This window comes from Thalassophryne amazonica, chromosome 1, assembly GCF_902500255.1.
Source record: "Thalassophryne amazonica chromosome 1, fThaAma1.1, whole genome shotgun sequence".
In the NCBI taxonomy this organism is placed as follows: Eukaryota; Metazoa; Chordata; class Actinopteri; order Batrachoidiformes; family Batrachoididae; genus Thalassophryne; species Thalassophryne amazonica.
This window is the reverse complement of record NC_047103.1, coordinates 160,997,958-161,114,300: the sequence shown is the minus strand read 5'-3', so window position 1 is coordinate 161,114,300 and position 116,343 is coordinate 160,997,958. Positions and strand designations below refer to the sequence as shown.

At 41.3% G+C, this 116,343-nt stretch overlaps 5 protein-coding genes and 1 long non-coding RNA gene across 22 annotated transcripts in view; 5 read left to right on the top strand and 1 right to left on the bottom strand.

The window, feature by feature from the left end:
* The first annotated feature begins 1,212 nt into the window (after positions 1–1,212).
* On the top strand, positions 1,213–26,994 carry zc3h13 (zinc finger CCCH-type containing 13). Of its 5 annotated transcripts, none has more exons than XM_034177923.1 (21): positions 1,213–1,362; positions 4,700–4,867; positions 5,586–5,689; positions 5,849–5,963; positions 6,138–6,249; positions 6,880–7,028; positions 7,623–7,762; positions 8,832–9,032; positions 9,203–9,370; positions 12,453–12,796; positions 12,909–13,379; positions 14,320–14,573; positions 14,631–14,637; positions 14,727–15,231; positions 15,356–15,468; positions 16,177–17,415; positions 17,576–18,238; positions 18,417–18,560; positions 21,782–21,982; positions 26,270–26,433; positions 26,536–26,994. In XM_034177923.1, exons 2-21 carry the CDS (start codon positions 4,709–4,711, stop codon positions 26,740–26,742), a joined length of 5,460 nt encoding a protein of 1,819 aa, XP_034033814.1. In that variant the 5' UTR covers positions 1,213–1,362; positions 4,700–4,708; the 3' UTR covers positions 26,743–26,994. The 5 variants fall into 5 exon arrangements, with proteins under 5 accessions (XP_034033814.1, XP_034033800.1, XP_034033822.1 ...); XM_034177909.1 differs by having other exon boundaries at positions 15,356–15,540; XM_034177931.1 differs by lacking the exon at positions 14,631–14,637 and having other exon boundaries at positions 14,320–14,568.
* Positions 26,995–27,018: 24 nt separating this feature from the next.
* Positions 27,019–35,747, bottom strand: LOC117517041. The gene is made up of 3 exons (XR_004562628.1): positions 35,737–35,747; positions 33,593–33,597; positions 27,019–27,215 (listed from the first exon to the last, which is right to left on the bottom strand). It is a non-coding gene; the product is annotated as an uncharacterized LOC117517041 (long non-coding RNA).
* Positions 33,853–49,555, top strand: rpl31 (ribosomal protein L31). The gene is made up of 5 exons (XM_034177945.1): positions 33,853–33,967; positions 37,303–37,406; positions 41,876–42,001; positions 48,795–48,907; positions 49,485–49,555. The coding sequence occupies exons 2-5, from the start codon at positions 37,303–37,305 to the stop codon at positions 49,514–49,516; spliced, it is 375 nt and encodes a 124-aa protein (XP_034033836.1). The 5' UTR covers positions 33,853–33,967; the 3' UTR covers positions 49,517–49,555.
* Positions 49,556–50,206: 651 nt separating this feature from the next.
* Positions 50,207–63,656, top strand: LOC117516996 (carbohydrate sulfotransferase 10-like). Its single transcript, XM_034177895.1, has 6 exons — positions 50,207–50,306; positions 58,336–58,490; positions 58,570–58,670; positions 58,999–59,224; positions 59,375–59,480; positions 63,089–63,656. The coding sequence occupies exons 2-6, from the start codon at positions 58,385–58,387 to the stop codon at positions 63,639–63,641; spliced, it is 1,092 nt and encodes a 363-aa protein (XP_034033786.1). The 5' UTR covers positions 50,207–50,306; positions 58,336–58,384; the 3' UTR covers positions 63,642–63,656.
* A 4,486-nt stretch (positions 63,657–68,142) lies between these two features.
* LOC117518320 (carbohydrate sulfotransferase 10-like) lies at positions 68,143–85,202 on the top strand. Its single transcript, XM_034179457.1, has 6 exons — positions 68,143–68,186; positions 68,274–68,346; positions 68,448–68,499; positions 68,650–68,755; positions 77,825–78,394; positions 84,842–85,202. The coding sequence occupies exons 1-5, from the start codon at positions 68,143–68,145 to the stop codon at positions 78,369–78,371; spliced, it is 822 nt and encodes a 273-aa protein (XP_034035348.1). The 3' UTR covers positions 78,372–78,394; positions 84,842–85,202.
* Positions 85,203–97,523: 12,321 nt separating this feature from the next.
* Positions 97,524–116,343, top strand: part of LOC117516901 (mitogen-activated protein kinase kinase kinase kinase 4-like) — a 122,535-nt gene continuing 103,715 nt past the window's right edge. For all 13 annotated transcript variants that reach the window (XM_034177857.1, XM_034177871.1, XM_034177828.1 and 10 more), the window contains exons 1-2: positions 97,524–97,804; positions 98,127–98,192. In XM_034177857.1, the coding sequence (XP_034033748.1) occupies positions 97,748–97,804; positions 98,127–98,192 (123 nt within the window). In that variant the 5' untranslated portion in view covers positions 97,524–97,747. The remainder of the gene's footprint in view (positions 97,805–98,126; positions 98,193–116,343) is intronic.

Here is a 116,343-nt window from a genome sequence, read left to right as displayed (position 1 = left end):
AGCTCGCTGAATGTAGTAGAATATTTTGTTTGAAATGTTTCTCATTAGTTGCCATAATGTAATAATTCAGTTTTAGGCCTTTTCCATCAACAGGGAATGGGTTCTTTAACCACTGACATTCAGGGTTATTTTGACTTGGTGGCATCAGTTTTTCCATCACTTTTGAACATGGTAGTCATTCAGTGAGGCAGGTGTTTGGTGCCCAATATGTAGACCTGAGTTCAATTCTTGGTCTTGCTGTGTCTGTGTCCTTGGACACAAACATGTCTCAGTCCACCCAGCTGTAAATGAGTGCCAGCTTTGACCGGGGAAGTGACCAAACGATGGACTGGGTGAATAGTCCAGGGGGAGTCGTAGACCCTCATCTGTTTTGTGCTACAGATTCCGGGGATAAGCACTGGCACTAGAGGTGGGCGGATTGATCCTAATATTGATAATATCGATACCAACGCTGGTATTGATATTGAATGATCCTCGTGTAAAAAGATCGATACTCAAGCTTTTTTCTCTCCCGCACTCACTGACTGCTGCGGATGCAGATTCATCAAAGTCTGCATTCTGTCTGTAAGAGCAGCGCTGCACTGTGTCATACAACACGGAGCAGCGCACCCTTGTATTGTGGTTTGTCAGCCCTCTACCTCAGGAGGTTTTGTTTTAAGTTGTGTTGTGTGATATTTTTTTTAAACAAAAATGTTGATTGTGATAATAAAGTATTTTGTTGTCACGTACAATGTTTGGCGAAATTCTATCCTAGGTCTTTTGGATCCTTCGGATATATGAAGCTTAAATATGAAAAAGTATCAGTATCTGTATCGATATCGGTGATACTGGGCCTGTATTTACTTGGTATTGGATCAATACTAAAATTCCCAGTATCGCCCACCTCTAACTGGCACTGATGGGTCTCAGGGCTAATATATAGGGCTTATTACAATCAAGAACATCATCAAAGGAGAGTCGGGGTTTACATGAAAAAAATAATAACCCCAGCTGTTTTATGCCATCTGAGAAACAACTTTTATGGTAAAGAACATATTCAATTTTGATCAAAACGCTCAGAATAGTTCCAGATTGGGTGCACGAACCAGAACGAAGCTTGTTCCCCGGTATTAGAAAAAGCCAATCGTTCACTTCACACCAAGTCCTAGCCTCTTGTCACTTGGGGCGGTACAGAGCAGTTGTACTACAAGTGGACTCTAAAAACACCACAGAAGAAGATGTAATGCGCATGCGTATTTTGCGTCAACATGAAGACGTACCGGGCAGTTTCTGCCTGTTTTACAGAATAAGGCTTGTTATTTCTACAAGTGCAAAATTCTTTAAGTGGACAAAAATAGATGCGACACCGAATAATTATTTTGGGTGAGACGGCCTTTTTGTCTACAGTTTGTTTAATATGCATGCTACTGACGACTAGCGGGCCCCGCGCTAAAACATGAAGCTGTTAGCTTTGTGGCTAACGCACTTTAGCCTCCACGAACTTCTTGTTGTTCAGCAAGTGTGCAAAAATAAGAATGTGGTTCTTTCACTAGGTAAAACATTAGTAAGTTGAAAACGCTGTGTATGTTTGGGACTTTTGGTCTTATTGTCAGTATTATTAAAACCGCGCAGTTAGCTAGAACTTAAGCTAAGCTAAAATATGTAAAGTTTACATGTTTTGAACGTGCAGGAGAAATATAAATGCACTATATTAAATTTAGCTGAGAGCTTCATAATACTTTTTCTGGAGCCATGCACTTAAATATATGAATGGAACTGTCAGACGAAACTCGTTCAATGAGTGACAGTTCAAGAAATGATGGTTATTGTCATTAGAACTATACTTAATTTTTTTTCATTTGATCTGAAAATGTTTTGATTGATAGTATGAAATCTGGTGATTCCTTGTCAAGACACAGTTCTTTAAATTCACCTAAAACATTTGTTCTGGTTCTTCTAATTTATTCACCTGTTCATTCAGTGATATTTCCTGTTCGAAGTGGTTCCAAGTACAGGAGACGCATCCCAAAACATGAATTCTACAGGTACGGTACGAGAAGTATAGAGCTAAGACGAACGTTTGTATTGGCGGGGGCGGACATACAGGAACTTGACTACATCTGAGTCTTTCGTAATCTAGCGAACAGCATAGAGTGCAAGTGTGTTTACACAGAGCGGTACAAATTCTCACCTTCAGATTCACCACTTTGCCAGGAATGACATATACCTGCCCTCACCCATAGGTTCATTTCCCCATTGCAGCCAACTTTCCACCTGGCACTTGTCGATCTGAGTGCCGTGCTGTCTCCAGCAGTGCAAAGTAGCTTTGAACTGGGGTGCTGGGCAGGTGGTGACACAGGTACAGTGGGCCCTTCTGACAATAAGTGTCGTGCTTTCATTGGTTACCCATGTTAAAATAAAGACCTTTACCTATGTCCCTTGGTGTTCGAGTTAGTGTTAATAAATAGGAGGACACAGGGATGTCACCTGACAATGGCAGCCAGTACCTTTTTTTTTTTGTTGCATAAAATAGATCTGAAACTCTTGTGTACTGATACGCATTTAAAAAGGGCATACTATTTAGGCTAAATAGTAAGCATTAGCCTAAATATCACCAGTTGGCCAAGCCATGGGAGGATGTAATGCCTATTTTTAGTCTTGCCAACTTTGTGTTGGGTAGGTAAACAGCGTTTCACAAAATCTCAAACCAGATGAGATTAGACATTGATGAATCTTCTTTTTACCCTGGATTAAAACATTCCAGGGAGTATGCTTTGTTGCCCTGCATCACTACATCCACCATACTGCAGAACCTGTTGGCCTTGTGCTACACTAGTAGATGAAGTATTTCTTTTAGTGTCACGATGAAGTTTGAGAGTTGCAGGGTCTCTTGTTCATGAACAAGCATGTATTGCAGGGTCTTTGACTAATCATTCTGTTATGAAAAAGACTGAAAATTGCTGGGTCTCATTCAACTGCTAACAAAGTCGTCCTTTGGCCCTACCTCTGGCACGTCTTCCCATTGATTTCAACACTACAATGGGGAGGATCTAAACCTGGGACTGATATCTTGTTCCTTCAACAAATGGTAAAGGACTGGAGGAGAGAGAAAGCGTTGGAGTCTGGCCTTGCCAGTGATGATATTGACTCATCATTCATAGGTGAGCCAGGAAATGATTTTAAGCCGCGCGTAACCTGGACGCTTCTTCAATGGAACCAGAATTCAAGCACTCATAAAAGGTGAAGCTGAAGGCAGAAATGCAGATGCGTAAAATACAAGTCTGGCTTAATAAGACAGCACTTTAAAAAAAATGGCAAGCAAACCAAAGGAATGGAATGTAAGAAGGGCAGGAACTAATCATTCTTATACACTGAAAATATTTCTTCACATAGACAAGTTTATTCATCACCAAGAGGCTATTGGTTAAGGGAATCAACGGTTTTGCGCACTAATTGTGTAAGTAATTTTTCAAGGAATAATATCAAACATTGATGATTCCATTTAGTTCTAAATGGTAAAATATATCTATTACAACTTCTCAACATTTCAAGCAGTGTCTTTAAATAGATATCTTGATGCAAGTCAGGTCAGTTTTTTCCTTCAAAAATGAAAATAGGAGTACTTTTCTGTTCATCAGCCACTCAATTAACTCTAATATGTGATGTGTTAATTATTCTTTACTATTCTCTTACTTCTTGGACTTGCTAAGAGTGCTGAATTGTTGAAAATGGAAGATTTGTGGTTTTGTTGGTTGTAAACCATATCAGTCATACACAGTTCACAACTGTATGGCTGTTTTAGCTGCAGCATTTCTGTCACTGCATGTTCTGCTTTAATTTCGTTTTGTTAATGTGGCCACAGCAGGTGGTCACCTCATTGAGTCTGGTCTGCTTGAGGTTTCTTTCTATAATCAAAAACTTCCACCACGTGAGGAAGTTGGTTCTTACTACTGTCTCCAGTATGATTGTTAATAGGCTGGGTAAAGTAATCATTGCTTGTGTGTAGCACCTTGCGGCAACTTAATCTTGTGATTTGGTGCTGTATAAATATATGGAATTGATTGAATTAATGAGGTTTGTATTTTGGAGAAAATCTAAATCATATGACCAAAATTTTGTTGGTATATATCAAGAGTAAATGTTTTTAAAATGCACATTACTGGCAAATCAAGAATTGTTATTGCTATTAGAGCAGGTAGCTCAGTGTTAAAAGGACTTTGGCTACCAATATGTAGAAATAGGTTTGATTCCCAGTCAAGCTACCTGTCTGTGTCTTTGGACAAAACAGTGCATCTACATTGCCTCATTCCACACAACTGTAACAGCGCCGGCCTTTGCTTTGGAAATAACCTATGTTGAACTGGTGTCCAGTTCAGGGGGATTCAGAGTCTCATCTGCTTCACACTACGGAATCTTAATTTCTATGGAAGCTATTTTTCTTGAGCATTCTTGAAAGTAAAAAAATCTGTTTGGTCAAAGTATTCTGCTATGTGATTTGGTGTTGACGGTAAATTTACATGTGTTCCTATGTAAGTAAGAACTTACAGTTCGTATTGGACTGGACAAAAATAAACCTGGTCATAATAGTGCTAGACTTTGTTGAATTGTGGCAAGTATGCAGTTTGAGTTCTGTTTTAGTTGAAATGTTTGTCTTTTGTATAAAGTAGGATGAATTGATGAACACAGACATTTAATGAATTATTGCCGGTTTTAATTCCAGTCTTGCAGAATGTCCAAGATCAGGCGGAAGGTAACAGTGGAGAACTCAAAAACTATATCAGACAGCAGCAGTACCACGGCAAGCAGCACCAGCAACCCCGCCGCCCCCTCTCGCCGGCCCAGCGTGTTTGAAAGACTCGGCCCGAGTACTGGGAGTAATGCTGCTGAGGTACACAAAACTTACAGATGGTGCCAGGTGGACACAGTTCTAGGTTCACAGAATGTGAATATTATGTGGTATTTCATGGATAGTGGTTTATTTTGTTAAAAAAAAAAACAATTAATTTGCTCTTCTGTCTATCTTCCAAGCACAGTTCTTGAACAGCTGTAATTACCAGCTGTGCACATAACTGGTGTTCAGGTTTTCATGTGTGCTAAAAATAAATGATACGCAGCAGAAACCATGGAGGGAAGCGCTTTTCAGAAGGAAAGCAATGACAACAGGTTGCTGTAAAAGCACTTCCCTCCATGTTTTCTGTTGCACATACTTTTTTTAAGCATGCATGAATACCACCAGGTATGTGTACGCCTGGTAATAACAATGCAGTGCTGTATGGTGAATAAAATCCTCATTAATCACATCATCTCTGAACATTTTTTTAAATTGTGAAAATTTATATATATATATATATATAAATGTGTTAATTGATCCATGGTTGAAGACTCAATTTAAACCTGTGCCACTTATTAGAAAATCTGAATTTGGTGTGAGCAACATTATAGCCTCTCTGTTTCAGCGCTGTTAGCCACTCTGTCTTGGAAAGGGATACAAATAGTTATTTATAAATTAGTCTGAAAAACTGTTTTGTTTTTTCTCCCCAGATATGACATACTTCATGTTTCTTGATTGTTGTGTCTTATGTAATGAGGCTAATTTTGTTTTTCAGAGTCAATGTAGAAATTGGCTGAAGACTGGGAATTGCAGTTACGGCAACACTTGTCGCTACACACATGGAACTCAGGCCCGAGGCAAAGGATTTAGTTTTAGTCGGTTAGTTATCTCCTTGGTCTTGTTTGATTCAGACAATCGGGAATATTGTTTTGACTATGCCTTTTTCAGGTTTTAAATTTTTTTTAGGCAGACATTGCACATTCCTCTTAATTTTTTTGTGATTCTGTCAACATAAACTGAATGAATTTTGCGAAACAGGTCAGCTGAGAGACCCACTGGTGATTTGCGGGAGAGGATGAAAAATAAAAGACAAGATGTTGAGCCAGAAAACTTGAAGCGAGACCTGAGTGAGCCCTCATCACCCCCAGTGAGAGTGAGTTGTCTGTTCCTTCAGTTTGTGCTTTTATATAGCAAAACACCTTGTTAACAATCCAATGAACAGATTGCTTTATTTCTCTGCTCTGATGCCACTGGTGACTTTAGCATCAGAACCTGTTTGACCATAATTTCAGTTTAAATACTCTTCAATATGTTACATGTGCTACAGCAGAGAGACTCCTCCAGAAGCCGGCACAGGGAGAAGGAGGATATAAAGATCACAAAGGAGCGCACCCCCGCCAGTGAAGAAGAGCCCACAGAGTGGGAAGCCAACCGAGAAGGTTTGATAGTTTCTTTTCTCAATTTTAAAGGACATAAGATGTTTCAGTTTACTGTCATCATTTCTTCATATGTTGTCTCATGAGCTGCTGTTACACCTGCCTGTGTTTGACATTGTTTCACATCCAATGGGCCAAACTACAAGTCAGTGCACCTTGGATGAGTTCATGATTTTCCCCAAGCAGGGAGCTGCTCCCAAGCAGGCGCACCAGCCTACAGAAGTGTTTTTCTGTTTTTAACCTGGAGCTCAGTGTACTCTGTAATTCTAGTCAGATTTGGAATACACTATCAATTCTTGATATCTCTGTAACTCTGTCTGTGCTCTAGTCTGCAGAGATGGCTGGGAGTCTGGCTGAGCTCCTGAAACATTTGAGCATATTCAAAAGCAGCATGAGGTTTTAGGACTTTTCCCATTTTGTGCCCTTCTATGCCCAGCGGCATGCTTACATCAGTCCTGAGACGCATGTGAGCGATGCTGCTCAGGAAATCTCAGTACTGATCTTGGTCAGGTGTAAGAGCAGCTTTGCACTAGTTTTACTTTGTCACAACCACTAGGTGAAGTCTTAAAGTCAGTCATTTTAAATTAAATATGGATTTCAGCAATTTGATTACTTTTTGTTTTTGTCTTTCAGATTCAGATATCGGTGACTATGATTACGAGTTATCACTAGAGATGAAGCGACAGAAAATTCAACGTGAGCTGATGAAATTAGAGCGAGAAGAGATTGTTGTTAAAAAAGATGACACCCCGTCCCAAACACGAAGTAGTGGCATGTTGAAGGTAAAAAATAAAATAAAAAGAGTTGTATGTGTGCCCCAGCTTTTGTCTTTACATAAACCTTCAAGTACTGAAGGTTTTTCAGACAGCAGCTTACATTACTTACTTACTTACTTATATTATGCAGTTATCACCCATTTTGTATTGATGATTATTGTATGAGTAGTATCATTTTGGAATTAGGGGTTTGAAATTTACAGCAAACAAATTGTTGCATTCACAGATGCACTGAAGGTTTACATATGAATTTTACACAAGGTAGTTGGTTCAGAACTTTATCAGGCAACATACCTTTCCTGTATTTATTCTGAAACAGCCTGTAAATATTTAACTGTTAAAAATTACAGTGCTAGTCCAGAGTTAGGGCACATCAAACCAAAATTTTCTGACTTTTTTAAGATCTTTAAATTTGCTACTATTTGCATTGGTAATATTCAAGGCAAAATAATTAAAAATTAAAAAAAATGTATTAATAAAATGCTGGAAAGACAGACAACCCAGTACAGATTGATTTACAGTTCTGTTTGAAGTGGAAGAAGTCCCTCGTGAAAAATTGAGATTCTTGTGACTTTTCATTTGATTTCTCATCTCCTTTAGGTCTCCCCTGAGCATTTAGGTTCTAAAGATTCACCCACATCCAGGAAGTCCAGTGGGTCCCCGAAACATAAAAGTTCTTCCAAAGCTGCAGGCTCTGGAAAGAAAGAGAAGAAAGCATCGCCTGTTTCAGAATCTACCAGGTAGGAGTTTCTTTTGCGCTCTCTGGGGCAAGGTTATTACAATGGAGTCTGTGTGTGTGTGTGTATGTGTGCGCACGTGAGCACAACTTAAAAAGTAAACCAATTCACATGAGCTTTTTACACATTTTAGTGTCTAATCACGGTCCAGTCCCTCTCCATAATCATCTGGGGGCTCATGTACAAAGCGTACGTATGCTCAAAAATGTGGCGTATATCCGTCTCCACGCTAACATTCAGATTTATCAAAAGTGAAATAACCATGGAAGTATGTGGTGCATCACGCAAAAATCCTGGCTGGTGTACGTACGTTTTTACAGCTATTGGTCCACTGGTGACACTTACAGGTGATGCTGGGACACTGTTAATGGTGTGAAAAAAAGAAGTCATCAGAGTGATGTGCATATCAGCAACGCAGTTATCACACCCCCGTGTTTGCAATTATATGGGTGGACATAAACGCATGTGCAAAGTGATGAAAGATCTGGAGAATATCTGTATGGATGAGTGGACCAAAATCCCTGCTGCAGTGTGTGCAAACTTGTTCAAGAGCTTCAGGAAACATCTGACCTCTGTAATTGCAAACAAAAGTTTCTGTACCAAATACAATTCTGTTTTCTATTGTATTAAATACACATATTTTATGCAGTAAACTGCAAATTAATTATTAAAAAATAATACACTGATTTTCTGGATTTTCTTTTTAGATTCTGTCTCTCACAGTTGCAGTGTACCTACGATAAAAATTGCAGACCTCTCTATTCTTTTTAGATGGGAAAACTTGCAAAATTGACAGTGTATCAAATACTTATTTTCCCCACTGTGTACACACACACACACACACACATATATATATATATATATATATATATATATATATATATATATATATATAAATAAACACCCACCCACACAGTTTCAGCTCCAGTAAATGTGCCTAAAGTGTTTGTGCACTACTGTATATATTTAATAATTTAACTGAGTCTTTCAGACAGAAATGCTTTCACATGTGCCTTAAGAATTCTTTGCCATTTCAGCAGAGATATAATGTTTTCAATTGTGCTGTAACCAGGTCCTCCAAGGGGGGCCGCAGTAAGAAGAAAGGGCCCCGTACTCCCAGTCCTCCTCCCCCAATTCCTTTGGAAATTCCTGTGATGGGAAAGAAACACAAAGCCAAACACAAAAACAAGGAGAAGTGTGAGGAGAAGCAAAAAGAAGGGAAAGATCGAGTTCGAGATGTAGAAAAACACAAAGAGAAGAAGGAAAAACGCAGGTAAAGTTTAGACTTTGTGTTAAATGTGCAGCATATTAGAAAATGATATTGTGGCTCAGCATGTGTACAAGCTAATTATGATTAGTATTGATTCAGTTTTATGAAAGTTATTTTGTGGTGGAGGAATTGCATCAATTTACTGTTTACAGCCTGTGATGTACTCTTTTTAGGGACCGTTCAGATAGTTCCCACAAGGCCAAACGATCAGTGACATCAGAGGAACGATCTGGCAGTGTGTCTTCTCCCTCCAGGGGCCTGCCATTATCATCCAGGAAGAAGTCTACCTCCCCTAAAGCTACATCTCATAAGGCCTCTGCACTGTCTTCTCCATCTCGCAGGTAAATGTGTAGAGCAGTCAGCAAAGCGTTCTGCCGTCCATTCAAAGTCAGATTACTCTGGCAAATATTTTAAGTTCAACCTTCATACATTCTGTGGCCTTACCACCCAGTGAAGACAAGATGCACATCTGAAAGATCATTGTCCATCAACTATGATTCCCCACCAGTGACAAGATAGAAGCTACGTATCTATTGTTGATTTAATGAGTCATAGTGTGACATGGGTTAAACTAGGTTATGTTATTAAAGAACAACACAGAATTTAAATCAGATGGCTTTGTTTTATTACTTGTGATTGGATTTATGATTTTTAGGGGGTAATTTTAAGTGTTGGTGCAAAATTGAAAATCAGACTTTATTTATTTAATTATAATGACTTCTTGCAGCCCATTTTGAGTGCACACTATAGACAGCCAACTAACACCATATATAGGTTATGTTTTTATCAGCATTTGTTTATCAGTTATATTTTAAACATTAGGGGTGTCACGGATAGGGATGGGTATCGAGAACCGGTTCCTTTCGGGTATCGTTTAGAAATGATTCGATCCACCGACATCAATAAGCTTTTTGCTTAGCGATTCCCTTATCTGTCCTTCAGAGTGGCCATTGTTTTGGGGGGTGTTTTTCAGGAAAATGATGATTTCTCTACATTGGTTAGAGACCCTGCAGCGGGTCTGTAATCAGCTTTAATGCAGCGCGGCTTTGCTTTGAACCTTGAACCAATCGAAGCAGTGATTCGCAGATTGAAGCAGTGCTTCGATCTATAGCTTTGTTGGTTCCTTTTTTTTCTTTCGCTTTATCTTAATTTTCCCCCGCTAAAACCCTAAAGAGCTTATGTCTGTGAGTATTATTTACCTTTTTTATGTTAAACTGACCTGTTATGGTCTTCTGAAACAGTTGATAGATGTATTTTATAACTTAAAAACGGACCGATGCTAACGCGTTAGCATGTCTATGTCATTTTCAATGTTAAAGTTAGCATTAAGCAGTTGCAGCTGTCATCATGTTCGGGTGCATTTGTTCTCTGTATAATAAACGTTTGTTGTCATAAAAGAGTCAAATGTATTACAAATTGTAATATTTTTTTAATTTATTTTTGTTTATGTATTAATAATTTTAGAGAAAGAGACAAAGAACCTGAATAAAAACACAACAGAAAATATAAAACCAACTAACAATGAACATACATAAATAAATAAATAAGTGTTTCTCGTGAACACCTAGTGACTCTTAAACCTCCATTTCATCCCTGTCTTATTTAAATTTAATGACAGTTGGTTTCGGCCAAACCATATTTTCAATGTGTTAATTTCTTCAGTGATTTCCTCCAGAACTATCTGCCAAGCTAGAAAATTGCATCCTAGTAAGAGCAGAATACTGCTGGAATGAATTTGAATAAGGAAAGTTGTTTGTTTTTTTTTTTTCTCACCAAAATGAATGCTGCACTCACTGCAGTTTATTGTCTGGAATAGTCCCAGATTACATTTCAGAGCTTCTAGAATTCAAACATTTTCGTGCAGGTGGTGTTGGCGGGTAATTTTGGGTTTCAGCTTTTTTTGTTTTTCACCACTTTCATCCCTGATCATTTCATATTTATTTACTTTAAGACTCAATGAAATACATAGAAAATCTGTAAAGCCTACTTTTAGTACAAAATTCACAAGAGGTATCGATAAGGAATCGGATCGATAAGCAGAATCGATAATGGCGTTGATATCGATAAAATCTTATCAATACCCATCCCTAGTCACGGATCACAAAACCCACAATTCGGATTGGCTATGGTTTTAAGCCACAGATTTTTGGATCAGAAAATACAAAAACAAAAGACTACTGTGTTTTCCTTTCTTTTTTTTAAAGATCTTAAGGAACAAAGAACTTTGGCCTGTGGGCTTGAATGAAAACAAGGTGTCCAATATTTTACATAATATTTTAAAATAAAATATTTAATTGTATTTAACTGCAACAGTATCAGTGAATACAAACAACCTTTGCCAAAATCATGAAAAGGAAATTAAATAAATGATTAAGTTTCTAATGAAGTTTACGGACTTCAAATTCTTTTTCAAAATGATGAGGATGTTTGCATTGTCTAGTGATAGGGCAACAATAACTTTATTTATTCTTTAGGGATGAATACATTCTGAATTCATTCAGGTCAGTGGTCTTGGTCAGCAAACACTTGGAAAAAGTCAGGAATGTTTCTTATTTTCCAGAGCTGTGGACTTTCAGCCAGTTTGGGTGCACATATGCTTCGAGCGTGATGCTCAGTTCACTGGGCTCGTAACTGCACAGGGAAGAGATGCCAGACAGTTCATCCTCAGCTCATTTTGTTTTTGAGAGATTGTCTTGGTTTTTGCATCCACAAGTGTGCTTTGCCTGCAGTAAGCAGAGCACAAGGCTGTTTTTAACAGGCTGCGGTCACAACTGTGTGCCATGCACCCGCAGCTGCTTCAGCCTCCACTGAGACTGTGATTTTACCATGACTGCATTGATATTAACGTGTAGTTATCACTTTACAAAGAAGTCACCATGACATGAAATCATACTTATGTCAACTTTGCAGTTAACTGTGCTGAACCAAGGTGGGGGGTGCGAGTCCATATGGGCCACAGATCAGCTATGATCTGTTTCACCACTATTAAAACACACGTCAACTGATTTGGTGCTTTGGTGAAACACTGCCCCACCTGCATTATAGATAAATTAATTCCAGATAAACATGAGGTTCAGTTTTGGCAGAGGTCTGCCCACTCTGAGTGACTGCTGATTTGAATAAATGTGTACTTTTTAATTGCATTCATTCTGCTTTTACAGTTGTACAGTAAAAATGACTGTGTGGCCATGATGTATTTTATGTTAACATCAGAGAAGCAGTTTCAATGTAATATTTGGGTTGATTTTAAATTTTTCTGCAGAAGAATTCCAAGGATGTTTTCCATCCGACTTCTGAAAATTGAATTTTCAAGAATGCTGGAATGTAGCATATTTTTTGCCACATATATACTGGGCTCATGCTTGATGCTTGAAAATTACTGAGAACAAGTAATGAGGAGTTAGTCTACCTTTGTTCTTGCAGGTCTCCCTCTCCTCCACGACACCAGCGCACCCCGACTCCTCCTCGACACCACTCCCCTTCCTCTCACTCAGGTTCTTCTGCCCAGCGGCAGTCGCCGTCCCCTCGTCGGCGTCGCTCCGCCTCTCCTGCCTACCACCGCAACACCACAGCACCAGCGTCCAACTCCTCACCTCTCTGTTCTCGACGTTCTCGTTCACCCCCTGCCTCCCATGACGCCTCCTCACCCCACCGCAGGTCTGACCGATCAAGTCCCAACCGACACCACTCCAGAGGCCGTGAGAGGAGCCGTGGTGAGAGAGACAGGAGTCCTCCTGCCCAAGAGCGGAAGCATGACCGCAGAGATGGTATTTTGTTGTAATATTGTATTTGGTTGTCAGAGATTTATTTTTATTACAAATGCGAGTGAGTCTCTCATAATCATCTTTCATATTTATGCTCTCTCTGTCTTGCCAACAGAAAGCCGCAGCAAGAGAGAGAAGGACAGCATCCATGATGACAGAGACTATGATTCTGAACAGGTGTCATCACGGGATGCCCGAGAGGACAGGGAGATGAGAGACGTCCGAGAGCAACGTGATGGTCGTGATCGAGGAAGGGAAACGACCCGAGACTCTCGGGAACGTCGGGATAACAGGGAATTGAAGGACTCGAGAGAGAACAGGACAGAAACTCGCTCCGCTCGAGACTCTTTAGAGCACCGTGACCGCGAACGGGAAAGAGAGAGGGAGCGTGAAAAGGAGCGGGAACGAGAAAAAGAAAGAGAAAGGGAGAGGACTGACACCCACAGAAAGGAGGAACCACCCCAGGATGACAGGAGTTACGGGAGAGCTCATGGACGTGAAGATGGTGGGAGAGGTGAAGGAAGGATAGACAGAGCTGAGAGGAATGGAAGAGGGAGAGGACGTGTGAATGATGTATCTGATAAAGGCAAGCACTCCTGAAAAGTTTTATGTGGCGCGTTACTGTTACAGTGGGGCAGATAATGGAAAAATTATGCATTTGGTGGTACAAATACCAAAATTGGCATAGCGTGCATAGAAATGCTCCTTTTTTGATGACTCAAAATGATATTGATGTCAAAGTCAATTTAGTTATATTTATTTATTTATGGTAATTGTTTTATTTTGCGTATGCACCAAATTTGGTTGAAGTTTATTATATTTAGTTTTAATGGTTTACACCCAGCATGTTTTGAAAGTGTTCACCTCTTGAAACTACTACATGTAGGCCTATTAAAAGATATTATGTGGTGAATATATTATGTTGTAATTTTTAATATCTGCAGGCAACATGGATAAATGGCAGTTCATGCCACTAAGAGTGTCGTATTGTAGTTGGAACATGAAAACTTTAATCTGGCATGCCTGAAAACCTACAATTTTACAGCAAGATCACACAAATCAAATAAGTAACATTTTTGTGAGGAAAAAAAAGATTCTGGGGTTGATTTGGCGTACATTGTGAAATTAAGTGTCATCTTTGATTTCACTGATGCTGTAAAACAGATTCATTGCAGTAAGAGCATATGAATGCAAAAAGTAATTTTTCGATAGGTAATTTTGGTGACCTTGGAAAATGGTCACCATCTTGGGTTTTCAAGTGGCCAATCAAACAGATTTAAGTTGTATCTTAGGAACCATCATGCTAAATGTGGCACTTGTACCAGCATTTGCACAATTTGCTGTAAAATTGATATTGTCTGCTCTACTATTAAAACTGGTAATGAAGGAGATTCTGCAGTAATTGATTGGTTTGTCTAGTAGTCCAGGTGTTATTGGAGAGCTCAGTACAGACTCAAGGATCAGTGATCAGGTTACCGATGTTTAAGTCAAAGCTTTGTGCATGTATGCCTGCTCTTATCTTCCAGGTTCAAACAAAAACTCCAGAAGTTCCCAGCTGGACAGCACTCATGACAGTTGGGAGTCACGGAGTAGTGCAGTTCGTGAAAGGAGCACAGAGAGGACTTCAGACCGCAGTGCTGCTGAACGCAGCTCTGAGCGAGGTTCAGACAGAGATCGCTACGAAGCTGATAGAAGAGGAGATCACACTCGAGACTCCTCGTATGATAGGCGAGGAGGGCATGGCGAGCGGGATCGCAGAGACAACAGAGAGAGAGGTGGGAGTTAGAGCTTGGTGCTGTCAAATTGTAACTCAATTAAAAATATTAGAAATAAACACACGCAAAGTAAAAAAATTGCTATTCTTATTTCTTACTGTTGCAGTTGTTATGTTGAAGGTGTTTGACTTTGTTACTTTTTGGGCTTTGTTTCCCAGATCAAAGAGCCGCTTCTCCAAACAGACACCAGAGCAGAACAGAGGAGTCTGAGAGAGAGGAGAGGAGGGAAGACCGCAGGCCAGATAGGACAGAGGAGAGACGGGAAGAGAGGACACGTGACCGGGAGCGAGAAAGGGAACGGGAGCGGGAGAGAGACAAAGAGAAGGACAGAGAACGAGAGAGGGAGAGGGAAAAGGAGCGAGAGAAAGAGAGGGAGGCTGAAAAGGAGCGAGCTAGGGAGAGAGAACGGGAAAGAGAACGAGAGAGGGAGCGGGAAAGAGAACGAGAGCGGGAGCGTGAGGAGAGGGAAAGAGAGAGGGAAGAACGGGAGAGGGAGCGAGAGAAGGAAAGGAAGGAACGAGAACGAGAAAGGGAGCAACGCGAGCGAGAGAGACAACGGGAATGGGAAGAACGGGAGAGAGGAAGAGAAGAGCGGCGTGAAAGGAGAGATGATACGAGGGATGATCGGGCCGTGAGAGATACCCGGGAAGATCGCAAGATGAGGCATGTTTTTGTATCGCCACAAATACATGATTTCACTGCGTGTCTGTGCTCCAGAGTTGTCTAAACTCAAACATAAATAAGAACACGTGCCAACAAAGCTTTGCCTCTCTGTTCTCCTCTGTAGTCGTAAGAGGCACAGGGTGGAGAACAGCCCCAGCCCCCGACACTCACCAAAACGATCAGCGCGGGACCTCAGCCTGGCTGACAGCGATGGCTACAACAGTGCAGAAGATAAAAGTGAGCGCCCGATTGGCCGAGGGCAGGCCAAGCACCGTCTCCCGAGCCCAGTGTGTCCGCCTCCAACTGACAGTAGGGAAATTCATTTTGAAAGGACACACACTATCATTTAATGTATATTTTGTAACGGGATAAGCAGTGCTTTTCTTGTCTTATTTTGTGCTGATTATGTTCCAGACGTATGTGCAGATTTATTTGGATGTACTGGTTCAACAATTGATTATTAGTAAATTATCATTAATATAATGAAAAAAACTGTACCAAAGTCAAATAGTTGACACATTCGCCCAAACCTAGATTTAGTGATGCAAACATGAGTGCCTTGATCATATTGAAATGAATGAAAGAGGCTTTTTAATTATTTTTTTTTTATTCAGGTATATCAGGTCTAAGTTTAAAAAGTCATTTTAATTGTAAACACGTTACATTATACGTGTTCAAATGCAAAACAGTGCCCCCATTGTACATTTTTGCTCCACAGCATTTTGTTTTGAAACATGAAAGAAGACAGCCTTTGTGGAAAAACTGTCATGTGGTTGAAAACTAAAGGAGCCGTTTTGCACTTGAACAGGATTTTACGTTTAATGCAGGAAATTGCCAGTTAAACATGATGCAACGCTTTATTGCGGAATTTGGTTGAGTGCTCTTGATGTCATTGAGTTACTTTGATGCTTACAAGCACACTATGGTGGTTATGTGTATGTGCAGGTGGGGAGACACATCGTCTACTTAGCCAAGTGGTGCGGCCTCAGGAGCCTTTGCTGCGTTCTCCCCCAAGAGCTTCTTTGTCTGATGACAAGCCCGGTCACTGGAAGGATGAGGAGCGCAGAGGAGTAGGAGACAAAAGAGAGATACGCAGCCGCCAGTGTGATCCAGAACCTCGTGGGGAACGAAGCAGAGTAGGTGAACGGCGAGTAGAGCATCTTCCAGACACCCTACCCGACTCCCGCAACAGAGGTAGAGATCAGCGAGAACCCACACCCCCTCCTCTCCTTCCATCGACTGGCAGTGATGATAGAGACACTGCGGGCTCCCAGTCCCACGAGGAGAGCAAAAAGAAGACAAAGTCTCAAAGGAAGGGTTTGAAGAAGGCGCGCAAGGAAGAGGAGACCACTTGTGGTAACAGCCTGGCTAGAGCGGGGGACCGATTCAATCATGAGCCACCAACAGATGCTTCCACAGATGGCCCATCAACCTTACACTCCCCTCGGAAGGGTGCCAAGAAGAAGGCAGTTGATCGAAAGAGGAAACGCTCAAGAGGAGAGTCGGATGTGTCTGAGGAGGATTCTTCAGTCCATCAGCCACATAGTAAGAGGAAGCGAGGTCCAAGAACACCACCACCATCAATGAGACCTGAACACCGTGCTATTGGAGGAAATGCTGAACCTTCTCCCCTCTCAAAAATGGACACCAACTTCAGTGACTGGTCAGATGAGGAGGTTATGGACCGAGGAGGGCCACTGATGGAAACAGCAGCTCCCCTTATCCCTGCTGAGAGGACTCCAATCGAGCCTCTTAGGAGAGGCGGGGGTCCAAGGTTGGGAAGGGACAGGGAGAGGTGCAACCCTCCACACATTGCCCCTCTTCTCCCTCAGGATCCGCCAATGTTGCTGCAGACACTGACACCGCAGCCTCTCATGTCTCAGCCTTTGCTCCGCAAACCTCCTCCAGACCAGACGCGCAGTAGCAGCATGGGAAGTAACCAGAGCCGAAATTCCAGACGCCTTCGATCACCCTCCATTGAGTCAGGCCATCGAGATGACCCACGAGAGGGACCTCGATCCCGCAGAGGCAGACTGCAGGGCACCAACTCTCGGGACCGGGAGAGGGAAAGAGAGCGAGAGTGGGAGAGAGAGAGGCTGGTGGTGACTGACCCCCCGGTGGCAGAGAGGAAGTCTCGTATTGACCAGCTGAGGAGGGGCGAGCCCAGCCGCAGCACTTCATCAGGTGCTGAATGTGACACAGAATCCATTAACATCCCATCTGCAGATTCTAATCTGTAAATCATATGAATTACAGTGAAAACAATCCCATGCTTGCTTGCAGTCTTAAAGTGTTAGTTTTGATTCAACTCAAACCTATATCACCATTTCTTCTTGTCTTGCAGATCGTCAGGATTCACGAAGCCACAGTTCCAGGCGCAGCTCTCCTGATTCTGAGAGACAGGCAAGATCCCGGTCCCGCGCTGGCTCCTACGACAGTCGAGAGCGGGAGAGAGACAGGGAGCAGTTTGAATGGGAACGAGACCGAAAGGATCTTCGCCCTCAACAGCAACAACAGCAACAGCAGCCCCTGCTTCTCCAGCAGCCCTTACAACAACAGAGAGACTGGGAACCCGAGCCGAGGGACTGGCCGAGCAGGGGACGTGAGCCTCTGTTGATGCGTCCTGGCCGTGAACCCCTTTTGAGGGATCGTGATATCAGGGACAGGGAACGCTTGCTATCTGAGGGACTCATCCAGCAGCATGAACGGGAGAGAGAGCGGGAACGGGAAAGAGACAATAGAGGTGAAAGAGGTGGAGATCGAGAGAGGGAGAGAATGATGATGATGGACCTCCCACCCCATGGAGATCTCAGGCCACTGGGAAGAGGGGAGCTAAGGGGTGAAATAAGAGGAGACCTGCGAGGGGACATGATGATACAAGACAGGAGTGACTACGAGCCCCTACTGCCAAGAGAAGCCTTTAGCCCCCCAGAGCCTGAGAAACCGAACAACAATCACACACTTATGGTAGAGCAACGAGAGATTGAGAAGACAGACAGCATAGATGGTAAGAACAGAGAAATAACAAGAAGTTACATTTAGGGGTTTCTGAAAAACTGTACAAAGGCAGCAGAATGAAAATCTTTTTTTTTTCTTTTTATAGTGTTCATGCACAAAAAAGAGAAGATGCATTTAATGTTCTCCAAGTCAGTGGATTTACGAGTCTGTATGTGCTGTTTTCTCAGGAGAGGATGGTGGCAAGGAAGACGAAGGGCAGTCAGTGGCGTCTGTTGGAGAGGAGTATGAGCCAATAAGTGATGACGAGCTAGATGAAATTCTTGCTGACAGCCAGAAAAAAGAGGATCAACAGGATGAGGAAAAAGTTACAGGTACCAGGAAAAACACTGACTTTGGGTGTATGTCCATTTGGGAATGTTACATATATTTGGTGGAGTTGTTAATAATGACTCAAAAAGTAGAATAAGATTCGGCTCTACCACTTGACTGAAGAGAGCAGATGTCATGTGATCATCTTGCCTGTTGACACTGGCGTTACACCTGCCTATAATATACAGTCATATTCATCCCCAATGTGCACCACAATATGGATTGAACAGCACAATCAACACTGTGAGAAATCAGGCCAACAAGAACCCCCGCCATGTCAGAAGTATATATAAAGTGAAACTCGCCTAAACCATCATTGTATAAACTGAATATTTGCACTCACTGGACAAAAGCAAAAGTCCCAGTGCAGATTTTTGCTCATATCAAGACAAAACGTCCTGTCCGATCGCAACGCATTTTCATTAAAAACCCCTCTCACATACCGGACAGAGCAGTCTGAATGTGCTCAGTAACAGAGGTACGAAATGAAGTTCAGCACTGACACTCGCCGATTTTAAGGAAAATGGGTACTGTATTTCTGATTAAAAGTCCAGCCGTTTATTTGTTATTTTTTTTAAACCGTGTTCAGACACACCCAGGCAACAAGCTGTTTGTTGGTTCGACACCCTGGGTTCGTCACACCCAGGGATATGTGTGACGAACCAAACCGTTTTAGATCAGAGCCCTCTGCCTGGCTGCGAACCCTCCCTGGAGCCTGATGTGCACCTGCTAAACGACTGAGACTGCATGGGCTGTGATTTGTCACTTTTACGTTTTCACTCTTTCCTCTCCAGTCATATTTTAAACGTTTTTGTAGTGCGCCTACCAATTACATTTTGATCACAGATCAAGTACTTTTGGCAGAAAAGTGTGCAAATATGACCAACTTTACAGCATGGAGTCAGAAAAAGATGCTCAAATGACCCACAATTCATGGAGGGAAATTGTATACACCATATCATTAATTTGGAGGTTGATGATTGTATAAAGAAGTTGAGCTCGTTGAGGGACAAATTAATCCAGAAAAAAGCCACTGTTCCTGCGGCAAATTGCATAAAGACGCAACGTAGAACTTTAAAAGGGTCATATGGATGTCAACATCACTGCATGGCCACGGAGTTACAGAGTTGTAGAAGCATAACTCAGGCTTTAGGATTTTAAGGTACCACTCAGCAGTGGACTTGGAAAAAATGGATTTTGTCCATTTTATACATACAGCGGATTTTGTCTTTTTTTTTTGTTTTGTTTTACATGTAACAGATTTTGATTATAATGGACAAAATTTGCTGGTCCACCTGAATCCATTATATGCAAGTTTTACTGTATTTTTCATAATACCAATGTAATCATGAAAATTAACACCAAATATCCATTAATTTTGAAATGGATCATTTTGGTGCATCTTCAACTCAAATCAGCACTGCACCACTGAGGTTGTGATGATTCAGTCTTTTTTTTTCTTGTTCTGCAAAACACCTGTTAAATAATTTTCTTATTGATGTAACTGGCTATGAAGTCATGTTCATGTGAAGACATAAGTTAACAGTCATGGAAATGGTTAAACTGTGATTCGCTTGTGAACCAGCTGACTTTTGAGCTGCATGGTCATTTATGCCTTCATGGTCATTAATTAAACAAAGGCATTAATTTATTGAATGTAAAAATGTTTGATTCATGAAGTTTTTCATCCAGATTTTAACTTTGATGGAGAACATTTGAGAATTAAATTTGTCCAGGTTAAACTCTTGCTCAAATAAGGTAATAATTACAGGGGTCATGTAGTGCATAACCAGTACTATCGTGAATGACTTTGGGTTAACTGTATTCCACTGTACTATTAAATTAAACGTGTTAGGACTGTGTGATTTATCAAATTTTAATTTTAATTACGATTTTGGTTTCCAATGATTACGGAAATAATGCAGTCAAGATAAAGTGATTGTTTTGCCACATTAATACAAAACAATACTTAATATAGCCACCGTCCAAAAGGGGATAAATGCTGTTATATTAATTTTAGGTGATATGGCCCACCCCTACTGCATATATAATAAATCAAAAAGTAGAGGGTGGGTTTTGATGCAATGGAATTGTGTGGATACTTTTAAATTCTGATTGTTAGATATATTTCTGTGTTTAATTATGGTTTTCATTATTTTTTTTCTGTATTTCTTTTGGTATTAAGGTAGTTATTATATTTAGGGTTATATTTTTAGTTTCATTCTTATTCTCACTTTCCTTTGTTCTTTCTTGGTATGTGCATGTAGAACTGGATTTAACCAGTTTGTACCACTTAGGATAAAGAGAGTTAGGTTACAATTAGAAATAATATGTCTCCCGTTATTGCACGGGCCTGGGGCAGGGGGATGGACCTCCCTTGAATGCCCACGGGGGCCAATAAGAGAAGGATTTTGCGAAATAAGGTCTGCCTCTGTTGCACATATGTAATCCTGTATAAAAACTGCTTATATCCATTGTCCGGGGTTCTGTAAGAGTGGATCTTGTCTGTAAGAGAGTTCTTGCAGGGCCCAGGCCTGATTGTCTTTGCTGTGACTTTGATTAAATTTAAAAGTGTGGAATAGTTTGAATTTGTGCTTTGTAAGGGGCAGTATTACAGAAAGAACTGGGGGAAGAATTAACATGATGTTTGCTGATGTCAGACCATGCACACATGGCAAGACAAAGACATTGCAGTGTGAGGTATTCTAGATGCCTTACAATCATCCTTATAATTGAAATATTACGCAAGTTAAAAATCCCCCATCATTTGAGGAAGGTAATACCGTATTTGCTCGTCGGAGGGCCCAGGGCCAAGCGTTAGCCCACCCCCTTTTTTGAGGAAACACCCACCTGAAATTAAATTATATGAAATGCATTTAATAAATGAGAAAAAGGGAAAAAATTTACACAATCAGGTGAGTTATTTGTGATAGATTTTTCATTTGTAATGAAATTAGGCATTTTATTGAAATTGGCATTCTGATGTTCATGATATTGACCATGCTCATGCATCGGCCCACCCCCTCTACAGGCAGAATTTCAGGTGGAGAGCCCTGGGCCCTCTGATGGGAGAACAGGGTAATCATAATTTGTCATTATTATCCCAGTGGAGGAGTGCAGTGTTAAACTTGCCTTCTACTATTTTAAGGCCATTTTGTTCATACAGTTTTATTATTGCTATTATTATTATTTTTAAATTAAAAAAAAAAAATTGTTTTGGCAGGTCCACTGGACGTGATTGACGTGGACTGGTCCAGCCTGATGCCCAAACAGAAGCAGGAACCACGCACCGCAGGAGCAGCGTTGCTTCGGTTTACTCCAGCAGCTGTGCTCCTCAGGACGGGCATCTCCAAGCGACTGGCTGGTCCCAAGCTCCTGGAGCAGGTCAGAGAGGTGTGCAAGGCCGAACTGGACGACCCCAAAGGTGATAAACAGTTCATCAAAAAAAAAAAAAGTTTTTTAAAGAAAATATTCACACTGCTCTAAAGTATAGATAAATATGATTATTTAATAAAACCTACATTTCAAATTATGAAAGCTGATTTAAAAGGTGGCATCTGACCTGTAATTCAGAACATTAAGTTTGAGCAGACTCGGTTAAAGATACAGCTGTAGGGGGATTAAAGCCTTAGGACATGCTGCTGAATGCTGTTTGCAAATTTGTGTCCCTTGGTGACCCTTGCTGCATGTCTCTCCTCTCGATTTCCTGTCTCACTCACTGTCTTTGGATTAAAGGCTACATACACACACACACACACGCCAAACTTTGTCCAAACGTTCCACTGGTATTGTATATAATATACTAGTCGTTTTAATTTATTTTTTATTTATTTATTTATTTTTTGAAGATGCAATTTTTCTTCTACTTAAGGCAAAGGCAAGTCCTTTCGGCTGCTCCCTTGTTTGCATTCAGGGTCGCCACAGAAAATCCAAGGTGGATCTGCATGTTGAATTGGCATAGGTTTTACGCCGGATGCCCTTCCTGACGCAACTCCACATTACATGGAGAAATGTGGCAGGGGTGGGATTTGAACCCGCAACCTTCTGCACTGAAACCAAGTGCATTAACCACTTGGTCACCACCTTTATTGAAGTTAATTAGGAATCAATTTGAATGACATGTTCGTGAATACTGAAAATTTATTCTTGATTCTTGACCCAAAATATGTTCCGGATCAAATTCAAAATGAAATTTCTTGTTTTGTTGGATATTATCAATCTGCTCACCAAATTTCATCAGCATCCTCTCACAACGTTTTGCGTTAAATGGTGCTACAGTAGTGTTCAGAATAATAGTAGTGCTATGTGACTAAAAAGATTAATCCAGGTTTTGAGTAAATTTCTTATTGTTACATGGGAAACAAGGTACCAGTAGATTCAGTAGATTCTCACAAATCCAACAAGACCAAGCATTAATGATATGCACACTTTTAAGGCTATGAAATTGGGCTATTAGTAAAAAAAAAAAAAAGTAGAAAAGGGGGTGTTCACAATAATAGTAGCATCTGCTGTTGATGCTACAAACTCAAAACTGTTATGTTCAAACTGCTTTTTTAGCAATCCTGTGAATCACTAAACTAGTATTTAGTTGTATAACCACAGTTTTTCATGATTTCTTCACATCTGCGAGGCATTAATTTTGTTGGTTTGGAACCAAGATTTTGCTTGTTTACTAGTGTGCTTGGGGTCATTGTCTTGTTGAAACACCCATTTCAAGGGCATGTCCTCTTCAGCATAAGGCAACATGACCTCTTCAAGTATTTTGACATATCCAAACTGATCCATGATACCTGGTATGCGATATATAGGCCCAACACCATAGTAGGAGAAACATGCCCATATCATGATGCTTACAGCACCATGCTTCACTGTCTTCACTGTGAACTGTGGCTTGAATTCAGAGTTTGGGGGTCATCTCACAAACTGTCTGCGGCCCTTGGACCTTAAAAGAACAATTTTACTCTCATCAGTCCACAAAATATTCCTCCATTTCGCTTTAGGCCAGTTGATGTGTTCTTTGGCAAATTGTAACCTGTAACCTTCTGCACGTCTTTTATTTAACAGAGGGACTTTGCGGGGGATTCTTGCAAATAAATTAGCTTCACACAGGCGTCTTCTAACTGTCACAGCACTTACAGGTAACTCCAGACTGTCTTTGATCATCCTGGAGCTGATCAGTGGGTGAGCCTTTGCCATTCTGGTTATTCTTCTATCCATTTTGATGGTTGTTTTCCATTTTCTTCCACACGTCTCTGTTTTTTTTTTGTCCATTTTAAAGCATTGGAGATCATTGTAGATGAACAGCCTATAATTTTTTGCACCTGCGTATAAGTTTTCCCTCTCCAATCAACTTTTTAATCAAACTACGCTGTTCTTCTGAACAATGTCTTGAACGTCCCATTTTCCTCAGGCTTTCAAAGAGAAAAGCATGTTCAACAGGTGCTGGCTTCATCCTTAAATAGGGGACACCTGATTCACACCTGTTTGTTCCACAAAATTGATGAACTCACTGACTGAATGCCACACTACTATTATTGTGAACACCCCCTTTTCTACTTTTTTTTTACTAATAGCCCAATTTCATAGCCTTAAGAGTGTGCATATCATGAATGTTTGGTGTTGTTGGATTTGTGAGAATCTACTGGTACCTTGTTTCCCATGTAACAATAAGAAATATACTCAAAATCTGGATGAATCTTTTTAGTCACATAGCACTACTATTATTCTGAACACTACTGTTTGTGCCAAAACCTTTTGTGGATCTCAGTTCCAGAATATAATCTGGATCACCTCCAACACTGAGTTACTTATACTGAACAAAATTTTAAATGCATCTGACATTTTTAAGTATTTTTGTACACTTAGGCTTAAAGAAATTACTCAGGTCAGTCAACATACCTTTATTGTTCAGTTTCACACAGGTTAGAGACATTTACACATTCAGATGTCCATCAACTCCAACACATGGGGGTCATGCGTCAAAATCCACAAATTGGTATCTTATGTGGCCTCTGTTAACATCTCGCAGTGCGGTACATCTCCTGAGCATAGATCTCACAAGGTTGGTCACTTGTGATCTGTGGAATATTGTCCCACTCTTCTGGAGGAGACTGATATACTGATCTTGAGCTGGGGTGGTACCACGTGGTCTGTGGGGGTGCTGTTGTGCCAAACTGTCAAAATGGACGTCTCAAGCTGCTGATGGTACAGAAGTGTACATTACACTGTACAGCAACATCTCTCATTGCCATACCAGCACTGAGCATGCCTATGACGAGCTCCCTCATGACTTGTCATCTGTGGCATTGTAATGTCTGACATTTCAGGACTTTTTGGGGTGGCCTTTGTCCCCAGTACAACGATTGTCTGACTATTGCTTTGTTCTTTCAACATGCCACACCTATCTGGAGAGATCAGTGTCTCAAAAAGGGAGTGACAAACTGTTGCACATGATGAAACACATTTGTGCATCAAAAACAATAGGAATCAACCTATTGTACTCACAGAGGGAAAAAATTGGGAATCTTTTACCACACCGTAAAATATTTTAAAATTTACAGTGTTCCATTTATAATTTTGGTCAGTATATATCCTGGAAAATTATCTCGCTGCTTAGTAAATCTCATTGAAACACATTTATTACTTTTTGAGTTATCCTAACAAAATAAATGCCACTGAAAATAATCTCCTTGGTGGAGGTTTGACAAAAGAAGACATATTAATGCACAATTGTGAGATGTCTGAAATAGATTTCATTATAAAATAAAACTACATTGGACATTTAATTTTAACAAGCTGATCAGATCCTCTGAGGGATGCCAGGGAAAAATACACAGAACTCTTTATCTTTAATGGATGTATTGTTATTGGTGTGGGGCTGCAGCAGTGATTATCATAAACTATTCAACAGGTGGGGATGGACCGGTTCATCATGTTGTCATGAAAACAAGGGAGCAGCCGAAGGGACCTACTTTTTAGTGGAAGCCAAAATCGTAATTGAAATTAAAATTTGATTAATCACTGAGTCCTAACAACTTCAATTTAACAGTACAGTGGATTAAAGTGAGCACAGAGTGACCCAAAAGTGTTTCCAAAAACATAATGCCCACATCAGTTGTGCACTTTGAGCTCAAACATTTAAATGGCCAACACGGCTCTTTTATTTATTAACAGTAACTTGTGGTGTCCAGAACCCTGAAATTAGTACCACTAGATCACCACTAGATGTCTGTGTTTTGTCACCATGCAGTCAGTCACAGTCTGTCTCTATTTCTGATGTTTATTTTATGGTTATTTTGCATGTTAGCAGAAACCAAAATGACATAAAATGGGAGGTTCACAAATCCTCATCTGTAGCTGTCAGACATTTAACATTTTAAAGCTGAGTATGCTGCATTTTTACAGCGTTAGACATTTTGCGGACCCACTCACTGTCTAACCCTGTTGTAGTCTTTGCATGCACTGCTAATGACAACCATTGATGCACTCCTGATTATGGCAGACCAACATTGTAACAAGTCTTAAGACTATTTTTTTACCTTTTTGTTATAGTACAGTATAGATGGACAGGACATGCAGAGTTAAAGAGAGGGAGCTATGCAGCAGGTGCTCAGACCTGGGATTCAAACCAGGCACAACAGTGTGACCTGCAGCGCAACTTTTTTTTTTTTTACCCATTTGTCTCATCTCACTCTATCTACTATCTTGCCAGATGCTGACAGACTCTTTGAACATGACCTGGGAGCCCTGAACATGGCCGCCCTAAACAGGCGGGTGGAGAGGGCTAGCTTACTGAGTAACTTGGGACCATGCTGCAAGGCCCTGTGTGCACGCAGGGACTTCGCCATTCGCCGGCAGCTACTAAAAAATGATAAGGTGGCTGTCATCCCATTAAGAGTCCTGAATTCATTTCAAGTTACCTAAAAATAAACATTGTGTGCAAAACATGTGATAAATCTGCACATTTTTCATCATCAGGGTCTCACCAAGCAGTACCCGGCCACGCCGGTGGTGGACAGCGAGCTGCTGCAGATGAGCATGCGTCTTTTTAGGAAGACCGTGGCCGGTCAGGCATCGGCCACAGAAAAGCCTGACAGCGTGTTGGCGTCAGCACCAGAAGGTGCTACAGCTGGTAGTGGTAGTAGTAAGCTTAGCACGGGTCAGCCTGAGGTTTGTGTGTCCTGAAAGTCTTCACTTGTTTTGTTTCCTTTCCTTACAAACACCCTTTGAAAAAAAAATCAAAGGACATAAAGCGAAACCAGAGCAAAATTGTCAGTGCATCTCAATTAGGATTACTCGCATATTTTGTGCATTACAGTGTTTTAGAGCAAATTTTTATTGTCATTTTCCCTTGTTTAACCAAGTTAAAATGGCTTTTGTTTTTGTATATTGTGCATTGGTTACTAAAACTGTGCATTAAAATGGTTAGATGTTGAATTTTGTAACGGGTCTTTTGCTTTGTATGAAGTGACTGTCAAGCCTTCAAAATAATGTCACGCTTGTTTTTGTTGAGAGCATTTCATAAAAACATTACTGACCAACAGCACTGAAATGTGGCACAGGGACAAATGTTTGCCATGAATAAGCACTGCCAAACTATTCCTTCATTGAATGTCATTTGTTGCAACCGAGAAGAACATGACTGAGAACTGCTTTTTCTGAAATGATTGCAGAGAGCACAGAATAGACTGCACAGATCTTCAGCACTGCCGTGTGGAATTCTTCCTGATTTACATTCACCAGCCAGAAGCTGAAATGTTCCGGATAGAGAGAAAGGAGGAGGGAAAAAAAAAACACAAAACAAAAAGCAGGCAATACAGTGCTTACAGACGTAAACGCAACCAGTTGTGTGTCCAAGTGGTTGAACTTCCAGAGTCCAAATAAAAAAGACTTGTGTGGGTGGACAAACTGATCCTCGGGATGTGATTGTATCACAGCAATCTTCTTAACAAGTGACACTTGGTATGATCGTGCATGCTGAGAGTGCTGGAACACAAGTGCAAGAGACAAAGCAGTTCCAGTATTGCACTGAACATTATAATAAACTCATTAATGGAGACAGAAGGCTGGAAACAACATGAGACCTCACGTCGTCCACGCAGCTGTGACATGAAAAATGACATTAAAGAAAAATTAGGCTCCTATTTTTGCATTTGGCCAGTACTCTATAAAGTTGATAATTGCTTTCATACTGTGTTCATGGTTTGTTTGAACAAGAAGGAAAAACTAACTTTGTAATAAATGTGAAGAGGTTTTTTTTTTTTCTGAGCCACAGGAGATCTCAAGAAGATCCAGTGTAAAGTTTGTCAAAAGGATTATCTGGTTATCGCTGTTACACACTGAAAGACACTTTTATTTTTGTGGTAAGTATTAAATGTCACTTTTACTGTTAATATCTTCAAAAATGAGTCCTGTCATTGAGAATTTTGGTAGTCCAGAGAATCTGGTAACAAAAAAGAACTGACTTTTTTTGATTCACTTAAACTTTGATATTAGATGTGACAGTTTTGTAAAAATGTCAGGTTTTAGTTGGAATTATTTACTCTTTTTTTTTTTTTTTGGTAGTAGTGCTTGAGGAAGTGAAAACACAGACAGGACCGTAAGTACTTAGACAATGATATATTTTTGTCGTTTTGCCTCTATATATCACGACCATGTAGCTGAAATCAAACAAGATGTTTGTGTTTTTCAGCTTTAATTCAAAGGGTTTATTAAAAATATTCAATTCATTATTTTTGAATGATAGCTATTTTTTATGTAGAAAATAAATGAGGATTATGACATACAGATATTTTTTAGTCAGTTTTCTTTGAAAATCTCAGTGGATACACGCCACTCAATATGTCTTTCCCTGTGAGAGGCTGGTGGCCTGTCCAGGGTGAGCCTGCCTCTCCTCAGTGGCTGCTGGTGTATACTCAAGCCCCTTTGTGACCCTTAACTGGAATAAGCAGATAAAGAAAATAAATGAATATGCCTTTGACTTCATTTACATCAATCATTAAGAAATGCACAGACTACAGTATTGTATGGTCAATCTGTCTGCAGTAAGCAGGTCTCAAAAACTGAGTAACCTTGCAAGAAAGAGATGACTGAGGGAAGCCTGTGATTTTGGTTCTTGTGACACATCACTACTGCAGCATGTGTGTATCTATTGCACCCTGACCGATACATCGGTTGGCTGATAATATCAGCCAATACCAGCCTTTTACCAACATATCGGTATGTGCGTTATTTTTGAGGATATGAAAGCTTTTACAGAATAAACAATGGAGAAAAACTCTTCAGCTGTTGGAAGTCATGACATAGATTGTCTAACTGGGCGCTCAGACGGTATCATTTACAGTTCCTGCCGGTGCATCACAGCAACTTCCAATTTGAGTGAAGACAGCATGTGGTGCGTTGTTTGGTGGTTGGTTACATTTATAGTTATTTATAATAAAGTTCATGTTTAAACTGAAAACATGAAGCCTCAATTCCATTTCTTTGTGAGAAATTAGATAATGTTTGGAATCAATGCTGTTTAATGTATATATCAACAGATACATTGGTATTGTCAGTTTTTAACTCAATATCCGTATTGTATCGGCCCTCAAATTCATATTGGCTGGGCACACACATATATATATATATATATATATATACACACAGTTGTATGCAAAAGTTTGGGCACCCCTGATAATTTTCATGATTTTTCTTTATCAATCAATCAATTTTATTTATATAGCGCCAAATCACAACAAACAGTTGCCCCAAGGCGCTTTATATTGTAAGGCAAGGACATACAATAATTACGTAAAATCATTGGTTGTCTGGATCAGAAATTTCAGTTAAATATATCATGTAGCAGATGAACACATTGATATTTGAGAAGTGAAATGAAGTTTCTAGTATTTACAGAAAGTGTAATAATTATTGAAACAAAATTAGGCAGGTGCATAGATTTAGGCACCCTTGTTATTTTATTAATTTAAATAAATTTAGCACTAATTATTGGAACAGAAATTGGTTTGATAAGCTCATTAACCCTTGGCCTCCTTACACAGGTGAATCCAATCATGAGAAAGAGTGGTTAAGGTGGCCATTTGCAAATGTTTCCCTTCTTTGTATTGCTTCTAATGAGTGGCAATATGGGAGCCTCTAAACAACTCTCAAATGACCTGAAAACAAAGATTGTTCAACATCATGGTTTAAGGGAAGGATACAAAAAGCTATCAGAGATTTCAGCTGTTTCCACTGAGAGGAACATAGTGAGGAAATGGAAGACCACAAGCACAGTACTAGTTATGGCCCGAAGTGGCAGGCCAAGAAAAATCTCATAAGCTGAAACGAAGGATGGTGTGACCAGTCATAGTCAACCCACAGACCTGCTCCAAAGACCTACAACATGATCTTGCTGCAGATGGTGTCTCTGTGCGTCATTCAACTATACAGCATACTTTGCACAAAGAGATGCTGTAATGCAGTAGAAACCTTTTCTGTGTACACGCCACAAACAGAGTCGCTTGAGGTATGCTAAAGCACATTTGGACAAGCCAACTTCATTTTGGAATAAGGTGCTATGGACTGATAAAACGAAAATTGAGTTATTTGGACATAACAAGGGTTGGTATGCATTGCTGAAAAAAGAACACAGCATTCCAAGAAAAACACTTGCTACCTACAGTAAAATTTGGAGGTGGTTCTATCATGCTGTGTGGCCAGTGCAGGTACTAGGAATCTTGTTGAGGGTCACATGGATTCCAGTCAATATCAGCAGATTCTTGAGAATAATGTTCATAAATCAGTGACAAAGTTGAAGTTGCGCTGGGGCTGGATCTTTTAACAAGACAACAGCCCTAAACACTGCTCAAAAATCTACTAAAACATTCATGGAGAGGAACAAGTACAACGTTCTGGAATGGCCACAGTCCCCAGACCTGAATATTATTGAAAATATGTGGTATGATTTTAAGCAGGCTGTCCAAATATATGTGTGTGTGTGTGTGTGTGTGTGTGTGTGTGTGTGTGTGTGTGTGTGTGTGTGTGTGTGTGTGTGTGTGTGTGTGTGTGTGTGTGTGTGTGTGTGTGTGTCACTAATTTAGAAGATCTTCACTTAGCCTGGAAAAAGAGTCTGTTGCTCTATAAAAAAGCCCTCCGTAAAGCTAGGACATCTTTCTACTCATCACTAATTGAAGAAAATAAGAACAACCCCAGGTTTCTTTTCAGCACTGTAGCCAGGCTGACAAAGAGTCAGAGCTCTATTGAGCTGAGTATTCCATTATCTTTAACTAGTAATGAGTTCATGACTTTCTTTGCTAACAAAATTTTAACTATTAGAGAAAAAATTACTCATAACCATCCCAAAGACGTATCGTTATCTTTGGCTGCTTTCAGTGATGCCGGTATTTGGTTAGACTCTTTCTCTCCGATTGTTCTGTCTGAGTTATTTTCATTAGTTACTTCATCCAAACCATCAACATGTTTATTAGACCCCATTCCTACCAGGCTGCTCAAGGAAGCCCTACCATTATTTAATGCTTCGATCTTAAATATGATCAATCTATCTTTGTTAGTTGGCTATGTACCACAGGCTTTTAAGGTGGCAGTAATTAAACCATTACTTAAAAAGCCATCACTTGACCCAGCTATCTTAGCTAATTATAGGCCAATCTCCAACCTTCCTTTTCTCTCAAAAATTCTTGAAAGGGTAGTTGTAAAACAGCTAACTGATCATCTGCAGAGGAATGGTCTATTTGAAGAGTTTCAGTCAGGTTTTAGAATTCATCATAGTACAGAAACAGCATTAGTGAAGGTTACAAATGATCTTCTTATGGCCTCGGACAGTGGACTCATCTCTGTGCTTGTTCTGTTAGACCTCAGTGCTGCTTTTGATACTGTTGACCATAAAATTTTATTACAGAGATTAGAGCATGCCATAGGTATTAAAGGCACTGCGCTGCGGTGGTTTGAATCATATTTGTCTAATAGATTACAATTTGTTCATGTAAATGGGGAATCTTCTTCACAGACTAAAGTTAATTATGGAGTTCCACAAGGTTCTGTGCTAGGACCAATTTTATTCACTTTATATATGCTTCCCTTAGGCAGTATTATTAGACGGTATTGCTTAAATTTTCATTGTTACGCAGATGATACCCAGCTTTATCTATCCATGAAGCCAGAGGACACACACCAATTAGCTAAACTGCAGGATTGTCTTACAGACATAAAGACATGGATGACCTCTAATTTCCTGCTTTTAAACTCAGATAAAACTGAAGTTATTGTTCTTGGCCCCACAAATCTTAGAAACATGGTGTCTAACCAGATCCTTACTCTGGATGGCATTACCCTGACCTCTAGTAATACTGTGAGAAATCTTGGAGTCATTTTTGATCAGGATATGTCATTCAAAGCGCATATTAAACAAATATGTAGGACTGCTTTTTTGCATTTACGCAATATCTCTAAAATCAGAAAGGTCTTGTCTCAGAGTGATGCTGAAAAACTAATTCATGCATTTATTTCCTCTAGGCTGGACTATTGTAATTCATTATTATCAGGTTGTCCTAAAAGTTCCCTAAAAAGCCTTCAGTTAATTCAAAATGCTGCAGCTAGAGTGCTGACGGGGACTAGAAGGAGAGAGCATATCTCACCCATATTGGCCTCTCTTCATTGGCTTCCTGTTAATTCTAGAATAGAATTTAAAATTCTTCTTCTTACTTATAAGGTTTTGAATAATCAGGTCCCATCTTATCTTAGGGACCTCATAGTACCATATCACCCCAATAGAGCGCTTCGCTCTCAGACTGCAGGCTTACTTGTAGTTCCTAGGGTTTGTAAGAGTAGAATGGGAGGCAGAGCCTTCAGCTTTCAGGCTCCTCTCCTGTGGAACCAGCTCCCAATTCAGATCAGGGAGACAGACACCCTCTCTACTTTTAAGATTAGGCTTAAAACTTTCCTTTTTGCTAAAGCTTATAGTTAGGGCTGGATCAGGTGACCCTGAACCATCCCTTAGTTATGCTGCTATAGACGTAGACTGCTGGGGGGTTCCCATGATGCACTGTTTCTTTCTCTTTTTGCTCTGTATGCACCACTCTGCATTTAATCATTAGTGATCGATCTCTGCTCCCCTCCACAGCATGTCTTTTTCCTGGTTCTCTCCCTCAGCCCCAACCAGTCCCAGCAGAAGACTGCCCCTCCCTGAGCCTGGTTCTGCTGGAGGTTTCTTCCTGTTAAAAGGGAGTTTTTCCTTCCTACTGTAGCCAAGTGCTTGCTCACAGGGGGTCGTTTTGACCGTTGGGGTTTTACATCATTATTGTATGGCCTTGCCTTACAATATAAAGCGCCTTGGGGCAACTGTTTGTTGTGATTTGGCGCTATATAAAAAAAAAAATTGAAAAATTGAATTGAATTGTGTGTGTGTGTGTGTGTGTGTGTACACACACCAAAAATGAAATTTCACACTTGATAGGTCTTGTTTATTATATTACTGTATTTTTGGGAGTACAACTTGTGCTTGTTAAAAAAGACTTGAAGAGGAAAATCCCATATATAAATTGCACCAGAGTATAAGTTGCACCTTCAATTTGGGATTGTTGTGCATTGCTGTAGAATAATTTGAATTACTGGCGTTTATTCTTTTATTGTTAGCTTATTTTGTTTAGTGCTTTGATTCCTAGGAAAGATATAAACAGTCATCATAATTATCACGAATAACGAGTGTGTGATTTTTTTTTTTTTTGGGGGGGGGGGGGGGGGGGGGGGTGTATATTTTGCCCCAAAGAATAAGTTGCAAGACCTCGCAAGCTAGTAAAAAATAAATAAATAAAAAATACTCCAGAAAACACTGAACAAAATAAAACAGCCCAAATAAGACTTAAAGAAGTGATGCAAACTACTTAATACAATAAATAAATAAATAAATAAATAAAAGTTTCATTGTTTAATTGCTTAAACCTCTTTTCAGATGTAGAGAAAAGCCAATATTTTCTTGTGAATATTTAGCAAACAGCAAATAATTTTAACTTTAATTTAAATAATAGTTTTCCAACACTGGTCCTACTATATTTGTTTGTGATAATTATTAACAATTTCCATATGAAAAGCAAAATGTTTAACACATTATGCTGATTTTGTTTTTTTTTTTTTTCTTTTTTTGTATTTTTTGTATATTTGTATTTGTATTCATTCTGTTTCAATCTGCTTTTTGCTCTCACTTGTATTTTGAGTCTGTTTTTCTACTTTTGTGCATAGTTAATATTTGATGTATTTTCTTGTTTTGTACAATAAAGAAAAGGGAAAAAAAGAATAGGAACCTGATCAGTGTTTGTTTTCATCGGACAATTTTGCCGGACGGACTGATTTCCTTTACCCAGAATCCACAGCGGGGCAAATTTCCTTCCAATTTCCGCCTCCGCTGAGAGCCGAAGTGAGTAAAGTCTTCGCGGATTATGTTTTCCACGATCTAACGCCATCCTGCGATTTTAAAGTTTTATCTGACCATATAAGTAACCTGAAGTTACACGTGAGCACTGTGCTCTTAGTTTTCTTAGGTCTTGAGGCAGATGAACGCTTTTAAAGACGTCAAAACTAGCGGAATGGTTCCTCCATAGAGCGCCTTCGTTTAGCTTGTGCTTTTTATTTATTTGTTTTTTTTTTTTATCCGTTGATTAAGTTAAACAGCTGTGGTTTTACATACGAAATTTCATTTCATAAAGAGGAGTCATGATTTGTACACTGCTGTATTTTGTCATACCCGATACTATTTATGCCGATACTATTATACAGTAATACTTGGTGGACTAGCATTAGATACAGTGTGGATTGGTATGCAAATAATTCATGTTTATGAGTTTGTTTACTGGAATGGAACATCCCATCTAGGCGTTGGCCAGTATGAGATTTGTACAGTATGATAACCGTGGGCAAAAATACCGCTGTTTCATGGTATGTATAGCGTTAAAATGCGCTTTAGCAACATTATGGCTATTTGCATATGAAGCGCGCGTGATTCAGGCGCACTAATTGACGTGATGTCTACCGCTACGAGCACTATACCACTGATAAATTTAGAGAAAATACCAAAATGTCGTCTCCCTTTTAGACATGTAGCATCTGCCCTGTGGGAAACATGACTTACTTGCTTAGGGAGAAACGTGGCTGGAATAACGTTCGGAACTCCGGATGCGCAATACTTGGCCCAGCTTCACCAACAAAGTGCTTGGAATAGATGTTTTTGTCCTTCTTGACATGTTTGTGGGAGAAATTTGGTCAACCACAAGCACGACTCAAGTCCACCATTTGTACTTCTCAGTGGTTTCAAAGATGGGACAAAAATTTACTCCTTCCATTTAATCCTTTATGGGTATCTTGAATCACTCCGCGTCTGACAAAGGCCGTAGCTACGGTGCTTTGTTGCCACCGTTTTTGGTTTGAAGGGCTGTTCCTCTGAAAATAAAATGAAAAAGCCGACTTGGTCCTTTTAGACGGAGGGAAAAGTTCAATGCAGGCTTTGCCTCCTACAGCCATGATGCAGAGGTTGCTAACGTTAGCTGCCTTTTTGTAAACGGACAGAGGTGCATGCCAGGGGGAAGGCCAGCAGCGGCCGCCTCCGCTCTACCTGTCAAGAATTCTCATAACCCGCTCATACTCTAGGGACGGTATAACTTAAAATTTTCGTGGTTTTGATACCTTGCCTTTTTCATACCATGGTATACTGTGAAACCAGTTATTGGCCCACGTCTAATCCCATCTTTCACCTCATGAAATATTTGTTCCATTGAACAAATAAAAAAATATTCATTATTCGTTTTATATTACGGCTAAAATAGATCCTTGTCATTTGATATTTTATTAATTTATAAAAAAGAGAAAAGGGACTTACATTTTGGTGTGGGTGACAGGTTCTTTGAGGTCAACAGGTGCCAAACAGTCCACCACGAACTTTAAATAGCATTCTGATCCGAACCAAGATTGTTCTCAGTCAACTTGTTAAAACAGTCACATAGTTCAAAAACAATTCTGACGATGTAGCCATAGCTGATGCCAGGTATCATGTACAGACTGCTGTCTGCTTTTCTCCGTCCATCGAAAAATCATGACAGAAATATGGCGATGTCTTCATCCGACAGCGGTTCCACTTCACCTAGAGATGTTCCAGCAAAGACTTCCAATGCCTCCAGACGGGATACGGTGTACTGGATGTTTTTTGTGTTAGAAGAATGAGCACCATCAATAAACTCCTTCAAATAGTCATCCGTCACCAAAACAAACCCCGCCATGTTTGTTTTAAAACTAAGCGCTGTTGCCGCAAGTGTGAGCATGTGCAGTGGTTGGGGAGTGCAGTAGCTCGACTGGTATTGTGCTAAATAGCACTATTACATGATAAGTGGAACATAGTGGCAAATTGTACGAATAATCATGTCACGTGACACAAACCAACAATTAAATGGCAAGGATCTACAATACAAAATTCTGTGCATACATAGGCTCCATGTTGATTATCCCATAGCATAACAGAATAATTCTGGCCCAATCTGAACCGGCAGTAAAGATCTAAACGGTCACGTCCAAAAACTTTGAATCGTCCAGAATCTTCTGCACAGAATCATCACTGACAAACAGCAGCTGGAGGAGGTAGAGGAAATCATCGTCCAGAATTGTTCACACTGATGATCCCTCCCAAAAATGGTCGAATCAAAACTGACTTTTATGCAGTAGTCTAAATTCTCAGGGTCCACGAATCGAGCGTGACTAAAGCCGAAACACGACTTGCGCAAATGTGAGTTAATGAGGTTTACCTGTATATAGCATTCACATATAAAATGCATATATGACAAGTATAATCATGGATAATTACAAATATTTCAAAACCGAACCAGAGAACTTGGCTACGATCATCTCTTAACAATTTCGGCTTTTCGTCCTGATAGAAAACAAAAGTAAATGTACATATCCTCATTACTACGTGACGTGAATTGACTAATCATTAGCACTAAGTATTTACATAATTGCACGTTATCATTTCGGCTGCATACAGTTAGTGTTTGCTGATTCGACTTGGTCTATCTCTGTAAGTGGGCCTGGACCATATTGGAATTTCAGAAGTGTGCAGTTCTGGAAATAGCTGCATAACAATTTCAGAAGTGTTTACTCTTGCAAATCTCAAACATATGCTTCTTGTGCCTTTCAGAGAAATGACATCTTTGTCCTTTTAAGAGAAAATGATTTACAAGGTCACTAGGCAGCTGACAGGTTAGATTTGAGGTCACCAACGCTGCTCCTCGAGCACTTGTCCTGCATGATTTCTATTGTATTAAAAAATAAATGCTAGTTTAACTGAGAATAACTTTTCCCCAGTAGTTTTCTGTTTTATTAACTGGATAACAATAAATCCATAAAACCTTTATTTTAGGTGTTGCACTCATGACAAATTAAATTTTGCTTTTACATGAAATTCCTTCATTTTTCTTATTTCTTTTCCAGCTTTCTTGAATTATATATAGTTTATCTAAAATTACAAATACCTACTATATAAAGGCTTGTGTTCATGTTAACAGTTTAACATATTTTATTGTAATTTTTGAGATTGCTGAATTTTTAGTGTTGTAGCTATGTTGAAGCTGGTGTGTGGAAGTGTGGTGTATGGGGTTTTCTGCAGCGTCATTGCATGGTCCCTGACCTCTGTATGTGCATGTGTGGCCTCACAAATGGGTTCGTGTTTGTAAGTGTTGCTTTAGTTGTCCTTTTTCTTTCTTTTTTAAGATGGCCCCAACCAAGAAAGGAGAGAAGAAGAAGGGGCGTTCAGCCATCAATGAGGTGGTGACCAGAGAATACACAATCAACATCCACAAGCGCATTCATGGAGTGTGAGTGTTACTGGACAAAGCATGCACTTCTTGTTTGCACTGCATGATTCAAGGACAGTAATTTTTTGTACAGTTACTGGCAAAAGATTTGGAATCGCCATACAGAGGATGTTCAACCATCTTTATTCTTTGTGGCAAATAAATCACAGTTATGGTGCACAATTTTTGTCAAATTGGTGAAAATTCTGGCTCTGTTAAACTTAGCTCAAACAAGTTTAATTGGTTTAATTAACAGAATTTTTTCCCCCCAGATCAAGTAGTGGAAAGAAATGATACTTATCAGCTTTGGCCAATGCCGATTTGTAATTCCTCTCTGAATATAGTACAATCATCTACACTGTTTGGGCCCCTGTAACCTTGCTTTCTTATGTGTTAGTGCTGGTTTTGTTTGGCTTTTCTGTTTGTGAATCCCATTTCCTTCAGCAACTTTTTTTACACCTTTGTCACAAATACTGACTCCGGTTTCGCCGGCCGAACAGTCCCCACTTAACTTGGTCCGCCCTGCTTTCACTGCACATGCATCATTAGCCGCAGTTCACATATTATCACCTCGTTTCTGCTTAGAACTGCACTTCGGTCATCATCTATCTCAGCGACAGATATCTGAAGCTTTTGTACAACAATCACTTCCACATCAATTCAGCATTATTTCATCATAAAAGATGGATGAAGCGATCAGAGCGCCACGGCTACATGAGCTGCTAGCTGATGCGTTCACTGAGTGTTGGTCATTTCAAAGTGTCACCAAGTTTTGCCTCATTTCTTCTTAAAACGGCCTTGTTTCTGCTTACAACTGACTTTAGAATTTTTAAAAGGTTTTACCTTGTCATCTGATGGTTAATAATCCCATTAAATCATTTGATCGCTTTGGGTGAAGAGAGTCAGACTTAGGTGAGCTGCTGTGGTCCCAGATGACGCATGCGCAGTGAAGGCAGGTGACTGAATTTTTTGGGGGGGGGATTCAGTCTGCGGCATCGGTTTCCGATGATTTGGTTTAAATTTGTTGTGGGTTTTTTGTTTTTATTTTCAGGCCATATTGCTTGGCCTTTTCTAGCTTGTTGCTTTGATGTGCTCCTTGATCTACTTGTGTTTTTGTTTCATAACCTTCCCATGTTGTTTGTACACTGCATCCACAAGTTTTCACATCACTGTAGTTTTTCCACATTTTACATTACAGCCTTTTTCCAAAATGGATGAAATTCAGAAGAGAGCTCTATCAAACAGCCCGGCTTCAGAATACTTCCCCCCTCCTCCTGCTTGGTAGTAAACGAGCAGAGAGCAAACACCAGCAGTTGAGAGGATTCACAGTGGCTCTTCTCCTGTATTGGAAAATGCCATGGGTTGGATCGATATTTTCCCATATGTGAATTACGTCGGTATTCACAGCCTTTGCCATGGAGCTCAAAATTGAGCCCAGCTGCATTCTTTGTCCACTGATCATCCTTGAGATGTTTCTACAGCTTATTTGGAGTCCACCTGAGGTAAATTCATTTGATTGGACATGATTTGGAAAGACACACACCTGTCTACACATAAGGTCCCACAGTTGATAGTGAATGTCAAAGCACAAATCAAGCGTGAAGTCAAAGGAATTGCAGGGCTGTGAAAACTCTGTGGATTCGCGGGATTCCGCGGATTTCATCATGGGGGGGGGTTAGTGTTCATGTTGTACGCTTTAATCGTGATCGTCGCTGAGTGTTTTAAACACTTATTGCAAAGTCCGCGGACACTGATCTGTGTGTTACAAATACAAATCAGTTTCCTTGGATCAGCGGAGTTTAGAGGAGAATAAATGCCACTCAAAGCGTATCTGTTACAATAGTTGTCGTAAAGCGGGACTGGTTGGTTGCTGCGGTGACGGTGTGTGGCTCCAGTGCGACGCTTTAGCTAAATGTAGCATGTGGACATCGCAAACTTTTAGAGCTTTCAAGTTTTTAAAAGAAGAATTGTGCAGCATTTCTCTATCACGGACCGACGTCGGACAGAGAGAAGATGGTGAGAAAGATGGTTTGAAAAAGTCTGATACGGACAAGAATCCGTGGAATTGTCGCTGGCTTCATCAACACACCTGAAAGATAAAAGAAACAGGAAAAGCAAACTGTGCCATCAAGAAACACGGTAAGAATTTTTCTCTCTCTGGAAAATAAACATTGTGCTGTTCACAGAATTTTAGAAAAGCTTGTGCCTTTTTTCATTGATCTCGACTATTTCTTTGGAAAAAAGACATTGTGGCTTTTAATGAATTTAAGCTCCATGAATTTACACAATGTAAATGAGTTTTTATTAATGTAGACTTTTTTCATGAGAAAAAAAGACTGTGGCTTTGAGTGGATTTACAGGAATTTACACAAGAATATGTGGCATTTTTACAATAAGGTATGTTATTGATATTTTGCAATGATTTTCAAAATATTCTACAAGCTTTAGCTGTGGTTTCTGAAATGCTTTAACAGTCTTTCAGTCTTGATGAATTTCATGTAGTTTAATTGATCTGAGTTAATGCATAATTTGGTTTACAATTAAAAGGAAAATCATTCCAGGTCATACTTCCACGTCATACTATTATTTCAATATATCACTGACGGTTCAAATGAAAGGTTGAATATAGAATCATTTAAATATGCTTTTTTTTTTTTTTTTAGATTTGTTCTTTCAGGAGATGCCAAAAATGTATCATTAGCTAAAAATCTTATTTGGTTTCTGGGGCCACACAGGGCCCCGGACCCTGGTTCCTGGAGGGCTGCGCCTGACCCCTGCAGATTTTCCTTGGATTTCACAATTTTCATTTCACAGCCCTGGAATTGTCTGTAGACCTCCAAGACAGAATTGTCTCGAGGCACAAATCTGGGGAAGCGTACACAAACATTTCTGCTGTTTTGAAGGTCCCAATGAGGACAGTGGCCTTCATCATCCATAAATGTAAGAAGTTCAGATCCAGCAGGACTCTTCTTAGAGCTGGCCGCCGGTCTAAACTGAGTGATCAGGTGAGAAGGGCCTTACTCATGGAGGTGACCAAAAACCCGATGGTCACTCTGTCTGAGCTCCACCATTGCTCTGTGGAGAGAGGAGAACCTTCAAGAAGGACAACCATCTTTGCAGCAATCCACCAATCAGGCCTGTGTGGTAGAGTGGCAAGACGGAAGCCACTCCTTAGTAAAAGATACATGGCAGCCTGCCTGAAGTTCACCAAAAGACACCGGAAGGACTCTCAGACCATGAGAAACAAAATTCTCTGGTCTGATGACACAAAGATTGAACACAAAGAGCGTCATGTTTGGAGGAAACCAGGCACCATCCCTACAGTGAAGCATGGTGGTGGCAGCATCATGCTGTGGGGATGTTTTTCAGTGGCAGGAACTGGGAGACAAGTCAGGATTGATGGAAAGTTGAATGCAGCAATGTACAGAGACATCCTGGATGAAAACCTGCTCCAGTGCGCTCTTGAGCTCAGACTGGGGTGATGGTTCATCTTTCAGCAGGACGATGACCCTAAGCACACAGCCAAGATATAAAGGAGTGGCTTCAGGACAACTCGGTGAATGTCCTTGAGTGGCCCAGCCAGAGCCCAGACCTGAATCCAATTGAACATCTCTAGAGAGATCTGAAAATGTCTGTGCACCGACGCTCCCCATCCAACCTGATGGAGCTTGAGAGATACTGCAAAGAGGAATGGACAAAACTGCCCAAAGATAGGTGCACCAAGCTTGTGGCATCATATTCAAGAAGACTTGAGACTGTAATTGCTGTCAAGGGTGTATCAACAAAGTATTGAGCAAAGGATGTGAATACTTATGTACATGTGATTTCTTAGTTTTTATTTTTAATAATTTTTCAAAAATCAATAAAAACTTTCATGTTGTCATTATCGGCTGTTGTGAGTAGAATTTTGAGGGGAAAAATGAATTTACTGCATTTTAGAATAAGGCTGTAACACAACAAAATGTGGCAAAAGTAAAGCTCTGTTACATTTCCTTGTGCTCGTAGATTTTTCACAAGGTCATACCTGTTTTTTTGTTGTTGTTGTTTGTACTTGAGAACTACCACTCTGTAAAATATGGTATAATTGAAGATGTTCATTACTTTACCAGAGACCATGACTTTGTCCATATTGTCTTCTCTTTCTGTGTGTGTGTGTGTGTGTGTGTGTGTGTGTGTGTGTGTGTGTGTGTGTGTGTGTGTGTGTGTGTGTGTGTGTGTGTGTGTGTGTGTGTGTGTGTGTGTGTGTGCGCGCGCGTGCGCAGAGTAGTCAGTGTGTTCAGTTTACAATAAATTAAAATGCAGAAATGAGGCAATGGCTCAGCCAAAATTTCAGTGACAAACTATTACTGCTTCAATGTTAAATGTGATCCAGTGTCTTGCTGTACTTTGAAGATTTACCTTATGAACTCATGAGATCGGTTTGCTGGCTGTCACAGAACTGATTTCCACTGCCATTATGAGTGCCTGACTATATTGCTGCTTTCTTGTAGGAGTTTTAAGAAGAGAGCTCCACGTGCCATCAAGGAGATCCGCAAGTTTGCCGTGAAAGAAATGGGAACCCCTGATGTCCGCATTGACACTCGTCTCAATAAAGCAGTGTGGAGCAAGGGTGTGAGGTGAGCTCACGCTTTGTTTTTAGACATGATTATGTAACTGATGTGATCAGTGACGGAGGTTTGAAGGTTGGGGGCAATCATTTATATTTTGTCATGTGTTGAATGGCTATCACCGCAAGGTTTATTAAATGTAAGAAGGATTTATCCCCTGATATTTTCTACTGTTGCCACTTCTTTCATGCATTTTCCAGGGGTCGAAATACATTTTTTAACCTACTTGCACTGGTGCTAGTAACAAAAAACTTATCCATCCATCCATCCATTTTCTTTCGCTTTATCCGGAGTCGGGTCGCGGGGGCAGCAGCTCAAGCAAAGCCGCCCAGACCTCCCGATCCACACACACCTCCCGAGCTGGGGGAACCCCAAGGCGTTCGCAAGCCAGCCGAGAGATGTAGTCCCTCCAGCGTGTCCTGGGTCTTCGAGGGCGGGTGCCCGGCGGCCCGGTCCATGCTCACAGCCCCTGGCTGTTGGGACGTGGAATGTCAAAAAAATTAATTGCACCAAAAAAAAAAAAGTTACTTGCACAACCAAAAGTCAGTCTTACATCAACCTTAAAACTCCTCCTCTGGTGTCAGACTCTTCCTCTCTGGGGAGAGTTTGCCGCTGCTGCTGCTCTCCCCTCAGTTTTTTTTTTTTTTTTTTTTTCCATGTGCGCACGAACAAATCATCCGTGAAGATTATTTTATTTATTAACTACACAGATGTATAATAAAACAAATGGTGACTGGTTTATAACACAATTATGACAGAGTTTCAGAGAGAGAGAGAGGAACTACGGAGCCCTGGATGTGTCAACGCAAAATGTTTTGCATGTGGAGAGAATGTGCGCATGTTTTAAACCGTGTGCACGATATAATAATTATTATATCGTGCGCACGTTTTATTATATTGTCCGCTCATTTTATGATATTGTGCGCACATTTTAAGCATCGTAAAACAAGGGCACGATCAAACGTGGCCACAATTTGTAAAACGTGCACTCAATATTGTCTTGACACATAAATGCTGACTATTAGTCAACAAACCAGGAGACAGTGTAATACATTTCCCCATTAGAAATGGATCTGGTCAGAGTGTATCATCATGGTTTGGACGCACAGGGACATACAGAGAACTCCAGCTGTCCAGCATGACATCATATAAAGGCATTAAAAAGGATGCTGAGGTCGAAGCGTCGTGAGGATGACAATTTAGGTCATATTATGAAGTTCATTTTGAACGAAAGGAAAACGTGTGCACGAATTATCACGACCAGGAAAACATGTGCACGTTTTATTAATTTGAGAGCACGTTTTATTAATTCGTGTGCTCAATTAAAGGAAAGCGTGCGCACAAATTATCATGGCCAGAAAAAAAATCACTTTGTGACGTCTCCTGGGTTCCGTAAAGCAACCGCATTGACAACCACTTTCTGTTTTCACGTGCGCATGTGAACTAATCGTCCGTGAAGATAACTTTACTAACTACACAGATGTGTAATAAAACAAATGGTGACTGTTTATAACACAGTGATGACAGAGTTTGAGGGGGTGAAAGAGAGAGAGGGGAACGGCAGCCAGACAGTATTTTTTTTTTTCTTTGTTTGCATGTGCGCGCGCGAACACAACAAATGGAGCACAGCAACTCGCTCCATGTGTCTGAGTCATAACACGCAGGGAAGACGAAGACAACACACTGGAAATAGTTTTTTCCTTATTTATTCCTTTATTGGTTCATTTTACTGGTGCTTATAGTTGATAAAACTTGGATAAAGTTACTTGCAGCAATGCAAGTGCAGTATAAAATTACCTGCACTGCTCGAATAATACGTGCACACACTAGCTCATGCACGTACTATTTCGAGCCCTGATTTTCACAAGTTCAAAATGATGCCTGTCTTTTCTAAACTACAGACAGAATAATATTTGCACTGTTGGTAAGACATGGCCGCCATCGGCAAGATTTTAGTGCAGTTGGATTATATCAGTTTTTACGGTGTAGATGGCAGCTCAGTGGCTTAGTGGTTAGCACTGTTGTCGAAACTAGAAGGTCCCAGGTTCACTTCCCACCTGGTCCTTTCTGTGTGGCGTTTTTATTGTCTCCCTGTGCTTGTGTGGGTTCCCTCTGGGTGCTCCAGCTTCCTCCCACTTCCAAAGACTGGTGAATGTCTAAATGTAATTATATGTAGGTGTGAACGTGTTTGTCTGTATGTATCGGTCCATCACCTAAGAAGGGAAACAAAATCTTGACTAGTGACAGTGTAATGCAATCTGCAAGCTCACCATTAGTTGACAGTAAATCCTACACACTGTAGCTTTAAAGTCACATAATGTAAGAGCAAGAACCTTAACAAGTTTGAGTGCACTGTGGTTTTTACTACATTGAAACCCTGAAATCTACTTAACGTTACAAAATGCCATCAAATTTGTCAGCTTCACACACATATGATAATTTGAAATGTCATCTGGGTATGTTTTTCAATCAATCAATCAATCAATTTTATTTATATAGCGCCAAATCACAACAAACAGTTGCCCCAAGGCGCTTTATATTGTAAGGCAAGGCCATACAATAATTACGTAAAAACCCCAACGGTCAAAACGACCCCCTGTGAGCAAGCACTTGGCGACAGTGGGAAGGAAAAACTCCCTTTTAACAGGAAGAAACCTCCAGCAGAACCAGGCTCAGGGAGGGGCAGTCTTCTCGTGGGACTGGTTGGGGCTGAGGGAGAGAACCAGGAAAAAGACATGCTGTGGAGGGGAGCAGAGATCAATCACTAATAATTAAATGCAGAGTGGTGCATACAGAGCAAAAAGAGAAAGAAACACTCAGTGCATCATGGGAACCCCCCAGCAGTCTAAGTCTATAGCAGCATAACTAAGGGATGGTTCAGGGTCACCTGATCCAGCCCTAACTATAAGCTTTAGCAAAAAGGAAAGTTTTAAGCCTAATCTTAAAAGTAGAGAGGGTGTCTGTCTCCCTGATCTGAATTGGGAGCTGGTTTCACAGGAGAGAAGCCTGAAAGCTGAAGGCTCTGCCTCCCATTCTATTCTTACAAACCCTAGGAACTACAAGTAAGCCTGCAGTCTGAGAGCGAAGCGCTCTATTGGGGTGATATGGTACTATGAGGTCCCTAAGATAAGATGGGACCTGATTATTCAAAACCTTATAAGTAAGAACAAGAATTTTAAATTCTATTCTAGAATTAACAGGAAGCCAATGAAGAGAGGCCAATATGGGTGAGATATGCTCTCTCCTTCTAGTCCCCGTTAGTACTCTAGCTACAGCATTTTGAATTAACTGAAGGCTTTTCAGGGAACCTGATAATAATGAATTACAATAGTCCAGCCTAGAGGAAATAAATGCATGAATTAGTTTTTCAGCATCACTCTGAGACAAGACCTTTCTAATTTTAGAGATATTGGGTAAATGCAAAAAAGCAGTCCTACATATTTGTTTAATATGCACATTGAATGACATATCCTGATCAAAAATGACTCCAAGATTTCTCACAGTATTACTAGAGGTCAGGGTAATGCCATCCAGAGTAAGGATCTGGTTAGACACCATGTTTCTAAGATTTGTGGGGCCAAGTACAATAACTTCAGTTTTATCTGAGTTTAAAAGCAGGAAATTAGAGGTCATCCATATCTTTATGTCTGTAAGACAATCCTGCAGTTTAGCTAATTGGTATTTGTCCTCTGGCTTCATGGATAGATAAAGCTGGGTATCATCTGCGTAACAATGAAAATTTAAGCAATGCCGTCTAATAATACTGCCTAAGGGAAGCATGTATAAAGTGAATAAAATTGGTCCTAGCACAGAACCTTGTGGAACTCCATAATTAACCTTAGTCTGTGAAGAAGATTCCCCATTTACATGAACAAATTGTTATCTATTAGATAAATATGAATCTAACCACCGCAGCGCAGTGCCTTTAATACCTATGGCATGCTCTAATCTCTGTAATAAAATTTTATGGCAACAGTATCAAAAGCAGCACTGAGGTCTAACAGAACAAGCACAGAGATGAGTCCATTGTCTGAGGCCATAAGAAGATCATTTGTAACCTTCACTAATGCTGTTTCTGTACTATGATGAATTATAAAACCTGACTGAAATTCCTTCAAATAGACCATTCCTCTGCAGATGATCAGTTAGCTCTTTTACAACTACCCTTTCAAGAATTTTTGAGAGAAAAGGAAGGTTGGAGATTGGCCTATAATTAGCTAAGATAGCTGGGTCAAGTGATGGCTTTTTTTAAGTAATGGTTTAATTACTGCCACCTTAAAAGCCTGTGGTACATAGCCAACTAATAAAGATAGATTGATCATATTTAAGATCGAAGCATTAAATAATGGTAGGGCTTCCTTGAGCAGCCTGGTAGGAATGGGGTCTAATAGACATGTTGATGGTTTGGATGAAGTAACTAATGAAAATAACTCAGACAGAACAATCGGAGAGAAAGAGTCTAACCAAATACCGGCATCACTGAAAGCAGCCAAAGATAATGATATGTCTTTGGGATGGTTATGAGTAATTTTTTTTCTAATAGTTAAAATTTTATTAGCAAAGAAAGTCATGAAGTCATTACTAGTTAAAGTTAAAGGAATACTCGGCTCAATAGAGCTCTGACTCTTTCTCAGCCTGGCTACAGTGCTGAAACGAAACCTGGGGTTCTTATTTTCTTCAATTAGTGATGAGTAGTAAGATGTCCTAGCTTTACGGAGGGCTTTTTTATAGAGCAACAGACTCTTTTTCCAGGTTAAGTGAAGATCTTCTAAATTAGTGAGATGCCATTTCCTCTCCAACTTACGGGTTATCTGCTTTAAGCTGCGAGTTTGTGAGTTATACCACAGAGTCAGGCACTTCTGATTTAAAGCTCTCTTTTTCAGAGGAGCTACAGCATCCAAAGTTGTCTTCAATGAGGATGTAAAACTATTGATGAGATACTCTATCTCACTTACAGAGTTTAGGTAGCTACTCTGCACTGTGTTGGTATATGGCATTAGAGAACATAAAGAAGGAATCATATCCTTAAACCTAGTTACAGTGCTTTCTGAAAGACTTCTAGTGTAATGACACTTAATCCCCACTGCTGGGTAGTCCATCAGAGTAAATGTAAATGTTATTAAGAAATGATCAGACAGAAGGGAGTTTTCAGGGAATACTGTTAAGTCTTCAATTTCCATACCATAAGTCAGAACAAGATCTAAGATATGATTAAAGTGGTGGGTGGACTCATTTACATTTTGAGCAAAGCCAATTGAGTCTAATAATAGATTAAATGCAGTGTTGAGGCTGTCATTCTCAGCATCTGTGTGGATGTTAAAATCGCCCACTATAATTATCTTATCTGAGCTATGCACTAAGTCAGACAAAAGGTCTGAAAATTCACAGAGAAACTCACAGTAACAACCAGGTGGACGATAGATAATAACAAATAAAACTGGTTTTTGGGACTTACGGGGATGGGGTAATGAGAGGATGGCAGGGGGAGAGAAGCTGCAGAGAGGTGTGTAAGACTACAACTCTGCTTCCTGGTCCCAACCCTGGATAATCACGGTTTGGAGGATTTAAGAAAATTGGCCAGATTTCTAGAACTGAGAGCTGCTCCATCCAAAGTGGGATGGATGCCATCTCTCCTAACAAGACCAGGTTTTCCCCAGAAGCTTTGCCAATTATCTATGAAGCCCACCTCATTTTTTGGACACCACTCAGACAGCCAGCAATTCAAGGAGAACATGCGGCTAAACATGTCACTTCCGGTCCGATTGGGGAGGGGCCCAGAGAAAACTAGAGTCCGACATTGTTTTTGCAAAGTTACACACCGATTCAATGTTAATTTTAGTGACCTCCGATTGGCGTAACCGGGTGTCATTACTGCCGACGTGAATTACAATCTTACCAAATTTACGCTTAGCCTTAGCCAGCAGTTTCAAATTTCCTTCAATGTCGCCTGCTCTGGCCCCCGGAAGACAATTGACTATGGTTGCTGGTGTCGCTAACTTCACATTTCTCAAAACAGAGTCACCAATGACCAGAGTTTGATCCTCGGCGGGTGTGTCGTCGAGTGGGGAAAAACGGTTAGAAATGTGAACGGGTTGGCGGTGTACACGGGGCTTCTGTTTAGGACTACGCTTCCTCCTCACAGTCACCCAGTCGGCCTGCTTTCCCGGCTGCTCGGGATCTGCCAGAGGGAAACTAACGGCGGCTAAGCTACCTTGGTCCGCACCGACTACAGGGGCCTGGCTAGCTGTAGAATTTTCCACGGTGCGGAGCCGAGTCTCCAATTCGCCCAGCCTGGCCTCCAAAGCTACGAATAAGCTACACTTATTACAAGTACCATTACTGCTAAAGGAGGCCGAGGAGTAACTAAACATTTCACACCCAGAGCAGAAAAGTGCGGGAGAGACAGGAGAAGCCGCCATGCTAAACCGGCTAAGAGCTAGTAGCTGCACTAAGCTAGCGGATTCCTAAAAACACACAAAGTGAATAATGTGTAAATAATTTAGAGGTGATTCAGCAGAGGGAGTGCTTTAGTTAAGGCACGTGAAGACTACACTGTGAAACAAATCGTTATCTAGTTAACTAGATCAATCTAACTACGCAGATTAAACAGCTAACAGATACAGCAAAACACCGCTGTGCTCCAGAACAGGAAGTGATACAATACCGCAGTGAGAGCCAACCACCCATTTTTACCTACTCATGCAGTGTTTTGACACTGACACATGCCATAAAAGTCACATCTGCTGTCTTGTGTAGCACTTGGAGTGTAACTTCCAAATGATGACTGTTGTTTGATGCACAGGAACGTGCCATACAGGATACGTGTACGGCTTTCCAGGAAGCGTAATGAGGACGAGGACTCCCCTAACAAACTGTACACCCTGGTCACATATGTCCCTGTCACCACATGCAAAGGTCAGTGTTTGCACTGAATCACATAAATTACCATATATATATATATATATATATTATTTATTTTTATTTTTTTTTATGAAAGAAAAAAATTGAGTGTGTTATGAAGGGCCAAGATGGTTGGGATGGAAATTGATGAAATTTTATCAATCATATCACTATCGATTCTGCCTTTCAGTCCAATTCTTATCAATTCTTCATCAATTTTCTGTGTTGCGGGGGGGTGAAAGTTTACAGAGGTTTTCAACATCATTGCACCTGTTTTCCTGGTTTAAAAATGCAGAGTTTGATGTCATCATTATATCCAAAATTTTGACAACACGAGCCTGCGACGCAGAGCTGTTAGGGAAAACATGCTGGTGTTAACGAGGAATTGATAACATCGGTTGCATGGGATTTCGATGGATTAAAACTTGTGACACCAACTCTCGGTTCCCATCCCTACTACAACACTAATAAGTGAAACGATGGATCAAATCAAACCCAAACCCTCTCCAGACTCTTAGCCCTTCATGGCACGCAGTTATTCACCCTGTTCTAAAACAATAGAGGTTTAATGTTTTCTTTTTTTCTCCCACAGGGTTGCAGACAGTCAATGTGGACGAAAACTAAATTTGTTGTTTCTGCAAGTTGAATAAATTACTTAAAGATAGTCTGTGTCCTGTGTATTTTTTTTCACTGAAATGAAGGTTGACTTTGGGAAAATTTTGTTTTTGTTTATTGTATATAATGTGTGTTTTATAGAGGAATTTAAGTCCATTTAAATGATAACGCTCTACTTTAAAATTTCTGTTGAACGTCAAGAACAACCCTCCATGTGGTAATGGTCACTTTTTATGATGGTAGGGTTTATTTCACACAAGTGAGGTATATGAGCATGGAGATAAAACATCTTTATCTAATCAGCATTCAGATGGAATCCAGTCATCCTGCTTCACTTCTTAAAGTAGCTCTGTAATTTTGATGGTTCAGAGCACAGAACATCTTCAGTGACAGAGGAAATACAGCAAGATGCGAACACAGTATGTGAGCTGACTGACTAGACTTTTGCCCAGCTTGAGGCATTTTGAAGATGCTGAGTTGTTCACTCTTTGGAAGAATGTAAATTTCTTTAAAAATCACTACAAAATCTTGCAAACAAGCCAGATGAAACAGAACAGATTTATATTTGTGTGAGGTACTCTCCCACAGGTCAGTGGTGAATTTTGACAACTTGAGGATCCCTCCTGTGCGTTTTACCGTTATTTATTTTTGGCCAGTTGCAAAGGTGCGTTGTAACCGTCCTGCCGGTAGGGGGAGGTACTGATTTATTTGCAGAGAGGTAGAATAAGCTAGATGCTAGTAACTGGCTTCATCGACTTGTTCAGAGTTTGTGCTTGGAGGGTTGGTGTAATTCACTAAGGTAAGATAAATACTGTGGTAACATTTCTGGTAAACATTAACGGGGCTAACGGAACTCGTTATTTAATCTGGTCACTGGGAGGGAGGTGTGGCTAAAGCCTGTTGGCTAAACCGTTATCACCTTAAACTCGCAAAATGAATCAAACCAATGTTTTTCCATCTACATCGTGTTATTTGTGGCATTTACAGTGGATATTTCAAGCTTTATTATGTACACAGAACTTGAGATAATCAAATAATAGGTCGATTTTGCCACATTAATGGTTTGGTGTACATAATATTCGAGCTTCCTCACCAAAAACCTTGAAAGTACGGCCGTGGATATTAACGGTAATCGTATGTTTCTCTCTCCCCCCCCGTGTTTATACATAAGTGTGTGTGTGTGTGTATATATATATATATATGTATATATATATATATATATATATACACAGTGAGGAAAATAAGTATTTGAACACCCTGCGATTTTGCAAGTTCTCCCACTTACAAATCATGGAGGGTTCTGAAATTTTCATTTTAGGTGCATGTCCACTGTGAGAGACAATCTAAAAAAAAAAAAAAAATCCGGAAATCACAAATGTATGATTTTTTTTTTTTTTTTTGAATAATTTATTTGTATGTTACTCCTGCAAATAAGTATTTGAACACCTACAAACCAGCAAGAATTCTGGCTCACACAGACCTGTTCATTTTTCTTTAAGAAGCCCTCTTATTCTGCACTCTTTACCTGTATTAATTGCACCTGTTTGAACTTGTTACCTGTATAAAAGACACCTGTTCACACACTCAGTCAATCACATCCAACCTGTCCACCATAGCTAAGACCAAAAAGCTGTCTAAGGGCACCAGGGACAAAATTGTAGACCTGCACATGGCTGGGATGAACTACAGGACAACAGGCAAGCAGCTTGGTAGAAGACAACTGTTATGATTATTTATTAGAAAGTGGAAGAAACACAAGATGACTGTCAATCTCCCTCGGTCTGGTATTCCATGCAAGATCTCACTTTGTGGGTAAGGATGATTCTGAGAAAGCTCAGAACTACACAGGAGGACCTGGTCAATGCCTTGAAGAGAACTGGGACCACAGTCACAAAGATTACATCAGTAACACGTGATGCTGTCATGGTTTAAAATCCTGCGGGGCAGCAAGGTCCCCCTGCTCAAGCCAGCACATGTCCAGGCCAGTTTGAAGTTCAGCAGTGACCATCTGGATGATCCAGAGGAGGCATGGGAGAAGGTCTTGTGGTCAGATGAGATCAGAATAGAGCTTTTTGGAATCAACTCCACTTACCATGTTTAGAGGATGAGAACAACCCCAAGAAAACCATCCCAACCGTGAAGCATGGGGGTGGAAACATCATACTCTGGGGGTGCTCTTCTGCAAAGGGGACAGGACGACTGCACCGTATTGAAGGGAGGATGGATGGGGTCATGTATTGTGAGATTTTGGCAAACAACCTCCTTCCCTCAGTAAGAACATTGAAGATGGGTCGTGGCTGGGTCTTCCAGCATGACAATGATCCCAAACACACAGCCAGGGCAACTAAGGAGGGGCTCCGTAAGAAGCATTTCAAGGTCCTGGAGTGGCCTGGCCAGTCTCCAGACCTGAACTCAATAGAAAATCTTTGGAGGGAGCTGAAACTCCAAACCTGAAAGATCTAGAGAAGATCTGTATGGAGGAGTAGACCAAAATCCCTGCTGCAGTGTGTGAAAACTTGGTCAAGAACTACAGGAAATGTCTGACCTCTGTAATTGCAAACAAAGGCTACTGTACCAAACATTAACATTGATTTTCACAGGTGTTCAAATACTTATTTGCAGCAGTAACATACAAATAAATGATTAAAAAAATCATACATTGTGATTTCCAGATATATTTTTTTTTTTTAGATCATGTCTCTCACAGTGGACATGCACCTAAGATGAAAATTTCAGACCCTTCCATGATTTCTAAGTGGGAGAACTTGCAAAACCACAGGGTGTTCAAATACTTATTTTCTTCACTGTATATATATATATATATATATATACACACACGCACGTTATAACATTTAAGTATGTGTTTGTAGGTTATTATTCCAACAGTGACGTGCAGTGGTGGGCAGATCTATCCAAATATAATCTTGATACCAACGTTGGTATTGATCGATACCAGTGTAATGATTTCGATACTTTAGTTTCAGTTTCCTGTATGCACTGCCGCACTCGTGTGCTAAAGGGGAGAGGTTTTGTTTTATTTTTGTATTGAATTTACTTAACACACATTCTACTTCTTTTATAACATTTGTTGTTGGATGGTAATTTTGTACACGTTTTTTTTATTTAAGAGAAAAATCCAGAAGTGCAATGGAAAAGTTTTATTTTTGTACAGTCACGCCGGAGTTTCGGATCATTGATGTTTCCGGATCACTGCTGTAATATTTGCGCCACCGTTTCTCGTAATCAGCACGAATAAGCTAATACTTGGTACCAATTGAAAGACTGATGTTTTGTCTACAAACGACCACAAGCTCGACCGGATCCAGCCATTCTTGTGATCAGCAGAGGAATCAAAACATCCTGGTCTCGGTGGTGTGCGCGCGTTTTCTGACTCACTCATTCCTACAAGTGTGAAAGTGACGATCTCTGTTAAGTAGCAAAGGTGAGTTAGCCATTCAGTGTCATTGGTTCTAGAGTGGGAAAATACTTATTTGGGTATTTGTCTTGCTGTTTAATTGCTGCACGTATTTATCTCTGACGCGAAAATTTGCCGGTTGTGGATCACTGAAGCAGCAGCCTCGTGTCAGTATTTGTGAGCCATGTGTACTTTGGGGGTCATCTCAACCTCACGAATGGGCATGAATGTGGGGGCTTTTACTTTTTAATTCGGGAGAAATCTCACTTCCACACATTTAAAACCCTCCTTTGCGCTCCATCTCTAACAATATAAAGTGCGAAATGATAGCAAGTTGGGGCATTTGTGCTATCCTGACCCACTTCGTTGAGTTAAAAGCTTAAGGGGAGATGTCAAAATCCAAGAATGTTTATTACCACAGATCTTATTTTATCTTCATTTATTAAGGAATGCTACCCAATTTGAGTAAACACGTAATTTTTTGCTCGTAAAAAGTATAACAGTGCCTTTCGAAACTAAGTAAATTCTCATTTAATAAGTATAATTTATATCATTTTGTGTTCAAAACATTCTGGGGCACAGTGTGTATCATTCTACATTAGAAGGGCTCCAGCCAGATGCCAGGAATGCCCCCAAAGTGACACAGAGTGTCATGATCCATTTCCGGCAAATATTTGCACCACACATAATGTGGCTTTACACTTTAAGTAAAAGGGCTACCCCATCCTGACTTCTTCAGCGAGATAACATCCAAATACCCAATACAACAATACCCAATAAAGAACATTCACTTGCTTACTTACTTACTTACTTAATGTGATGTTGCACTGTAGACATTGGTAGGTGATGCCCAACTGGCTGAGGAGCTGAATAACTTCTTCGGCCGCTTCAAGGTTTAGTCACCAAATGTTGATACTTTACATCCACTAGCCCCCAGCAGCCACATCCACATGGTGGAAACACATGAGGTGAAGGGCACACTGTGGACAGTGAACCTGAGGAAAGCTGCTGGACCAGATGGCATGACTGGGGGGTGCTGAGGAACTGTGCAGATCAACTGGCTGATGTTTTCACTGAGATAATCAAGAATCAGGTCTAGTGGCTGTCGATATGGTGTGCAGAGAACAACCTGATCCTCAACACCTTTAATACCAAAGAACTATAATCATAGACTTCAGGAGAAATAAACCAGTCAACCAGCCAATCTGCATAAATGGAGAATATATGGAGAGAGTCTCAGCCTTCAGGTTCCTGTGCACCTACATCAAGGAGGACATGACCTGGACACCAAACAGCACTGCGCTCCTCAACAGAGACTGCCCTTCCTGAGACTTCTCAGGAAGAACATACGAGGTCTGTTAGAAAAGTATCCGAACTTATTATTTTTTTCAAAAACCATATGGATTTGAATCACATGTGATTGCGTCAGCCAAGCTTGAACCCTCGTGCGCATGCGTGAGTTTTTTCATGCCTGTCGGTTGCTTCATTCACCTGTGAGCAGGCTTTGAGTGAGGTGTGGTCTACCCCTCTCGTCTATTTTTTATTGCGAATAAATGTCTGAACGATTTGGATCTTTGCTGCATCAATTTTTTTCCAGAAACTGTAAGAGACCTCCAGGTGGACACCGTTCTAAAAATTAATATGGCTTTCAGGGACGATTTTATGGGGATTAAACAGATTAAGGAGTGTTACTGCCCCTTTAAGGACGGCCCACAACTGCTGACAGTGCAGCGCGCTCCCAGCGCCGATGGACAGGCTGACACCCCGCACAAACAACCAGATCATTTCCAACGTGAAAGCTTTGTTGGTCTGACTTTCACAAAAAGGCAGAAGATGTGGACATCAGCACTTTTTCCGGCACGTTCCGCCGTTATAGGAGTTTTTTTTTCATGGAAAAAGAAGCCGAGGGACGCGCCACCGTGCCGCTCTTGACGCGGCACAAAACCACCTCGGTGGTCTCTCAGGACGGCTTTCAGACGGATTCCGGTTGCTTTTCTGTTGTGTGAATATCCGAGAAATTGAGCTTGAGCTGGACAAGCCCCAATATGTCCTGTGAGGCTTCATCACGGCGTTTCTTTGCGCCGAGTGGCTGCACCACGACACGCCAAACTCCTCCGCACATCTGTCTTAATGTGCCGAAAAAGTGCTGATGTCCACATCTTTTCACAATTCCTGTGCTAGTCAGAGGACATACCGGATCAAGACAGCGTCCAGTTTAGAAATGAACGGCACATTTCACTGTTAAAGGAGTTTTGTCATGGAAAGAGGAACAAAGGCGGAGGAATTCCGCGCGTCGCGGCGGAGCTGCATGGCGAAAAGCAACGCCGTGATGAAGCCTCACAGGACATGTTCTGGCATGTCCAGCTCATGCACAATCACAATCGGATATTCACACAACTGGAAAGCAACCGGAATCTGTCTGAAATCCACCTTCGTGCCGTCCCGTGAGACCAACACCGAGGTGGTTTTGTCCCGCGTAATGAACGGCTCCGTGGCGCGTCCCTCGGCTTCTTTTTCCGTGGAAAAAAAAAACTCCTATAACGGTGGAATGTGCCGGAAAAAGTGCTGATGTCCACATCTTCTGCCTTTTTGTGAAAGTCAGACCAACAAAGCTTTCACGTTGGAAATGATCTGGTTGTTTGTGCGGGGTGTCAGCCTGTCCATCGGCGTGCGCTCTCAGCAGTTGTGGGCCATCCTTAAAGGGGCAGTAACACTCCTTAATCTGTTTAATCCCCATAAAATCGTCCCTGAAAGCCATATTAATTTTTAGAACGGTGTCCACCTGGAGGTCTCTTACAGTTTCTGGAAAAAAAATTGATGCAGCAAAGATCCAAATCGTTCAGACATTTATTTGCAATAAAAAATAGACGAGAGGGGTAGACCACATCTCACTCAAAGCCTGCTCACAGGCGAATGAAGCAACCGACAGGCATGAAAAAACTCACGCATGCGCACGAGGGTTCAAGCTTGTCTGACGCAATCACACGTGATTCAAATCCATATGGTTTTTGAAAAAAATAATAAGGTCAGATACTTTTCTAACAGACCTCGTAGTGTCAGAGAGGCTGTTGCTGTCTTTCTACCAGTGCTCCATCGAATCAATCCTGAACTGTGGCATTACACTGGTTCACCAGCTGTGCTGCTGCTAAGAGTAAAGTACTCCAGAGGGTCATCAACATTGCTCAAAAACTCACTGGTTGCCCTCTCCCCTCTGAGGCCATTTACAGCACCCACTGCCTCAGGAGAGCTCACAGCAGCCTCAGAGACTCATCCCACTCTGGTGATCACATATGAACCGTTACTTACCCCCAGGGAGATGCTTCAGAGCCATCATGTCCAAAAATAACGGACTGGAAAACAGTTTTTACCCTAGAGCATGTCATTGCACTGAATACTGCACAAACCTGAAAATACTTGAACACTCAATACAGATGTGCAGTATTTTTTAGTGTAAATTATATAGTTTTTAAATTTAATTTAACCTTTATTTAACCAGGTCAGTCCCATTGAGATCAAGATCTCTTTTGCAAGGGAGACCTGGGCAATGAGAAAGTTTCCAATTCACCTAACCTGCATGTCTTTAAATCGGAGCACCTGGAGGAAACCCACGCAGACACGGGGAGAACATGCAAACTCCACACAGAAAGGCCACAGGTGGGAATCAATCCCATAACCTTCTTGCTGTGAGGCAACAGTGCTAACCACTAAGAAACTGTGCTGCTGCTAACTTTTTATTCTTAACTTGTATTGTCTGTTATCTGTTCTTATTTGTTACTTATCTTTAACGTTTTTTAGACAGAACTAAATATGAGTCTAAGCTTCTCTGTACTTGTGCCATGACAAAGATATTCTGAGTTGTCTTGTGAATTATGTTTATTTTCTATTAACTGTCATTGTCTTTTGCATTATGCTATTTATATTTTTAGATTTATCATTTCGTCCGCGCATTTTTTTTTTTCTTGTCTGTTGATATTTTGCTACGTGTGGTTGTTGGTTCCTTGTATTTGCTTGAACGTATGGCACCGCTGCATACTTGCCTTGGCCACCAGAGGGCGTTTCGCGCAGTAAAGTTCTTGAGTGCTTGTTGTCGTTACCAAAAATGTGCTGGGTGAACATTATAAGAACCGCTGCTGCATACGAGGGAAAGGCTGAGGATAGCGATAAGCATACATGCAAACAAGTTGTGGCGACACCGTCGAGGAGCGCAAGAAACTTAATGAAGCGTTTCCAAAAGATGGCCAGGCGCACACGTTACGTCAGACAGGAACGAGCGTTTAAAAAAATGTAACTTTATTTGCATCTTATAATGTGTTTTTAAAATAATAAAAGGTTAACTTTCTACATGCAAATTTTTTAGGGAGAATGAACAGAGTAATTTCATAACTGCCTGTTCTTACTGTGCACATGACAATAAAAAACTCTTAACTCTTAATCATTTAGTCATAATAACAGTTTCCAGAAGACAGAAGAAGAAATAAAATACACCATGTTATCCAGGATATAATACATTTAAATACTGTATGAACAATGTCATTTATTACTGCAAGTAAACAAATTTATTTAAACCGACCCTGTTCAAGAATTTATCTGTGCAATTACATGATGAGTCAAACCTTGGAATCAAATTTTAACACATGGCCAAAATAATAAATACAGCATCTGTATTTATTGATTGTGGGGAGGTGATGGTCTAGTGGTTAAGCACTGGGAGACCAGAGGATCCTGGGTTCAAACCCCAGCCTGACCAGAAAATCACTAAGGGCCCTTGGGCAAGGACCTTAATCCACTAGTTGCTCCCAGTGTGTAGTGAGCGCCTTGTATGGCAGCACCCCCACATCAGGGTAAATGTGAGGCATTATTGTAAAGTGCTTTGAGCGTCTGATGCAGATGGAAAAGTGCTATATAAATGCAGTCCATTTAGCATCTCTGAATACCAGGGATGCACCGATACCACTTTTTTCCAGACTGAGTACGAGTACATACATTTGAGTACTCATCGATACAGAAGCTTCTTTTTTATTTTTTTGTAATGTCCAATGGTATTGAGTGCTTTCTTGTGTACGCCTGGTTTCAGTGCGGAAGGGTTCCGGTTCCAACCCCACCCCTGCCACATTTCTCCATGTAATGTGGAGTTGCGCCAGGAAGGGCCCCCGGTGTAAAATTTGTGCCAAATCAACATGCAGATCCACTTCGGATTTGCTGTGGCAACCCCGAGTGAAAAATAAGGGAGCAACCGAAGGGTCTTACTATCAGTATTGAATTTGAAATTCTAGTATTGTGACTAATTTTTCAAAATGGCATTTCTCACAAACAGCACATTCATCAAAAGTGAACGTGGCCCTCTGAGGTCTGATTGCTAACTTTGCTTTAATATGATTAGGTCAGCTAATTAATTCAGTTCTGCTGTTTACAGGTCAGTCTGCATCCAGGCGAGAATTCTGTGTTTCCATGGCTGTTGGCTGATGCGCAAAACTATGCGGCAACACTGGCTGCTCCTTGGGGCTTGCGGCTGGGTGCTGTTCATCCTGATGTTTGTCAGCAAATTCATCAGTTTCAGAGCTGCAGATGGTAATGTGTCATTACTTATGCTAATGACTACATACAGTTTATGATGAAGTGGACGTAATCAGCCCTCTTTGTGTTTTAGAATATGTAGAGAGCAGTGGCGCTCAGAGCTGGACGGTGTTGGGAACTAAATGGGTTCGGCCCACTCGTGTGTCCAAGCTGGCTTTAAATCCATCACATCAGGTGAAGGATTTCATGAATAAACTATTAATTAATGTTGTGTGTTTACTTTCCACTACTAGTGCCTCAATTTCAATGGCAGTTCTACTTTTCTACCACAAGGTGGTGTGCTCAAGCCTGGTTTGAAGTGGGCTTAAATTTAAACACATTTTCAAAGTATAAGTAAAAATTGCTGAAAAATGTTTAGATTCAGGGTTTATGCACATGTCAGTTCAGAGGGTTGAGGTGCTTTTCACTGTCAAGTAAGTTGATTTCACAGGAGAACTGAAGCTGAAGTGGCTTGAATCAGGTTTTTTGTGTCATATTAAAACCAGTTGTGTTTGTGTGTCAGCCCTCAGCGATCCATTCCGCAGCAGATTGGCACTCAGTCTCTGAGAAGCGGATCGAGCAGCTTTCCACGATATGTAAGAACAGCACCCTCAGGCATTTGACTCGTGTCTCCATCAGCAAGTTTGTCCTGGACCGTATATTTGTCTGTGACAAACACAAGATCTTGTTCTGCCAGACGCCCAAAGTGGGCAACACACAGTGGAAAAAGGTCCTCATTGTACTCAACGGTAAGTACAAATTCACAAAGCACATCGTATTTCATCACAGATGCTTAAATGCTGTAACATGAAAGTCTGACAGGAATGTGCTAGAAATTAAAACAACAGTGATGCAGACAACTATATGCACGTCTATATTCATGATGTGTTGAATGTCAGGAGTGTTCTCCACTGTGGAAGAGATCCCAGAGAACCTTGTTCATGATCACGAAAAAAACGGCCTGCCACGTCTCTCATCATTCACTCCGCAGGAAGTTACGCACAGGTTAGTATCGACCCAGAAAGAATGTGCTTCAAATAAATGAAAAAAATGTACAAATATGCCCGTGGCATTTCATCTCTTATGTGTGGTTTTTCCATCCTGGATTGGCCGAGGCCCAAATGACTAACAGCTGCCAACGGTTGCCCTGCAAGGTACAGGTGGACACAACAGTAAGGTCCTTAAGTAGTTGGATAGTAGGTAGGCTTCCCTTCCGCAATTTGAAATAGTTAACTGAAAATACACTTGATGTAAACAAAGGTATTTGGGGGGTGCTCAAAGATCGCAACTTTTTTTTTTACACTAGCATGAGGTGGTTTTTCAGGTGATTTGAAAAATAATTATTTCTCAAAACTGAAATGAAAACGTGTCTGCAATTATAGGTCCCATTAGGTACAGAAAAGGTCACATGACATTCTGCAACCTGGAATCAGAAATGGTTGGGACAGAATGGACGATGCAAATAAATTAAAAATAAAAACTGCAGTAGTTCTTAACATTTTTAACATATTTCATTGCAGACAGTATGTTTTGTGTGGTCAACTTCATTTCATTTGTTAAAATATTCAATTCCTACATTCACACCTGGAACACCTTTTGAAAAAACAACAGGTGATTGTAATCATGGTTTGGTACAACAAATGTGTGAGAAAATTATTGAGATGTTTAGAAACAGTGTTCCTCAAATAAAGTTTAGAAGGGATTTGTGTATTTCTGCCTCTACAGTGCATAATATCCTTAAATGATTGAAGGAATATGGAGGAATGTCAGTACGTAAAGGGCAAAGATACAGGCCCAAGCTCAACACCTGTGATCTTCGATCCCTTGGACGTTACTACATCATCAACTGTCATTCATCAACAAGGTTGGGTAGGATTACTTTGAAATGTAATCCAAAAGTAATCAGATTACAAGTAATCCAAATGTATGTATACGCAACAAAAATATAAATGCAACACTTTTGGTTTTGCTCCCATTTTGTATGAGATGAACTCAAAGATCTAAAACTTTTTCCACATACACAATATCACCATTTCCCTCAAATATTGTTCACAAACCAGTCTAAATCTGTGATAGTGAGCACTTCTCCTTTGCTGAGATAATCCATCCCACCTCACAGGTGTGCCATATCAAGATGCTGATTAGACACCATGATTAGTGCACAGGTGTGCCTTAGACTGCCCACAATAAAAGGCCACTCTGAAAGGTGCAGTTTTGTTTTATTTGGGGGGGGGGATACCAGTCAGTATCTGGTGTGACCACCATTTGCCTCATGCAGTGCAACACATCTCCTTCGCATAGAGTTGATCAGGTTGTCAATTGTGGCCTGTGGAATGTTGGTCCACTCCTCTTCATTGGCTGTGCGAAGTTGCAACGACGAACTGGAGTCAGGTCGAGACCCCGATGAGGACGACGAGCATGCAGATGAGCTTCCCTGAGACAGTTTCTGACAGTTTGTGCAGAAAGTCTTTGGTTATGCAAACCGATTGTTTCAGCAGCTGTCCGAGTGGCTGGTCTGATGACGAACTTGGAGGTGAACATGCTGGATGTGGAGGTCCTGGGCTGGTGTGGTTACACGTGGTCTGCGGTTGTGAGGCTGGTTGGATGTACTGCCAAATTCTCTGAAACGCCTTTGGAGACGGCTTATGGTAGAGAAATGAACATTCAATACACGAGCAACAGCTCTGGTTGACATTCCTGCTGTCAGCATGCCAATTGCACGCTCCCTCAAATCTTGCGACATCTGTGGCATTGTGCTGTGTGATAAAACTGCACCTTTCAGAGTGGCCTTTTATTGTGGGCAGTCTAAGGCACACGTGCACTAATCATGGTGTCTAATCAGCATCTTGGTATGGCACACCTGTGAGGTGGGATGGATTATCTCAGCAAAGAAGTGCTCACTATCACAGATTTAGACTGGTTTGTGAACAATATTTGAGGGAAATGGTGATATTGTGTATGTGGAAAAAGTTTTAGATCTTTGAGTTCATCTCATACAAAATGGGAGCAAAACCAAAAGTGTTGCATTTATATTTTTGTTGAGTGTACATACATGCGTATTCTTTCAAAGTAATCCTACTCAACCTTGTTCAGCAATAGCTGATGACTTTGGAGAAACTTTTATCAGGCACTACAGTGCGGCGATAGATTCACAAATGCCACTTAGAACTACAGTATATTGTACAAAATGAAGCCTTATTGCTTAAAAATATTGCTTAGCTTTTGTGCAAATCTGTAAAGGAAACGAAGCTAGTGGCAATTTCTGTAATTTTGCTTCTGTACACCACCACAGTGGAGAAGAAATAAAAATCAGGAGGCGCTTATAGTGTGTATACAGAAGCGTGTTACATTCACTGGATAAAAAAAAACAATTAGACCCCTGATTTTGTTCCTGTAATTAAGAGATCAGGGGTCTAATTCTTTATTTTTAACCAGTGAATGCAATATGCTTCCGACAGTTCTCAAAATATGGTACGCGAGCTCCCTCTGGTGGTACGCCGTCAACCAAACAAACTAATTTTTTATAGTGTAATTAAGCCAGCTGCTTTATTTCAATTAAGGTTAAGGATAACTCAACAAATTTTCATTGAATCAATACAACCAAAGGGAGCAGACCATTCATAATGAAGGATTTAACAGCTTTACTGCCTCGACACTTAAACAACACCGATCTGACACCGCTCTCTGCTGAAAGAGAAGCGAAATGGAGCAATGCTTCATAATAGTGGGACTCTGCTAATACACACTTCAGATAACGAGCTGCAAATCAGTTTCTGCTGTAACAGACAAACTTGACAGAGTGCAGTTATAAACTGGCAAAAATCTCCCACATGCGTGTAGGCCTGTTATGTTACGTGGACAAGGGCCGTCCGTCATTGTCGATGCACATAGGCGCACGTCAGTTCGTTATTCTCAAACCTTTAACACACAGTCCTGGATGTCACAGGCGGTCCATGACAAATGCAAAAACACTTTAAGCCATCAACTTCAATTTAAACATATCTAAATCATAGTAATCCATGCTGCTTTCTCCTAGTTTGAGCTGCTGTGTTGTAACTAAGATCCCACAATGCAGTGGATGAGTCAAGATGTGCAAAATGCTCCATGCTAACCTAGTTTCTTCGAACACTTTAATTCTTCCAGGGAGTTTTTCCTCACCACTGTTGCCAATGTGCTTGCACATGGGATGGTGTGTAAGGTTAGACCTTAGCCTTGTGAAGGGCTTTGGAGTGACTATGTTGTGATTTGGCACTATATAAATAAATTGAGTTTAATTAAATCATTTTAATTCCAGTTGTAATGGCGGTACTTGGAAAGCCAAATAGTTTCTAAGGTGGTACTCATTGTAAAAAGATTGAGAACCACTGGTGTAGACTTTTAGTTTTAATGGAAGGGTTTACCAAAAAATGTTGAATTAAAGGTCTAAATTTATTTTGTTTTTGCCACTAGATGAAGCACTAGTGCCAAACTTCATCACGTAAGCAAAGCTTTGCTCCTCAGCCACTCCTCCTCAACCCTACCTCCTCTTTACTGATATCAACGTTTCATAACATTTGTAAGATTGCATTGACATCTGGTGTGACTCACCAATTACTTCCTGTGTGTCTCAACAGATTGAACACCTATTTTAAATTTTTCATTGTGAGAGATCCATTTGAGCGCCTGATTTCTGCATTCAAAGACAAGTTTATAAAGAACCCACGCTTTGAGCCTTGGTATAAGCATGACATAGCTCCAGCCATTATCCGTAAGTACCGCAAGAGCCACCGCGACAGCGACAACACCGCCTCTGGACTGCACTTTGAGGACTTTGTCCGGTACTTGGGTGACATGGAAGGCCGCAGTCGTATGGACCGCCAGTTTGGCGACAACATCATCCACTGGGTTACTTACACAGAGTTATGCGCACCGTGTGAAATCCAGTACAGCGTGGTGGGTCACCATGAGACACTGGAGCAAGACGCCCCCCACATCCTCAGAGCAGCAGGCATCGATCAGTTGGTGTCCTATCCGGCCATTCCTCCAGGCATCACCCGCTACAACAGGTCCAAGGTGGAGCACTACTTCTCAGGCATCAGCAAGCGGGACATCAGGCATCTTTACGCTCGGTACCAGGGTGACTTCCTCATGTTTGGTTACCCAAGTCCTGAATTTCTACTGAACTAAGTGGGCACTCCTTACTAAAAAAAAAAAAAAAAAAAAAAAAAAAGCCTTGTTTTTATGTAAAATCCTCAGTGTATTTGGTTTACTTAGATAAAGGTGGCTTTCAGACAGCAACTCTGCAGTATATGTGTACTGTAACTTTGTTTTTTTACATATATGTTGGAATAACTCGCCAATTGACACAATGACATGCACTGTTGTGTCATATTTGTATTTAAAGCTACAGTGTGTCAGATTCAGTGTCACCTAGTAGTGAGTTTACAGAATGCATTATGCTATCACCAGGAATGATGCTGTCTCCCTTTGTGTTTCCCTTCTTTGGTGATGGGGATTCATGTTCCCTTGCCTTCTCTCATGATAAGCAATATGTATGATCCTCCATTTAAACAAAATGAGGGTTGTCAAACTTGTTAGCCTGCACTAGCAACTAGCAAACAGTATACAGGGGAGCGGCCTCTGATTTCTGTACTTCTTTTCTTCAGTCTTATGGCTGTGTTCCATAATGCAAAAGGCAGCGTCAGTATGTCCCTTTTGAGCTACTGTATCAAGATGGTGATGCAACATGGCTGCCTCTGTGAGGGGGGCTCGCCCTCTGTAGATATAAATGACTCATTCTAAGTTCATGATAACACATTGATCTGTTGTTGGTGGTAAATATGCACTAAAGAACAGATGGTTATGAATGTTATATTCCATTACTGCTAATAATTAGGGCCCCTAAATCCTGCACACTCTAACTTTAATATTGTGATTATACTGAATATGCTGAGAATGTGCTGCTGCAAGAGCTGGGATGGAAAATCAGTGGTGGACAACATTTAGCAATTAACAGTGTCCACAATGAGACTCATCAGTGATTAAAGCTGCAGAATTTTGCGTTTTGTTCCATTTCCAAGAAGATTGAAAGTGTAAAATTGAAGCAGAGCTGAGAGAAGGGATGATGTTTTCTCATATTAAAAGTTTGTGTTTCTGTCAAGTCAGTAACACACACACAGACAGACAGGCTCCTTAAACTGTACTGTAGCTGTTGAACTGGAAAGATCACCTGTTACAATGTTGTACTTTTATCACTCCAGTGTTTTATCCCTCATAAGATAACCGCTGACATTTGGGCAAAGAGGGAGAATGGATGCAATATGACATAGAGGAGTCAAAATTTGATCAAACACTGGAATTTTTTTCTTTTTTTAATATTAAAATATTTTTTACTTCCATGTTTACATTTTGCACAAGAGATTTGCTTTGTCCAGGGCGTGTAAAAACGTCTTGTGAAAATCAGTGAGTCCAAGTTCATGAAATCATTTTGTGTCCTGCAGCTGAGACTGTTTTTCAAACCCATTCTGCTTTTTTAGGCCTTGACAAATGATATCAACTGTTTTGACCTCATTTGTTCAGTTAATGATGCAGGATCACATGGATGGAAACCAGCACTGAACTTGAAAGGATTATAAAAATACAAAACAAGAAATGTACTGTGTAAATGTCCAACATGAAATCCCAACATGCATTTCTCTTACATGTTACTACTGTTTATAATATGAACTTGTGGCACAAACAGTGTTAATTGTGAGACTGTTGCCTCCTTTTTGATGGTTTTTCTTAACTGAAGGAGTACACTAATGTTAATAAAGTTCATGTGAAATAAAAGCTGCGTTCACTAGTTACATCACACGTGTGTTGACACAGTTTTGTTTACTGAGCACAGATTATCGAGTGTAACTATTGAATAAAATATAAATAAATTAAGTTTTCATGAATAGCAGTATCTTCAACAACCTCACGGGACTCAAGTCACCACATACAGTGATATGAAGGTTTGTGCACTGCTGAGCTTTACATGTTTGAATTTTTTTATGATGTAAAAAGAAAAAAATCTCAAATGATGCCCTTTGAAGTCACAGTGAAAAGTAATAATCATCAGTTAAAAGAAATTTAAAAAATTTAAAGCCCAAAATGATGGTGTACATAAGTATGTGCACACTTTAGTGTACATCACACTGTTTGTATTAAGTGTAAATTAAGTCAAAGACATAATTAGTATCTTGGAAATGTTTATGTATCCATCCCGACTTGTCTGAAAAAAAATTGGATGTAAAAGTGAATATGTGTTGTACTAAAGGGTGCACTTACTTATGCACGCCATCTTTTTGGCTTTTATATTTGTATTTCTTTTAATTCATGATGTAGAGATTACTTTTCACTGAGTTTAAATGCCATCGTAGAAATTTTAATGTCTTAAAAAATTCTAACTGCAGATGGTAACGTGTCTTTACTTATGCTAATGACTACATACAGTTTATGATGAAGTGGACGTAATCAGCCCTCTTTGTGTTTTAGAACATGTAGAGAGCAGTGGCGCTCAGAGCTGGACGGTGTTGGGAACTAAATAGGTGTGTCCTCGTGTGTCCAAGCTGGCTTTAAATTCATCACATCAGGTGAAGGATTTCATGAATAAACTATTAATCCTTTTCCTCCCAGGCAAAATTTTATATATATATATATATACACTCAACAAAAATATAAACGCAACACTTTTGGTTTTGCTCCCATTTTGTATGACATGAACTGAGATCTAAAACTTTTTCCACATACACAATATCACCATTTCCCTCAAATACTGTTCACAAACCAGTCTAAATCTGTGATAGTGAGCACTTCTCCTTTGCTGAGATAATCCATCCCACTTCACAGGTGTGCCATATCAAGATGCTGATTAGACACCATGATTAGTGCACAGGTGTGCCTTAGACTGCCCACAATAAAAGGCCACTCTGAAAGGTGCAGTTTTATCAAACAGCACAATGCCACAGGTCGCAAGATTTGAGGGAGCGTGCAGTTGGCATGCTGACAGCAGGAATGTCAACCAGAACTTGCTCGTGTATTGAATGTTCATTTCTCTACCATAAGCCATCTCCAAAGGCGTTTCAGAGAATTTGGCAGTACATCCAACCAGCCTCACAATCGCAGACCACGTGTAACCACACCAGCCCAGGACCTCCACATCCAGCATGTTCACCTCCAAGATCGTCTGAGACCAGCCACTCGGACAGCTGCTGAAACAATCGGTTTGCATAACCAAAGAATTTCTGCAAAAACTGTCAGAAACCGTCTCAGGGAAGCTCATCTGCATGCTCGTCGTCCTCATCGGGGTCTCGACCTGACTCCAGTCTGTCGTCGTAATTGACTTGAGTGGGCAAATGCTCACATTCGCTGGCATTTGGCACGTTGGAGAGGTGTTCACAGATGAATCCCGGTTCACACTGTTCAGGGCAGATGGCAGACAGCGTGTGTGGCGTCGTGTGGGTGAGCGGTTTTCTGATGTCAATGTTGTGGATCGAGTGGCCCATGGTGGCGGTGGGGTTATGGTATGGGCAGGCGTCTGTTATGGACGAAGAACACAGGTGCATTTTATTGATGGCATTTTGAATGCACAGAGATACCGTGACGAGATCCTGAGGCCCATTGTTGTGCCATACATCCAAGAACATCACCTCATGTTGCAGCAGGATAATGCACGGCCCCAAGTTGCAACGATCTGTACACAATTCTTGGAAGCTGCATACTCACCGGACATGTCACCCATTGAGCATGTTTGGGATGCTCTGGACTGGCGTATACGACAGCGTGTACCAGTTCCTGCCAATATCCAGCAACTTCGCACAGCCACTGAAGAGGAGTGGACCAACATTCCACAGGCCACAATTGACAACCTGATCAACTCTATGCGAAGGAGATGTGTTGCACTGCATGAGGCAAATGGTGGTCACACCAGATACTGACTGGTATCCCCCCCCAATAAAACAAAACTGCACCTTTCAGAGTGGCCTTTTATTTGTGGGCAGTCTAAGGCACACCTGTGCACTAATCATGGTGTCTAATCAGCATCTTGATATGGCACACCTGTGAGGTGGGATGAATTATCTCAGCAAAGGAGAAGTGCTCACTATCACAGATTTAGACTGGTTTGTGAACAATATTTGAGGGAAATGGTGATATTGTGTATGTGGAAAAAGTTTTAGATCTGTGAGTTCATCTCATACAAAATGGGAGCAAAACCAAAAGTGTTGCGTTTATATTTTTGTTGAGTGTGTGTGTGTGTGTATATATATATATATATATATATTTTTTTTTTTTTTGTTTTTTTTTTTTTGTTTTTTTTTTTACACATTTTACAAACTTCATGTCTTGACAGTACCAATGCTCCCATTTTGACTTAAATGGGAATTTTACAGATACAGTTTGTCCACAGTAGGTTCTGTGATGAATGATATGTGCACAACTTAATCATTGGTCTTATCAGACGGTTTCACTGTGCAGCAAAGTACAGAAGAGTTGGGAGGGAGAGGATTAATTCATGTTGTGTGTTTACTCTCCGCTACTAGTACCTCAATTTCAATGGCAGTTTTATTTTTCTACCACAAGCCTGGTTTGAAGTGGGCTTAAATTTAAACACATTTTCAGAGTATAAGTACAAATTGCTGAAAAATGTTTAGATTCAGGGTTTATGCACATTTCAATTCAGAGGGTTGAGGTGCTTTTCACTTTCAAGTAAGTTGATTTCACAGGAGAACTGAAGCTGAAGTAGCTTGAATCAGGTTTTGTGTCATATTAAAACCAGTTGTGTTTGTATGTCAGCCCTCAGCGATCCATTCCGCAGCAGATTGGCACTCAGTCTCTGAGAAGCGGATCGAGCAGCTTTCCACGATATGTAAGAACAGCACCCTCAGGCATTTGACTCGTGTCTCTATCAGCAAGTTTGTCCTGGACCATATATTTGTCTGTGACAAACACAAGATCTTGTTCTGCCAGACGCCCAAAGTGGGCAACACACAGTGGAAAAAGGTCCTCATTGTACTCAACGGTAAGTACAAATTCACAAAGCACATCGTATTTCATCACAGATGCTTAAATGCTGTAACATGAAAGTCTGACAGGAATGTGCTAGAAATTAAAACAACAGTGATGCAGACAACTATATGCACGTCTATATTCATGATGTGTTGAATGTCAGGAGTGTTCTCCACTGTGGAAGAGATCCCAGAGAACCTTGTTCATGATCATGAAAAAAACGGCCTGCCACGTCTCTCATCATTCACTCCGCAGGAAGTTACGCACAGGTTAGTATCGACCCAGAAAGAATGTGCTTCAAATAAATGAAAAAAAATGTACAAATATGCCCGTGGCATTTCATCTCTTATGTGTGGTTCTTCCATCCTGGATTGGCCGAGGCCCAAATTACTAACAACTGCCAACGGTACTGTTGCCCAGCAAGGTACAGGTGGACACAACAGTAAGGTTCTTAAGTAGTTGGACAGTAGGTAGGCTTCCGTTATGCAATTTGAAATAGTTAATTGAAAATACACTTGATGTAAACAAAGGTATTTGGGGGGTGCTCAAAGATCGCAACTTTTTTTTTTACACTAGCATGAGGTGGTTTTTCAGGTGATTTGAAAAATAATTATTTCTCAAAACTGAAATGAAAACTTGTCTGCAATTATAGGTCACATTAGGTACAGAAAAGGTCACATGACATTCTGCAACCTGGAATCAGAAATGGTTGGGACAGAATGGACGATGCAAATAAATTAAAAATAAAAACTGCAGTAGTTCTTAACATTTTTAACATATTTCATTGCAGACAGTATGTTTTGTGTGGTCAACTTCATTTCATTTGTTAAAATATTCCATTCCTACATTCACACCTGGAACACCTTTTGCAAAAACAACAGGTGATTGTAATCATGGTTTGGTAAAAAAAAAGCAGTGCTGTCCACAAAATCCTGTCTTTGAGAAGCAAAGATGGGTCAGAAGATCTCCAGTTTGGCAATAAATGTGTGAGAAAATTACTGAAATGGTTAGAAACAGTGTTCCTCAAAGAAAGTTTGGAAGGGATTTGTGTATTTCTGCCTCTACAGTGCATAATATCCTTAAATGATTGGAGGAATATTGAGGAATGTCAGTGCGTAAAGGGCAAAGGTACAGACCCAAAGCTCAATACCTGTGATCTCCGATCCCTTGGACGTTACTACATGATCAACTGTCATTCATCAATAGCTGATGACTTTGGATAAACTTTTATCAGGCACTACAGTATGGAGATAGATTCACAAATGCCACTTGAACTACAGTATATTGTACAAAAATGAAGCCTTATTGCTTAAAAATATTGCTTGGCTTTTGCACAAATCTGTAAAGGAAACCAAGCTAATGGCAATTTCTGTAATTTTGCTTCTGTACACCACCACAGTGGAGAAGAAAAAAGAATTAGACCCCTGATTTTGTTCTTGTAATTACGAGATCAGGGGTCCAATTCTTTTATTTTTAACCAGTGAATGCAATATGCTTCCATATGTGTAGACCTACAGTTCTCAAAATATGGTACGCAAGCTCCCTCGTGGTACACCGAGTCAACCAAACAAACTAATTTTTTATAGTGTAATTAAGCCAGCTGCTTTATTTCAAATAAGGTTAAAGATAACTCAACAAATTTTCACTGAATCAATACAACCAAAGGGAGCAGACGATTCATAATGAAGGATTTAACAGCTTAACTGCCTCGACACTTAAACAACACCGATCTGACACCGCTCTCTGCTGAAAGTGAGGTGAAATGGAGCAATGCTTCATAATAGTGGGACTCTGCTAACACACGCTTCAGATAACGAGCTGCAAATCAGTTTCTGCTGTAACAGACAAATGTGACAAGAGTGCAGTTATAAACTGGCAAAAATCTCCCACATGCGTGTAGGCCTGTTATGTTACGTGGACAAGGGCCGTCCGTCATTGTCGATGCAAATAGGTGCACGTCAATTCATTATTCTGAAACCTTTAACACATGCTTCTTTGTTTATTCACAAGCAGTTTCCACAATAATGATTTAAAGTATTTCCAGATGTCATCTTCCAAAACAAGGGCGTCTTACGTGGACAACGGTTTCTGTCAGGCTGTGATGAATCCAGCTGAAAGGACGCAACAGGGCAGACTTTTTATTTACTCTGCATGCTGGGGCCAACAGGTGTGCTTCACTTGATGCAAACATTATGCCATCTGTCATCTCTTCAGCATTCTGCTCAGGGTAAAAATAAATCCCATTAATGATCCACCAAGACAAAAAAAAAAAAAAAAAGACAACATTGTCATTAATTATGAGCAGCTGAGGTTGCAGTGGCAGGGCTGTGACACTGTTTCACAAACGTTCTGTACGTTCAGTGTATTTGTGCTGATGTGACCAAACCCGACCCAACCTGAGGATGATTTTGAAATACTTGTCTGAACCCGACCCATCCCGCTGGATTCGGATCAGGTATCCACTCTCTAGTTTGCAAGGACATGCAGTCATTTTGACAACTTCTCTGTTCTTCTCCTCTGTCAAAATGCACTGCAGATTCTGGATGCTGTGAGAGAATTAGCCAAGTGCGCGTCTCAGGCCACGCGGTGCATTATGGGTAGGCTAAATTTTTCGGCTACCAACCCACAAGCTATGGCGGCGGAAAGCAGCGAAGAGTGCTGTGATTTTGATCATTTCGACCGCTGGAAAGTTGATGATTTAAAGCGTTTTTGTAAGCTTCGCGGATTGCCTGTTACAACCAGGACTACATACAGCAGTGGACAGAAATGGAAAGAAGAGCTGGTTGTGCTTGCGTGTGCTGCATCTGTACTAGTGCCGACAAACGAGGAAGAGAGCGCTGCTGTCGAAAATGACCAGTCCTTGTTGATAGTTGGAGACAAACAAATTTCTGACCCCTTGAAGGCAACTGACGGATGGTTAGACGAAGTCCAGAGACCGAAACTGTGGGTATTATCAGTTATCAAGTTGTTCACCACTGGATATGGCTTTATACACCCTTCAGAAAACCATACACCCTGAGGCCGAATGATAAATGCACACAGAACACAATGCGCGTGCTCTCCCTTTGCTCACTGCCTCCGGGGGTACGGATGCGGGACCCGCAAAAAATCCAAGTCATGGCCACGGAGCTCTGCGGCTGCGGTTACCGAGACCATGCAGCGGGCGCTGCGCATCAAAACAGCGAGTGTAGTCTCTGGACCTGTTGCTGGAGTTGGTTGCAGCTCGGCACAGCAGACGGGGGGGGCGGTGTGAGTGGCCCGCTGCTGCACTTACCGAGCCCGCAGACTCAGTAAGTGAATCGAAGGCAGTGAGAGCAATCGCGGTGATGCCGACCGATGCCACGACCGGCCCGCCTGATAAGGACACCGAACACAATACCCTGTTAAAAAAAAAAACAAACAAACAAAAAAAAAAACAAGACGAAGAAGCATGCAAAATTGCACAAAAAAAAATCCGCGAAACTGCGAGGCCGCGAAAGGGAGTTACGTTCTAAAAATAACCCACGATAGGTGAAATCTGCGAAGTAGTCAGCGTTTTTTTTTTATTTTTTTTTTTACAATTATTATAGATGTTTTAAAGCTGTAAAACCCCTCACTACACACTTTATAGACTTTTCTCAAACAGGCATTAACATTTTCTCACTTTTCTCTCCTGTGTAAACACTCAAAGTTCAAACCTTAGTAGAAAGAAAAATAGAATGTTTTCCTATAAATAATTATGATGGCTTTTAGAACTAACAAATTTAATTTTAACGATCAACCTAATCAGTATTTCACCGTTCCTCTGACCGCTCTGTCCTCTTCGTCGTGGCGCCGCTCCGCTGTCCGGATTGGCTGACTCCGGTGGTATGAAAAATATTACCCGTCCGCGAAAAGGGTGTATTGCTATTTATTCTTTAGTGTTTTATCCAGTCATATTGGCGTATCATTTATAGGTATATGATAATGCAGAATATTTGCTAAGCAGGGATGAGAAATCGCTACTCCACCGGCTTCATAATGACGATAAGTCTCACATATAACCTCTTTGGTGTCACATTTGTTTTGATAAGTTGACAGACATACAATGATGTGTGCATGCATGGTTTGTTTATAGAACATGTCAATTTTACAATATTACGCGCCACGTCATTCATGGCGCGACATTACAGTTACAAGCAGATGCATGAAAACGGCAGCACAGTTTCAGGATATTTGTTATGTTTCGGACGCGATCGGAGCCCCGACCCAGCGTTTGAAAGGACCAAGCATGAAATAAGCAGAGCACGGTTCAAAAGGATAACAGAATTTAATAAACATAACAGCGTAGTAGTGCTAAACAACTAAAACGTCCGCGGTCTGGTGAGGTGAAAACACAGCGCGCTCTTCACAGCGCAAACGGTCCGGAGCCACAGCAGTTCGGACCCAGGGACCCCGCCGACACCCCCCAGGTGGCCGCGACAAACCGAGTCTGTGAAGAAAGAAAACATGAGGTGAGTCCAACTCCACACAGAGAGACACAACTCAAAGGTGCACGCAATCAGCAAACACTTCCTGGCTTAAAGCTATACATCAGCTTCTTACCCTGCAGGCACGGAACAACTCAGTTCAATTCTCCACTGCAGCAGAAGCTGATTAGACAATTAGCATAACGTGACAGCTCACTAACACAAGGTGTGAGGGACACCTAATCCACTGTCATTACTTCATAAAAGTCACCAAAACCAAATTACCTCAGGAAGTGTGCTGAAGAGCGTGAGACCTCACCCAATCCTCGTTCACAGACTGTGGCGTCAAACCTGGAGCGGTCTCTGCGTCCGTGATGGTGAGATTGTTCTCCTGACGTCGATCTCACATGTCTGCTCACAAGGTCGAGTCTCTGGCAATCACACACTGTGCATTCAAGGTTTAAATGCAGCAATCTCTGATTATGACTAAATACACCACAGCTGTGAGTCCTGATGACCTGCACGTGATAACAAGCCTCAGGTGTTCAGGGTGAGGTCCTGATGCTCAACCACTCAGTCCTGAATGCATACCACCTGGTGGGAGAAACAGAAAACAAAAACCAAACCAGCCAAACACCCCAGCCCACAACAGTACCCCACCCTCACGGGAAGCCTCCCGGCGACCACACGGACCTGGGCCAGGAAAAACAAAGCCCCCCTCCAGGGACCATGGCTGGAATGTGGCTGGGAACAAAAAACACCTCCTGCAGCTTCAGCTCCTTGTGCTGACGATCCAGCTGGGAAAGGCCCGTCTCCAGGAGCTGTGCGTTACTGTGCTCTGATGACAGCTCCATCATCAGCTGCTCCACCTGCAACGTTAATCTATTCATGCAGTCATTGATCATCTCAATGTTGAGCCTCTCCAGCTCTTCCCTCAGCTGGATAACGCACGCTCCCAGCCGCCTCTTCTCTGTCAACAGGGAACTCCGTGCCGAGACCATCACTCTCATCCTGGAGCCCGTCCTTTCCCATCCTGAGCCTGTCTGCAGCAGACTGCTCCGCAGCTGACACTCCAGTGCAGAGACATCCCTTGTTGACTTGAATGGTCTTGCCGTCTGTTTCGTTTAGCAAACCTGTTAGAGTCTCCACCTTTGCGTTCATTCCTGTCGACTCATGCTTTAGTTCACTTTGCATAAGTTTGGCCAGGAGTTCTTAAACCTGTGCACTCAGCCTTCTTCCGACTATGTGTTAAAGTCTGCTTGGTCATAAACAAAAAAAAGACAAACACAAACAACCATACCAACCCCCCCTCCCCAGAGGACCGTTCCATCAAACCCCGGGAAGAGGAGAAAAGAAAAAACACAACCCAAACTTAAGCTTGCAAACAAAAGAAAACACTAAACCCCCCCCCCCCCCCCCCCCCCCCGGACGACATGTAGGGACCAACACCCCCCAGAGGACATCCCGCCAGCTCCAGGAGTAATAACCACAGCCGAGGGCTCTCTGGGATCCAAAGTCACCCACGGGGACTCCCAGCGCCTCCCAGAGGACCGTTCCATCAAACCCAGGAGACGCCCCCCCCCCATGACTAACAGACCCAGCCCCGGCCGTCTACGGCTAGATGGCCCCACAGTCCTTTCCCCCCCAGAGGACACCACAGTCACACCCTGAGGGCGGAAACTGGGGGAAAAAAAAAAAAAAAACATACAAACAAAACAACAACCCCACCCCCTCAGCGCAGTGGAAACTGGAAATACGTCCAGTGTCACCAACCACGACTATACCCCAAAAGTCAACCAGGAGGAGTGGAACAGCGGTAATGGCATATGGCGCCACCCCTCCGACTTTTAAACCAGCCACCAGCTGCGGGTATATTCCACTGCCCCAAACCTCAGCTACGCCGATGGCGTACGGCTCAAAGGCGCGCTGAAGCCGGAGGTGGAACAGGGAAGTAACAAAAAAAAAACCCCTAAACCCCCCCCACCCGGGTGCAGAGGTTACCTGGGAAACGCCCAGCATAACCGAACTGCACCACCCCAGCAACGCCAATGGCAAACGGCACAGAGGCGCGCCAAGGCTGGAGGTTGCAAAGGGAATTAAAAAAAAAAAAACCCAACCCCCCCCCCCCCTCCCGGGTGCAGAGGTTACCTGGGAAACGCCCAGCATAACCAAACTGCACCACTCCAGCAACGCCGACAACGTACGGCTCACACGGCTGGAGCCAGAGGAGAAGAGAGGGCATAACAAAAACAAAAAAGAAAAAACAACCCAATTACCCCCCCCCCCCCCATCACCCCCCAGAGGACCGTCCCATCAAACCCTGGGAGGTGAAACCAAAAGAAATAAAAAAGAAAGACTAACAGACTAACATAAAGTCACCTGGGTCCAACTATGCTCCAGACAGCCTGCATTTTCAACTCCACCAGACCACAGACAGTGCTTTAAAAACCCACAAAAACAACAAATTAACCCCTGATAAAAACACCTCATACTAAAACAAGAAACGGATAATAGACCAATAAAAAAAAACTACCATTGGCCTACATCGTCAAGTGCAAAGAATGGAAAAACATTGTTTTCCATCCTTTGAACCTGAACGGTACTGTGACTCTGTCACCAACAGAGGGAGCCAAAGTGCCAAAAAAGAAAATCCCCGTGGTGACAGAGTAAAAACCAATTCACACTGCTGTAAATAACAGCAGGTTATACCAAACAGCTTAATGTGCAAACTAAATACCACCGGGGCTGCTACAACAGGTGTCGGAGCCAGCCGCGCGGGAGGAGACGGGGTTACAGCCGTAACAGCGGGGTGCGACGCGACCCAAGCTGTAAACTCTGCCATGCACGCACCAACGCGCACAACCCGGGCGGGGCACACCCGCAACTGATCCCGGATCTATTCCAACATCTGCTGCAGCCTTCCCGGCAAAAATACCGTCTCTGCTTCCGCTGGTCCATTGTTAAATGGCCAGAGACTACTGTTATGTTTCGGACGCGGTCGGAGCCCCGACCCAGCATTTGAAAGGACCAAGCATGAAATAAGCAGAGCACGGTTCAAAAGATAACAGAATTTAATAAACATAACAGTGTAGTAGTGCTAAACAACTAAAACGTCCGCGGTCTGGTGAGGTGAAAACACAGCGCGCTCTTCACAGCGCAAACGGTCCGGAGCCACAGCAGTTCGGACCCAGGGACCCCGCCGACACCCCCAGGTGGCCGCGACAAACCGAGTCTATGAAGAAAGAAAACGTGAGGTGAGTCCAACTCCACACAGAGAGACACAACTCAAAGGTGCACGCAATCAGCAAACACTTCCTGGCTTAAATCTATACATCAGCTTCTTACCCTGCAGGCACGGAACAACTCAGTTCAAATCTCCACTGCAGCAGAAGCTGATTAGACAATTAGCATAACGTGACAGCTCACTAACACAAGGTGTGAGGGACACCTAATCCACTGTCATTACTTCATAAAAGTCACCAAAACCAAATTACCTCAGGAAGTGTGCTGAAGAGCGTGAGACCTCACCCAATCCTCCTTCACAGACTGTGGCGTCAAACCTGGAGCGGTCTCTGCGTCCGTGATGGTGAGATTGTTCTCCTGACGTCAATCTCACACGTCTGCTCACAAGGTCGAGTCTGGTAATCACACACTGTGCATTCAAGGTTTAAATGCAGCAATCTCTGATTATGACAAAATACACCACAGCTGTGAGTCCTGATGACCTGCACGTGATAAGCCTCAGGTGTTCAGGGTGAGGTCCTGATGCTCAACCACTCAGTCCTGAATGCATACCACCTGGTGGGAGAAACAGAAAACAAAAACCAAACCAGCCAATCACCCCAGCCCACAACAATATTGACAAAATAAATGTGTGCAAGAAACTTACAATATTAGTCCATCTTTTACGACCATCTGGATCTTTATTTTCTGTGGTGAAATTGTGTAGAATCAACAGAGGTTTACGACCACATTTCTTCTTTCCGTCTTTGTGTGGACTTGGCGGAGCTTTGCAATCATGTGTTTTCAGCCACCTTTCAAGCCTATAAATTCTGTTCGAGCTTTTGAAAACAGCACAATGCGCCCCTGTCATTACTGTATGTGTCGCTTAAGGCTTAAAGCTTTTGAAACAATCCCTGTAAAAGCCTTAACTTTTACAGTCCGCTAATGCTACTGTATACGAAATTCAGTGGGAGCGGTGTGAGTTTGGGAGCTGGAATTTTTGCCCCCGTCTAACCCATGCATGCGCAGATGTGATGCGCGCTTCGCTTATTCAGTTCTTTACTGCCGGACACAGTCCTGGATGTCACAGGCGGTCCATGACAAATGCAAAAACACTTTAAGCCTTCAACTTTAAACGGATGTAAATCATAGTAATCCATGCTGCTTTCTCCTAGTTTGAGCTGCTGTGCTGTAACTAAGATCCGAACACAAGTGCACTTTAATTCTTCCAGGGAGTTTTTCCTCACCACTGTTGCCAGTGTGCTTGCACATGGGATGGTGTGTAAGGTTAGACCTTAGCCTTGTGAAGGGCTTTGGAGTGACTATGTTGTGATTTGGCGCTATACAAATAAATTGAGTTGAATTAAATCATTTTAATTCTATTTGTAATGGTGGTAGTTGGAAAGCCAAATATTTTCTAAGGTGGTACTCACTGTAAAAAGATTGAGAACCACTGGTGTAGACTTTCGTTTTAACGGAAGGGTTTACCAAAAAATGTTGACTTAAAGGTCTAAATTTATTTTTTTGCCACTAGATGAAGCACTAATGCCAAACTTCATCACATAAGCAAAGCGTTGCTCCTCAGCCACTCCTCCTCAACCCTACCTCCTCTTCAAGATTTCAAAACATTTGTAAGATTGCATTGACATCTGGTGTGACTCACCAGTTACTTCCTGTGTGTCTCAACAGATTGAACACCTATTTTAAATTTTTCACTGTGAGAGATCCATTTAAGCGCCTGATTTCTGCATTCAAAGACAAGTTCATAAAGAACCCACGCTCTGAGGCTTGGTATAAGCATGACATAGCTCCAGCCATTATCCGTAAGTACCGCAAGAGCCACCGCAACAGCGACAACACCGCCTCTGGACTGCACTTTGAGGACTTTGTCCGGTACTTGGGTGACATGGAAGGCCGCACTCGTATGGACCGGCAGTTTGGTGACAACATCATCCACTGGGTTACTTACACAGAGTTATGCGCACCGTGTGAAATCCAGTACAGCGTGGTGGGTCACCATGAGACACTGGAGCAAGACGCCCCCCACATCCTCAGAGCAGCAGGCATCGATCAGTTGGTGTCCTATCCGGCCATTCCTCCAGGCATCACCCGCTACAACAGGTCCAAGGTGGAGCACTACTTCTCAGGCAAGCGGGACATCAGGCATCTTTACACTCGGTACCAGGGTGACTTCCTCATGTTTGGTTACCCAAGTCCAGAATTTCTACTGAACTAAGCGAGCACTCCTTTCTAAAAAAAATTTAAAATAAGCCTTGTTTTTTTTTTTTACTTTATTGCCTTTCTCAAACTTGCAGGCAATACAAACAAAGACATACATTCAATACAAATATACACAACCTAACCCTCCATAAGAGGCTACAAACAAATAGACAAATAAAACAAAACCAATTACAACAACTGAGACAAAAAAACAAAAAACAGACAACAGGTCACCTAGTCATTAAATGTTATACAGCAATTCTTGGTTGTACAGGGTCAAGGTAAATGCATGATATAGAATTGTACATTACATTTAAGATGTTAGCATAATTTCAGTCCCAGAATGACGGGCCCATCTTCTTATGAATAGTGGTACTTTAAACTGTAAAATAGCAGTCATATTTTCCATGGTATGTATCTGCTCAATCTTCTGTATCCATTGAGCTTTTGTGGGTGCACCTGGCTGCATCCAATTAACAGTAATCATTTTCTTCGCAGTCATTAACAGAATATGTAACATGTAGCATTGGTCCTTAGAGAGCAAGTTTTCTGGTATCTTCTCCAGTAAGAAAATTAAAGGGTCCAGAGGGATATCAACTCTGAAGACAGTGTCCAATTCTTCTTTAATGTGTTTCCAAAAAGTTTGTATCACTGGGCAGTCCCAGAATATGTGGGCATAGTCCCCAACCATCCCACAGTTCCTCCAGCAAGTGTTGGGGGTATTACTTGAAAACTTTGACACCTTGAGAGGTGTTCTGAAGAATCTCAATTTCACTTTCCAGTCAAATTCTTTCCACTTTTGGCTCCCAATCCCTTTATGACTTGCTAAACATATTTTCCCAAGCTTCATCTTCTATAATTGCATTGAGTTCTAATTCCCACTCACTTTTAATATGTATGGTATTGTCTGAAGTGTCTTTCAAAAGATTCATATACATATTTGACACTTGATGTTTGGATGATATGTTATGTTGAGAAATCTCTATAAAATACCTTTCAACCTCCATTGGATCTCTTTTTATACTATCCCAGTCTGTGTGTCTAGTGAGGTAACTTCGTATCTGTATGAATCTAAACAAGTCATTTGTAGGCAGATCAAATTTTTCCTGGAGTTGTGAAAATGATCTTAGTGTGTTGTTTTCAAACAATTGGTCAATGCTGACCAGACCCTTTTCTGCCCATCTCCTAAATGCCAAGTCTGTCAATGATGGGAGAAAATCAAAGTTTCCCAAAATAGGCATTACCCTTGATAAAGCCACAGAGCCTTTTATTTGTTTTTGTGTAGTGTTCCAAATCTTTAGCGTGTGTTTAACCCATATATTATCTATTTTTATCTTCTGAGCCCTTTGGTCAAGAAAAGGAAGCACAGACAATGATACCACTGTCAAAGAATTCTGTTCAATGGATAGCCATGTTATGTGTTGGACGCAGCCCGGAGAACCGACCAGCGTTTGAAGGACCCAGTATAAAATAAGCAGAGCACGGTACAAAGGATAACAGAGTTTAATAAACATAACAGTGATGTGAAAAATATAAAAGTGCGCGGTCTGGCGTGGTGGAATGCGGTGCGCTCCCAGCAGCGCTAACGGTCCGGAGCCAGAACCAGTTCGGACCCAAGGACCCCGCCGACACCCCCCAGGTGGCCGCGACAAACCGAGTCTGTGAAAGAAGAAATCATTATGTGAGTCCACACTCAACACACAGAGAGACCACTCAAAGGTGTACAAACAGCAAACACTTCCTGGCTTAATTACTAATCAGCTTCCCACCCTGCAGGCATAGAACACCCTGTTCACAAAACTCCACTGCAGTGGAAGCTGATTTAAACGACCAACATACAGCTCAATATAATAAGGTGTGAGGGACACCACATTTACTGACTGTATAAATGTTAGTCACAAAATCTAACGTACCTCAGGAAGTGTGCTGACGAGCGTGAGACCTCACCCCCTCCTCTTTCACAGACCATGCATCAAACCTGGACGTTCTCTGCATCCACTGATGATGAGATGGCTCTTGAGACGACGATCTCACCCGCCTGGTCACAAGGTCGAGTCTCTGGCAAATACACACTGTGTACTCCAGACTTAAATGCTACCATGTTCCAATCCATGTAGATGCACCACAGCTGTGAGTCCTGACGAGCTGCACGTGATCAGCCTCAGGTGATCAGGGTGAGGTCCTGATAAACTCAGCTACACAGCCACTCAGTCCCAAATGCGCACCACCTGGAAGGAAAACCAAAAGACAAACAAAAGACACACAAAAGCCAGCCAGGCACGCCAGCCACAACAAGCCATCCAGTTTCTTCGGCTTTGGTCATCATATCACTATTGCCCTGAGTTGGGCTGCCCAATAGTACATTTTAAAATTAGGTAATCCCAGCCCACCCCTTTTTTTGCTTGCCATCAGTATTTTTAAGCGTATTCTTGGTCTTCTATTTTGCCAAATAAATTTTGAAATGCGTTTTTCAAGACACTTAATTGTTGATTGTGGAACAGGAACCGGTAAAGACTGAAATAAAAAGAGGAGCCTAGGTAAAACATTAATTCTTACTGACTCTATTCTACCAAACATGGACAGAGGTAGCACATCCCATCTACTTATATCTTGGTTGATCTCTTTAATTAGTTTATCATAATTACAATGGAAAAGCTGTGATGGCTTCGGTGTCAGAATGACTCCTAAATATCTAAACCCATTTTTGGATTTCCTAAATGATACTATACTATCTAATTGTTGGGGCCATTCACCACTTATCATCATTGCTTCTGATTTGCTAGTGTTTATCTTATATCCAGATACTTCACTGTATTTTTGTAAACTATCTAAGAGTGCAGGGATTGAATCCATGGGCCGGTCTATGAATAACAATATGTCATCAGTAAACAGAGCTAATTTGTGTTGACTCCCTCCATCATTGGGGATGCCCAATATTAGAGGGTTTGATCTTATTAGTTCTGCCAGTGGCTCTATGCTTAAGGCAAATAAAGAGGGAGATAAGGAGTCTCCTTGGCGAGTGCCACGGCTCAGTGGGAAAAAGTCTGAGCAATACCCGTTTACTCTTATTCTAGATTTAGGGTTTTTATAAAATAGGCAAATCCAGTTAATAAATGTGTCGTTGAAGCCCATATGTCGGAGAGTCTGTTGTAATAAAGACCAGCAGACCCTATCGAACGCTGTCTGTGCGTCTAGGCTAAGCAGCATTGAAGGAGTGGTCCTTTTGGCTGCAATAAACTGTAGATTTAGGGCTCTCCTAACATTATCAACACCATGTTGGTTATTGATAAACCCAGTTTGATCAGGCTTTACCAGCTTATGTATGATTCTCTGAATTCTTATTGCTATTATTGAAGTAAGGATTTTAAAATCAACACACAAAAGGCTGATGGGGCGATATGATGCACATAGGGTCGGGTCTTTGTTTTCTTTATGTATAACACTTGTCCTTCTTTTAATGCATAGTTATAAACCTTGCACAGAATTGGAGTCAGCTCACCTACAAAGGTTTTATAATATTCCCCTGAGAAACCATCGGTTCCAGGAGATTTGTTATTTTTAAGTTGTGAAATAGTATCTTTGATTTCTTCTTCTGTAATTGGCATTGCCACCATATCAGCCTCTTCTGATGTAAGTTTAGCCAGGTTGATGGATCTAAAAAAAGACTCCATCTTCTCATTTCTTTGTGGGTCTGACTGTTCCTCATATAGTTTTCTATAGTGTGTGGCAAAAGCCTTTGTGATGTATGTGGGTTGTGTTAAGATTTCACCCTTATCTGGGCATTTAATTTTGTGAACTGCCCTGCTACTTTGCGCTTTCCGCAGTTGGAATGCTAGTAGTCGGCTTGCTTTATTCCCCATTTCGTAGTATTTTCTATTTATAAATCTTAAAGCCCCTTCCGTTTTGTAAGTTAATAGGTCATTCAATTCTTTCCTTGTCTCCTTCAGAGCATGTAAAGTTTCTTCTTTGTTAGATTGTTGATGCTCTCTTTCTAGTTGCTTTATTTTTTTCTTCTAGCTTGTTCTGACCATTCAACCTCTGTTTTTTTTTTTTATCTAGAGGAGATCGCAATAATACAACCCCTCATCACAGCCGTAGCCCCCTCCCCCAAAGTTACTGGAGAAATTGTGTCGTTTTCATTTGCCTCAAAATAATGTTTTAATTCCTGGCGGATTTCTTGTTTAATTGTATCATCATTTAATAATGATACATTGAGTCTCCAGTACTTAAATGATTTTACTGGCCCTAAATCCATCTTTAAGGTGACCGGCGCATGGTCTGATATGGTGATTGGCTCTATTTTGCACTCTTTAACCCTATACAGATCTGGTCCTGATATTAGTATCATGTGTAGCCTGGAATAGCTGCCATGTACCTGTGACATAAAGGTGAAGTCCTTTTCTTTGGGATGTAAACGCCGCCATACATCCACTAGGCCAAGTTCACTTGTCATTGCCTGTAGTGTAGTTGACTTTCTAGATACAGTGCTGCCCCCTGCTGGTAACCTGTCTACATATTGGCTCATGACACAATTAAAATCTCCCCCTATTAACACCGCCCCTTCCATTATGTCGGCTAGTAAGCCAGCTATGTCTAAAAAAGACAGGGCTATCCTCATTTGGGGCATATAGCTTGAGCAGGGTTATTTTTTATACCATTTTATATCTCCCTTTACAATAATATATCTACCTTCTTTATCTCTGTTTCTGTATGATTGAAATATACTGATTTATTAAAGAGGATGGCCACCCCTCGCCTCCTCCCCCTTTCAAAAGATGAACTGAAAACTTGATCCACCCATTCCCTTTTAAGTTTAAGGTGCTCTTTCTCTGACAAATGGGTTTCCTGGAGCATGGCTATAGAACATTGTAATTTTTTTTAGATAGCTCAATATTTTTTTTCCTTTTGATTGGATTGCCTAATCCCTTCACATTGTAAGTAATACAGTTCAAACTATTCATAACTGTTCTTATGCTGTTTCATACTACTCCTTGACATTTAACCCCCTGTAATGACATTCTTGCATCAGTAACCCAACCAGTAATCTTTCAAGGTGACAATAACAAATAAAACAAAATATGTAACATGTATAAACCTGAACACTGAACTTCCACATACCCAGTATGTTTGCTATAAGCCTATAACCAAATAAGAAAACCAAGCCCTGTAAATTAAGCAAGGCATATCCCAGTGTATCTTGGGCAGATGATGGTGACAAGTCCTCTGTGGGGTAAACACAAAGTGTCTTTGCTACTGCCGTCCCGTTCTCGGATTGGTTGCTGCTCAATGCGAGTGTACTCACAGTTCAGTTGAGTTCCGTCCCATGGAGAAGACACAGGAAGTAATGATAGTCCTAACATTTGGCACACCTTGAAATATACAGTCTCGACATTGATGACTTCCCAGCTTATTCGATATGGGCCTCTGGATCCACAGATGGAATCCCGCCCACGGCAACCTCCTCTGTCTCACCCACGACATGCCACCCGCTGAGACGTAATTCCTCCTCCACCTGCGCTTTTTCGTCGACCTTTGGATAAATGTTGTACTCGGCCAATTTTGAGAAGGCATCCTTCAGCGTGGGGTATGTATGATCCCCCGTTTCAGTGGTCAGTTTGAGTTGCGCTGGATAAAGGCACTTGGCTTTAATGCTCTTCTTTTTCAGTTGTTTGATAATCTCTCGCACACTTGCCCTCTTCCTTTGCAGTTCCGGAGAATAATCATGGTCGAAGTATATTTGTTCATCTTTGTACATTAACTGTTGGCTCCATGCTTGTCGGAGTATCTTCTCTTTGATGGAATAATCAAGGAACCTGACCATCAGGGATCTGGGGGGATCATTGGGTTTCTTTGGTTTAGACGTCAATGAGCGGTATGCTCTTTCTATTTGTATAGAAACGTCTGGCATCGGTTCGAGAACTGAACGAATCAACTCCTCGACAAACTTTTCACGTCTTTCCCCTCGCTCCCCTCAGGTACCCGGTATATTCTCATGTTGTTGCGTCTCATTCTGTTCTGTAATTCTTCACATCTAGCCGTCAAATCTTTCTCTCAGCGTAGCAGATAGCGTATGGCTCTCTCGTATCGTCTCCCGTCTTCTTCGGTAGCACTTACACGTTCTTCCACCTCCGTGGTTCTTTTCTCTAATTTTGTCATTTCCCCTTTTAGTTCTGCCATTGATGTCTCCAACTTCTTAAGGGTTTGATTATGTCCTTCCAAGTTGTCTGACCTGAGCTTTGCTAGCTTGGCTAATATTTTAGCCTCAGGGCCTTCACTGCCTTTCGCTTTGTGCTGACTTGGCTTCAAAGTATCGCTTTTCTCTTTCGAAATCTCTGGTTTTGTAGTCGTGGCTTTTGTTCTTGTTGTTTCCATCGTTGATATGCCATACAACGTCGAGTCATAATTTAAGTTAGGTTATTTAGTAATTTGTTGGACGGAGCTCAGCTTCTAGGTTGCTGCTCACCGCATGATGTCACCGGAAGTCATAAGCCTTGTTTTTATGTAAAATCCTCAGTGTATTTGGTTTACTTAGATAAAGGTGGCTTTCAGACAGCAGCTCTGCAGTAGATGTGTACTGTAACTTTTTTTTTTACATATATTTTGGAATAACTCGCAGATTGACACAATGACATACATTGTTGTGTCATATTTGTATTTAAAGCTACAGTGTGTCAGATTCAGTGCCACCTAGTAGTGAGTTTACAGATTGCATTATGCCATCACCGGGAATGATGCTGTCTCCCTTCGCGTTTCCCTTCTTTGGTGATGAGGATTCACGTTCCCTTGCCTTCTCTCGTGATAAGCAATATGTATGATCCTCCATTTAAAAAAAAAAAAAAAAACCCGAGGGTTGTCAAACTTGTTAACCTGCACTAGCAACTAGCAAACAGTGTACAGGGGAGCGGCCTCTGATTTCTGTACTTCTTTTCTTTAGTCTTATGGCTGTGTTCCACAATGCAAAAGGCAACGTCAGTATGTCCCTTTTGAGATACTGTATCAAGATGGCGATGCAACATGGCTGCCTCCATGAGGGGGGCCCGCCTCCATGTGAAAAAAAATGACTCATTCTACGTTCATGATAACACATTGATCCGTTGTTGGAGGTAAATATGCACTAAAGAACAGATGGTTCTTCTTCTTTGTCTTTCGGCTGTTCCCGTTAGGGGTCGCCACAGCAGATCAATCGTTTCCATCTCACCCTGTCCTCTGTATCTTCCTCTGTCACACCAACCACCTGCATGTCCTCCCTCAGCACATCCATGAACCTCCTCTTTGGTCTCCTTCTTCTCCTCCTGCCTGGTGGCTCCATCCTCAGCATCCTTCTCCCTATATACCCTGGGTCCCTCCTCTGCACATGTCCAAACCATCTCAATCTCACCTCTCTGACCTTGTCTCCAAACCATCCCACCCGAGCTGTCCCTCTGATATGTTCATTCCTAATCTTGTCCATTCTTGTCACTCCCAAAGACAATCTCAACATCTTCAGCTCTGCCACCTCCAGCTCTGCCTCCTGTCTTTTTGTTAGTGCCACCGTCTCTAAGCCGTACAACATAGCTGGTCTCACTACTGTCTTGTAAACTTTCCCTTTCACTCTTGCTGATATTCTTCGGTCACAAATCACTCCTGCTGCCACCTTTCTCCACCCACTCCACCCTGCCTGCACTCTCTTCTTCACCTCTCTACCACACTCTCCATTACTTTGAACAACTGACCCCAAATATTTAAACTCATCTACTTTCACCACTTCTGCTCCTTGTAACTGCACTATTCCACTGGGCTTCCTCTCATTCACACACATGTAGTCAGTCTTGCTTCTACTGACTTTCATTCCCCTTCTCTCCAAAGCATATCTCCACCTCTCCAGACTAGATTCAACTTGCTCTCTACTCTCAATACAGATCACAATGTCATCTGCAAACATCATAGTCCATGGGACTCCTGTCTGATCTCATCCGTCAACCTGTCCATCACCACTGCAAACAAGAAAGGACTCAGAGCTGATCCTTGGTGTAATCCCACCTCCACCTTGAATGAGTCTGTCATTCCGACTGCGCATCTCACCGCTGTCACACTATTCTTGTACATGTCCTGCACTACCCTAACATACTTCTCTGCCACTCTAGACTTCCTCATACAATACAACAGCTCTTCTCTTGGCACCCTATCATAAGCTTTTTCTAAATCCACAAACACACAATGTAACTCTTTCTGGCCTTCTCTGTACTTCTCCAACAGTATTCTTAGAGCAAACATTGCATCGTAGTGCTCTTTCTCCACATGAAACCATATTGCTGCTCACAGATCTTCACCTGTTTTCTAAGCCTAGCTCCTACTACTCTTTCCCATAACTTCATGCTGTGGCTGATCAACTTTATGCCTCTGTAGTTACTGCAGCTCTGCACACCACCCTTGTTCTTGAAAATAGGAACCAGCACACTTCGTCTCCACTCCTCAGGCATCCTCTCACTTTGCAAGATTTTATTAAACAATCTGGTTAGAAACTCTACTGCCATCTCTCCTAGACATTTCCATGCCTCCACTGGAATGTCATCTGGACCAACTGCCTTTCCACTCTTCATCCTCTTCATAGCAGCCCTCACTTCTTCCTTACTAATCTCTTGTGCTTCCTGATTTACTCTCACAACATCATCAAGCCTTTTCTCTCGCTCTTTTTCTTTATTCATCATCTCTTCAAAATATATTATATCGGCCAATATTATCGGCCGATATAAGCCTTTTTCAAAGTGCTCACTATCGGCCGAAATCTTGCCGATAGAACGCCGATAATTTCTCATAAACAGAACAGAAATAACTGAAATTACTGAAATAATGTTTGTGTCGGCAATGTAAAATGTCCTTGCACCATTTGTCCAGTAGATGGAGCTCTGACTCCATTCAACTGAGAGCTGCTTAGGCCCCTGCTTAAATGTGTTCCTCACCGGCCCCCGTAGTTCGCTGTCACACTGCACTGATCGGCTGACAAAAGGATACAAGTACGTTTATAACGATCTATATCCTTATCCTGAACCTATATCTAAGTTGCAGCAACAAGAGGTACAAGATCAGATGTATTTCACATCTCTTTTTAAGGATATGTATTTGCTAATTTCACAAAGGTTTAATTCTTGATTGTATTTTTTGAACTTGAAAATTCTTCTCTCTTGTAAAGTTAATCAATATGAGGACAAAGCTTCAGCTTTTAGCTCATACCTTTTTTGTTAAGGGTGTTATATGGCTGGGGGGGGGCCTGGCTGCCGGTTTGTTTGTCTGTTTGTTTTCCTCCCAGGTGGCGTGCATTTGGGACTGAGTGGCTGTGTTGCTGAGGCTGTCAGGACCTCACCCTGATCACCTGCGACTCGTCAGGACTCACAGCTGAGGTGCATCTGGATGGATTGGAGCATGTTGGCATTTAAGACTGGAGTGCACAGTGTGTATTTGCCAGAGACTCGACCTTGTGACCAGACGGGTGAGATCGTCGTCTCGGGAGCCATCTCATCAGCAGCGGATGCTGAGAAACGTCCAGGTTTGATGCACAGTCTGTGAAAGAGGAGGGGGTGAGGTCTCACGCTCGTCAGCACACTTCCTGAGGTACGTTAGATTTTGTGACTAACAGTTATACAGTCAGTAAATGTGGTGTCCCTCACACCTTATTGTATTGAGCTGTTTGTTAGTCATGTATCAGCTTCCACTGCGGTGGAGTTTTGTGAACTGGATGTTCCATGCCTGCAGGTTGGAAGCTGATCAGCAATCAAGCCAGGAAGTGTTTGCTGTTTGTACACCTTTAAGTGTTCTGTGTGTAGAGTGTGGACTCACATAATGGTTCCTTCTTTCACAGACTCGGTTGTTGCGGCCACCTGGGGGGTGTCGGCGGGGTCCTTGGGTCCGAAACAGCTTCTGCCTCCGGACCGTTAGCGCTGCTGGGAGCGCACCACGCCAGGCCGCACCTTTCTGTTCTTACATTTTCACTGTTATGTATTAAATTCAGTTAGCCTTTGTACCGTGCTCTGCTTATTTCATACTGGGTCCTTCAAACGCTGGTCGGTTCTCCGAGCTGCGTCCGACACAGAACAGTAGTCTCTGGCCAAACATCACGGACCCAGCGTTAGCAGAGACGGTAACGCGCCGGGAAGGCGGCAGCAGACGTTCAGTGGTTATCCGGATCAGTTGCGGGGCTCTCCGCCCGGAAGGTGCGTGTTTGAGACCCATTACTGGATACTAATTTGTGCTCTCTTGCAGCCGTGTTCCTGTGTTGTGCCTCATCCGTGGATCGTGGTGGAGTGTGACTGGCGACGGCTTCGCGTCGCACTCCGGCCGGATGGGAGGTGTAAACGGGAGCTGCAAGAGTGCGTTTGTAATGGGTTCACGCGCACGGCGGAGCTCTGTTAGCACGGGTCGCTGGGCTTCCTGTGTTACAGTCGTAGCCCCGTTTCCCCGGATAAAGGTAACTACTGCGTCTGTTGTATCAGCTCCGGCGTTATTTAGTTGAGCACATTTTGGTTGTGTGTTGCACTCAGCTGCGCACACAAAAGCAGCTCGTTTGTTTTTTTCTGTCGCCCAAGGGGTTTTTTCATTTTTAGCACTCTGGTTCCCCCTTGTGGTGACTGAATCACGGTACCGTCAAGCTCTGGAGTAGGAACAGGTGTGTTCCATTTGGTTGAGCTTGACGGTATAACTCACTGATTTGTTTTGTGTTAGTTCATTTTGTGTGGGTGTTTTTGAGTTGGTTTTTGTGTGGGCTTTTCTTTTTTGTTGTCCACTATTTGTCTGGGGGTGTGACCCTGTAGCCTTTGCTAACCAAGAACAAAAACAAAAAAAAAATAAAAGAAAAACGGGGACCCAAACAACTGTGTGTTGGTCTGTTTTTTTTTCTTTTCTTTTGTTTCTTTTTGTTTCACATCCCCAGGGTTAGATGGAGCGGTCCCCTGGGGGGTGATGGGGTGGTATTTGGGTTGTTTTTTTTCTCCTTGTTTTTTGTTGTGCCCTCTCTTCTCCTCTGACTCCAGCCGGGTGTGCCGTAGTGTCGGCATTGCTGGAGGGGTGCAGTTAGGTTGTGCTGGGCGTTTCCCAGGTGGCCTCTGCACCCGGGAGGGGAGGGGGGGGGGGGTTTGGGGTTTTTTTTTGTTTTCCCTCCCCCAGTTTCCGCCCTCAGGGTTTGACTGTGGTGTCCTCTGGGGGGGAAAAGGCGTTGGGTCCATCTAGCCGTGGACGGCCGGGGCTGGGTCCATTGGTCGTGAGGGGAGGCGTCTCCTGGGGTTGACGAGTGGTCCTCTGGGGGGCGCTGGTAGTCCCCGTGGGTGACGGTGGATCCCAGAGGGACCTCGGCCGTGGTTATTACTCCTGGAGCTGGCGGGTGGCCCTCTGGGGGGTGTTGGTCCCTGCGTGTCGTTTGGGGGGGGGAGGGGGGGTATTTTGGCATTTTTGTTTGTGAGTTTACATGTGGGTTGTTTTTCTTTTCTCCCCTTCCCTGGGGTTTGATGGGACGGTCCCCTGGGGCGGGGGGGGGTGTTTTGGTTGTTTTGTGTTATGACTAATCACACATGTTTGGTTAAAGGCTGACCGCACAGGTGTAGGAACTCCTGGCCACACCTGTGCTGAGACTGTCAAACAAGGGCAAAGATGCAGCCAGTTCAACCAGTCTGTTGGAGGACGAACGCAGACGCGGTTTCCAGCCATGGTCCCTGGAGGGGGGTGTTTCTCCTGGGCCAGGTGTGTGTGGTCGCCGGGAGGCTTCCCGTGAGGGTGGGGTACTGTTATATGGCTGGGGGGGGCCTGGCTGCCGGTTTGTTTGTCTGTTTGTTTTCCTCCCAGGTGGCGTGCATTTGGGACTGAGTGGCTGTGTTGCTGAGGCTGTCAGGACCTCACCCTGATCACCTGCGACTCGTCAGGACTCACAGCTGAGGTGCATCTGGATGGATTGGAGCATGTTGGCATTTAAGACTGGAGTGCACAGTGTGTATTTGCCAGAGACTCGACCTTGTGACCAGACGGGTGAGATCGTCGTCTCGGGAGCCATCTCATCAGCAGCGGATGCTGAGAAACGTCCAGGTTTGATGCACAGTCTGTGAAAGAGGAGGGGGTGAGGTCTCACGCTCGTCAGCACACTTCCTGAGGTACGTTAGATTTTGTGACTAACAGTTATACAGTCAGTAAATGTGGTGTCCCTCACACCTTATTGTATTGAGCTGTTTGTTAGTCATGTATCAGCTTCCACTGCGGTGGAGTTTTGTGAACTGGATGTTCCATGCCTGCAGGTTGGAAGCTGATCAGCAATCAAGCCAGGAAGTGTTTGCTGTTTGTACACCTTTAAGTGTTCTGTGTGTAGAGTGTGGACTCACATAATGGTTCCTTCTTTCACAGACTCGGTTGTTGCGGCCACCTGGGGGGTGTCGGCGGGGTCCTTGGGTCCGAAACAGCTTCTGGCTCCGGACCGTTAGCGCTGCTGGGAGCGCACCACGCCAGGCCGCACCTTTCTGTTCTTACATTTTCACTGTTATGTATTAAATTCAGTTAGCCTTTGTACCGTGCTCTGCTTATTTCATACTGGGTCCTTCAAACGCGGGTCGGTTCTCCGAGCTGCGTCCGACACATAACAAAGGGTCCAAAAAAGAACATTCTATTCATTAAAAAAATAAAATTTATATATATCGGCTGATTTATCGGCTATCGGCAAATCGGCCGATTTATTGATTATCAGCATTTTTTTTTTCATCCAAATATCGTTATCGGCATCGGCCTCAAAAAATCCATATCGGTCGGGCTCTCACCCTGTCAGACACTCGCTCCGGCACCCTGTTGGGCAACAGCACCGGTGGTGGACATTGTTAACCCGGGCCATGACCAATCCGGTATGGAAATTCGATTCTTAGTCTGCATAGTTGGGTTGGCTTGTTTTACGCCGGATGCCCTTCCTGATGCGACCCTCCTCATTTATTTGGGCTTGGGGCCGGCACTCAGGATGTACTGGCTGCACACCCCATGTGGCTGAGTTCACTAAAGAACAGATGGTTATGAATGTTATATTCCATTACTGCTATTAAGAGCCCTAAATCCTACACACTCTAACTTTAACATTGTGATTATACAGATTGTGATTATAGCGTTTTGTTCAGCATTTCCAAGAAGACTGAAGGTGTAAAATTGAAGCACAGCTGAGAGAAGGGATGATGTTTTCTCATATTTAAAGTCTGTGTTTCTGTCAAGTCAGTAACACACACACAGAGAGACAGACAGACACACACAGACAGACAGGCTCCTTAAACTGTACTGTAGCTGTTGAACTGGAAAGATCACCTGTTACAAAGTTGTACTTTTATCACTCCAGAGTTTCATCCCTCATAAGATAACCGCTGACATTTGGACAAAGAGGGAGAGTGGATGTAATATGACATAGAGGAGTCAAAATTTGATCAAACACTGGAATTTTTTTTCTTTTTTTTAATATTAAAATATTTTTTTGCTTCCATGTTTACATTTTGCACAAGAGATTTGCTTTGTCCAGGGCGTGTAAAAACATGTCTTGTGAAAATCAGTGAGTCCAAGTTCATGAAATCATTTTGTCCTGCAGCTGAGACTGTTTTTCAAACCCGTTCTGCTTTTTTAGGCCTTGACAAACGATATCAACTGTTTTGACCTCATTTGTTCAGTTAATGATGCAGGATCACATGGATGGAAACCAGCACTGAACTTGAAAGGATTATAAAAATACAAAACAAGAAATGTACTGTGTAAATGTCCAACATGAAATCCCAACATGCATTTCTCTTACATGTTACTACTGTTTATAATATGAACTTGTGGCACAAACAGTGTTAATTGTCAGACTGTTGCCTCCTTTTTGACGGTTTTAACTGAAGGAGTACACTAATGTTAATAAAGTTCATGTGAAATAAAAGCTGCGTTCACTAGTTACATCACACATTGTGAGTTGACACAGTTTTGTGTCATTACTGAGCACAGATTATCGAGTGTAACTATTGAATAAAATATAAATAAATTAAGTTTTCATGAATAGCAGTATCTTCAACAACCTCACGGGACTCAAGTCACCACATACAGCGATATGAAGGTTTGTGCACTGCTGAGCTTTACATGTTTGAATTTTTCATGACATCAAAGGAAAAAAAAAATCTTGATGCCCTTTAAAGTCACAGTAAAAAGTAATATACATCATCAATTAAAAGAAATTTAATCTAAAGCCCAAAATGATGGTGTGCATAAGTATGTACACCCTTTATTTTACATAGCATTGTTTGTATTAATAAGTGAGGTAAATTAAGTCCAAGACATAATCAGTATCTTGGAAATGTTTATGTATCCATCCCCTGACTTGTCTGAAGAAAACTGGATGTAAACATGATGTAATAGAGAAGCTTGAATCTTCGACTGGACTGGGTTGCTTGATGCGAGGACGTTTCACTTCAAATCACAGAAGCTTCCTCAGCTAAAATTCTTGCTCTGGTAGTCTGACTTCTGTCTTGACCCTTGTAGAGAAGAACAAACAGAACCCACAAAAGCTGGAGTTTTAAACCTAACCAGCCCCTCCTACCGAGATGCAGACTGCTATTGGCTAGTGACTAAACAATTGCTTTAATTAGCACCTATTGTGCTCTAGTTAGCACCGTCCTAATGACAGGGTAGCTGTCCCTCCTAACTATGGGACTGATGCCAATCCTGACGAGTGTCCTGATGACGTGAATCACTCATTACCCTGAACAAAAGCCTGAAACTGCTTTGACCTGAGTACCCCATTGTAAACAGGAGACAAAGCGTGTCTCAGACCCCCTCCCTGGTTAAGTTTGGGTTACAACTGTTTTACATACAATGCTTCCTTCACCCCTCTCTCAAACCATTTCTTCTCTCTGGCTAAGATTTTAAAATGTCCTTGCGTCAAGCAACCCAGTCCAGTCAAAGATTCAAGCTTCTCTACTATGGAAACCACCTGGACAACTGAGAGCCTTCACAGTAAACGTGATGGTTAATATGTGTTGTACTAAAGGGTGCACTTACTTATGCACGCCATCATTTTGGCTTTTATATTTGTATTTCTTTTAATTCATGATGTAAAGATTACTTTTCACTGAGTTTAAATGCCATCGTAGAAATTTTAATCTCTTGAAAAATTCTAACGTGTAAAGCTCAAGGGTGCACACACTTTTCCACATCACTTTAATAGTGTTGCGTTCACATTTGTACCACAGGAAAAAGGCACCAAACAGTGACATCACAGCCTCAAGTCAACAACAAGCAGCAGGAGGAGGGAGGAACAGGATTCTCATGACCTGTGTCAACTTTCCTTCAATACCCATTGACGGATGAACTGAAGATCACTGACAGTGTTTAGGTGTTTCAGTGTGTGTTTGCACAACATCACCATCCTGTCTGACTGGTTCATCTTGTGTGGATGTTGTTTATCCAACGGATCAACTGTGTCTGTTTTACACTCGAGCTGTGAGAACTGAAAGGCTTCATTTGAATACTTGCACAAAAAAAGACCAGCATATCAGCAAAATATTAGGAATGAGGTACATGTGCCCCCCCCTTTTGACATTGCACCTTTTGGTGTACTGGTCTCTACTAATTTAAAGGGCTCATGTAACATGCACGTTTATGTCAGCCAAATATATGTTACCAGGTGTCATAAAATCTAAAATTTGTAGCAAAAAAACCAAAGCACAGAAGAAATGTTGCTGTTGCTTTAAATGGAAAGGAGTTTGCCACGCCCACTCTACTTTCAGAGAGGATGCACTTTTGCACTTCAACAGTCTATGCCCACATAGACTGCTTAAGTGCAACAGTGGGCGTGTCACACAACGCAGATTGCCTCAGTGGGTGTCTCAGAGAAATCAGGAGTCCTGGTGTGGACTTGCATGACATATGTCATAGAAGTGTAAAACAAGCTGTGTTTCTATATATAGACAGGTTTATGAGATTTTGAGGATCTCATTGGAAAAAAAAGAAAAAAATATATATATATAAAGAGAGAGAGAGATGCAAAAGGTTGATAAAAATATAATTTGCACAATTATCACTCTTTTAAATCAAATGTAGTTGTATTTTGTCTCCCACAGGTTGCGTGGATATGTCACAGTGCAAAAAGGAATTCCCGGTGTCGCAGACTAAAAATCGGCCTGCCTTTTGCATCTGTGCATGCGTCATTTCGGAGCTCTGATGCTCATCTAAGAGTCTCTTCACCCAAAGTGATCAAATGGATTAATGTGATTATTAACCATCAGATGATAATCATTCTAAAGTCAGTTTTAAGTAGAAATGAGGCCGTTTTAAGCAGAAACTAGGCGAAATTCCGTGACGCTTTGAAATGGCAGACACGCAGTGAATGCATCAGCTAGCAGCTCGTTTAGCCGCAGTGCTCTGATAGCTTCTGCTGCCTTTTAAGATGAAATAACGCTGAATTTATGTAGAAATGAATGTTGTACAAAACCTTCAGATATCTGTCGCTGAGATAGATGATGAGTTTTAAGCAGAAACGAGGTTTTAATCCATGAACCGCGGCTAATGACGCATGGGCAGATGCAAAAAACGGACTGATTTTTAGGGGGGACTGTTCGGTCAGTGACACCGGTCTGTATCTGATCTGAATAAATGCTGATGTTTTCACAGCAGTGCCCGTGACATACATAGCAGAAGCCTTAAACGGGGCTCTTCCAAGCTCCACTTTTTACAGCGGCATTTTTTGTATGCTCACACGTTGAATTACGGTACTTTCAAGTTAAATCCCAAAGACATTCAACTAGGTACAAAAAAAACCCCCAGATTTTATGCAATATCATATATATGCTACAAATAAAGTTTTTCTCGGATAGTTTTCCATGACGTGTGAAATCTGTTCACATTTGTGATACAACTCAGACCTCACTGCTTCACACAGGTGCGAATAGATCATCTAAAAAAAAAAAAAAAAATTGAGTTGAGGAGACCTTAAGAATTCTCTACTCGTCGCACTGACCTGCTACTTTACGCTTTTTGAAGTCGGTGTTCATGAATTTGGCTGTTTTTGCGCTAATAACATGCGCGAGCCGCTGCAGCATCACTCACGCGCCACACCCATGACGGCGACCCGTGTTGACGCTGGAGTGGCGCGTGCGCATGTGCGCGAGGATGCTGTGCGCTGGTGTGTTTGTGCCACGGCTGCATCGTGCACGCACGCTGAGAGGCGGAACCCGTCGTGGGTAGATGATTCACACTGAGCACTGAGGTTTTATGACCGTCGTCGCGATGCGTTCAGGGTCCTTTTTTTCTTTCTTTCTGTGCGAGTCCCACCGGCTTCCTGTGATTGTACGGCTCTCAGTCGAAGGTCCGTCAAGTCAGACGGAAATCGCCGGATAAAAGCTGAAATCAAGGCGAATGGCTTTCAGAGTAAAATATAATCTTGGGCGTGCTTGGGATGCTAAAAAAAGCAGGAATTTTACAAATTACTGTCATGTTACACAGTCCAGATCATACGTATTTGGAGAGTGACGCAATTTCTGTCATTTTGCCTCTGTACACCACCAGAATAGAGATGAAGTGAATCAATCAAGATGGGATTGCAGTGTGTTGATCTTTACTTAATTGAAGGGGGAAAAATGCATTAATATTTAATGAATTACAGTCATTTTTATACATCATCCCCTCATTTTCAGAGCCCCTATGTAACTGAGCAAACTCGCAATTCTATATATAAGGTTTAAATCATTACTTTTACTGCATCTTTTCTTTAGACAAGGCAGATGATGGGTACATGAACATTTTTAAGTCACTGAATATGCCTTGAACATAATTTACATTAAATTTACATTATTAGAAAATACATATGCTACAGTATGGCAAGGCTGTATGAATGTGAAGTTGGCTGTTGTCTTTTTATTTTTAATTTAAAATACCATTATTTAACCAGGTTAGTCCCATTGAGATGTCTTTTACAAGGCAGACCTGGATAATTATAAAGTTTTCAATTCACCTAACCTGCATGTCTTTAGAAATGTCTATTTTAAGTGCTTTGATTCAGTAATATATATATATATATATATATATATATATATATATATATATATATATATATATATATATATATATATAAATAACAAAAATGTGAATAAACACATGAAAGTGATGAAAAATGCTACAGATAAAAGTAATGGTACATAACTGTTTTCCATTTGGGCCAATGAATTGGATATAAAAAGTTTTCTCTGGATTTAGATCTTGTTGCTAGCACTCTGAAAATAAATAAATAAAATTTTGTTGTTGAGGTTAAATAGAAGGGTTCGTGGAGGTCTGATTGATGTTTATAAGATGGTTTATGGTTTTCAAAATATCTGGCTTGAAGATTTTCCAAAATAGGGTAGATTCGGGTTTCTACGATGGGGTTTTAGGGCCACATTGAATTTCTTTCTTTCTTTTTTTTTTTTTTTTTTTTTGTACTTCAAGAATAAAGTCGTAATATTACGAGAAAAAAAGTCGCAATATTAGGAGAATAAAGGCGTAATTTTACGAGAAAAAAGTCGTAATGTTACAAGAAAAAAAGTCGAAATATTATATTATGACTTTATTCTCTTAATATTATGACTTTATTCTCATAAAATTACGACTTTATTCTCATAATATTACGACTTTTTTCTCGTAAAGTTACGACTTTATTCTCGAAATATTACGATTTTATTCTCGAAGTCTTAAAATTACGACTTTATTCTCGTAATATTACGACTTTATGAACGAAGTCTAAATAAAAATAAATAATAAAAAATAAATAAATAAATAAATAATAATAATTCTATGTGGCCCTAAAACACCGTCGTAGGGTTTGAGAGGTCACCATCAGGTGCAAAAATATGACCTAATATTTTGTTTTTGTTCTAATAGAGTTGTAACTTTGTGGAATAGCCAGCCTCATCATGTGGTAAATGTCCCAAGTGTCATTACTTAAAAAAAAATACTATCATGATTTTTACGGTGTTTGGTTTTTACAGTGAGTGACGATTTTTTTTTTACAGTCTTTGATGATTTTTACTGTGATATTTATGAGTTTGACACTGTTATTTATGAGTTTTACTATGATACTTTTCATGACTAATGATGTGTTTTTTAAATATATGTTTTATACTTCACAATAAATTAATTATCAGGCTTTTATTTTGGAATCCCTCAGCGGAAGTATGTATTCTCAGTTTGGCTTGACTTCGGTGGCAGCAGCAGCTCGGAGAGCGAACGGTGGAGCTGTTGTTGCCGCCTTAACATGGAGTAACGAGGTCTCTGCATTTACTGCCAATAAGCGGATCCTTTCGAGGAGGAACGCGCGACGGGTTGCGTTTATTTTATCCGCCAAAATCTCCACAAATGATAGAGTCGCAGAAAAGATTCGCAGGCGCAAAGGAAAGCTCGGCTTTTATTTGAAAGATGGCGAACGACTCTCCAGCTAAAAGTCTGGTGGACATAGACTTGGCTTCACTGCGGGTGAGTACTGCCCGGCCGAGCCTGGCTCCTTTTGTTGGTTTGCGCACGCTTTCCAGAGGAAATTCCGTGTTTTGTGGTTAAGCTGGCGTCAGCCGACGGGAATAAGAGGAGTAAGTTCGGCGTTGAAGCCGGAGAATGACCGCTGAGCCGTAGCGAGGTGTTGCCATGTCTGCTTTTCCTTTGTTCCACACGCGTTTGGTTTATCTGCAAAAGCAGAGCGCAACAGCTGGCCCCCCCACGCAACACAGCTCTCCAACATTACAGCAACACATCTCGCTTACATTTTAATTTTGCTCTGTGCTGTTTGTGCTGTTGTTTTCAGGACCCAGCGGGGATCTTTGAATTGGTGGAGGTGGTGGGAAATGGCACCTATGGACAAGTCTATAAGGTTGGTTGGAGGCCTGTGTCCTGTTTGCACTCTTTTTTGGTTACCTCACCATCAAGTCTGTAAACAAAAGAAGTCACCTTCAGACGGCTGTCACGTACTGGGCCAACAAGTTGATGGGAACAGTTTTGTTTTGGTGTCTGGTTGTCCTGGAAGTAAAGAATGATTCATTCTGATACCTTACCATTCATTCATACCATACCTTACATCACCTGTCTCACAGACACGGACAGGCCAATCCCGCTGGTCTCTTTCTCTCTTACACCCCCAAATTTTATATCCTGCCTTCTTCACTTCAATCTCAGTCTCTGGACCATCTGGTCTCGGTGTCACATTTCTCTGTTGAAAATTAACATTATAGCTGTTGAAAGACAGAAAGAGAGAGAGAGAGAGTGGGCACTCCTGTCAAAATTTAAAGATGAGGTCTGCGTTTGGTTGGGGGTCAGGTGGTGGAGGTATGCCGACTGGACCACTGAACCACTTAAACATTGTACTTTCACACCACTTCATAGCGTTGTTTTAGTGTGTTTAAGGTCTGATTGAATCACGGGCCAACAACCGTGTCAGTAGTTACATACAAACTACAAATTTGGGGTCCAATCTAGACATTTCCTGTTGAAGATGCCAACTGATTGTATCAGTGGCCATTGTGAGTCATAAGCAAGAATGAGCTAGTGGTATAGTGGTGTTAAATGAGGCCTGTGCAACATTATCTTAATTTTACAGTTTGAGAATAATTGTAATTGCTAAATGACTTGTTTTTGGGAGAATGTCGCACCCCCCCCAAAGTGTCTTGTAACAGAAGACCAGCTTTAAAACTTTAGGGACAATGACCCAGTGTCCTTTGAGTGAAAATTTCAGATATCGCGAGAAACACGAACTGCTTTACATCACAACAACAACACATACATGCCCTCCTATCAATACTTCGGTGAGCTAGCAGCTATAAGAAAAAGCCAATGGGGGCTTTATTTATTACATTTTTATCATCATGGGTGAGCCGGTGGGAAAAAAACAGAGGAAAAGAAAAAGATTATGTGACCAAGTGAGGAGTCACACACCTCGGTCAGGCTCTATCATCTGATGCGCCTACGTCATTTCAGAGCGTCAGTAGTGACTCACTGATTATCGCCTCGTTTCTGCTTAAAACTGACTTTAGAGTGATTTAAGAGGTTTTAATTTGTCATCTGATGGTTAATAATCACATTATACTATTGGCTCACTTTGGGTGTAGCTGCTGTGGTCTGCGGAGAGGACTATCAAAACTGCGCTGCCTGACCTGCATGACATTTACTCTAAAAGATGCAGGTTGAGGGCAGAGAAGAGCCTCAGCCTGCCCCATCACCCTGGACATTCCCTCCTCTCTCGGTTGCCATCTGGTCGGTACCGTTGCTTGAGAACCAGTACCGAGAGGATGAGGAAAAGCTTCTTCCCCCAGGCTATTCGTTTACTGAATTTGAAATAGGGAATTTCATTTTTCAGCTTTTCCTGCATATTTAACCCCGTATTACATTTTGCATAACCCCCCTGACAACTCATCTGCATATTTGTACATCTGTAAATAATATTTTAAGTACGTGTGTGTGTGTGTGTATGTGTGTATATATATATATATATATATATATATATATATATATATATATATAAGTTCACTTTTATTGCACCTTTTACTTTTTTTAGTTTTTATGATTTCGTGCTTTTGCTATGTTGTTATTGTTTTTGTCAGCGCAGGTACAAAGACACTTTTCACTGCATTTTACATATTGTATATTTGCATGTGACAAATAAACATCTTGACAAATGACGCATGCCCAGTGAAGGCAGGGCGGACCAATTTTTAGGGGGGACCATTCGGTCAGTGACACCGGAGTGCCCGGAGGAAACCCATGCAGACACCGGGAGAACATGCAAACCCATAACCTTTGTGCTGTGAGGCATCAATGCTAACCACTAAGCCCCATGCCGCCCGTCTAGGCCATGCTTGCGTGTTTGGTTGTGCCAGTGATAGAGCTAAAAGAGAAGATCTCTCATTTTATTTAATCCCAAGTAAGACAACTGAAGCAGAAATGAGAGAAGTGGCTGCAGGCGATTTGGAGGGGAATGTGCTACTCCAGCTAGTACTAACTTGTGGCAGCTCAAATCAGATCATTAATATTTGTTTACATTTGCTCATCTTTTTTCATGTAAGGTATGCTGTTGATTCATATTCAACCTCTGCTTGTTTAGTGCTAATTAATACTTTTAACTATTTTAATATAATTGAAATTGTATCTATTTGAATATTGGCAATATTCAATATAGGGACTTGGATCACACTGTTAGTTTTTAAATGTGTCTTTCTCCATATACATCAACATCCATCCATTTTCTATACCCGCTTACTCCAGTTAAGGGTCACAGGGGGTTGGAGCCTATCCCAGCAGTCATAGGGCATGAGGTGGGGCACATGCCAGTCTGTTGCAAGGTCACATATAGACAAACACATCCACACTTGTGTGCACACACACACACACACACACACACACATACACACATGCACCTACAGACAATTTACAGTGTCTAACTCACCTAACCTGCATGTCTTTGGATGTGGGAGGAAGCCAGAGCACCCATATATATGTATGTATGTATGTATGTGAAAGATACATCTTGCGGATGCGCTGGAACACATCATCAGTGATGTAACCTGGGGTCATTGGGTGTTTCGGGTCTTTCACCATCAGACACCCTCGCCCAGGCGAGACCCCAGCCTGTGTCCCAGCAGCGTTAACCCACAAATCTGCCCTCTTGATCCATAGCCACCTTGTGGCTTTCTCTGCGGCTTCAGTTGCAGATCTATATATATCTGTGTGTGATATATACTCAACAAAAATATAAACGCAACACTTTTGGTTTTGCTCCCATTTTGTATGAGATGAACTCAAAGATCTAAAACTTTTTCCACATACACAATATCACCATTTCCCTCAAATATTGTTCACAAACCAGTCTAAATCTGTGATAGTGAGCACTTCTCCTTTGCTGAAATAATCCATCCCACCTCACAGGTGTGCCATATCAAGATGCTGATTAGACACCATGATTAGTGCACAGATGTGCCTTAGACTGCCCACAATAAAAGGCCACTCTGAAAGGTGCAGTTTTGTTTTATTGGGGGGGGATACCAGTCAGTATCTGGTGTGACCACCATTTGCCTCATGCAGTGCAACACATCCCCTTCGCATCATCCGTGAAGAGAACACCTCTCCAACGTGCCAAACGCCAGCGAATGTGAGCATTTGCCCACTCAAGTCGGTTACGACGACGATCTGGAGTCGGGTCGAGACCCCGATGAGGACGACGAGCATGCAGATGAGCTTCCCTGAGACGGTTTCTGACAGTTTGTGCAGAAAGTCTTTGGTTATGCAAACCGATTGTTTCAGTAGCTGTCCGAGTGGCTGGTCTCAGACGATCTTGGAGGTGAACATGCTGGATGTGGAGGTCCTGGGCTGGTGTGGTTACATGTGGTCTGCGGTTGTGAGGCTGGTTGGATGTACTGCCAAATCCTCTGAAACGCCTTTGGAGACGGCTTATGGTAGAGACATGAACATTCAATACACGAGCAACAGCTCTGGTTGACATTCCTGCTGTCAGCATGTCAACTGCACGCTCCCTCAAATCTTGCGACATCTGTGGCATTGTGCTGTGTGATAAAACTGCACCTTTCAGAGTGGCCTTTTATTGTTGGCAGTCTAAGGCACACCTGTGCACTAATCATGGTGTCTAGTCAGCATCTTGGTATGGCACACCTGTGAGGTGGGATGGATTATCTCAGCAAAGGAGAAGTGCTCACTATCACAGATTTAGACTGGTTTGTGAACAATATTTGAGAGAAATGGTGATATTGTGTATGTGGAAAAAGATTTAGATCTTTGAGTTCATCTCATACAAAATGGGAGCAAAACCAAAGTGTTGCATTTATATTTTTGTTGAGTGTATATATATATATATATATATATATATATATATATATATATCTGTCTTTGGTAATGATCACATCACAGCACCTGGTTTCTGTGTTGGTCATCTGACTAGGACAACACACTATAATAGCACAAAGTGTTTCATCATTTTCTGTTAATTTGTGTAAATGTGCATTTAAAATCTTGGAAAAAATTACTGCACTCTGGGCTTGTGAATTACAGTAACTTGTGTGTCTCTTTGTAAAGACGTTGGCACCGGGTTGTTTTTTTTTTTTGGGGGGGGGGGGGGGGGGGGGGGTGCATGGTGCACTGCTGTTTGTTTTGAAATTTTATTTCAGTGATTAATTTATATTTTGTATTAGTTATCATGGGTATATGTATATCTTTATATACACGTATACATTTTTGGTTGGGGGGGTTATAAGCTTTTGCTTCTGCCTACACCCTTTCGGGCACATGGGCACGTTGTTGGGATTGTTTTCTTTGTGAGTTTATTTTGTTGTTTTGGGTCTGTGTGTCCAAATAATTTCATTCATTTATTAATTGATATGCATTTGAAGTATAGGTGTGAAATGATTTTTATTTTTAATGCCTCATAAATCAGATTTCTTTTACAAAAATACTGACTCACCAAAATAGTGCTATAATATCAGAAATAAATACAAAAAATTGAAAGCGCTGATGTGCTTCAGCATGGAAATGCAGAGGACCAAAACTGCTCCAAAGCACAAGTGGATTTTTTTTATTTTACAGATCTGCAAGCTGTAAACTGTGCAACTGTGGATGTTTTTTCATAGTAGTTACACTTCTGTTACCTAAGAACAGCTCCTGAAAATGCCATGTGTCTAACATAAACAGTTTAAAGTAATGACTTATTGACTTAGCATTTTTTTTGTGCCACTCATTCTTCCAGTAAAATCAGTGTTACACCCATTTTTTAAACCCCAGTATCTCAAAAACCAATAAAAATAGAAGGCTAAACTTTTGTGTGGTTTTTATTAGGAATAATAATAACATTTTGAAACTACGAGACAAATCTGAGAATGTCAGTCAGAAACATTTTCTGAAATCTGGTGATTTGAGGTGGATTTATCCATGAGGTTTTTTTTTTTTTTTTTTTTGCATAGTAAAGTTTTAAGTACCTTTTGTGAATGTAACCCTGTATTGTAGTGCTTGACAAAGGTTTCCTCAAAGTAATCCCTTGCCCATGTGGTTATATCAGCTATTGATGAATGACTTCTTGATACAGAGCTGTTTGAGGGATTGGAGATGATTCACCTTAGGCTTACACCCTGCAATTTCATGCCCTGAAATTCTTCCAGATTCCTTGAATCATTTAATGATATTATGTAATGTAGAGAGAGAAATATACAAATCCCTTCCAAACTTTCTTTGGGGAACATAGTTTTTAAACGTTGCAGTAATTTTCTCATGCATTTGTTAACAAATTGGAAATCCTCTGCCCATCTTTGCTCCTCAAAGGATTGGTTTTTCATGGATACTGCTTTTGTGTCAAATCATGATTGCAATCATGTGTTGGCTTCATCTGTTTAAAATAACATCATTCTTCAATCAGTTTGATCTTATTACTAGCCTTAAATTGCCCCTCTATATTAAGAAATTAAATTAAGTTGACCACGCAAAACATACACTCACCAGCTGTTTTATTAGGTAAACCCTGCAAGTACCCTGCAAGTACCGGGTTGAACCCTCTTTTGCCTTCTGAACTGCCTTAATTCTTCGTGGCAACAAGGTGTTGGAAACATTCCTCAGAAATGTTGGTCCATATTGACATGATGGCATCACGCAGTCACTCATTCAACCAGTCTGCCCATTCTCTTCTGACCTCAGACATCAATAAGGCATTTTTGTCCACACAGCTGCTGCTCACTGGATATCATCTCTTTTTTTTTTTCGGACCGTTCTCTCCAAAACCTTTGAGATGATTGTGTGTGAAAATCCCAGTAGATCAGCAGTTTTTGAAATACTTACACTAGCCTGTCTGGCACCAACAACCATGCCACGTTCAAAGTCACTTAAATCCCATTTCTTCCCCATTCTGATGTTCAGTTAGAACTTCAGCGAGTCGTTTTCACAACGTCTAGATACCTCATTGCATTTAGTTGCTGCCATGTGATTGATTAGCTATTTGTGTTAACAAGTGATTGAGCATGTGTACCTAATAAAGTGGCAGGTGAGTGTATATATACGGTTTTCAATTAAATATGTCCAAATATATGCAGAGATCACGACATTTTTTTTCCATATAGTCCCACCTTTTTCTGATTTGGGTTTATATCTCGCACACTGCCTCACTTCCAACACAAAGGTGAATTTAATCAAGCAACGTTTCGGCCAAAGGCCATCATCAGTCAAATGGCCTTTAGTCGAAACGTTGCTTGATTAAATTCACCTTTGTGTTGGAAGTGAGGCAGTGTGCTAGAGTTTTTTTGTTTTCTTGTTTAGCAGCCTTTGTGCCTTCTCTTACGCACCTGTCGTCAAGGGATGTGCAAAGTGATTTCTCTTTTTTTTTTTTTCTGATTTGGGTTTATATGAAAATAGACCTCAATTATGCCCAATTCCGATCGCTACAATCGGCTTGGAACATCAGTATTTGTAACTCCACCTCTGGCTCTGCCTCCAGCACCTACATTTTCATTGTGCTCCCGTGATTGACACACAGCAATCAAATATGAAAATTGACCCTGCAATAGTGACAATTCTTTGCATAAAATCTGTATTTGCAATGATCTGTATCAAGTTATGTAAGCAACACAGTTGCTACCAGCCTTCCAAGTCTGTAAACGTAAAGCTGTAAGTCTGCAGTTTGTGGTCATATTAATGATTTAACTTCATTATGCTGCGGTAGTTTGCTAAAATATCCAATAACATTGTCATTCTCAATAATTATGGGCGTCGCTGTTGTGAGCTAAACTGAGTGTTAATTCTGTAAGCGTACTGTGCTCTGGTGAGCTGTATTCAATTCCCTAGTGAACCGAACTCTGGGGATTTTCACCAGCTTGATACCTAGAGAGAAACATCTTGGCGTGTCCTCATAGGGGCGCCACACCTAAAATCAGGCCTGGTGAGCGAACATTTTGACTCATCCCTGAGCAACGTAAAGATAAGGTACCGATTGTCATTACAAGTGTGCACTTTGCATGCTATCTTTCTACCAGATGGTTGAGCTGTGCGTATGGGACAGAGAATTATTGCGTCTCCCTCTCTTTGTCCCCTAATCTCACACTGCATTCACTGCCTTGTGCTAATTCCATTTGCTGCTGTGCGGGAGTGCGACCGGTGCAAGAGCGGACTGTCAGATTAGCCTGCAGTTGACACAAAGACGTAACTGCCTGCTTGAGATGAGGCTGCACTTGTGGTCGCACCTTCCAGTTGCAGCAGCTCCTTGTCAGTCAGTGTATTAACTGCCACATTAACCAGTTGATTGAGCATGTGGCAAGTGAAGCGATTGTGGTGTTGAAGGGGGGGCTGCGACTGGTAGAAGAGCAGCTGTCCACTTCCACACAGAACCTGCCCACCATGCTCACAAAGCTGAGTTTGTCTTCTCACTGCTCTTTAGCTCTCCTTCACTCAGCAGTCAGTCAGTCCTTGTTGCAGAAAGGAGGCGTTTGTCTGCAGGGTTTCAAACTCCAACTGACTGAATAATCACAACAGCCCCCCTACTGAAAAAGAGGAGGAGTTTTCCTTTCCCTCTGAGGTGTTTTCTGCTTTGTCAAACACTTGGTCACAGTTTGAATCCCCCCATTAGACCATGTGACTCAGCCTTCTTTGCTCTTTGACTTGTGGTGACTTTTGATCTGCTTTTCTTAGTGCTGTTGTAATTCAGTGGATTATTAGGAATAAGATGTCTATCTGGTACGGACACTTTTTTTTTTTTGACATTGGCGTTTGTTGCACTTTTACCAACTTGCCCGTTTCCATTCCTGGTGGTCTTTACCCATGCCGCTGTCTTGATTGGTAGAAAATGGAAACAAAGAGCAAGTGCTGACTTGAGTTAGTGGTGAATTTGTGTGCTGTGCATTGAATATGTGCTTTAATAAGTGTCAGAAAGTACAAAAATTAGGATGGGTATGTATTGTAATTAGTATGTATAAAATGGCTGAGATGTGCAACCATGTGCAACCCAAAGGTGGGCTGTGCTGAGGTGGGAGCCTGAGTGAGCTCTACTTTGTTTGGTGTGTGTGCGTGTGTGTGTGTGTCCTGACCAGACACTTGGCTGCATAGCTTAGAGCGCCTCAGTGCAGGTTTGGCAGTGACCCTGAACTTGACATCCAGTGTTCAACCCTAATGAAAACTGCATTTACCTTTTTTTTAATGTAGCAAAGTCCAGGGTTGTGAATGGTACAGTTCCAGGCAGTACTTTAATTAACGGAGCATTTTATTCATTTAATTACAAAATATGCAGTACGATGCATATTTGAGGAAAAAAGGGGGGGAGGGGGTAGAGATGACTCAGAAAAATGTAATGTGCTTGGTTTTTGTAAATATAATGTATAATATGCAGTGTCTCTACAAGTGTATAGGGCTGTCACAATTATTACAATATTCGTCAATCGCGATTATTTTTCATATTTGTGATTATTTTTCATATTCGCGATTACCGTGAATTATTTATTTTATCCACAAAGCATAAAACGACTCAGAATCTGACATCACTGTGCTGCAGCCTCGCTCTCGTCTTAAGGTGGGACAATAACATGGAGGCTGAAGAGCGATCTGTCCTGCCGTTTGGATAAGACGGCCGATTAAAACAGTGGCCGTCTTCTTCAAAAGCCGTCTAAAATGCGGAAATGCTAAAATGCTCTGAACTTTAACAGCTGTTATTTTCCAAAGGTATTTATTTGTTCAGTCTTGAGCTTAATGCAGTGTTAAAACGTGACTGATGAGGAGAAACAATTTCAGAAATACAACAGAAACAACCACAAATCAGAAAAAGTTGGGAATGTATGTAAAATGAAAATAAAAATGTTGCACCATTCCCAGTTTCTCCACTCACAGAAGCCAAAACATTCTTCCAGAGTTGTGTAATTATACTACAATAGTAAAATATAAAGAAGGGGGAAAAAAGAAAAAAAAGACAATATATTCGTCAATCGCAATTATTTGTCTGACAATTAATCGTCTCCAGAAATTCCTAATCGTGACAGCCCTACAAGTGTATTGTTCACATTTTCACATTACAGTGTCACAAAAAGAAAAGAAAATTCACAGTACATTGTAATTTCAAATTGCAGCACTTGTAGAATCATATTTCTTAAGAATTGCCAATGTTAAATTTAAACTCAAGTGTCTGGAAAATGCTTAAAAATATCCATTTTGATTTTCTAGGTATACCAAATTATTTTGATTTATCTAGTTCAAAATCCTAATGCATTCAATTTACATTGTTGTAAAACTGAGAGAAGACATAAATGTTCATATTTTTGAGATTAGTCCAAGTCAGAGTTGTACCGATGATCATGGGTTGAGTGCTGCTTTCTGGTAAAATTCATTTGGATTTTTTTTTTTTTTTAAGAACTTAATTGAACCACTCCTTAGAATTAATGCTGCTGGTCTAAGACCAGATCACATTTCTGCCATGCTGTAGTCGTCTCAGCTACGTTTCAGCTCAGAAAATTAAAGCACACAGCTGCTCTCTAAAGCATGAAATGCAATGTCGGTGTTCTTGTTGGTGATGTTGTGCTGCAGCCTCTGTAGCTGTAATCTGTTCTGTGCTGAGATGGTAGTTGTTGGCCCTGGAGAGATTCCAGACTACATACAGTCAATCTCTGAAAGCAGCCGATCTGTACTGAAAGCTATCCTGAAAATTACTCTGTAGGTTTAAAAAAAAACAAAAAACAGCATGCACAATCAGGGCTTCAAAGCAGAATGTTTTTTGCAATAGATTTGTTCAGAGAGAAGTTGCTGTTTTAACATTTCCAATTTTGGGCTCTACCTTTAACATGATCATCCCTAAAGTGGTTAAAACCAAACAAAGTATCTTTTAATAACATTTCATCTAAGGCTGTGTGACATAACAAAGTGATTCTTTCAGATGTAATAAAGAATGTCTATTGATATCGTCTTTATTTCACTCTAGAGTCACTCTGGGGAATTGTTTAGCCTGACTGGAGCTAGCTAACTACTTCAGTCAAAAAAAAAAAGAAAAAAAGAAATATACTTTATTCATATTTAGTTCATGTTTGTTGCTTGATGGGCCGTTCTCAGGGCATGGTCACATCGTGGTTACTTGATGTTACTGTGCACAATGTTTGATAGATTATAAAGGACAGGAAAAACCCAACACCGTCACTATGAGCTTTTCCTTCATGTGCGACTGCTTAAAGGAACCAAAGTTTGCTTGATTTGTTTCAGTCCGTCTTTCAAAGTGACATTCCTGTATCGTTAGTTAGCATGCTAACATCTCCGTATGATGTCTTGTAAATCACTTCAGAGGTAGGTGTTATTTGGTTACAAAAATGATATTTTTAGATGAAGTGTTTATTTCTTGATAACCTTTATAAAATATGTGATATAAATGTAATAGATTTACACAGAAATAAAGCTGTTTCAGCACATATTCCGGCCATCTTTGATTATTGTATTCGAGCGAGCAACCAGCTGACATCACACTGCCTTCACTTGGATTGGCATTCGCTGTGCCAGGTTGCTCAGCTTTTGCATAAAATAGACTTCTCGTCTGTTTCTCACCGAGCATTCTCAATTAGCTTTCCATTATTTCAAACAAATATTTGTTTTGTGGTTTCTGAATTCAGTGTTAGTCCTACTAATATGTTTTTTGTTCCTGGTTTTTGTTTTAGTTTCTTGAACTGGTTCAAAGCCTTGCTTTTAATCACAGAATAAAAAAAATAAACATTTGAAGGCTGCTGCTTATACAAATCCTTTAAGTAATTCGGCAGACCCCATGTAAGTGACCCCTTTCCAAAAACGCGATGTAACTCACTAATATCCTGATTTAAATCTTTTAACTAAACATTGAGTTTTGAGTCTTTAACGGAAAAACACCGGCATTTGCACCACAATTACATCATCTTTTATCAACCATGAGACCTGTGAATCTCATAAATTCACTTTTTGAGCAATCCGGCAAACAGTTGAGCAACAGGGGGCTGCAGTGCATCTTCATTGGCCAAGCATTACGTTATAAATCAGCCACACAGCATTGGTCTCAAGCGATTAGTCATTTTTAAATAATCCATCCACTCTCTTTAAAAGCACTGCTCTTGCAGTATACAAAGAAAAATAAATTCTGAGTTTCTTTCCCTTCTCTGTATCAGTTGGCAGAGAATCAGCTGAACTGGCTGAGGAGGCTGTCTCAGGTGCCTCACTCTGGATAGGTGGTTTTAAAAAAGAGAATTGACAGCAGAAAGACATAATTCCTTAAATTGTACAAGGCGTGAAGGGGAGATTTTCTCTGCTTTACAGAACGGCCATATATAGTCGATCCTAAGGCGCCAGAGCTCCTGTTGACCTGCTTCCATGCATGGCTCTGCATCCACAGGGTGTGCCAAGTCTGTGCCACACTACTACCATATTCACTGTGTCACTTCTGATTCATGTGCACACATCTGTGTGTGAGTTCAAGTAGGGGTCAGAATTCATGATTTATGAATTGATAGTTTCAGTGCCAACACTTTCTGAAAAGGTCATGTCAGACTGAATTCTCAGTTTTGCTGTCTGAGGCACAAGTATCAAATGTGTTTAAACTGTATAATTACAGGTTATAGTTTTGTTTTTCACCAGAATGTTCATTTTTGATGCCTCCATATGTTCATGGTGTTACAGACTCTGTCATGCTCCTGCATGTTCTCAACACTGAGGGAACTGTCAAATTATTTTCTTTTTATTGGATCAGGCTTGAAATTACGATTTTAAACAGGTACTACTTTCTCTCAATTGTATAGTTGACACACATGTAATGACAAGTTCATTTTACTTAATTTTTACATGTGATTATCATGTTCAAGAATAAGATTACATTTATGAGTAAAAGCCAAAAATACCATATTGAACCCGCTAGTTGCAATTGGTCATGGTGGGTTGGTGCCTACCCCAGTGGTCACGGGGCAAGAGGCAGGTACACTCTGGATGGACCATCAGTTTATTATAGGGCCACACACACATCGACAGACAAGCTCATTCACACTCCCACCGGGTTAAAAAACTCACATCTCAGCTTTCCGCGATTAAAAATTTGTAGACGTTCAGTCCAGAATCATAAGATGTTTAGTTGCATTTTATCAACCAGTCAAAAATTTAGTCATGTTAAAGCAGTTTACCATTTGCTAAACAAAATTCAAACGAAAACAAAATTGTGTAAAACTTGTGGTTTTAAAGTGGTTTTAAACCAGGTCATCCTTGTTGTAGATTAAAACCAGATAAGATCCAATTAGAACATTATCCCATGTTTATTTGTTATGTCATGTTTACAGATTCAGATGATGATGTAATGTCGGCTTTATTGCCTGACATGATGAGCGACTGGTGATAGGTTTCACAGCTTTTTGATGATGTGCTTAAAACTGAAGAACTGAATGATTTTGATATCTGGCTGTCTACCAGTTGTTGGTCTCTTGCTTTTGACAAATAGCCATGTAGCTGATATTACCATTTTAAAAATGATGCACACATTTGTAGCCAAGATCATTCATGGTTAAAAGTCACCACTCTGATCTGATCTTCAGAACATGATTTGTTCCTGAAGAAGAAACAATTTTAGCTTCAGCTCCTTTACAAGGTTTTTAATATAGGACTTAAAAGGGAGATGTTCATTAGTTAGAATTCCTACATATTTATAGGAGGCCACAAACTCAGTCGGGTTGCCTTTTGTGGATAGATGGGAGAACTCCTGGCACTTTCTTTTTGTTTAAAAACAGCATTTCCTTTGATTTTTTTTTATCAGTGTTTAACTCCAGTTTAAGATGGAATAATGTCAAATGCAGACTGTAAATGTTGAAAAGCCCTGGGCAAGAGTATTTGCATGACAATAAACGGTAGTATCATCGGCATAGAGATGTAAAGATGCATCAGTAATATTTTGACCCACGTTGTTTACATATGTGATGATAAAAAGAGTGTGTCCTAAAACTGAGCCTTGTGGCACACCAATTGTGATCGTTAGCTACTTTGATGAAAGACCACTGTACTGCACACACGGCTTATGACCTGAAAGATAGTTTGAAAATCAGCCAATGCTGTGGTCAGAGAAGCCAATATCTGAGAGTCTGTGACATAAAATGCCACGATCTATGGTATCAAATGCTTTGGACAGATCTGTCTAATGGCCCTGTCACACCTTGTTGATTTAGCCTCCCTATGACGACGTATGAAAAATACATCAAATATGCTGGCGTACGTCTAATAAGTTATGGGTTAATTTTGTATAAGAGCACATTGAAGCACGCTAGTATTTGTAATAGTATGGCGAGTTTGTGGAAAAAGTTTGGTCATGCACAGTATTTTTGACGCATGTCAGTGTATGGCTCATACATTCAACAAAAATATAAACGCAACACTTTTGGTTTTGCTCCCATTTTGTATGAGATGAACTCAAAGATCTAAAACTTTTTCCACATACACAATATCACCATTTCCCTGAAATATTGTTCACAAACCAGTCTAAATTTGTGATAGTGAGCACTTATCCTTTGCTGAGATAATCCATCCCACCTCACAGGTGTGCCATATCAAGATGCTGATTAGACACCATGATTAGTGCACAGGTGTGCCTTAGACTGTCCACAATAAAAGGCCACTCTGAAAGGTGCAGTTTTGTTTTATTGGGGGGGATACCAGTCAGTATCTGGTGTGACCACCATTTGCCTCATGCAGTGCAACACATCTCCTTCGTATAGAGTTGATCAGGTTGTCAATTGTAGCCTGTGGAATGTTGGTCCACTCCTCTTCAATGGCTGTGCGAAGTTGCTGGATATTGGCAGGAACTGGTACACGCTGTCGTATACACCGGTCCAGAGCATCTCAAACATGCTCAATGGGTGACATGTCCGGTGAGTATGCCGGCCATGCAAGAACTGAGACATTTTCAGCTTCCAAGAATTGTATAGAGATCCTTGCAACATGGGGCCGTGCATTATCCTGCGGCAACATGAGGTGATGTTCTTGGATGTATGGCACAACAATGGGCCTCAGGATCTCGTCACAGTATCTCTGTGCATTCAAAATGCCATCAATAAAATGCACCTGTGTTCTTCGTCCATAACAGACGCCTGCCCATACCATAACCCCACCGCCACCATGGGCCACTCCATCCACAACATTGACATCAGAAAACCGCTCACCCACACGACGCCACACACGCTGTCTGCCATCTGCCCTGAACAGTGTGAACCGGGATTCATCCGTGAACACCTCTCCAACGTGCCAAATGCCAGCGAATGTGAGCATTTGCCCACTCAAGTCGGTTACGACGACGAACTGGAGTCAGGTCGAGACCCCGATGAGGACGACAAGCATGCAGATGAGCTTCCCTGAGACGGTTTCTGACAGTTTGTGCAGAAATTCTTTGGTTATGCAAACCGATTGTTTCAGCAGCTGTCCGAGTGGCTGGTCTCAGACAATCTTGGAGGTGAACATGCTGGATGTGGAGGTCCTGGGCTGGTGTGGTTACACGTGGTTTGAAGTTGAGGCTGGTTGGATGTACTGCCAAATTCTCTGAAATGCCTTTGGAGACGGCTTATGGTAGAGAAATGAACATTCAATACACGAGCAACAGCTCTGGTTGACATTCCTGCTGTCAGCATGCCTATTGCATGCTCCCTAAAATCTTGCGACATCTGTGGCATTGTGCTGTGTGATAAAACTGCACCTTTCAGAGTGGCCTTTTATTGTGGGCAGTCTAAGGCACACCTGTGCACTAATCATGGTGTCTAATCAGTATCTTGATATGGCACACCTGTGAGGTGGGATGGATTATCTCAGCAAAGAAGTGCTCACTATCACAGATTTAGACTGGTTTGTGAACAATATTTGAGGGAAATGGTGATATTGTGTATGTGGAAAAAGTTTTAGATCTTTGAGTTCATCTCATACAAAATGGGAGCAAAACCAAAAGTGTTGCGTTTATATTTTTGTTGAGTGTATATGCCGCATACGCGGGCCATAAGCTGTACGCAAGTTATGCGATTGTTGACACACATTTCTTGCAAGTTACTCATAAGCCAAAATGTATCCATTGATGCTGTCCACTTATTGGTTCAACAATTTAAAGCTGCAGTCCTCATGCGAACAGTGACCGTTCCAAATATTAAACCCATTCACACACTGAGTAAATGTAAAATTTTAATCTTACCTGTTCGTTTCTGTCGGATTCATCATCACAGCCTGATGAAAACATATCCACGTAAAGCATCCTGATTTTGGAAAATGATATCTGAGAATATTTTAGTTCCTTGTCGTGGCTGAAGAAATGTAGCATTTTTAAAAGAAGTCCCTCTGTGTTTGTCTGCTCCTGGTGTGTTTCTCAGCCTGAACCAGTGAACGCCTGCGCTTTGTGCCACAACAACAAAATTATCTTATTTTAAAAGTTGAAAGAGTCACAGCGCCTCATTCATTCATGTTGCCATTTACCACAGACACCAGTCGAATCTTCAGCATTCTGTATGCGAAGAAAATAAATCCCATGATCCACCAAGACTAAAATAAAATACAAAATGTTAAGTTACTCTGTTTGGCCTCTGTGTGGAAGGAAGAGGCTGCGTGAAGGCGTAGCGCTCTCAGTGACATGCATGTCAACATCTACATGCTCCACCTGCCAGAAAAAAAGGGTTCTGCTGGTGGTGGAAACGCAAGCCAAGCCAGACTTAACCGTTCCGACCCAGACCGCTCAGTAAAAATGGGGCTGTCAGCATACGCTGGCTAAATTGTCATGGTGTGACAGCTGCATAACGTATTCGATGTAGCCAGCGTATTCCCCAAATTCTTCATAAGTCTGCATACGCTGGCTAAATTGTCAAGTTGTGACAGGCCTATGAAGTGCAGCACTGTAGTTCTTGGCATCCAGTGATGCTTCAACATCATTTAACGTCTTAATGGTGGCAGCCGCTGTGCGTTTCCTAAAGCCAGACTGAAAGGGATATAAAATATTAAAAGATCACAAGTACTTCTTAATCTGATCATTCACCAGCTTTTCAAGAACCATGGTGAATATTAGAGCTTGGAAAGTGGTTGATAGTTGTTTAGTACAGTGGGATCCCCTCCTTTAAGTAAAAAGCTGTTATCCAAATATCATGAATGTTGTTCTTTTGTATGGAAAGATTAAAGATATGTGTTACTGGTTCAGCTATAATATGTGCAGCCATGTGTAAAAAGTAAGGGCCTGCAGTTTTGTTTAGGATCTAAATACTTCAAGGCTTTAAAAAGTTCAACAGAAAATTGAAGTCGTGACAGGGTATGGCTCTTTGATACATGACTGGAGGGCAAAGACATAGATAAGTTACCATCAAAATCTGTATTAAACAATGAGCCAGAGACAGCAAAATGTGTAAAAATTGAGCCTTGTGACTTGGAAAAAACAGTTTTTACCAAATTTCCAACAGCAGGATAATTCATGATCATCCATTTGTGTAGCTAATCTCCTCCTTTCTCAATGCTGCCCTCAGTTTCCTTTGTTTTCTCCCACATCTGTGGGCAGCCTCACCCCTGCCCTCAGGACATGAAGCGCCGTCCCCAGTGGGTGAACTGTCTGATGGGCACGAAGGGTGGGAGCTGCTGCTGAGTTGGGAGTGGAAACTGTGTCTGCAATCTGTTGAAAGCAAACCAGTGCCATATGGTGCTGGGTGAGACTAGCTTTTTGCCTCCGCCAACGAAGTTGGGCAGAGATTGTTTGTTTATGAACAGCCTGTAACCCACAATTTTTCATTTAACGTTATGATTTTTTTTTTTTTTTTTTTTTTTACAGAGAATTCATATCCTGATAGGCAAGAACTGATTCAATTTTCAAGGTCAAAGTAGGGATAAATTTGGAAAATTGGAAAAATCCCTGTCCTGTAACAATGACCAATTTTTTTCCAAGGTAAAAATTTGTGAAATTGGAAACTAGTTTTGGCGGAGGTTTGCATTCTACTGCGATTCTCTAGTTCCTCAGGGCAATAGTTAGCACTGATCAGAACAACGTTCCTTCAGTGTCAAATGCTTTGGATGTGAACATACTATAATTAGCGAAAATATGGAAAGCTGTCAATGGTACAAAAATGTTTTAAATTTCACACACCCTTCTCTATGTGTTCTTTTTAAATTAATTTATTTCTAAACTGTAAAAGGGGACCCTGGCATTTATCAACCTCGGCTTTATTTAAAAATGTTTTAGGGTTAAACCTTTCAGTCAGGATGAAACTATGATAATCAGCCAGTATTGATTTAGAACACTGTCATTAAAGCGATAAGCACCTGTATAATACTTCCGGAGTATAAGTCATAGTGTTAAGAGTTTGGGAGGTCCTGCGTCTTATATAATCTGGTACAATTTGTATAATAATAAAAAAAAAATCACAATTGTTATTAATAATACAACTTATTCCTATAGGGCTTTCCCAGGAATTAAAGGACTAAATAAAGAATAAATTCCAATAAAAAGTATACTACAACAATACACAAAAATATCAAAGTAAACGGCTAATACTGAAAAAAATGTGCCCATACTGTGGTGCGACGTGTGTATGTATGTATATATATATATATGTGTATATATATATGTGTATATATATATGTATATATATATGTGTATATATATATGTATATATATATGTGTATATATATGTGTATATATATATGTATATATATATGTGTATATATATATGTATATATATATGTGTATATACATATGTGTATATACATATGTGTATATACATATGTGTATATACATATGTGTATATACATATGTGTATATACATATGTGTATGTATGTATGTATATGTGTGTATGTATGTATGTATGTGTATGTATGTGTGTATGTATGTATATGTGTGTATGTATGTATGTATGTGTATGTATATGTGTGTATATGTATGTGTGTGTGTGTATGTATATGTGTGTATATGTATGTGTGTGTGTGTATGTATATGTGTGTATATGTATGTGTGTGTGTGTATGTATGTATGTATGTATGTATGTATGTATATGTGTGTATGTATGTATGTATATGTATGTGTGTGTGT

Excerpts from the sequence above, each read along its gene's own strand:
- LOC117518320 (XM_034179457.1), top strand. The coding sequence starts at position 68,143 with ATGCACATTTCAATTCAGAGGGTTGAGGTGCTTTTCACTTTCAA. Across the intron at positions 68,500-68,649 it reads GGTCCTCATTGTACTCAACG|GAGTGTTCTCCACTGTGGAA; the intron begins GTAAGTACAAAT and ends GTTGAATGTCAG. Across the intron at positions 68,756-77,824 it reads CCGCAGGAAGTTACGCACAG|ATTGAACACCTATTTTAAAT; the intron begins GTTAGTATCGAC and ends GTGTCTCAACAG.
- rpl31 (XM_034177945.1), top strand. The coding sequence starts at position 37,303 with ATGGCCCCAACCAAGAAAGGAGAGAAGAAGAAGGGGCGTTCAGCCATC. Across the intron at positions 37,407-41,875 it reads CACAAGCGCATTCATGGAGT|GAGTTTTAAGAAGAGAGCTC; the intron begins GTGAGTGTTACT and ends GCTTTCTTGTAG. Across the intron at positions 42,002-48,794 it reads GTGTGGAGCAAGGGTGTGAG|GAACGTGCCATACAGGATAC; the intron begins GTGAGCTCACGC and ends TTTGATGCACAG.
- LOC117516996 (XM_034177895.1), top strand. The coding sequence starts at position 58,385 with ATGCGCAAAACTATGCGGCAACACTGGCTGCTCCTTGGGGCTTGCGGC. Across the intron at positions 58,491-58,569 it reads CAGTTTCAGAGCTGCAGATG|AATATGTAGAGAGCAGTGGC; the intron begins GTAATGTGTCAT and ends TTTGTGTTTTAG. Across the intron at positions 59,481-63,088 it reads CCGCAGGAAGTTACGCACAG|ATTGAACACCTATTTTAAAT; the intron begins GTTAGTATCGAC and ends GTGTCTCAACAG.
- zc3h13 (XM_034177909.1), top strand. The coding sequence starts at position 4,709 with ATGTCCAAGATCAGGCGGAAGGTAACAGTGGAGAACTCAAAAACTATA. Across the intron at positions 7,029-7,622 it reads GAAGTAGTGGCATGTTGAAG|GTCTCCCCTGAGCATTTAGG; the intron begins GTAAAAAATAAA and ends CATCTCCTTTAG. Across the intron at positions 15,232-15,355 it reads CGGGAAGATCGCAAGATGAG|TCGTAAGAGGCACAGGGTGG; the intron begins GCATGTTTTTGT and ends TCTCCTCTGTAG.